Source organism: Canis aureus, chromosome X, assembly GCF_053574225.1.
Source record: "Canis aureus isolate CA01 chromosome X, VMU_Caureus_v.1.0, whole genome shotgun sequence".
NCBI lineage: Eukaryota > Metazoa > Chordata > Mammalia > Carnivora > Canidae > Canis > Canis aureus.
In genome coordinates, this window is record NC_135649.1 from 83,527,257 (window position 1) to 83,650,778 (window position 123,522).

At 46.9% G+C, this 123,522-nt stretch overlaps 3 protein-coding genes across 11 annotated transcripts; all 3 read right to left on the minus strand.

Moving 5' to 3' along the window:
• Positions 1-63,269: 63,269 nt before the first annotated feature.
• USP11 (ubiquitin specific peptidase 11) lies at positions 63,270-79,850 on the minus strand. 6 transcript variants are annotated; one of them, XM_077888436.1, is made up of 21 exons: positions 79,649-79,850; positions 72,429-72,538; positions 72,140-72,270; positions 71,742-71,859; positions 71,206-71,351; positions 71,024-71,085; positions 70,801-70,900; positions 70,295-70,468; positions 70,026-70,184; positions 69,490-69,714; positions 69,273-69,356; positions 69,072-69,166; positions 67,305-67,511; positions 66,572-66,624; positions 66,134-66,358; positions 65,990-66,060; positions 65,673-65,785; positions 64,355-64,504; positions 64,148-64,263; positions 63,886-63,974; positions 63,270-63,801 (listed from the first exon to the last, which is right to left on the minus strand). In XM_077888436.1, the coding sequence occupies exons 1-21, from the start codon at positions 79,792-79,794 to the stop codon at positions 63,664-63,666; spliced, it is 2,712 nt and encodes a 903-aa protein (XP_077744562.1). In that variant the 5' UTR covers positions 79,795-79,850; the 3' UTR covers positions 63,270-63,663. The 6 variants fall into 6 exon arrangements, with proteins under 6 accessions (XP_077744562.1, XP_077744559.1, XP_077744558.1 ...); XM_077888433.1 differs by having other exon boundaries at positions 66,134-66,391; XM_077888432.1 differs by having other exon boundaries at positions 66,134-66,394; positions 79,649-79,849.
• A 4,003-nt stretch (positions 79,851-83,853) lies between these two features.
• CDK16 (cyclin dependent kinase 16) lies at positions 83,854-95,863 on the minus strand. The gene is given in 18 exon segments (XM_077888510.1): positions 83,854-84,128; positions 84,214-84,291; positions 86,666-86,756; positions 86,933-86,975; positions 87,066-87,171; positions 87,258-87,355; positions 87,465-87,585; positions 87,784-87,907; positions 88,159-88,221; positions 88,312-88,406; positions 89,097-89,211; positions 89,309-89,365; positions 89,491-89,616; positions 89,718-89,851; positions 90,435-90,642; positions 91,833-91,872; positions 91,874-91,912; positions 95,463-95,863. Coding segments are annotated over 18 exon segments (1,629 nt in total). The 5' UTR covers positions 95,516-95,863; the 3' UTR covers positions 83,854-84,090.
• A 3,034-nt stretch (positions 95,864-98,897) lies between these two features.
• On the minus strand, positions 98,898-121,572 carry UBA1 (ubiquitin like modifier activating enzyme 1). Of its 4 annotated transcripts, XM_077888429.1 has the most exons (27): positions 117,900-118,111; positions 113,602-113,724; positions 113,336-113,452; positions 113,142-113,200; positions 112,874-113,042; positions 112,645-112,779; positions 111,517-111,623; positions 111,169-111,259; positions 110,926-111,058; positions 110,302-110,399; positions 110,078-110,224; positions 109,762-109,938; positions 109,540-109,644; positions 109,365-109,445; positions 108,831-108,986; positions 106,786-106,951; positions 106,443-106,639; positions 104,555-104,619; positions 104,122-104,317; positions 103,308-103,382; positions 102,974-103,163; positions 101,302-101,390; positions 100,923-101,015; positions 100,602-100,793; positions 99,572-99,673; positions 99,361-99,461; positions 98,898-99,236 (listed from the first exon to the last, which is right to left on the minus strand). In XM_077888429.1, the coding sequence occupies exons 3-27, from the start codon at positions 113,450-113,452 to the stop codon at positions 99,101-99,103; spliced, it is 3,177 nt and encodes a 1,058-aa protein (XP_077744555.1). In that variant the 5' UTR covers positions 113,602-113,724; positions 117,900-118,111; the 3' UTR covers positions 98,898-99,100. The 4 variants fall into 4 exon arrangements, with proteins under 4 accessions (XP_077744555.1, XP_077744556.1, XP_077744557.1 ...); XM_077888430.1 differs by lacking the exons at positions 113,602-113,724; positions 117,900-118,111 and adding an exon at positions 121,418-121,572; XM_077888431.1 differs by lacking the exons at positions 113,602-113,724; positions 117,900-118,111 and adding an exon at positions 120,586-120,911.
• Between the last annotated feature and the right edge of the window lie 1,950 nt (positions 121,573-123,522).

A 123,522-nucleotide genomic window follows, 5' to 3' on the forward strand; every position in this document is an offset into this window, starting at 1 on the left:
GATCTCAGGGTCAAGAGATAGAGCCTCACATAGGGCTCCGTGCTCAGAGGGTAGTCTGCCTGAGGATTCTCTCCCTCTGCCTCTCCCCCTGCCCCTCCCCCAGCTCAAGCTCCTGCTCTCTCTCTAAAAATAAATTAATAAGTCTTTTCTTTTTTTAAAGATTTTATTTTTTTATTCATGACAGACACAGAGAGAGAGAGAGGCAGAGACACAAGCAGAGGGAGAAGCAGGCTCCGTGCAGGGAGCCCGACGTGGGACTCGATCCCAGGTCTCCAGGATCAGGCCCTGGGCCATAGGCAGGAGCTAAATCGCTGAGCCACCCAGGTGTCCCAGTTAATAAGTCTTTAAAACAAGAATATTGTATATCTAATTATCCACTATAAAGTGAGTGCTACACATCCTTCATATTGGTAAAATTTATAGTAAACTCAGTTATATAGTACATTTCCCCTAGAGAGCTGGTTGTTAAATATTTTCCAGCACATGTGTGCACACACATACACACACACACAATCTCTTGTCCTTAGTATCTCTACAGAACTATCTGCAGGGCAGCCCCGGTGGCACAGCGGTTTAGCGCCGCCTGCAGCCTGGGGTGTGATCCTGGAGACCGGGGATCGAGCCCCACATCGGGCTTCCTGCATGGAGCCTGCTTCTCCCTCCACCTGTGTCTCTGTCTCTCTCTTCGCTCTCTCTGAATGAATAAATAAACCTTTAAAAAAAAAAAAAAAAAAAGAACTATCTGCAGTCTCTGAGCCCATGGAGTCCTTCTGTGCTCTAGGATCCAACTTCTCCCTCTGTGAATACCATCCCTCTCATGTCCTACGACCATTTATTGTGCCCCACTCAGCCTCTCCCACGCCTCTCCTGTGCACATACTTGACTTTCCGGAGCAGGAGAATTGTCCTCCTCCCACACACTCTGCCCTCCAATCCCTAGGCCAATTCTTAAAAAAGAGGCCTGTTTCTCTAGGTCCTCAAACTACCTAGTAAAGGGGATTTATCTTGGGCAGCCCAGATGGCTCAGCGGTTTAGCGCCGCCTTTAGCCCAGGGTATGATCCTGGAGACCTGGGATTGAGTCCCGCATTGGGCTCCCTGCATGGAGCCTGCTTCTCCCTCTGCTTCTCCCTCTGCATGAGTCTTTGTCTCTCTTTCTCATGAGCAAATAAATAAAATTTTTTAAAAAAAGGAATTTATCTGGGGGTGGTTAATAAACCCCCGGCCATCAACTTGCTCTGATCATTGGCATGGGGGCCCTAAAAGAAGCCCCCCAGGCTTCCTTTTTTTAAGGGATGAAGAAAGATGCATAGCAAGTGGCAGGATATATTTAAGTGACATTCTCAAAGTAAACTTTATATATTTTTAAAAGATTTTATTTATTTATTCATGAGAGACACACAGAGAGAGGCAGAGACATAGGCAGAGAGAGGAGCAGGCTCCCCTCAGGAAGCCCGATGCAGGACTTGATCCCAGAACCCCAGGATTATGACCTGAGTCGAAGGCATACCCCAAGCAACCCCAAAGTAAGTTTTATATTAAGAAAACATGCAGGGAACCCTGGGTGGCGCAGCGGTTTAGCGCCTGCCTTTGGCCCGGGGCGCGATCCTGGAGACCTGGGATCGAGTCCCACGTCGGGCTCCCGGTGCATGGAGCCTGCTTCTCCCTCTGCCTGTGTCTCTGCCTCTCTCTCTCTCTGTGATGTGACTATCATAAATAAATAAAAATTTAAAAAAAAGAAAACATACAGTAAAGTGCACAAATCCTAATCCCAGTGTGATTTGACAAATATATTGACCTATGTAACCAGCACCAACAAGCTATAGGACCCTTTAAGCTTCCTCATCCTTCTCTGAATGCAGTAAAGCTTTCAGTAGGAAATCAGAACTCACCATTCATCCTGGGATTCATACTTCTGAGAAGCTCTATGAATGTAATGAATGCAAGAAGCCTTCTCTTATAACACATCTTTTAGTAACCATCAAAGAATTCATGCTGGGCAGAAAAGCTATGAATGTACTGAATGTGGTAAAGCCTTCTTCTGGAAGTCAGAACTAATTGTACATCCAGAACTCATACAGGGAAGAAACCTTATAAATGTATTGAATGTGGGGAAGTTTTTAGCACAACGTCGTATCTCATCCTACATCACAGAACTCATACTGGGGAGAAGCCCTGTATATCTTCTGAATGTGGGAATGACTTTAGACCTGGCTCCAGACTTATAAGCATCAGAGTATTCCCTCTCAGGAGAAATCATCAATTTGAGGAAGTTAGGAAAGCATTGTAATTTTTTTAAAAAAGATTATTTATCTAAGAGAGAGAGGGTAGAGCAAGCAAGAGAGAACATGAGTGGCAGGGAAGGGCAGAGGGAGAGGGAGAAGCAGACTCCCCACTGAACAGGGAGCCTGATTCAGGACTCAATTCCAGGACCCTGGGATCATGACCTGAGTCGAAGGCAGATGCTTAACTGACTGAGCTACCCAGGCGCCCCAGCATTTGTATTTTTAAAATATAATAGTATAAGGGGACACCTGGCTGGCTCAGTCAGTGACTAAGTGTGCACAAGTCGGTGTGACTCTTGATCTGGGAGTTGTAAGTGTGAGCCCCACGATGGGTGTAGAGATTATAAAATTTTTAAAAAGTTATATAAGGAAGGTTATATTTCAGATGTGATGTCAAACATCTTGAAATGTTTTAAAAATAGTAATTTATTTTTTTAAATAAGAATTTAAATAAAAACAGGGAATCCCTGGGTGGCTCAGTGGTTTAGCGCCTGTCTTTGGCCCAGGGCGGATTCTGGAGTCCCGGGATCGAGTCCCACATCAGGCTCCCAGCATGGAGCCTGCTTCTCCATCCTCCTGTGTCTCTGCCTCTCTCTATGTCTGTCATAAATAAATAAATCTTTAAAAAAAAGAATTTAAATAAAAACAAAATACCATAGCACACTTGAAAAATTAGCAATAATTACTTAATACCATCAAATATCTGTTCAGTGTTCAGGTTTCACCAATGTCTTTTAGTTTTATTTTTACATTTGAGTTTACAAATTGAGTTCCAAACAAGATTCATGGATTGCATTTGCTTAATGAAGCCTCTTATGATCTTCTCTTTCCTCTTTTTTTCCCTTGAAATTTATTTGCTGAAGAATCCAGATCATTCACCTTAGAACTTCTCATGTTCTAAGGTTAGAACCTTACATGTTCTCATGTTCTAACTTCTCATGTTCTCATGTTCATGGCTTTCTGATTACATCATCATGGTGTTAAAATTTCTCTGAGACTTATATCTCCTTTATTTTTTTAAAAAGATTTTATTTATTTATTCATGAGAGACACAGAGAGAGAGAAGCAGAGACACAGGCAGGGGGAGAAGCAGGCTCCATGCAGGGAGCCTGATATGGGACTCGATCCTGAGACTCCAGGACCACACCCTGGGTCGAAGGCAGGTGCCAAACTGCTGAGCCACCCAGGGATCCCCTTATGTCTCCTTTAAACTAGTAGTTAGATCTAAAGGTCTGATAAAATTCAGCTTTAATTTTTTTTAATTAAAATTAATTTTTTTTTCTAGCAAGAGAACTTAATACGTGGTGCCATGTACTTTTATTATATTATACTAGGAAGCACATAATGTGTCTCACTTTGGGTTATGTTAACATTGATGAGTGAGTTTAGGTGGTGGAGCCTGATCCAACCATTAAAACTGCCCACCGGCTTTTCACCATGGTTTGAACACTGTTGCTGATCACTGCTGAGATTTTTATTGCAAGAGAGTGATATGCTAATTTTGTCCTCTTCCTGTATTTATCAATTTCATTGTACTTCAAAGAAGAATCTCCTCTAATCAACTGTTTGTTCATCCTACTGTACATTTCAAACAGGAAAGGTAGGATATAAATACTATTCTTTCCTTTTATTGGTCCAAATGTAACCAATGAAGTTTGTTTATTTTGGGGATTTTTTTTGAGGGGAGGATGGCTAAGATTATTAGGAACTCATGAATTTTAGTATTTGGCTGTGTTTCAAGTCGTTAGCATTAGTATCCTTACTGATGCTAAAATTGCCCTACCTTTAGCCAGTGGGAACCCTTCAGTTTGGTTCTGGTGTCCTATTGACATGTCTCTAGTAATCTTTGACAACTATCTGGGATGATAGGATAGTCCAGGCTCATTTATATGTTTCCTTGCCACAGACTTAGAATATACCCTTCTCTCCAAAGAGATTTAGCTCCTTTTAGTGGGAGATGATATTTAAAGATGCTAGGGCTACTTGTTGCTACAAGGTCGGTCATTGTTGCCAGGATTTTTCAGTGGACCAAGCAAGGAAAGATATGTATTTGAGAGAGAGAAAAAATGCATCATAAATCCATACCATTATTTTCCATTCAAATATAAGACTACAGGATTTTTACTTAGCTTCTTTGATTTTGCATTTAGAGGTCTATAAATAAACCAAGTCTGAAAATCTTGGTTCCTAACAACACTGACATAATTACTTATTTTAAATATCTGTATATATCTCTATGTATATTTATCTATAAACTCATTGCCAGATAGTAATTCACATTTTTTTGTATATTTCTTAATTGGAATTCAATTTGCCAACATATAGCATAACACCCGGTGCTCATCCAGTCAAGTGCCCCCCTCAGTGCCTGTCACCCAGTCACCCCATTCCCCTGCCCACCTCCCCTTCTACTACCCCTGTTCGTTTCCCAGAGTTGGAAGTCTCTCATGTTTTGTCTCCCTCTGTAATTTTTCCCACTCATTTTCCCTCCTTTCCCCTATAATCCCTTTCACTATTTCTTATATTCCCCATATGAGTGAAACCATATGTTTGTCCTTCTCCGACTGACTTGCTTCACTCAGCATAATACCCTCCAGTTCCATCCACCTTGAAGCAAATGGTGGGTATTCGTAGTTTCTAATAGCTGAGTAATATTCCATTGTATACATAGACCACAGCTTCTTTATCCATTCATCTTTCGATGGACACCAAGGCTCCTTCACAGTTTGGCTATTGTGGACATTGCTGCTAGAAACATTGGGGACATTTAACTTTTTTAAAAAAGATTTTTATTTATTTATTTGAGAGAGAAAGAGAAAGAGAGATACAAGTGGTGAGGAGGAGCAGAGGGAGAGGGAGAAGCAGACTCCCTGCTGAGCCAGGACCCTGACCTGGGAAGGGGGGAGGGGGGAGGGGCTCGATCCCAGGACCCCAGGATCATGACCCTGCTGAAGTCAGACCCTTAACGGACTGAACCACCCAGGTACCCCTCGTATTTAACTTCTAATGGAAAATATTTTGCAAAACACTCATTAGCAATAGCATTGTTCATTCTGGGTACTAGAATTTTTTCAATGTCAGAAAGTTGACTGGCCAGATTAGCAAATGAAGCTCATGCATGGACTATAATTACTAATGCTATGGAATATAAAATATAATAGAAGCTATATGTTCTGTATTTCTGGAAATCTAAGACAGCTGTAAGATGCACCATTATTTTATGTAACATCAAGAAAAAAATGCTGCCAATAAAACATTGACATAATGCTTTCTTTATTACATGGATTTTTAATTTTAGACTTACTGAAACAGCTGGTTTAGACAGTGATGGATTTTCACTACATATAACTCTTTTTGTTTTTTTAGAGACAGAGAATCTTAAGCAGGCTCCATGCCCAGCATGCAGCCCGATCTCATGACCCTGAGATCATGACCAGAACCAAAATCAAGAGTCGAATGCTTAACTGACTGAGCCACCCAGATGCCCCCTACATATAACTCTTATGTAGGACTTGGATCTGCAATATTTTTTTCATTTTTTCCTTTTAAAATTTGGAATAGATAACACATGCACACTGTTCAAAAACTAGAACATGAGAAGTAAAGATTGGCAGATTTTCCTTCTCCTGTTTCATCCAACTGATCTACTCCAGGCCTCTTTAAATAACCATCTTTGTGACTTTTTCTTTTTCTTTTTTTTTTTAAGACTCACTTTCCTTTTTTTAAGATTTTATTTATTTATTCATGAGAGACACACAGAAGCAGAGACACAGGCAGAGGGAGAAGCGGGCTCCATGCAGGGAGCCTGATGTGGGACTCCATCCCAGGACCCTGGGATCACGCCCTGAGCCAAAGGCAGACACTCAACTACCGAGCCATCCAAGTGCCCTTTTTGTGACTTTGTTTTTGTCCTTTCAGGGCTTCTCTATGTAAAAACTAAATAAGTTCAAATATGCAGACTAATAAATGATATTATGTAGGCATAATTATATCATGGCAGGATGTTAATAGGTAATAGATATAAATATCACATAGATGATGTATAAAAATGATAGGTCAAGATGTGCACTCACCAGAATGTTTAAAAATAAAAGGACTGATGGTACCAAGTATTGGCAAGAATGTGGAACAACTGGGAGATTCTAAATTAGAACAACTGGTTTGGAAAGCTGAATATATGCCTACTCAGAAATTCCACTAATAGCTATACACATTACAGAAGTTGGTACTTATGCTTACTCAAAGATATGCATTAGATTGTAGAAATACTATTTGTAATAGTCAAAGCTGGAACCAACCCAAATTGCTCATCTATAGGAGAGTGGATAAATAAATCACAGTGCGTTAGCCCAATGGAATAATGTGCAGTGATAAAAGGATGAACTATCACTCTACACACAACATGGGTGAATCTCACAAATATTGTGTTGAGCCAGACACAAAAGACTACACACTGCATGATTCAATATATATGAAGTGCCAAGACAGACAAAACTAGTTTGTGGTAATAGAGGTCAGAACAGTGGTTATGATTGGGGGATGGGTATTGACTGGAGAAGGCATGAGGGAGGCTTTTGAGGTCCTGGCAATGTTTTATATCTTGATCTTGGTGGTAGCTACACAGGTGTAAGTGTATAAAATATGATTGAGTTGTATACTCAAGATTTGTGAGCCTTATTATATTTTACAGTTCAGTTTAAAAGTAAAAGGAGGCAGTGCCTGGCTGGCTCAATCTGTAAAGCATGTAACCCTTGATCTTGGGGTTGTGAGTTCAAGCCCACATTGGGTGCAGAGATTATTAAAAAATAAAATCTTTTAGGGCAGCCCGGGTGGCTCAGTGGTTTAGCGCTGCCTTCAGCCCAGGGCGTGATCCTGGAGACCCGGGATCAAGTCCCATTTTGGACTCCCTGCATGGAGCCTGCTTCTCCCCCTGCCATGGACTGAAGGCAGTGCTAAACCTCTGAGCCACCCGGGCTGCCCTGAAGGCGGCTGCTTAACTGATTGAGCCATCCAGGCACCCCACATCAACTTTATCTTAATCTGTCATAGGCTGCATATGTAAATCAATGGGGAAACTGATCCTGAGGCCCTGGCTCAATAATAGGGCCAACACTCTTGAGGTCTTCCACTGCCTTTGTGCCAGAGGCAGATTTCATAGAAGTGTCTTTTGCCTAAAATATACAAAAGTAAAAAATTTCCATTAACAAGGCAAGAGTTATGGGGAACCTGTGTGGGTCAGTTGGTTAAGCATCTGCCTTTGGCTCTGGTGGTGATCCTAGGGTCCTGGATGGAGCCCCACATCGGGCTCCCTGCTCAGCAGAGAGCCTGTTTCTCCCTTTCCCTCTGCTGATCTTTTTGCTTGTGCTCTTGCTCTGTGTCAAATAAATAAGTAAAATCTAAAAAAAATAAAAGACACTATTTTCAATCTAAATTTTCTTTGGTGACTTTGTTCATCATATTTTTTTGCCTTACCAAATATTGACATTGTTATATAGTAAAACACGCACATTTCTAAATGTATTGGCATACAATTATAGGTATAAAAGTTCTTCCCTTTAAAAGTATGGTCTTGGGTTCAGTCTGCAGAGCGCTGGACTTTTGATCTTGGAATTGTGAGTTGGAGCCCCACATTAGTGGTAGAGTTTACTATTTTTTTAATTTTTATTTTTTAGGTAATAGTGCTTCCATTTCTTTTTTTTTTTTGTATATTTTTTTATTGGAGTTTGATTTGCCAATTATAGTATGACACCCAGTGCTCATCCCGTCAAGTGCCCCCCTCAGTGCCCGTCACCTAGTCACCCCATCCCCCCGCCCACCTCCCTTTCCACTACCTCTTGTTCGTTTCCCAGAGTTAGGAGTCTCTCATGTTTTGTCACCCTCACTGATATTTCCCACTCATTTTCTCTCCTTTCCCCTTTAATTCCTTTCACTATTTTTTATATTCCCTGAATGAATGAGACTATATAATGTTTGTCCTTCTCCGATTGACTTACTTCAACTCAGCATAATACCCTCCAGTTCCATCCACGCTGAAGCAAACGGTGGGTATTCGTCGTGTCTAATGGCTGAGGAATATTCCATTGTATACATAGACCACAGCTTCTTTATCCATTCATCTTTCGATGGACACCGAGGCTCCTTCCACAGTTTGGCTATTGTGGACATTGCTGCTAGAAACATCGGGGTGCAGGTGACCCCGCATTTCACTGCATCTGTATCTTTGGGGTAAATCCCCAGCAGTGCAATTGCTGGGTCGTAGGGCAGGTCTATTTTTAACTGTTTGAGGAACCTCCACACAGTTTTCCAGAGTGGCTGCACCAGTTCACATTCCCACCAACAGTGTAAGAGGGTTCCCCTTTCTCCACATCCTCTCCAACATTTGTGGTTTCCTGCCTTGTTAATTTTCCCCATTCTCACTGGTGTGAGGTGGTATCTCATTGTGGTTTGGATTTGTATTTCCCTGATGGCCAGGGATGTGGAGCATTTTCTCATGTGCTTCTTGGCCATGTCTATGTCTTCTTTTGACACCAAAATGTTATATTCATTTATTTATCTAGCAAATGAAAACCAATATTACAACTGCTATAAGCATTGGGGGGAGGGCATGGAGTTTGTCTTCTTTGAGCATTAGCAGAATTTTGGGTTTTGAGATGGGCCACTAGCCCAGAATTAAATTCTTGCTGCTGAATACAATCTTAAGGGGATCCCTGGGTGGCTCAGTGGTTTAGCTCCTGCCTTCGGCCCAGGGCGTGATCCTGGAGTCCTGGTATCAAGTCCCACATCGAGCTCCCTGCATGGAGCCTGCTTTTCCCTCTGCCTGTGTCTCTGCCTCTCTCTCTCTCTCTCTCTCTTTCTCTCTCTCTCATGAATAAATAAATAAAACCTTAAAAGTAAAATAAAGAAAAATGAAGACAATCTGACATCTTCCCCCCCCCCCCCTCCGTGTCCACAGTCTCATGGATGACAAATATCAATGGACAGGCATCAAGGATGCCAACGTCATGACCCTCACCTCCTGAGACTCTGGTTCCTGCCTCAAGGTGTTTGTGAAGGTCCTGGGGGATGGTGGTGGATGTTGGCCATTCAAGCAGAGGCCCACTCATTCTTTCCTGGACCAGCCACAAGAGATGTATGTTCATGTCTAAGAGCTAAAACTCACAACCCCCAGGGCCCAGTATGTGGGCCACAGCCAGAACAGGTCAGTGAGGTCGTGGCCTGCTGGTTCTGCAAGACCAAGGAGGGATGCCTGGGAGGCTGTGGAAGAGGGAGGAGGGAGGAGGGAGGAGGGAGGAAGACATCTTTAGTGTCCAAAGATGAAGGGGACACCCTGAGGGAAAGGACCTGACTCCTTTGTCTCTCCTATTGTTTGCCCCTCCTCCTCAGCTAGCCCCTAGCTACCTTTCCCAAACCAATTCTCTGTCACCACGTACCATATCTCTTTCCTCAGTGTACACAGTCTGGGCAGATTGGAGAAGAAGTCCACCACCTACCCCTCCTACACCAACACTGCCCACCACAGGTCCTTTCTGAACCTGGCATGCAGAAATGACAACAGAGGACATAGCCTGGGGTCCTGGAAGCCTCAAGACAAAGCTACTGAGCAGTTGGCAAAGGGCCAGAATAAACTCTTCTGTGTCATGTCACCCTGCTATCCACTTCAGAATGGGGCCAGATGGCCAATGGAGACTCAGACGTGGTCCAGAGTACCACGCTGAGACTAATTTTTACCATTCAAGGAAAAGGTGGGTCTGAGAGTAGAGTCAGGTGGGAGAGTCTGATTGCTGTGTGGACTCCAGTTAGTTGAGGTGCACAAGTTTGGGCTTGGTGATCAGTCTGGGGACTGACATTGCACCTAGGTCTGATATTCAAGGTCTTGTTTGGCATAAAGCAGCCGAAGTCCCCAGGCTGGAATTGAGCTGTAGCAAAACTCTCAGCAACAAGCAAGCCCTTAGCTACAGGGAGGGCACTAGCAATTCAGGCTTGGGACCTCCCCTTGGAATGTTTGATAAGTCACACTGAGGCATGGGCATCACGCTCAGAGACTGGAATGCTTGGCAGAGAACGGGTGTCATGGAGACTAGGACTGGCACCAAGGCATGGCAGGGTGGAGTGAGGAAGACTGAATTTAGACACAGAGGGGGAGGAGGAGTTAGCTCAAGTCCAGGTGGGTGTGGCTGACACATAATCCAAGATGGCTGCACCCAAGGAGAGGCTGCTGTGTGGGTACTGCCTGCTTCCTTGAAGTTTAGGGATGAAGGATGCTCAACGGTGCACAACAGAGCTACAGGGACTGCTATGTTGGTTTAAAGCACTCATCTACAACCTTAAATCCTCGATGAACACTCCAGAAGACTATCAGCTTCCCAGATGGAGCCTAAGGGGATTAAGCTTGTTGTGTTAGGTTTAAGAACATGCCAAACTTAATAAAATCATAATGTCAGACCATACTTTTATGTTATTTGCTTAAAATGTTTTTAAAGATTTTATTTATTTATTAACGAGAGACCCACAGAGAGAGGCAGAGACACAGGCAGAGGGAGGAGAAGCAGGCTCCATGCAGAGAGCCCGATGTGGGACTTGATCCCAGGACCCCAGGATCACACCCCGGGCCGAAAGCAGGAGCTCAACCTCTGAGCCACCCAGGCGTCCCCTATTTGCTTAAAAGTATTTTTTTAAGGGTGCCTGGGTGGCTTAGTGGTTGAGCTCAGGTTCTGATCCCCAGGGTCCTGGGATCAAGTCCTGAATCAGGCTGCCCGCAGGGAGACTGCTTCTCCCTCTGCCTATGTCTCTGTGTCTCTTATGAATAAATAAATAAAATCTTTTAAAAAATTAAAAAATTTAAAACTGTACATTAATTTATTTTTTTAATTTTTATTTATTTATGCTAGTCACACACAGAGAGAGAAAGAGGCAGAGACACAGGCAGAGGGAGAAGCAGGCTCCATGCACCGGGAGCCCGACATGGGATTCGATCCCGGGTCTTCAGGATCGCGCCCTAGGCCAAAGGCAGGCGCCAAACTGCTGCACCACCCAGGAATCTCTAATTTATTATTTTTTTTAAGTAAACTCTAGGGGCAACCTGGGTGGCTCAGTGGTTTAGTGCTGCTGCCTTCAGCCCAGGTTGTGATCCTGGAGGCCCAGGATCAAGTCCTGCGTCAGGCTCCCTGCATGGAGCCTGTTTCTCCCTCTGCCTGTGTCTCTGCCTCTCTCTCAATCTGTGTCTCTCATGAGTAAATAAATAAAATCTTAAAAATAAGTTAATAAATAAACTCTAACTCCCAAACATACAGATGCAGTGAAAAACCGAGACACCTGCACCCCAGTGTTTATAGCAAAAATGTCCACAATAGCCAAACTGTGGAAGGAGCCTTGGTGTCCATCAAAAGATGAATGGATAAAGAAGATGTGGTCTATGGAACAAATCATCTTAAGATTTGTGTGGAATCAGAAAAGACCCCGAATAGCCAGGGGAATATTAAAAAAGAAAACCACAGCTGGGGGCATCACAATGCCAGATTTCAGGTTGTACTACAAAGCTGTGGTCATCAAGACAGTGTGGTACTGGCACAAAAACAGACACATAGATCAATGGAACATAATAGAGAATCCAGAAGTGGACCCTCAACTCTATGGTCAACTAATATTCGACAAAGCAGGAACGACTACCCACTGGAAAAAAAGAGTCTCTTCAATAAATGGTGCTGGGAAAATTGGACAGCCACGTGCAGAAGAATGAAACTGGACCATTCTCTTACACCATACACAAAGATAAACTCAAAATGGATGAAAGATCTAAATGTGAGACAAGAGTCCATCAAAATCCTAGAGGAGAACACAGGCAACACCCTTTTTGAACACAGCAACTTCTTGCAAGATACATCCATGAAGGCAAGGGAAACAAAAGCAAAAATAAATTATTGGGACTTCATCCAGATAAGAAGCTTCTGCACAGCGAAAGAAACAGTCAACAAAACTAAAAGACAACCTACAGAATGGGAGAAGATATTTGCAAATGACATATCAGATAAAGGGCTAGTTTCCAAGATCTATAAAGAACTTATGAAACTCAACACCCAAGAAACAAACAATCCAATCATGGAATGGGCAAAAGACATGAACAGAAATCTCACAGAGGAAGACGTAGTCCTGGCCAAGAAGCATGTGAGAAAATGCTCCGCATCCCTTGCCATCAGGGAAATACAAATCAAAACCAGTGAGATACCACCTCACACCAGTGAGAATGGGGAAAATTAACAAGATGAGAAACAACAGATGTTTGGAGGAGAGGGTGGATTGGAAGGAGAGGATGTCAACAAGGTGACAAGCAATCAGACCTTCGGGGGCAGGAACACACACACAGCTCTCCTTCTCTGTAGGCATCATCACACTCAGAGGCCCCTGTAAGGCCTGGACCTCCTTGCAAAGCTTGAAGCCTGGTGGGGTCAGGGTTGCTGACATGCTGCAGCAGTGCTAAGGGCGAGCTCAGCCTAACATGTGTAACTTCTGGCTGAATGTTAGATTCAAAGTTAGAATAATGGCTGCGTGTAAAACATTGGGTCTTGCAGAGAAAGATAAATACTGTATGATCTCACTTATGTGGAATCAAAACAAGCCGAACTCTGAGAAGCAGAGAGGAGAATGGTGGTTGCAGGGGCTGGGGGATGAGGGAAGTGGGGGGATATTGGTCAAAGGGTACCAACTGCCAGTTAGAGGAGTAACAAGTTCTGGGGAATCTAAGGTACAACATGGCAGGTCTAACTCACGATACCATATCATATACTTGGAAGTTGCTAAAAGAGTACATCTTAAATGTTCTCACCACAAAAAAGGAAAGATAGCTATGTGATGAGATGGAGGTGTTAGCTAATGCCATGGTGGTAATCAGACTGCAATAAATAAATGTATCAGGGATCCCTGGGTGGCGCAGCGGTTTGGCGCCTGCCTTTGGCCCAGGGCGCCATCCTGGAGACCCGGGATCGAATCCCACGTTGGGCTCCCGGTGCATGGAGCCTGCTTCTCCCTCTGCCTGTGTCTCTGCCTCTCTCTCTCTCTCTCTCTGTGTGTGACTATCATAAATAAATAAAAATTAAAAAAAAATAAATGTATCAAATCAGCCCATTGTACACCTTACACTTACACGATGTTATATGTCAATTATATCTCAATATAGCCGGGGCGGGTGGGTGGGGAGGAGGTAAAATAATACTGATTTCCTCTGTTTTCTTGTTTTGTTTTTAAAGATTTTATTTATTTATTCATAGAGACACAGAGAGAGAGGGGCAGAGGAACAGGCAGAGGGAGAAGCAGGCTCCATGCAGAGAGCCCAATGTGGGACTCGATCCAGGGTCCCCAGGATCACACCCCAGGCTGCAGGTAGCGCTAAACCGCTGTGCTACCAGGGCTGCCCCTGATTTCCTCTGTAAACCTGAATAGAGATTCTGCAAAATTACTACTAAAAATTGGGTCTAAGGGCAGCCCCGGTGGTGCAGTGGTTTAGTTCTCTCTGAATGAATAAATAAATCTTTAAAAATAAATAAATAAAATAAAAAATAGAAAAATAAAAATTGAGTCTTAAAGCATGAAGTTGTCACAGCTTTATTTTGTAAAAAAATACGTGACATATAGGGGCACCTGGGTGGCTCAGTGGTTGAGCATCTGCCTTTGGCTCAGGTCGTAATCCCAGGGTCCTAGGATCAAGTCCTGCATCAGGCTCCCTGTAGGGAATCTTTCTCCCTTTGCCTATGTCTCTGCCTCTCTCTGTGTGTCTCTCATGAATAAATAAATAAAATCTTTTTTAAAAAATTTAAAAATTAAAAAAATAAATAATATGCGATGTATAGATTTCTTTCCCTCTAATCACTGAAACTATGATGATCCCCCAACTTATAGATGAGGAAAATCAGGCCTATAGTGCTAAAGCACCTTGTGTAAGGTCATGTAGCTGGTAAGATGTAAAGCTGGATTTAAGGGGCACCTGGGTGGCTGAGTCGGTTAAGCATCTGCAATCTCAGGGTCCTGGGATCCAGTCCTGCATAGGGGTCCTTGCTCAGCTGGGAGCCTGCTTCTCCCTCTCCCTCTCCTTCTGCCTGCCACTCCCCTGTTTGTGCTCTCTCTCTCTCTGTCAAATAAATAAAATCTAAAATAAATAAATAAATAAATAAATAAAGCTAGAACTTGAACCCAGTCCTGAATCAAAAAGGACAGTAGAGAAGTTCTAGGCAGAGGGAGTGAAGGGTAGGAAGTGGTTTGCTGTCTTCTGCAATCTGTATATGGTGCAGCAGAAGAGAAGATAGGTATGAGAGTCTTACAGCTGGGCAAGAACTGGTCACAGGGCATCCTGTAGACCCTGCTGAGGAATTCAAGCTTTTCATTGAAGCAAATGGAGAAATAATCCTTAGTTTTAACTAGTGGCAATAGCCATCGCCTATATTTTTAGACAATCCATCTGGCAGCAGTGTGGGCTGTGACTTTAAGGAACGAAGGAAAGAATGAGATAAGAGATATTTAGGTTACTACTGTAATAGTCCAGCAGTAGACCAGGTGAGAAATGTCATAATGGCCTAAAGAAAAAAAAACAGTGAGGATTGTGGGTTGAGACAGATTTGAAGAATGTGCCCTGGGATTTGATGACTGATTACACATAGGAACTGAAGGTTATAGTGATAGCATGAGATGTGTTTCAGGCAAAATGTATTTGATGTATCTACACAACATCCAGATAGAGACATCCATCAGAGAATTGGATAAAGGGTTAAGGGCAGGCAGCATTATCCCAAAGCAGTTGGCAAAAAATGATTGTTCTCTGGGACATTAGCAAGTTTAAAAGGATAAATGAAGGAGGAAAGCTCCATATAAAAGAAGTTAGGGGAAAAGCTCCAAGCTACATGAAGTTGAACAGGTAGGGAGCTGTTAATATGTTAATGTACATTGTGAATTTCCAAGAGTAAAGGCATTTCTCCAAATTATTTGAACATAGACCTGTTTTTCTTCCCATAGAGTATCCTGGGGGATTTGTTCCAAAGAACCCTTCAAAAAGACTGGTTTTGAGCTCCAGGGAGAAAAGTATGGAATAGCAACATGGGAGCGCTCTATTAACATGCCAACAGAAGGCATAGAAATGATAAGATCACTACAGAGCATATGGAGTGAGAAGAAGTGATGACTGAGAACAAAGCTTGAAGGCAAAAGAAAAAGCTTTCGAAAGGACACCTAAAACTAGTCATAGCTTGTGTCTGCTTACGTTTATCTATAATAAAGCACAGTTTAAAAAAAAAAAAATAAATAAATAAATAAAGCACAGTTTTCCATGACATTTTCCTCTTAATATTTTATTTTTTTCAGTTGATTTTTTAAAAGTTTTCATTAATGCTTTTATTAGAAAAATGCACAAATCCTAAGTATACAGCTGTCTGGATGATTCCAAAAGTGAACATATATACCCAGGTACTGATGCCCAGGTCAAGAACCCCAGAAACTCCCTTTGGGCCCCTCCCAAGTATCTCCTTCCACCTCCTCAAAGTAAGTAACCATTATCCTGACTTATTACACTATACCCTGGTTTTGTCTGGATTTGAACTTTCTTCAAAAGTGGAACCACACTGTTTGATGTCTTGCTTCTTTCACTCAACATCATGTTATGGGATTCATCTATGTTGTTGCATATACTTGTAATTTGTCCTTTTGTTTTTTTTTTTTTTTAATTTTATTTCTTTAAAAGTAATCTCTATTCTGTGCCTGACATGGGGCTCTAACTCATGACCCCGAGATCAAGAATCACATGCTCTAGGGACACATGGCTGGCTCAGTTGATAGAGCATGTGATTCTTGACCTTGGGGGTCATGAGTTCAAGCCGCACGTTGGGTGCGGAGCCTATTTAAAAACAAAATAAAGGGAAGCCTGGGTGGCTCAGAGGTTGAGCATCTGCCTTTGGCTTAGGGTGTGATGCCAGGTTCTGGAATCGAGTCCTTCATTGGGCTCCCCAGAAGGAGCCTGCTTCTCCCTCTGCCTGTGTCTCTGTCTCTCTCTGTGTGTCTCTCATGAATAAATAAATAAAAATTTTAAGATAAAAAAATGAAAACAAAATACAAATATTTAAGAGTCACATGCTCTACCCACCGAGTCAGCCAGGTGGCCTGTAGTTTGTTCTTTTAGTTGCAGCATAGTATTTCATTGTGTGAATATGCCACAATCTATACATTCTATTATTGATAAACACGTGTGTTGTCTCCAAGTTCTTTTTTTTTTTTTAAGATTTTACTCATTTATTCATGAGAGACACAGAGACAGAGACAGAGAGAGGCAGAGGTACAGGCAGAGAGAGAAGCAGGCTCCATTCAGGGAGCCTGACTCAGGACTCGATCCCGGGTCTCCAGCATCATGACCTGAGCCGAAGGCAGCCGCCCAACTGCTGAGCCACCCAGGCGTCCCATGATTTTTGGTTTTTAACAGATTTCCACTTTGATCCCAAACATCATTGTCCGCATATCTTATGATCCTTTGCAAACAGTGTCCTGGCTGACACGGATAGCAAGAGCTTTAAACAACTATCTTCCTGGGACAGTAGGAGGGAGAGTTTGAGGGCTCAATGCTGAAAGAATTACAGCTGCTCCAGGAGCTTCAGTGAGAGCTGAGGCTGGTAAAGTGCAATGCACCTCCTGTTGCTTCCAAGTTGGCCCAGACCCCAAAGAAGTGCCCACTTCCATCCATCTCTCACTATTTCCCCTATTGTAGAGTAATTTTTTTTAAAGTTTTCAATTTTTTAAAAAGATTTTATTTATTTATTTATTCATGAGAGACACACACACAAAGAAAGGCAGAGACACAGGCAGAGGGAGAAGCAGGCTCCTTGCAGGGACCCCGACATGGGACTCCATCCCGGGATTCCGGGATCCCGCCCTGAGCTGAAGGCAGATGCTCAACCACTGAGCCACCCAGGCATCCCCAAATTTTTCAAATTTTATTAGAAATATATTTGACATATAACATTTTATGTCCCCTATACTTTTATACATCAAGTTTCAACTTGAGTATTGCTACTGCTTCTTTAGGTAATTCTCATAACTGCATTGCATTACAACGTGGTCTTTTAAAAAAAGGTTTAGAAGGATTAACAGCCTCTCATAGCCAAAAGAATAATGTGTATAATGAATGCACACCTAGCATGATATTATCTCTAGAAAAGTCCCCAGCATTTAACAAGAATTTTTACAGGAAACCCTATTACCTAGGAATATAAATTTCAATTAAAAGTATGATTTTTCATTCTTGAATCCTGTAAATTTTCTTTTTTTTTAAAGATTTTATTTATTTATTCATGAGAGACACAAAGAGAGAGAAAGAGAGAGAGAGAGAGGCAGAGACACAGGCAGAGGGAGAAGCAGGCTCCATGCAGCGAGCCTGACATGGACTCGATCCCGGGACTCCAGGATCAGGCCCTGGGCTGAAGGCGGCGCTAAACCGCTGAGCCAGCCAGGGATCCCCTCCTATAAATTTTCTAATGGTGATTTTCATTGTTGGAAATTACAAAGTTTAAGATTCTTAGAGATTAACTGTCCTAACATTTTTCAGAAATAGTGAAGTCTAGGGGCATCTGGCTGGCTCAATCAGCAGAGCATGCAACTCTTGATCTCGGGGTTGTAAGTTTGAGCCCCATGTCAAGTGTAGAGATTACTTAAAAATAAAATCTTTAAAAAAAAGAAATAGTAAAGTCTAAACAATTAGCATGTTTCTCCCCCAAAATATAAAGAAATGAAACACCTTTCTTCTTCCTTTTTTCTTTTACCTTCATTTTCTTCTCTCATTCTTTTCATTTACTCCTATAACTTTTACCTTCCCTCTGCCTTCTGATATATCCTTAAAAGAAATTTTATTTTGGATCACCTGGGTGGCTCAGTGGTTGAGGGTCTGCCTTTGGCTCAGGTCATGATCCCAGGGCCCTGGAATTGAGTCCCGCATTGGGCTCCCAGCTAGGAGCCTGCTTCTCCCTATGCCTCTCTCTGTGTGTGTTTCATGAATAAATAAATAAAATCTTTTAAAAATTTCATTTCATGAAAATATTTCCAGCAATGCAAAGGATTTTTGAATCTAAAACCTGAGAAGGGTCTCAATTTACACTGCCTGGAAGAATATAGAAGAAATAAACAGGTAACCATGTGTTAAAAGAAATCCGAATGTTTGGTCAGTAATGTTGATTTAAATATAAGCTGTGGCAACAGAAGGATGTTTTATTTTTTTAATTTTTTTGTTAAAGATTGTATTTATTCATGAGAGAAACAGAGAGGTAGAGACACAGGCAGAGGGAGAGGAAGGCTCCATGCAGGGAGCCCGATGTGGGACTCGATCCTGGACCCCAGGATCATGACCTGAGCCAAAGGCAGACGCTCAACCACTGAGCTGCCCAGGCATCCTGAAAGCTGTTTTATTTACACCATTTGAGGGTTTACCAAAAGTGACTATGAATATAAGGCAATTGTACAAAGAATCAACATCAGATTTTTTTTGAGACTTTATTTATTCATGAGAGACACACAGAGAGAGGCAGAGAGACACAGGCAGAGGGAGAAGCAGCCTCCACGCAGGGAGCCCAATGTGGGACTCGATCCTGGGTCTCCAGGATCATGCCCTGGGCCAAAGGAGGCACTAAACTGCTGAACCATCTGGGCTGCCCTCAACATCAGATTTAAATGTATAAGATTATTTTGCCCAAAAGCATAAAGATTTTGTTTTAGACTTACCCTCTTATCATAAATCTAGAGCTAATTGTGGAACCCTTATTTAGCTTCTAATTCTGATCTTATGTATTTGCTTCTACATTTTTATTAGGTGAATTACAAAGTCATAAAAACGGCACATGAATCAGAAAACATTTATCTTTGTGTTCTAATATTTTAAACAAAGAATTTTCTGTTTGAACCATATTAACCAATATTTAGTAAGACCAACTTTCAGCTAGTGGTACCACTTAAAATCCTCTATTCGCTAATTATTCACACCTAGCCTGTCATTTCCTATGAAATGCAAATAAGACTCTAAGCTACTAGGCCTGCATGTTCATTTATAAATTGCAGGTAAACAGATTCAAAATGGCACCGTGGCCATCTTGCTTCTCTCCACATAGGTCACATAGTCAAGTTTTGACTGCAGTCACCCAAGTCTTGGTAGAACCACCTGTGATCCTCCCCTGGGACATCATGGTCATGTGAGGAGCTATCCCCAGGCCATTTCTCATCTGCCTCCCTAGGTTCCAGAAGCCTCTTGCCAGAGGCTCCCGAACAGCATTTTCTCATCTGCCTCTCTGGTTCAGGTGAAGCATGGGACATTCTCCATTGTCCCTCCATCCTTAGGGTAAGCTGTAAACCTCTGTGCAAGTCTATAAAATTGTTTGGTTGTAGCTGATAGGAGAGTTCCATCGTGACCCATCGTGAATGCTTTCTCTCATCTGGCCCCTCTGGTTCAGTGTCACCCTGTGAGACTGGGCATACGGGGGGGGGGTGACACAATACTGACCTCGCTTTTATGGTCTGTGTAAATAATAAATCCTATGCTTCATTGTCTCCTTACCGGCTGGATCCATGGAAATATGACAAGCCAACTTAACGGTGCTGTTGCTTAGGGACGGCTTGAGCACTTGACAAATTGGCACCCAGTATGGGGCCAGTAAAGTCACAATGCCTTTTTGGAGAAAAGACGTAAGAGTCCAGCAGGTCAAGTTAGGAGACGCCCTGGGATCTGGCAGTGGATGCTCTTTCTCTTTTCAGCACTGCCACATGTAAAAAGTACTCATGGGGGAAACCTCCCTCCACAATTTGTCACCATGTGTGAGTCAAGATTTAATGCAAGTACCTCTACCCTCTGATGTCCAAAGCTTTCACTATATAGATGATGTTCTGCCGGTTGGCAAGTCAGAAGCCTTAATCTTAGCAGCCCTGACTATGGTGTCATCTCACCTTCACCAGTAGGGGTAGCTGATCAACCCCAACAAAATCCAGAGTCCTGCTTGCCAAGTAAAGATTTTTGGATCCACATGGATGAATTGACAACACTCAGTCCCTGTGGAAGCCAAAGAACACAACCTACTGTCTCTTACAAAGTAAGAACTCTATGTTTCTGATAAGAAACCACTAGTGCATGTCAGACTGATAGCTTCTGGCAAAGTCTTAGTACCAAAATATTCCCATTTCACTAGGCATTGGCCCCACTCACTCCTAATAGATCAACATCAGATCTGTGTGATACCCTTTCAGGTTATCAGTGGGACCTCATCACAGTTGATATTTGTTCAAACTGTGCCATGTTTTACTTGATGAACACACAACTCAAACGGTTGTAACAGATGTTGTTGAAAGTTACTGGGGTATCAGACATTTTAAGTAGGAGTAATACTTCTGATTGTGTGGAACGTTTCCAGTGGAGAAACAATTTTTTTTAAATATTTTATTTATTTATTCATGAGAGACACAGAAAGAGAGACAGAGACATAGGCAAAGGGAGAAGCGGGGGTCTCTCTACGGAGAGCCCAATGTGGGACTTGATCTCAGGACCCCGAGATCACGACCTGAGCCAAAGGCAGATGCTCAACCGCTGAGCCACCCAGGGGTCCCTTGGAGAACAGTTGTTTGGTCAAGGGTACACGAGTAGCTGCACTCCCCTGCTAGAACCTCCAAACAAGCTCTCAAGGTTCATTGGTAGGAGAATGTAGGGCAGTCAAGCTTCCAAGACTTCAGACACATCCAAATGAATTGCTGGATGTGGCAGTCTGCCTTTCTTTAAAAAAAAAAAAAAGTAATAATAATAAAGTAAAATTAAATAATAAAAAAAATCCAACAGATTGCTATCCTGCTTAGGCCAGTCAGGCCTAATAAGCTTTTTGAATTACAAGTGTCAGTGACTCATAATTAGGCAGACTAGAGCTTGTAGCAAAAATAAGTTGTCACTAAGGCCATAATCTCTATTATGGTTCTGCACATGGCATTTGCTTTGGTACACCAAGATTCCTGAGTATAACGACCTGATTCACAGACAGATCAACTTAGTTCAAGTCTGATGGGGCACTCTGGGCCACTTGCAGCAATGCAACCACCACAAAACAAAACAAAACTATTTAAAGCTTTCCATGGAGCATGCAGACCCAGGAAGGTGCTGTGCCCCTGAAGGCAACACCAGCACAGATGGAGCAGTTTCCAGTTTCCAGTTTCCAAGAAACTGGAAAAAGTGTTCCCACCTCCCAATCCCACATCGTCCATCCTACACCCATGGGCCAGGAAAGCAACATCCACGCTTGCCATCAACAAAGACTGAGATGGTGCTCTAGTAGCACCAGGTAAATGAAGCAGACTGGAATAACATTGCAAGGACTCTGAAAACTAAATTGTCATTGGAACCACAGCCCCAAAACAGTCAAGACTTGCATGCTAAACCTAAACGATAATTGATTGCGAAAACAGAAGACTTAAGTAAGATTCAGAGTCCTGTCACACAATAGACAAAATGTCTGGAACATGAAAAATCAGATCTCACAGCAAAAAAAAAAACAAAAAAAAAATCACAATGGGAATGAAAAGATATCAACATAAGCCAATACCAAGATTAATTGGATGTTGGAATTATCTGACAAGGATTTTTTTTTTAAGATTTAATTTATGTATTCATGAGAGGTACAGAGAGAGAGGCAGAGAGAGAAGCAGGCTTCCCACAGGGACCCTAATGCAGGACTCGATCCTGGACCCGGGGATCCCAACCTTAGCTGAAGACAGAAGCTCAACTGCTGAGCCACCCCTCTGACAAGGATTTTAAAGTAATTATAAAAATGATTCAACAAGGAATTACAAATAAAGTTGAAACAAATGGGGACACCCAGGTGGCTCAGCAGTTGAGTGTCTGTCTGCCTTTGGCTCAGGGTGTGTCCCCAGAGTTCTGGGATGGAGTCCCACATCGGGCTCCCTGCATGGAGCCTGCTTCTCTCTCTGCCTATGTCTCTGCCTCTCTCTTTCTGTCTCCCATGAATAAATAAATAAAATCTTTTTAAAAAATTGAAACAAATAAAGAGAGAGACAATCTCACTAAATAAGACATTAAAAAGAACCAAATGGGTGGTGTCTGGGTGGCCCAGTGGCTGAGCATCTGCTTTTGGCTCAGGTCATGATCCTGAAGTCCCAGAATTGAGTCCCGCATCGGGGTTCCTGCAGGGAGTCTGCTTCTCCCTCTGCCTATATCTCTCCCTCTCTCTCTGTGTCTCTCATGAATAAATAAATTTAAAAAAATTTTAAAAATTACCAAATGGAAACGACAGAATTGAAAAATATAAGTGAAATTTAAAACTCATCCAAAAAGGATCAATGGCAGAATAAATTTGATAGAGAAGAAGTGATCTTAGAGATAGAACAATAAACTTGCCTGATATGACTAACAGAGATAAAATATACTGGAAAAAAAAGGTAAAGAATCCCAGGGACATATAGGACAATAACAAAGATCTAAGATTCATATCTTTGGACTACTGGAAGTAGAAGAGAGAGTAGTGTTGGAAAAGTATTAAAAGAAATAATTATTGAAATCTTCTCAAGTTTGGCAAAAGACATAAACCTACACAGATTCAAGAAGCTGAGAAAATATCAGTAGGATAAACCAAAAGAAACCCATGCCAATATATCATAATTCAATTTCTGAAAACTAGGGGCACCTGGCTGCCTCAGTGAGAAGAGCATGCAGCTCGTGATATTGGGCTCATGAGTTCAAGCCCCATGTTGGATGTAGGCATTACTAAAATAAAATAAAATGGGTCACGTGGGTGGCTCAGTTGGTTAAGCATCTGCCTTCAGCTCAGGTCATGATCTCAGGGTCCTGGGATGGAGCCCTATGTTGGAGGAGTCCCTGCTTGGCAGGGAGCCTGCTTCTCCCTCTCCCTCAGTCCCTCTCTCCACTCATTCTCTTTATCTCAAATGAATAAACAAAATCGTTGGGGTGCCTAGGTTAAGCATCTGCCTTCAGCTCAGGTCATGATCCAAGGTCCTAGGATTGAGCCCCATGTCTGGCTCTCTGCTTAATGGGGAGCCTGCTTCTCCCTCTCCTTCTGCCTGCTGTTCTGCCTACTTGTGCTCTCTCTCTTTGTGTCAAAAGGATGAATAAAGTCTTAAAAATATATGTAAAAAATGTTTTAAAAAAATAAAAGTCAGAAGGGTAAAGGGACTCAAAAGAAATCTTTTTTTTAAAGATTTTATTTATTTATTCATGAGAGACACAGAGAAAGAGAGAGAGAGAGAGAGAGGCAGAGACACAGGCAGAGGGAGAAACAGGCTCCATGCCAGGAGCCCGATGCTGGACTCGATCCCAAGTATCCAAGACTACGTCCTGGGCCAAAGGCGGGCGCTAAACCTCTGAGCCACCCAGGGATCCCCGGGACCCAAAAGAAATTAAGTTTTCTCCACTTTAATCAAAGTGGTAAAACATTGCTATCAGTAGACTGTGATAGGTCATATCTGCACATTGTAATACTATAGCAACCACTAAGAAAATAACACAGATATACTAAAAAATTACATATATAAAAATAGAATTCTAAGAAATATTTGTGTACCCAAAGGAAGGTAAAAGGACAGAAGCAGAAGAATAAGAATCAGAGGGAACAAGTAGAAAACAAATAATAAAATGATAGACATAAGTCCAAACATATCTTACTAATTACCTTTAGTGTAAATGGTCCAAACATGTCAGTTAAAAGACAGAGATTAGCAAAATAGATACAAAACACACCCCAGCAATATGCTGTCTACAAGAAAGTCACTTCAAATCTGATGACAAAGGTAGGTGGAAAGTAAAGGGAAAGAAAAAGATGCAATGTTAACATGAATTTTTAAAAAGTAGACCTCAGACCAAATAAACTTATAGGAACAGGGCAACCTGGGTGGCTCAGTGGTTTAGCGCTGCCTTCAGCCCAGGGTGTAATCTTGGAGAACCGGATCGAGTCCCATGTCAGGCTCCCTGCATGGAGCCTGCTTCTCCCTCTGCCTGTGTCTCTGCCTCTCTCTCTCTGTGTGTGTGTGTGTGTGTGAGACTATCATAAATACATTAAAAAAAAATAACACACCTAGATAAAATGTCAAATCATTCTGATTACCCAAGAAATCGATCTGAGGTTGGACAGAACAAACTGCACAATAAGAGGAAGAGAGGAGGCCATGTTGTGGAAGGGAAGAGGTGTGGAGATGTGGCTTGGGGGAGAAGCAGATCTCTGGTATTGCAGAGAGGAGGGAGGCCTGGTCACAGAGAGAGGCAAGAGAGATTAGTGCACAGGGTATCACACAAGGAAAATACTTCCCAAAAACTATTGATTGGGAAAACGAGAGGGGCTGATTTTTGTGAGGTTTTACAACCAGTGGTGCTCAGAGACTGGACTTTTTGAGATCTGGGGTGTGGCTGCTAGGGAGCCCCAAAGACACAGCACTGGCCCCGTGGAGGCGGCAGAGAACCTGGGGCAGACAGCACAATCTGAGGATCCCTCTGGGAGAGATGGTTCCCCCTTCTTGGAGCCCATCTGGAAGAAGTGGCATTGCCTCTCAGGGGACAAGAACTGGTGGGCACCATTACCCTCCCCCACCCTCCAGCATAAGGGCAGAGACACCTGCTGAGGGTGACTAACCTGGATGCCAGCTCTTTGCTCACTTTACTCCAAACACCATGCCCTTGCACTTTGGCACAACTGCCCACTTGATACAAACCTGTATCAGTCCCAGGTCAGCAAGACCCTGCCCCAGGGGACCATCATGGATCCCTGACATGCCAGGTGCCTAAAGTTTGGAGTTTTGAAACTCAGGCGGCCTGCCAGGGATAGAGCCCAAGGTGTGCTGCCCTGCTAGGTGGGCAGATGGCCCAGACACAGACAGGATGAAAGTAGCGAGCTGAGGAACACCTGGGGCACACGAGGGGAGATGTGTCTTCCACTGAAGTCTAAAGACTTCCCAGACAATGGAGGTTGCAAACTCCCCTCTGGGACGAGGGAGCTGGCTGGCACCATTTCCCTCCCCCACCCCTCAGCATAAACTAACTTCAGTAAGCAACAGTGTGCTAACCTGCTACACCAAGCCCCACCCCCCAGCCCTCTGCAGGTACTTCTGAGTGTGTCTGAGAACCACAGCAGTGGCCCCTTCCCAGAAGACCAGCACAACCCCCCACCACATGCATCACGTCTACTGACCATAGAGGTCTAAAGCTTCAGCTCTAGTGGGAATAAGCACCAGGTTGGTTTTAACAAATAGACCCTAGAGTACACCTAGTTAAAACTTGCCACACTCAGGACAAGGTCCAAACACTCCCTACTGCAGGCAAGGAGAAACTGCAGAGGACTGACCTGAGGGAAAGAGCAGCCACAAAACAACAGCAGAGTGCATATAGTATATACGAGGGACCCTACCTGAAGTGCCAGGCCCCGGACAGTATATGACCTCTTCTTCATTAAGCCATTAACTGTCAGAAGCAGGAAACATAACATGCTTTCCTTTTCTTTTTTTTAATATATTTTATTTATTTATTCATGAGACACACAGAGAGGGAGGCAGAAGAAGAATCAGGCTCGTTGTGGGGAGCCCGATGTGGGACTCAATCCCAGGATCCCGGGATCTCGGCCTGAGTCCAAGGCAGACACTCAACCGCTGAGCTACCCAGATGCCCCTCCTTTTCTTTTTAAGTAGGCTTCCCCATGGGCATAGGGCCCAGCCTGAGGCTTGAACTCACAACTCTGAGATCAAGATCTGAGCTGAGATCAAGAGCCTGATGCCTAACTGCCTGAGCCACCCAGGCTCCCTTTTAACAGGCTTTCCTAATACACAAAAGAAGACAGAGACCTAGACAAAATGCCAAGATGGGGGAATTCATCCCAAAAGAAAGAACAAGGAAAGGTCATGGCCAGGGATCTAATCAAAACAGATTAAGTAATATGCCTGATCCAGAATTTAAAGCAACAATCATAAGGATACTAAATGGGCTTGAGAAAAGCATGAAAGACACCAGAGAGTCCCTTACTACAGAAATAAGAGACCTAAAAACTAGTCAGGCCGAAATTAAAAATCCTAGAACTGAGATATAAAACCAAGTGAATGCAATGACCAAAAGGATGGAAGAAGCAGAGGAACAAATAAGTGATAAAGAAGATAAAATTATAGAAAATAATGAAGATGAAAAGAAGAGGGAAGAAAAATACTGGATCATGAATATAGACTGATTGAACTCAGCAACTCCATAAAGCATAATAACATTTTTTTGGTAAGATTTTATTTATTTATTCACGAGAGACACAGACAGAGAGAGAGAGGAGAAGGAGGCTCCATGCAGGTAGCCTGATGTGGGACTTCATCCCGGGACTCCAGGATCACACCCTGTGCCAAAGGCAGGCACTAAACCGCTAAGCCACCCAGGGATTCCCCATAATAACATTTGTATCATAGGAATCCCAGAAGAAGAAGAGAGGGAAAAGGGGACAAATGGTTTATTTGCGGAAATGATAGCTGAAAACGTCCCTGATCTAGGGAAGGAAACAGATCTCCAAATCCAGGAGGCACAGAGAACTCCCAACAAAATCAGTAAAAGCAAGCCAAGACATGTTATAGTTAAATTTGCAAAATATAGAGATAAGGAAAAAAATCCTAAAGCAACAAGACAAAAGACATCCCTCCCTTACAAGGGAAGACAAATAAGATTAGCAGCAGGTCTTGCCACAGAAACTTAGCAGGCCAGAAGAGAGCACCAGGATATATTCAACGTGCTGAATGGGAAAAATCTGCAGCCAAGAATACTCTACCCAGCAGGGCAATCATTCAGAATAGAAGGAGAGATAGTTTCCCAGACAAACAAAAACTAAAGGAGTTGGTGACCACTAAACTAGCCCTGCAAGAAACATTAAAGGGGATTCTGTGAGTAGGAAAGACCAAAGCAGCAAAGACTAGAAAGGAAAGGAGAAAGTCTCCAGAAACAACAAAACAAGTAATAAAGTGCATTAAACTCATATCAAAAAATTACTCCAAAAGATAATAATAATTACTCTGGGGATGCCTGGCTGGCTTAGTTGGTGGAGCATGTAACTCTTAATCTTGGGATTATAGGTCTGAGCTCTACTTTTTGTGTAGAGATTACTTAAAGATAAAATCTAAAAAAAAGAAAAAATTACTCTGAATGTAAAAGAACTAAACGCTCCAATCCAAAGACACAGGCTATCAGAATGGATAAAAAAAAAAACAAGACCCATCTATATGCTGCCTACAAGAGACTTATTTTAGACTTTAAGACATCTTAAAGGGGATGGAAAAATATTTATCATGCAAATGAATGTCATAACAATACTTATATCAGAAAAACCAAAATGTTTTTAAGTAGGCCCTACTCCCAGTGTGGATCCCAATGCAGGGCTTGACTTCATGATCCTGAGATCAAGACCTGAGCTAAGATCAAGAGTTGGATGCTTACTTAAATTGACTGAAAGACCCAGGCACCCCAGAAAAACTAGATTTTAAACCAAAGACTATAACAAGAGATGAAGAAAGGAACTACAAGAAGATCTAACAACTGCAAATATTTACACTCCCAACTTGGGAGCACCCAAATATTTAAATCAATTAATAACAAAGGACCTCATTGTTAATAATACAATAATAGTAGGGGCCTTTAAGACTCCACTCACAGCAATGGACAGATCATCTAAGCAGAAAATCAACAAGGAAACAATGCCTTTGAATGACACACTGGACCAGATGGACTTAACAGATATATTCAGATCATTTCATCCTAAAGCAGCAGAATACACATTCTTTTCCAGTACACATGAGATATTCTCCAGAATAGATAACATACTGTTATCAGTATGTACAGCCCTCAGCAAGTTCAAAGAGATTGATATCATACCGTGCATATTTTCTGACCACAATGTGACGACTTGAAGTCAAGCAAAAGAGAAATATTTGGAAAGACCACAAATACATGGAGGTTAAAGAGCATCCTACTAAAGAATGAAGGAGTCTACCAGGAAATAAAGAAGAAATTAAAAAGGGGGCACCTGGGTGGCTCAGTCAGTTAAGTGTCTGCCTTTGGCTTGGGTCATGATCTCAGGGTCCTGGGATTGAGCCCCACATTGGGCTTCCTGCTCAGCAGGGAGCCTGCTTCTTCCTCTTCCTTTCCCTCTGCCTCTAAACCTGCTCATGTGCTCTCTCTCTCTTTCTCTCAAATAAATAAATAAATAAATAAATAAATAAATAAATAAATAAATAAATAAAATCTTTAAAGAAAAATATATGGAAACAAATGAAAATGAAAACATGATGGTCCAAAATCCTTGGGATACAGCGAAAGCAGTCATAAGAGGGAAGTATATAGTAGTACAGGCCTTCCTCAAGAAGCAAGAAAAATCTCAAATGCCCAACCTAACCTTATACTGAAAGAGTTAGAAAAATAACACCAAATGAAGCCTAATGCCAGCAGAAGAAGGGAAATAATAAAGATCAGAGCAGAAATACATGATATAGAAACAAAAACAAACAAAAAAACCCAACCCAGTAGAACAGATTAATGAAACTAGGAACCAGTTCTTTAAAAGAATTAATAAAACTGATAAATCCCTAGCCAGACTTATCAAAATGAAAAAAGAAAGGACCCAAAGAACTAAAATCATGAATGAAAGAGGAGAGATCACAACCAACACCCACGAAAATACAAACAATTATTAAGAGAATATAATGAAAAACTTTATGCCAACAAATTGGGCAACCTGTAAGAAACAGATAAAATCCTAGAAACCTATAAACTACCAAAACCGAAACAGGAAGAAATAGAAAATTTGAAGAGGCCCATAACCCGCAAAGAAGTTGCATCAGGAATAGAAAATCTCCCAACAAACAGAAGTCCAGGGCCAGATGGCTTCCTAGGGGATTCTATGAAACATTTAAAGAAGAGTTAGTACCTATTCTTCTCAAACTGTTCTGAAAAATAGAAATGGAAGGAAAATTTCCAAACTTACTCTACAAGACCAGCATTACCTTGATTCTAAAACCAGACAAAGATAAAAAAGAGAGAGAGAGAGAGAGAGAGAGAACTATAGGCCTACATCCCTGATGAATATAGATGCACAAATTCTTTCTTTTTTTTTTTTTTTACAAATTCTTTTTTTTTAAAGATTTTATTTATTTATTCATGAGAGGCACAGAGAAAGAGAGGCAGAGACACAGGCAGAGGGAGAAGCAGGCTCCATGCCGGGAGCCTGATGCGGGACTCGATCCTGGAACTCCAGGATCACGCCCTGGGCCAAAGGCAGGCGCTAAACCACTGAGTCACCCAGAGATCCCAGATGCACAAATTTTTTTTTAATTGTTTATTTATTTATGATAGTCACACACACAGAGAGAGAGAAAGAGAGAGAGAGGCAGAGGCATAGGCAGAGGGGAGAAGCAGGCTCCATGCACCGGGACCCTGATGTGGGATTCGATCCTGGGTCTCCAGGATCACACCCTGGGCCAAAGGCAGGCGCCAAACCACTGCGCCACCCAGGGATCCCGCACAAATTCTTAATAAAATACTAGCTGGGCACCTGGGTGGCTCAGTGGTTGAGCATCTGCCTTCAGCTCAGGTCGTGATCCCCGGGTCTTGGGATCCAGTCCTGCATCAGGCTCCCCACAGGGAGCCTGCTTCTCCCTCTGCCTATCTCTGCCTGTCTCTCCGGGTCTCTCATCAATAAAGAAATAAAATCTTTTTAAAAAAATTTATTTATTTACTCATGAGAGACACAGACACACACAGAGAGAGGCAGAGACACAGGAAGAAGGAAAAGAAGGAGAAGCAGGCTCCACGCAGGGAGCCCGATGTGGGTGGGACTCGACCCCGGGTCTCCAGGATCAGGCCCTGGGCTGAAGGCGGCGCTAAAGCGCTGCGCCACCCGGGCTGCCCAGAAATAAAATCTTTTAAAAATCTCCAAAATACTAGCTAGTCCAATCCAACAGTATATTAAGAGAATTGTTCACCTCAATCATGTAAGATTTATTCCTGGGTTGCAAGGGTGTTTCAATAGTTACAAATCAATCAACATGATACACCACATTAATAAAAGAAAGGATAAGAACCATATAATCCTCTCAATAGATGCAGAAAAAGCATTTGACAAAGTACAGCATCCATTCTTTTTTTTAAGATTTTATTTATTTATTTATTTATTTATTTATTTATTTATTTATTTATGAGAGTACAAGTGAGCCCAAGCAGGGGGAGGAGCAGAGGGAGAGGGACAAACAGACTCTGCACTGAGCATGGAACCTGATGTGCAGCTTGATCCCAAGACCCCAAGATCATGGCCTGAGCTGAAATCAAGAGTTGGACGCCTAAGTGACTGAGCTGCCCAGGCGCCCCTACAGTATCCATTCTTGATAAAAACCCTCAACAAAGTGGGAATAGAGAGAACATATCTCAACATCATAAAGGCCATATATGGAAGACCTACAGCTAATACCTCAATGGGGGAAAAACTGAGAGCGTTTCTTCTACAGTCAGGAACAAGCCAGGGATATCCACTCTCACTGGTGTAACTTCACATAGTACTGGAAGTTCTAGCCTCAGCAGGCAGACAACAAAAAGAAATAAAAGGCAATCAAATCAACAAGGAAGAAGGCAAACTTTCACTCTTCAAAGATGATGTGATGCCCTATATAGAAAACCTGAAAGACTCCCAAAAAATTGCTAGAACTAACATATGAATTCAATAAAGTCACAGGATGCAAAATCAACGTACAGAAAGCTGTTGCATTTCTTTTTCTTTAATTTTTTTTTAGCTGTTGCATTTCTATGCACTAATAATGAAGCAGCAGAAAGAGAAATCAAGGAATTGATAGCATTTACAGTTGCACCAAAAACCATAAGATATCTAGGAAAAACCTAACCAAAGAGATAAAAGATTTGTACTCTGAAAACTATAAAACACTTAAGAAAGAAATTGAAGAGGACAGAAAGAAATGGGAAAACATTCCATGCTCATGGATTGGGAGAGCAAATATTGTTAAAATGTCTATACTAGCTTGTGGCGCCTGGGTGGCGCAGTTGGTTAAGCATCTGACTCTTGGTTTCAGCTCAGATTGTAATCTCAGGGTTGTGGCATCAAACCCCGTGTTGGGCTCTGTGCTCAGTGTGGAGGCTGCTTGGAATTCTCTCTCCTTCTCCCTTTGTCCTTCCTGCTTGTTCTCTCTCTCTCATAGATAAATAAATCTTAAAAAAATAAGTTGACTAATTTTTAAAAAAAGAAACTAATGTAAGATTGTATGTTAATTTTACTCCAATTAGGGGCAGCCCCAGTGGCGCAGCGGTTTAGCGCCGCCTGCAGCCTGGGTTTGTGATCCTGGAGACCCAGGAGCGAGTCCCACATCGGGCTTCCTGCATGGAGCCTGCTTCTCCCTCTGCCTGTGTCTCTGCCTCTCTCTTCGCTCTCTCTGAATAAATAAATAAATAAATCTTAAAAAAAAATTTTACTCCAATTAAAAAAAAAACAGAAAAAAAGTAAAGAAGGGAGGAAAGTTCTCAAATCAATAATCTGATTCCTACCCCCAAGAAACTAGAAAAAGAAGAGTGAAACTGATCCAAAACAAGCAGGAGGAACGAAATTATAAAGATCAGAGCAAAACCCAAGAAAATGGAAAATAGAAAAGTAATAGATAAAATCAGTGAAACAAAGGGGTAGAGCATTAGAAAGATCAGTAAAACTGAAAACCTCTGGCAAGGGAATCCCTGGGTGGCTCAGCGGTTTAGCGCCGCCTTCAGCCCAGGGCGTGATCCTGGGGACCCGGGATTGAGTCCCACATCGGGATCCCTGCATGGAGCCTGCTTCTCCCTCTGCCTGGGTCTCTGCTTCTCTCTCTCTCTGTATCTCTCATGAATAAATAAATAAAATCTTTAAAAAAAAAAAAAAAACCTCTGGCAAGACCAAGAAAGATAAAAAGAGAGAAAATACAAATCACCAATATCAGGAATGCAATACAGGACCTCTCCGCAGATCCTATTAAAAAGATAGTAAGATAACCTGGTGAACAGCTTTATGTTCATAAATTCAACAACTTAGAAAAAAATCGACCAAGTGCTCTGAGAATACAAACTACCAGACTCCTCCAAATAGTCCTAGAACCATTGAAAAGATTACATGTGTTGTTTTGCCCTCAAGAAAGGAATCTCCAGGTCCGGATGTTTTCACTGGAGAATTCTACCAAATATTGAAAGAGAAATTAGCACCAACTTTGTAGAATCTCTTCCAAATAAAAGGACATTTCCCACCTCATTTTATGAGGCTAGTTTCATTTTGCTACCAAAACCGGGAAAAAAGCACACACACACACACACACACACACACACACCAGACTGAAAGATCTCACTAACTCAGCCAGAGAAATTCAACAAAATAGTAACAAATCAAATCTGGCAATGTTTAAAAAGAATTATACAGTATACCACAACCAAGTGGGATTTATTCTAGGTAAAAAATCAGTCAACATAATTCACCATATCAAAAGAAGACAAATCATATGATCATATCAATTGATGCACACACACACACGCACACACACACAACCCCACCAGCATTTGACAAACTCCATCAGCCAGACTTCTGGTGCCCGGAAAAGATGGAGTGGACACACCTCTCCCTATTTCTAGCATTAATTAGGGAACCCGGAGCAATGATCAAATAAATAGTATTTCTTATTATAAGTCACAATATCACAGTAACAAAGACAAGCTATTTACATTCCTGGCTATGAGTGATCTTCTGTCTAAATATTTCATCCAGAGGAAAAAAGCATCAAAGAGATTATTTTCTGTCAGCCCAGGTGGCTCAGTGGTTTAGCGCCGGCTTCAGCCCAGGGCGGGATCCTGGAGCCCCGGGATCGAGTCCCACATCAGGCTCCCTGCATGGAGCCTGCTTCTCCCTCCGCCTGTGTCTCTGCCGCGCTCTCTGTGTCTCTCATAAATAAATAAATAAAATATTTTAAATAAAAGAGATTATTTTCATTTGATTAGGGGAACTATGAAAAGGATCCAGAACTTTTAAAAAGATTTTATTATTTATTTGACAGAGAGGGAGCACAAGCAGGGGGAAGATCAGAGGAAGAGGGACAAGCAGGCTCCCTGCTGAGCACAGAGCCTGACATTGGGCTTGATCCCAGAGTCCTGGAATCATAACCTGAGCCGAAGACTGATGCTTAACTGCCTGAGCCACCCATATGTCCCCAGGATTCAGAATTTATATGACTTAGCCACGGAGTTATGCATTAGGTTGTGTACCTGTGGCCTAAAGTACCTGTAATATTACTATTGGGAATTATACTTTAGAAATTTTCAAACTAGAAAGACAGTTGATTGCCTTTTTTGTTGTTTATTTAGTAATAATGGAAATCTGCCTTTGAGAGGAAACTCGGAATATTTTCTGCTTTAAGTTATTTTCGTGTTCTCTTAGAATAAGGACCAGCAAACTATGGCCCATGAACAAATATGGACTGCTGTCTGTTTTTGTAAGTAAAGTATTTTTGCAACACACACACACACCCTAATAGCATTTCTATATGCTAACAAAGGTAAAAACACAATGCCATATAATTGCTCCAAAGAACATAAAATACTTAGGTATACAGTTAACAAAAAACATACAGGGTCTGTATGCTAAAAAATTATAAAATATTGATGAAGAAAGTAAGAGGAGATCTAAATAAATGGAGAGATATATCGTGTTATTAATTTTAAGAGTCAACATGGTAAAAAAATGTCAATTCTCCCCAAATTGATCTATAGGGTTAATGCAATTACTATGAAAATACCAGCAAAGTTTTCCATAGATAGAGACAAGCTTTTTCTAAAACTTATATGGAAAAGCAAAGAGTAAAATACCAAAGACTAAAATAATTTTGAGCAAGGAAGAAAACAGCAGGAGAAATCACTCTACCTGATATTAAGGCTTATTATATAGCTACAGGAATCAAGAGAGCATGGTACTGGCAGAGGAATAGACACATAGATCAATGGAACAGATTATAGAACCCAGGCATAGACCCACACAAATGTGCCCAACTGATTTTGGTCAAGGGAACAAAAGCAATTCAAGGGACGGACAGCTTATTTGACAAAGGTGCTAGAGCCAAGTGGGCATCAATGGAATTAAAAAAAAATGCATCTGGACCAAACCTTGCTCCTTATACAAAATTAACTCAAAATAGATCATAAACTTAAATATAAAATGTAAAACTTCTAAAAAAAAAAACAGGAGAAAATCTTCAGGATATCAGGCTACAGAGTTCTTATAGATGACACCAAAAGCAAAATCCATAGAAGGGAAATGTGACAACTTGGGCTTTATCAAAACTAAAAGTTTTGGGGATGCCTGGGTGGCTCAGTGGTTGAGTGTCTGCCTTCAGCTCAGGGCGTGATCTCGGGGTCCTGGAATCGAGTCCCACATCAGGCTCCGTGCAGGGAGCCTACTTCTCCCTTCTGCCTATGTCTCTGCCTCATTCTCTGTGTCTATTATGAATAAATAAATAAAATCTTTATAAAAAAAACCACTAAAAATTTTTGCCCTGGAAGAGATGAAAAGATGAGCTACAGACTGGGAAAAAATAGCCACAAAACATATATCCAACAAAGGACTTGTATCTAAAATACATTTAAAAGCTCTCAAAACTCAACCAAACAACCCAATTAGAAAACCAAACAATTCCATTAGCAGATGGTGCAAAAGACACGAAGAAACATTTCACCCAAGAGGATGTACAAATGGCAAATAACGATGTCAATATCACTAGCCACCAGGGAAATGCAAATGAAAGCCACAATGAAATATCCCTGCATACCTACCAAAATGGTTAAAATAAAAAATAATGATAATACTAAATGCTGGAGAGGATGTAGAGAAACTGGATCACGTATAAAGTTGACTCTTGAATAATGCAAGGTTGGGGCACTGACCCACCCAGCCATGTATAACTTGTGACTTCCCAAAAATTTAACTACTAATAGCCTACTATTGACCAAAAGTCTTACTGATAATTAAAAAATCGATGAACACATATTCCATATGTTATATGTACCTTATACTGTATTCTTAAAATTAAGCAGCTAGAGAAAAGGAAATGTTATTAAGAAAATCATAAAGATAGAAAAATATATTTATACTATTGTACTGTATTTATGGAAAAAATTCCACCTATAAGTGGACCTGTGCAGTTCAAGGGTTAACTGTTCATTGCTAGAGAGAATGCAAAATGATCCAGCTACCCTGGAAAATAGTTTGGCAGTTTCTTATAAAACTGAACATGCAACTACCATATGGTCCGGCACTGCATTCCTGGGCATTTATCCCGGAAAAATGGAAACTTACATTGACACAAAAACGTGTACATGAATGGTCTTAGCAGCTTTGTTCATAATAGGCAAAAACTGGAATTAGCCCAGATGTCCTTCAGTGGGTGACTGGTTAACAAGCAGCAGACACATCCGTCCGATGGAATATACTCAGGGATGAAAAGCAACGGTCTATTAAAACACGCAGCAACTTAGTCGGATCTCAAAGGAATCATGCTGAGTGGAAAAGCCAATCTCAGAAGGTTTCATATTGTGTGATTCCATTTATGTAACATTCTTGAAATAACACAATTATAGAGATGGAGAAAGGATTAGTGGTTGCCAAGGAGACAGGGATGGGGGAGGGGGACTGTAAAGGCAATAGCACAGGGCTCTTTGTGCTAAGGGAACAGTTCCCCGCCCTTACTGCAGTGCCATTAATCTACACTTGTGATAGAATTGCACAGCACTACACACACACATACACACGAGTGCACATAAAGCTGGTGAAATCTGAACAAAGTTGGGTTGTGCCAATGTCAAGTTCCTCTTTTTTTTTTTAAGATTTATTATATTTATTTGAGAGAGAGAGAGAAAACGAGTGGAGGGAGGGGCAGAGAGAGAGGGGGAGAGAATCCTCAAACAGACTCCCTGCTGAGCGTGGAGCCCCAGGGGTGGGGGGGGGCTTGAGATCCCAGGACCCCAAGATCATGACCTGAGCCTATATCAGGAGCTGGCTGCTTGACCCACTGAGCCACCCAGGTGCCCCGAGTTTCCTCTCTTTGATATTGTACTATAGTCATGCAAAAGCTAAAAAAAAAGGACACATGGGGCAATTTGGTGTTAATTTATGATCATTTCAAAATCTAAAATTTTAAAAATTTGGGACGTCTGGGTGGCTCAGCGGTTGAGCATTTGCCTTTGGCTCAGGGCGTGATCCCCGGTCGGGGGATCGAGTCCCACATCAGGCTCCCTGCATGGAGCCTGCTTCTCCCTCTGCCTGTGTCTCTGCCTCTCTCTCTCTCTGGGTCCCTCATGAATCAATAAATAAAATCTTTTTAAAAAAAAACTCTAAAAAAAAAAGTCTAAAAAATTTTAAGAATTAAAAAAACCCATGGAATCTCTGTATCATTTTGGGGGGGGGGCAATTTGATGTGAATTTATGATTATTTCAAAATTAAAAATTTTTAAATTAAAAAAAAATTTTAAAGCAGCCTGTGTGGAGAGGAAGGCTGCATTCTGTGGGCAGAGTTGCAGGCTGTGGAGCTGCCCCGAACTCAGACAGGGGCCTGGCAGCGAGGCCACAGGGTGACCATGTGTCAGCCTCCATAGGGACAAACTTTCTGGCAGATCGCACAAGACCTACACCCCTGTCTGTGACCTATGTAAACAGATGCCCCGGAACAGGACCCACTTTGGGATGTGTCAATGGATCGACCAGCTAGTTGACCCTGCATTGCCTGCATCAGGACCACGGACACCCAGACACGGCTGCACAGGGCCTGGGAACTGGCCACCGTTCACGACTGGGCCCCAGAACAAGGCCTGTGATTCCAGCACAGGAGACCAGGAAACCCAGCAAATGTGCTGAGGCTGCAGGTTGGTTACACAGTAAGGGTGACAAAGAGAGCGTCAGGGCCCAGAGCCCTCTAGAATCCTTCCCTCTTTGACTCTTTGAAGGTGGGGGGCGCTGACTGCAGTAGGCGCCTCTTCAGGGCATGGCCCGGCCACTCAAGGTCTGCACAGCAGGTGGGGACCTAGCACCCTAGCACTCCTAACTGGGCTGGGCTACAAACTTCTCCCAACACATCTGATCACACCAAACGGTGCGGCCTCTGAGCGCAGATGACCAGGCAGTGGGCTGTGTCACAGAACGTTCCCTGGCCTGTATCACCTCCAGCTATGAATGCCATTAAAAAAAATAATAAAACAGATTCATGAAAGAAAAAAAATTTTTTAAAACATTTTATTTATTCATGAGAGACACAGAGAGAGAGAGAGGCGGAGACAGGCAGAGGGAGAAGCAGGCTCCATGCAGGGAGCCCGACATGGGACTCGATCCCGGGTCTCCAGGATCACGTCCTGGACTGAAGGCGGCGCTAAACCCACTAAGCCACCAGGGCTGCCCCATGAGAGAAAAAATTAGACACCTGGGCCACCACAGCACAGCTCCTCGGGGGGAGCACACATTTTAAGCAGGCTGTATGGGCTCCAGACGTGGCAATTCTCCTCAAGAGAACCTCCCACTTGAAGAAAATGTTTAATTACAAAGTTGAGGGCAAGAGGAGGAGGCCCAGACTGGCTGTAAGAGACCCGAATCACATGAGGGGTCCTTTTTACCTTATTTCTTCCCCTCCCACGCCTACCAGCAGGAAGCCAAACAACTGGAGTGACTGAGAAGAGATGGGGTGAGGGGGTAGGAGACACTAACCTGGTGTTTCTCTTCCCATCCCGTTAGCCAGCAGGACTGGATGGTTAGAGACTGATGACAATGACAGGAGACAGGAGGTAATGACTCCTCCGTTGGTCCTGGAGTGGTGCACCCAACCCTAGGAAGGCCCAAGCTACATAAAGAAACCACTGGACAGGGCAGCCCTGGTGGCGCAGCGGTTTAGCGCCGCCTGCAGCCTGGGTTTGTGATCCTGGAGACCCGGGATCGAGTCCCACTTCGGGCTCCCTGCATGGAGCCTGCTTCTCCCTCTGCCTGTGTCTCTACCTGTTTCTCATGAATAAATAAACTCTTAAAAAAAAAAAAAAGAAACCACTGGACCATCTCAGGATGAGTCTATACACACGGGGGCGGGGGGATATGGGGGAGATGACAATGCCTGAGTGCTTCAGAGACTGGACATGCCCATCACGCGGCCACCAGAGCACAGTGCCGTCCTGGGCGAAGGAACATGTCAGGCTAGGGGGGTTTGGTGTAGCGAGGGGTGTGTGTGTGGGGGAACCATTAGGTTTGCTTGGCTCTTGCCACAGGACACCCGACTCGTCTTGTCATCTCCAAATGCTGGGGAAACCTTGCTCTAGAGCCCAAGTCAACAAAGTGCTGCTGTAGAGTTGGCTACAAACCGAATCCAGGTCTCACCGAGCAGGCCGTGGCAGGTGGCTGGGCTGCCTGGGCTAGCCTAATAGTTCTCTGCAGAAACATTTGAGCCCGTTCAAACGGTTTGTCTGTATTAAGGGATGCAAAATTGGTTTATTCTGGTTATAATAAATGTAATAAATTATTCCATCCTGCTACAGCTTCTGTCCCAATAGGGTATCACTTCTTCTTCTTCTTCTTCTTCTTTTTTTTTTTTTTTTGGATTTTATTTATTCATTTGAGAGAGAGAGAGAGAGCAAGCACAAGCAGGGCAGGGTGGAGGAGGCAGAGGTAGAGGGAGAAGCTGACTCCCTGCTGAGCCAGGACCCTGATTTTGGGGGGGGGGGTTGTGAGACTTGATCCCAGGATCTGAGCCGAAGGCAGATGCTGAACGATTTGAGCCACCCAGGCACCCCTAGGGTATCACTTCTAACACGGACATCAGGCCTGTACTTGCCTGCCACACACAAACCAGTCCCAACTCGCCGGCGTGCCTAGGGATGCACAATCCCATTGCCCTGGACTTGCCGGTGGCCACCCAAGGCAGGCTGTGTGCAGCTGCCAACACGTCTTGCTACATCTGGATTCATGGCATATTTAGGTGGCTTGGCTCTGGACCAGGAGCCTGGCTGTGGTCTGTCTGTCTACTGGGAGTCATAGCCATGATACACCCATCTGATTTTACTCAAGAGAAATGGAAAAGCTTTCATTCAAGCCCCTGTCAGTTACAATTGATGTAGTTTTTTAATATCTGTCTATCTATCTATCTATCTAGTCTGGTGTGGTCTGGAGCTGACGACCAAGAAAGAATTCTTGAGACATCTTCAGTGCAAAATGGTGTTTGTTTTTTTTTTTTCAAAGCATGAGGACAGGACCCACAGAAAGAGCTGTGGCTGCCTGCTGCTCCCCGCTGCATCTGATGGCCTGAGATTATTAGGAGCAGATGATTATGTATTTGGGGATTAAGGGAAGTAAAGATAAGGGAAATTCCAAAAGGATCTTCATATGCTAAAGAAGACACAGGATACCAGAGGCCTGGCTATTGTCAAACCAAGGTTACTTTCCCCTCTAGCAAGACATTAACAGGAAGATAGTTAGGAACTTCCTGGAGGAACCTGTACTTTGCCTGCCTCAAGTATTTGTCAATGGGCTGCAGGTGATCTGGACATTTAATTTTATCTACATTCCTTCTGCTTTTGTTTCCCACATCACAGTTACTTGGGCATCTGATGGGGTGGCCCATGCTTCTAAATTCTCAGGTGAATACATGAGAGATGGGCAGTCGGTTGTAGGGAAACAGCTCTTTTGTCATGGCGCCATGGTGACTTGGCACAGCCTCACACAGGCCACAAGGCGAAGGCCTGACCAAAGTCTGACAGGAGTCTTGGCAGAAGGTCCTTTGATCTTCTTTGGGACATGACTAGACAAGCAGCCTGGTGAGGCCTGGTAAGGAGTGTCCCTCGCCTCCCTGGTTCTGGTCGCAGCTGGGACTTCCCACCTTGACCACATGTAGGGTCCAGACTCAGGCTTCTGTGGAAGTCCACAAAACTGGAGTTTTGTAGTTCTGGAAACAGAACTCCTTCTGTTTAGAATTGGCTCTTCAGTAACAGAGTGGCTCCCTGCCTGTGCTGCCTGTCATCTGGCTTCTCTGGTTTGGTGTCATCCTGTGGGACTAGGGACATGCAGCTGTCACCATGCTGGTCTTACTTTCTGTTGCCTCTGTAAGTAAAAAACTGAATGTATTTGGGCTTGTTGTCTCTTTCTTGGCTGGATCTGGGGACATGTGACAAGCTAGTCTAGCAGCTGCTGCCACACTGCTGCTTAAGAACTGTTTGCCTGAGTGACATAAATGTTCTGAAATGCGAGGGAGGATAGGCTTCCTCATACTTTGGCATTTGGATGAAACATCTTCCCAATGTCACCTTATCTTACAATTGCCCATGTCAGTTCCCGGAGTCACATTGCCCTGGACGCACCGCCACCCGTGAGGAATGCAGAACTCTGCTGCACGTTAGCCATTGCGAGCCCCCTGGAAGCTGGGAGGTTGCTTAAGAGATTCTAAAGGGCAAGACAGGAAACCCTAATTGCCATTTTTCTTTTTTTTCTTTTAAGATTCTATTTATTCATTTGACCGAGAGAGAGAGAGAGAGAGAGAGAAGGAGAGAGAAAGAGAGAGATAGAGAGAGAGAGAGAGCCTGAGCAGGAGGGGAGTGGCAGAGGGAGAGGGAGAAGCAGACTCCCCGCTGAGCAGGGAGCCCATCCTGGGCCTCCATCCCAGGACCCCGGGGCCATGACCCCAGCGGAAGGCAGACTTCTAACCAGCTGAGCCACCCAGGTGTCCCTGCCATTTTTTCTAGACAACAACCCTAATGGAAGGAAATTAGTTCATCCGTGTTAATATGTAAGATCACAGATCACAGACGTTTGACAGTGAAAAGGGTATTTAGAGAGTAGTTCAGCCAACAGCAGCCTCAATCAAACAGGCAAGGCTTTCGGGACCTGTCTTACAGGTCAGGAACGGAGCCACAGAACACCGTAAGGTGCCTTGTCCGAAATCCCAGGCCTGGAGTTGGGATTGACGATTGTCCCTTTCTTGCACCTACAGCCTGGCTCCTTACACGAGCTGTTGTTGCTGGAGCAAACAGCAACAATGACAACAAAGAATATGTGCCCACTCTTCGGCTCTTCAGTTTCTGATTCTCTTCCCCTTTGAAAAGTTAAAGCCTAACTCTTAGACACCGAGAACAAACTGGTAGTTGCCAGAGGGGAGGTGGGGGTGGGGGGAACGGGTGAAATAGGGGGTGGGGATTAAGACTTCACTTACATCCTAGCGAGCACGGAGTAAGTGATACATGGAAGTGTTGAATCTTGTACACCTGAAACTAATATAACAGTGTGTGTTAGTTTTACGGGAATTGCAATTTTTTAAAAAGATTTTATTTATTTATTTGAGAGAAAGAGAGTGAGCGAGAGAGTGAGCACGCAAGGGAAGCAGCAGAGGCAGAGGGAGAAGCAGATTCCCCGCTGAGTGGGAAGCCCCAAAGAGGGCATTGATCTCAGGACCCCCAGATCGTGACCTGATTTTTTTTTTAAGATTTTATTTATTTGTGAGACACACAGAGAGAGAGAGAGAGAGAGAGAGAGAGAGCCACAGGCAGAGGGAGAAGCAGGCTCCATGCAGGGAGCCTGACGTGGGACTCGATCCCAGGTCCCCAGGATCACACCCCGGGCTAAACTGCTGGGCCACAGGGGCTGCCTCTGACCTGATCTGATATCAAGAGTTTGACCCTTAACTGACTGAGCCACCCAGGCACCCCTGGAATTAGTTTTTTAAAACATTACAGTGTTACATGAAACAAAGCAGGCAAATAGATGAACGCTTTCACCCTTACAGAAAATGCCTGCCTTACAAATGAGACTACTTGGCATGCTCTGGTCATGTTGCCAACACTAATGTGTAGCACCAGTAGGTGCTGTCTTGTAACAATTGGTGTGCAAGCCAGTCTTTGCACTGTGCACATACATGAAGGGCGCCAGACGTCTACACACTGGTCTTCCTGTGTTTAGAATGACTTCTTTGTGCCTGGCCGCCTTTTTGCTCCCAATCTCTGTTCTGAGGCTGTCATCCCTCCCCAGCCTGGTGTATTCTGAAATGGATATACGGCCTTAGAGAAGGATGATTAGCAAGAGAACCAAAAGCTTATTTTATTTGCAGTTTTTGGTCAAGTACATTAATCAGAATTGCACAATAGCTATGCAGTTAGTTGACCCTTGAACAAAGCAGAGGTTAGAGGTGCTGGTCCCCACACCATGCAGTCAAAAATCCGTGTGTAACTCTTGGCTCCCTAAAAACTTAATGACTAGGGGCACCTGGGTGGCTCAGTTGGTTAAGCATCTGCTTTTGGCTCAGGTCATGGTCCCAGAGTCCCGGGATAGAGCCCCACATCGGGCTCCCTGCTCAGAGGGAAGTCGCTTCTCCCTCTATCCTTCACCCAGCTCATGCTCTTTCTCTTGCTCACTCTCTCTCTGTCTCAAATATATTAATATTTTTTAAGATAAACTAAAAAAAATATTGAAAAAAACCTGAACTACCAATAGCCTACTATTGACCAGGAGTCTTACTGACAAAAGCCAATGAACACATTTTTTTGTTTTATCAGTTATATGCTGCATTCTTACAATCCAGTAAGCTAGGAAAATAAGAGGTTATTCAGAAAGTTATAAGGAAAAAATGATAAGGAAATGAAAATACATTTCCAGCACTATACTGCATTTATTAAAAAAAAAAATCTTGTATATAGTGGGCCTACACAGTTCATACCTGTGTTGTTCAAGGGTCACCAGTATAGCAACTCACAGTTTGTTATATAACATAGTCTCAGATAGTTGAGAAAGAAGCAAAATACTGGAAAGATCTGGCTTTTCCTTTGGCATTCCTATTTCTTTTCTGAGTTTCAGTGTGGCTGTTTGAAAAATCTCTACAGGGACACCTGGGTGGATCAGTGGTTGTCTGCCTTCGACTCAGGTCGTGAACCCCAGGGTCCTGGGATTGAGTTCTGCATTGGGCTCCCTACCAGGGGCCTGCTTCTCCCTCTCCCTATGTCTCTGCCTCTCTCTCCGCATATCTCATGAATAAATAAATAAAATCTTTATTTTATTTATTTATTCATAAGAGACACACAGAAAGGCAGAGACACAGGCAGAGGGAGAAGCAGGCTCCATGTAAGGAGCCTACATGGGACTCAATTCCAGGTCTCCAGGATCAGGCCCTGGGCTGAAGGCAGCACTAAACTGCTGAGCCACCCGGGCTGCCCAATCTTTAAAAAAAAAAAAAGAAAAGGAAAGGAAAGAAAAATCTCTACAATTGTTAGTTTCTTTGATTGAGCAGAGAACCTGATGCGAGGCTTGATCCCAGGACCCTGGGATCATGACCTGAGCTGAAATCAGATACCCAGCAGACTGTGCCACCCAGACACTCCGCTTTTGTTTCTAAGTTATTACTTTTTCCTCCCTTTATATACTGGGGGTCAGTACAATGAAAACAAAATAATCCTACTGAGTCATAGCTAAATCCTACCATTTGGTGGAAGCTCTGAGCCTGAGGCCTGCTCTTCTGTTGTCATAAATTCCAAACTGAGGCTTTCTACCTGCTGTAGCCACAGATGCTGAAGGAGCCCGGGGAAGGTGCCATCTCTCTCATCCTGTGATTCACTGATATTTAGTGCTGTGTCCATAGTTACCATCAGTGATAAAAGCATCCTGCACTTAGGACTGAGCGTCATTTTATTTAACCTTCAAAATATGCATCTGTTTAGGGATGCCTGCCTGGCTCTCAGCTGGTGAAGCATGAGACTCTTGATCTTGGGTGTGAGTTTAGCCACCCCCACCATTGGAATAGAGTTTACTTAAAGAAAAAAAAACTAAAGTATTTTTAAAATGAGCATCAGTTTAAATAAACAGATGAAATGGATAACTTTTATGTGGTATATGGATATGGCAAAAGTAGTGATGGTTGCACACGAATTAATGAAATCAGCACTGCATCATCTTGTATGTATGTGTTTTTTTTAAGATTTTATTTATTTATTCATAAAAGACACAGAGAGAGAGGCAGAGACACAGGCAGAGGGAGAGGCAGGCTCCATGCAGGGAGCCTGACGTGGGACTCAATCCCAGGACTCCAGGATCACGCCCTGGGCCGAAGGCAGGCACTAAACCATTGAGCCACCCAGGGATCCCTTGTATATGTTTTATATGTATGTGTGCCACATAGGTATGTCACCTGTGTCATATGTAACAGATATAATATGAAATCCAAATACCTAGTTTTTGTATATATCCTATATATTAAAGCTCTGGAAATCATGAAGAAAGCATCAGAGTCTCTGGATTTCCTTTTTTCTTCCATTCACACCTAAAATCTTTATGACAAAGGGGTACCGGGCTGGCTCAGTCGGTGAAGCATGTGATTGACTCTTGATCCTGGGGTTGTAAGTTGGAGCCCCACATTGGGTGTAGAGATTACTTGAAAAAATAAAATCTTAAAAAAAAAAATCTTGGGGCACTTGAGTGGCTCAGTGGTTGAGCATCTGCTTTTAGCTCAAGCTCTCATCCTGGAGTCCTGGGATCCAGTCTTGCACTGGGCTCCCCGTGGGGAGTCTGCTTCTCCCTCTGCCTATGTCTCTGCCTCTCTGTGTGTGTCTCTCAGGAATAAATAAGTTTAAAATAATTTTTAAAAGATTTTATTTATTCATGAGAGACAGAGAGAGAGAGAGAGAGAAGCAGAGACAGAAGCAGACTCCATGCAGGGAGCCCGACGTGGGACCCGATCCTGGGACTCCAGGATTACGCCCTGGGCTGAAGGCAGGCGCCAAACCACTGAGCCACCGAGGGATCCCCCAAATTTAAAATAAATTTAAAAAATCTTTATGACAGAGTGAATTGAGGGGAAATCATTGGGAAAATTAGGCTATCAATTAATATATCACACACCAACTTCAGAGAATGGACTTCTGTGGCCCTTTGCTATAGTGTTTCTAGCCCTACTTGGTCACTAAGCCGGGACTCCAACCAGTTCTCTTGACTCCAGTGCTCCAGTAGTTTCTCCTATGCCTTGTGCGTGGTAAGTGGAAAAACCATAAAAGATAGGAAAAACACACAGTTAATGGGAACGGAAATTGATACATTCCACAGTGTTCACACAACATAAATGTGTCAAAGGAAGGATTTATGGTGAACACATTTCCATTATGACATAATTATGCACTGTTATGGGTGAGTTTTTTTTAAAGGGGGGGCATTAGGGACGCCTGGGTGGCTCAGTCAGTTAAGCATCTGACTCTTGGTTTCCGCTCAGGTCATGATCTCAGGGTTCTGAGATTTCGGGCCCTGAGGCAGACTCCCTGAGCAGGGAGTCTGCTTCCCCTCTCTCTCTCCCTCTGCTCCCCACCCCTGCTCGCGCTCTCTCTCAAATAATTAAATAAATCATTTTTTAAAAGAGGGGCTGGCATTATGGGACATTTCAATTCAAAATATTGCCCTGTGGTGACAAAAATTGGGGGGGGGTGGATATTTATTCCATTGGGTTTAAGATAGATCAGTCCTGTAAATTGATCCATTTGAATGGTACTCTCTGAAATCCAAATGTTCAAAGGGCCAATCTTAAAATTTATAAAAAGGCTGCAACTGGATCCCTGGGTGGCTCAGCGGTTAAGCACCTGCCTTTAGCCCAGGGTGTGATCCTGGAGTCCCAGGATCGAATCCCACATCGGGCTCCTTGCACAGAGCCTGCTTCTCTCTCTCTTTCTGTGTCTCTCATGAGTGAATGAATGAAATATGCAAAAAAAAGAAAAAGGCTGCAACTATCACTTTAACACCCATTCTGTAAGTTCTTTTTTTTTATTTTATTTATTTATTCACAAGAGACACACACAGAGAGAGACACACACAGGCCGACTCCATGCAGGGAACTCAATGTGAGACTCTATCCCGGGTTCCCAGGATCAGGCCCCGGGCTGATGGCAGCACTAAACCGCTGGGCCCCCCGAGCTGCCCTCGGTTGGTTCTATTCACTGACCATTTGTTCAAAGCCTAGCAAATGAGGGACCCTAACAGGTGGCCTTCTGCCTCCTTTCTCTGGCTACTTCTCATAGCAGCTGAGTTAATCTATAAGGTAAAGCAGTCATTAAGTAACAAAAAGTATAAGGGGCACCTGGGTGGCTCAGTCGGTTAAGCTTCTGCCTTCAGCTCAGGTCATGATCTCAGGGTCCTGAGATCTAGCACCAGGTCGGGCTCTCTGCTTAGCTGGGGAGCCTGCCCCTCCCCCTGCTCGTGCTTACTCTCTTTCTTAAATAAATAAAATCTTTTTAATTTTTTAAAATATTGTGTTTATTTATTCATAAGAGACACACAGAGAGAGGCAGAGACATAGAGGGAGAAGGAAGCTCCTCACAGGGAGCTTGATGCGGGACTTGATTCCCAGACCTGGGATCACACCTTGAGCTGATGGCAATTGCTCAACCGCTGAGCCACCCAGGTGTCCCAATAAAATCTTTTTTTAAAAAGAAACAAAACGTATGTTCACAAAATCCTCCAACTCACCTTTCAACTTTTTTTCCAGAGGAAAACAAGAATTCTGCAATTCACATATTGAGACAACTTTATTACTAGGACTCAGAGGAAAAGCCTGTTTGGGTCTAACAAAGTTCTACAGAAAGCTCCTATATTTGGTAAAGCAGAGAATATCTTTTAAAAGATTTTATTTATTCATGATAGTCACAGAGAGAGAGAGGCAGAGACACAGGGAGAGGGAGAAGCAGGCTCCATGCACCGGGAGCCCGACGTGGGATTCGATCCCGGGTCTCCAGGATCGCGCCCTGGGCCAAAGGCAGGCGCCAAACCGCTGCGCCACCCAGGGATCCCTAAAGCAGAGAATATTGAGATCCAGCAGCTCACTAATTTCTTTTAAAGATTTTATTTATTTATTTATTCATGAGAGACACAGAGACAGAGAGGCAGAGACACAGGCAGAGGGAGAAACAGGCCATGCAGGGAGCCCAACGTGGGACTCCATCATGGGTCTCCAGCATCACGCCCTGGACTGAAGGCGGCGCTAAACCGCTGAGCCACCCGGGCTGCCGGCAGCTCACTAATCTGATTAATGAAATGCTACCCTCCATACCACACCTGGATTATTAATTTTTCCAAGAATTGGAATGCAAAAAATTTGCCACTAAATCTGAAGATAATTTCATTTCACAATGGAGAAAGTGTGTCACAATCCAGCTGAGTTATAGGTGCCTGCATTTTACCACTCTGCTAAGAAACAAAGATATCCTTTCTGGAGCACAAACTGTTCCCTGGCCATTCCATAATCTTTGTCGGATACATTAGGGCTCTGGGAGTGATAAAATGAGAGCTTCATTTGTTTGCCTTTCTTTTAAAGATTTTATTTATATATTTATTTGAGATAGAGAGGAAGCATAAGCAGAAGGCAGAAGGAAAAGCCAACCCCCTCCTAAGCAGGGAGCCCAATATGGGACTTAATCCCAGAACCCTGGGATCATGACCTGAGCTGAAGGCAGGCAGATGCCCAATTGACTGAGCCACCTAGGCACCCCCATTTGTTTTTTTTTTTTTTTAATATTTTATTTATTTATTTAGGATAGTCACAGAGAGAGAGAGAGAGGCAGAGACACAGGCAGAGGGAGAAGCAGGCTCCATGCACCGGGAGCCCGATGTGGGATTCGATCCCGGGTCTCCAGGATCGCGCCCTGGGCCAAAGGCAGGCGCCAAACCGCTGCGCCACCCAGGGATCCCTAGGCACCCCCATTTGTTTGCTTTTTAAATCACTGTGGTCTTTAAAAAGTCGTGGGCAATAACAATATACCAGAGCAAAAGCTGAAGATTATTTTCAAGGCCTAAGAAAAGCAATGCATGGTACATACTATGCGTTATCTGTTCAAATAGCCCACTGTGGTGAAAGATCTTTGGGAGGAAAAGTAGACATTTTTACCAACGCAGAAGAAAATGTTACTTCTCTGGGTCTAAGTACAGTAATGAGGACAAGGAAAAAAAATGTCAGAACAAGCAGGAAAATCAGGTTCTACATCTTGAGAATAGAAACCTCTTAGGAGTCTCACTAAGAATTACTGTGAGGGGCACCTGGGTGGCTCAGTCAGTTAAGCACCTGACTCTTAGTTTCAGCTCCTGTCATGATCTCAGGATCCTGGGATCGAGCCCCATGTCCATCTCCATGCCCAATGGGGAGTCAGCTTCCCCCTCTTCCTCCCTTCTCTCTCTCTCTCAAATTGATAAATAAAATCTTTTTTTTTTTAAGAGAATTACTGTGAATAAGAGGCTGAGTTTGACAGCAGCATGGAAGCTAGAAAGGGAGTGAGAAAAGCAGGAAGCAAATCCAAATAGCCACTGGAGCAGCTTTGACCATGGGTCAGGATTTCAGGAGGGACAGAAAAAGCAGGCAGGCAGATGGCAGAGAGATTTATTTGCTGGAAACCTCAAGCCACAAGCAAGACTTCTGAATATGTTATCATTGCTTTATAATGCTTTCACAGCTATAGCTGTCTGTGAGGAAAAGCTCTGGTAGCCTTTGAGACCGATGAGGACTGGTTGTCCTGCCATGGGAAACGTGGGAGGTTTAAAATGGAAAAGCCTAGGGTTTCTTGATGAGAAGAAATCTGTGATGGAACATTCACATCCCAAGCATTATTTTTTTTAAGACTTTATTTATTTATTCATGAGAGACAGAGAGAGAGAGAGAGAGAGCTACAGGCAGAGGGAGAAGCAGGCTCCATGCAGGGAACCCAATGTGGGACTCGATCCCAAGGACCCCGGCCAGGATCACGGCCTGAGCCAAAAGCAGACACTTAACCACTGAGCCCCCCAGGATCCCTTAGCATTATTTATATATATATATATTTAGAGAGAAGCTAATTGGCATTTCTGCATGGTTGTTTAGGTGTTATAAGAAAAGAGGCTTCAGGGTCGCCTGGGGGGCTCAGTTGGTTGAGTGTCTTTTGGCTTGAACTCAAGTCCTAATCTCAGAGTCCTGGGATCCAGCCCAGTGTCATCATTGTCATCAGGCTCCATGCTCAGCAGGAGGTCTGCTTGTCTCCATCTCCCTCTGCTTCCCTCTCCCACTCACGTGCTCCTGTTCTCTTTCAAATAAATAAATAAAACTTAAAAAAAAAAAAAAAATAAATAAATAAAACTTATTTCAAAAAAAAGAGGCAGGGTGGGCAGCCCCGGTGGCTCAGTGGTTTAGCACCGCCTTCGGCCCAGGGTGTGACCCTGGAGACCCAGGATCGAGTCCCACATCGGGCTCCCTGCAAGGAGCCTGTTTCTCCCTCTGCCTATGCCTCTGCCTCTCTGTGTGTGTGTCTCTCATAAATAAAATAAAAGAGGCAGCTGGCTCAATCAGTTGGGCGACTGCCTTTGGTTCAGGTCATGATCCCAGGGTCTGGGGATCTGAGCCCCACATGGAGCTCCCCACTCAGCTGGAGGTCTGCTTCCCCCTCTCCCTGCCACTCCCCCTGCTTTTGCTCTCTCTCTCTCTCACAAATAAATAAAATCTTTAGGGATCCCTGGGTGGCGCAGCAGTTTGGCGCCTGCCTTTGGCCCAGGGCGCGATCCTGGAGACCCGGGATCGAATCCCACGTCGGGCTCCCGGTGCATGGAGCCTGCTTCTCCCTCTGCCTATGTCTCTGCCTCTCTCTCTTTCTCTCTCTGTGACTATCATAAAAAAAAAAAATAAAAAAAAAAATAAAATAAAATAAAATAAAATCTTTAAAAATAAATAAAGGCTTCAGGAACACCACCTTTTGTGATACTTAAGGCCACTCAACTGTCAATTCCACTTCTGGTGTCACCAGCACACAAACAAAATAAAAGCATGCTTCCTTAGGCCAACACAGATCACAGAGGGACTCCTGCTCTCTGTGGGTCCTTCAGATAATATGCATTTTCACAGCTCACCTAGGGGATGACCGTGAAGCTTGGTAAATTCATCAGGGCCTCTAGGTACATTTCTAATAGCACCGTGAAAGCTACCAGAAGGCCATGGAGAGAAATGACTTACCAGCTACCTGTGCCTTGATGAAGTCGTGGCCTGAGTGTACAACTGGCTGTTTTACTTATGAGCTCATGTTCACAATGTGACAATTTGTTCAGCCACCTGGTTTAAGGAGGGTGATGAGGATGTTCTGTGGTAGTTCTTAAACTCTCATGAGGAGACTTTACCAAATGAAGACCTCAGAGACTTGTCCCCAACAAGCATAAGATGACTGAGCAGCTCAGCCAAAAAGATTCCCCCAAATTCACTTAAATGCAAAGTGTTCTTAAGTCTAGGCAGCACTTGAAAAAAAGCTCCAGGGGCACCTGGGTGGCTCAGTGGTTGAGCCACTGCCTTTGGCTCTGGTTGTGATCCTGGGGTCCTAGGATCAAGTCCCGCATTGGGCTCCCCGCAGGGAGCCTGCTTCTCCATCTGCCTCTCTGTGTCTATCATAAATTAATTAATTAATTAATTAATTAAAGAAAAGAAGCCCCAGCCTGACAGCCTTGGTTGAAGGACAGAGTCGATGCAGAAAGACATTACCATTAAAGAAAGGTTTTGAGGGGTGGTTGGTGAGGGGAAGTCGATACTAAAATCATCTTTTTTCTGAAGTAATCACGTTTGTTCCAGAAAAGGTTAAAATGAATCATCTCTCTCCCTGCATCTCTGCCACCCACCGCTTCCACAGCTCTTATGATTCCAGAGCAGAAACAAGACCAATAATCACTGCGATTACAAGTAATTGATGATCATGAATGCATGATCATGAGCATAAAATCATTTATATTTTAAAATACGAATTACAAAATGGGTGAAAGAGGTACACTCAGAGCCAGTGGAGGTTACCATAGAGACAGTCAGCTATATTGTTCCCAGTTTTACTGTTTATCATTGCTCAGGAATGCATCCACATAACTATATTCTTCCTAGAATACCAACACACACACTGAAGTGCCACATTTCTACAGAATTTAGGTTACATTGTTCTTTCATTTGTGATCTTGGAAGCATGAAAACTCAGAGCAGCAAGAGCTCTGTGTTTACAGCATCACCCAATGTATTATGTTTACAGATGTAGAGAATGAGAAGCCAGGGATGGGAGTTAGGAGCAGCCTTCTAACTAGACGTAGAGTAAGAGGGCATGGTGGAGACCTCTAGAAAATGCTAAATTCTGACAGAGGAGGCACCCTGTGGCTTTGGAGAATGAGGTCTATCATAAATAAAGCACCATTCTGAAGACACTACTGGGCTCTGAAATGTGAATTATTCCTCTGTCTCATATTTTATCATTTAATAAAGCTTTAAAAGTGCAGATATCACTTTTTGATGCTATATTTTCACTGAAATTAATAAGTGACTGCTGTAGTTTTTAAAATTGTACTTTTAAAATAGAAACATAACTCCTGATTTCTTGGGAATACTTATCACATAAGAGACTGGCTCATAAAATTCCAACCTTAGGGGTACCTGGGGGGCTCAGTCAGTTAGGCCTCTGCCTTTGGCTCCAGTCATGATCCCAGGGTCCTGGGATTGAGCCCTACATTGGGCTCCCTGCTCAGCAGGGAGCCTGCTTCTTCCTCTCCCTCTCCCACTCCCCCTGCTCATGCTCTCTCTCTCTCCCTCCCTCCCTCTCCATGCCCTCAAATGAATAAATAAAATCTGCAGGCTCCTTACATGGAGCCTGCTTCTCCCTCTGCCTGTGTCTCTGTCTCTGTGTGTGTGTCTCTCATGAATAAATAATAAAAAAAATCTTTAAAAAAATGAATAAATAAAATCTTTAAAAATTTTTCCACAGGGATGCCTGGGTGGCTCAGCAGTTGTGTCTGCCTTTGGCTCAGGGCATGATTCTGGGGTCCCAGGATTGAGTCCCACATTGGGGTTCCTGAGTGGAGCCTGCTTCTCCCTCTGCCTGTGTCTCTGCCTCTCTCTCTCTGTGTCTCTCATGAATAAATAAATAAAATCTTTAAAAATTTCCAACATTAAAAAAACACAGGTTTCCCACAAATTCTACTTTAGAAAACTGTTGGAAGAAATGTAGGTGAGGGGATGAGGAGGGGTGGCAGGAGGATATGATGGGAAAAATAAGAAACATCACAGCATTCCAATAAAAATTAAAGATGTCTGTTCTTCCTCCAAAAAGATCTTGTTGTGTGAGGTGACAGGTGTTCACTGAATGTATTGTGGTGATCATTTCACAGTATATATAAACCATATTATCATCTCAGAAACTGAAAACTAACACAATGTTATATGTCAATTATATCTCAATAAAACTGGAAAAACAACAACAACAAAAAAAACCCTAAAAATATAAAGATTTCAGGAGAACCCACACCTGCTGTGGGTTCAGCATTCACTTGCCCTGCAGACTCACCCTCTTTGCTCAGATTTGGGGCTTCAGATGTAGTCAGCAAGTAGTACATACACCCACTACATTTCCTTGTCATCAAGTTAATTCAGTAAGCCCAATAAAAGTCACCTACCAGATGTGTCTAACTCTGTGGGATGGTTCCTGACCTATTGCCAACAAAACAACTACTGTCGGTTTTCTGCTAAGTTTTATCTTATTTTTTTTAAGATTTTATTTATTTATTCACGAGAGACACACAGAGAGAGACAAAGGCACAGGCAGAGGGAGAAGCAGGTTCCCTCAGCAGAGGGGACTCAGATCCCAGATCTCCAGGATCACACCCTGGGCTGTAGGCGGCGCTAAACCACTGAGCCACCGGGGCTGTCCTGAGTTTTTTCTTTTTAAAGTAATCTCTACATCCAACATGGGGCTCAAACTCATGACTCCAAGATCACGAGTGACGTGCTCTACTGACTGAGCCAGCCAGGCTCCCCTTCTGCTGAGTTTTATTTTTATTTTTTTAAAGATTTTATGTATTTATTTGACAGAGATAGATAGAGAGAGAGAGAGAGCACACACGCACAAGCAGGGGGGAGGGCCAGTGTGAGAGGGAGAAGCAGGCTCCTCAGGCTCCCTCCTGAGCAGGGAGCCCCATGTGGGACTCGATCCTAGGATCCTGGGATCATGACCTGAGCTGAAGGCAGACACTTAACTAACTGACTGAGCCACACAGGTGCCCCTCTGCTGAGTTTTATTTTTTATTTATTTATTTTTTTCTGCTGAGTTTTAATATCAGAAAAGATGTGAGTTTCTGGCTATGATTATATGATAAACTCTTCTAAACACAAAATAATCTTTATTTTCTTTTAACTTGTCTTGTAAGTAAGATTACTGCAGCTAAGGGGGTGGCTGGCTGGCTCAGTCTGAAGCACACATGACTCTGGATCTCAGGGTCATGAGCTCAAACCCCACGTTGGGTGTAGAAATTACTTAAATATATAATATATAATTTTTTTAAAAGAAGTTACTTCAGCTGAATATAACAGCACAGTCTGAAGCTTCCAGTATTTCTGTGTCCTGTTAAAACAGAGAAGCAGCCCTGTGCTGTTCCATCATGGGAATTCACAAAAGCCAAAGATAGGGATGAAGACATGGAGGCCTTACACTGTAGTGGTCAGCGGTTGATATTCTCTCTGTGTGGGCAACAAAATAACCACCTCCTCTTTTGATTCTGGGTTAAAACAAAAAGCTACACAAATAGCTGAAATTTTGGGGGAAATATTTGAAATATTTCTAGAGAAGGCAGGTTTTGCTAATCTGCTGATTTTTTTTTTAAAGAAGACTTTATTTATTTATTCATTACAGACACACAGAGAGAGAGAGAGAGGCAGAGGGAGAAGCAGGCTCCATGCAGGGAGCCCGATGTGGGACTCCATCCCGGGTCTCCAGGATCATGCCCTGGGCCGAAGGCGGCGCTAAACCGCTGAGCCAGCCGGGCTACCCTAATCTGCTGATTTTCAAACCTCATGCCAGAACCACCAAGAGAGTAGCAATCCCAGAGACATCCCTCCCTTGACCATCTTATGACAAAGAGCCTTTCAGAAACTAGAATGGCATTAATCTCACCTGGCAGGGTGCAAAGTAGTAAAGCTAAGCAATGAAATGATCGAAAATAATGAACTGATCTCTAAACATTCAGCCCTACCAACATGGCTCACTCCTTCAAATTATAGGACTACATTTCCTTTTTTTAAAGCTTACACAAGATCAAAAGCAGTAGGTGGGGGCACCTGGGTGACTCAGTGGTTGAGCATCTGCCTTTAGCTCAGGGCCTGATCCTGGGGTCCTGGGATTGAGTCCTGCATCAGGCTTCCCGTGGGGAGCCTGCTTCTCCCTCTGTTTATGTCTCTGCCTCTCTCTGTGTGTCTCTCATGAATAAATAAATACAATCTTTAAAAACAACAACAAAACAAAAAGCAGTAGAAGGACGGAAAGTGCTTTCTTTTTCTTTAAACAAATAAGATTGCTTTTTAGCACATGCTAGAAGGAATAGAGTAGTAGGAAAAGTAGGGCTTTGGGCAGAAGACTTGGCTAAAAAATACCACTTGTTTGCTACATGACCTTGGGCAAGGGCAGACTTGCCTAGCCTCAGCAGCCGCTCCATCATCTGTTAACATGGCAACAACACATTCCATAGTGTTATCACGAGGGCCAATGAGAATATATCTGGAATTCCTTTTAATTTTTTTTTATTTTTAAAGATTTTATTTAAAAAAAAAGATTTTATTTATTTATTCATGAGAGACACAGAGAGAGGCAGAGACATAGGCAGAGGAAGAAGCAGGCTCCCTGTGGGGAGCCTGATGTGGGACTCCATCCCAGGACACCGGGATCACGACCTGAGTTGAAGGCAGATGCTCAACCACTGAGCAACCCAGGCATCCCCTATATCTGGAATTCCTGAAGTCCCATCTACCTAATTGTATTTATGACAGAGCTGTACAGTTTTTAATAATTGTTAAAGTATTTTTGTTTCCAGGGCAGATTCAAAAACATTTTATTTTGAAACATATTTTACCTTCACTGAAACTCAAGCTCTATTCAAACCACACAAAAAGAAAGGGCTGGCTGAAAGCCAAGGGCAGGAGCTTGGGAAAAGGCAGGAGTGTTTCCAAATGGATACAAAATCTGCTGCTTTCTTTTTTTTTTTTTTTTAATTTTTTTATTTATTTATGATAGTCACAGAGAGAGAGAGAGAGAGAGAGAGAGAGAGAGAGAGAGAGAGAGAGAGAGAGAGGCAGAGGCAGAGGGAGAAGCAGGCTCCATGCACCGGGAGCCCGACATGGGATTCGATCCCGGGTCTCCAGGATCGCGCCCTGGGCCAAAGGCAGGCGCCAAACCGCTGCGCCACCCAGGGATCCCTAAAATCTGCTGCTTTCAAAGCAGTCTCCTTTTGGAAGGAAAGATCCTCTTGATCCCTCCCCCACTTCCAACTGGGCACAGTAGGGCCTATTGACTAAGGTAGGGGGAGGAGAAGCCCCTTGGTGAGTATAACTGCTAGTAGCAAACCCAAACCGAAATTTTGTTAGGATCTAGAATGGAAAGAATCAAGATTCTAGAGCTGCTCAGAGATTGGGACATGGATCTTCTATGGCAATGGCGGGTAGGGGGAAGGATGGTCCCTTAAAACCCTGTTTTCAGACATTGTTCATTCTTAACACCAAAAACCTATATTCACAGTTAAGTTTTCTTCTATGGTGCTTTTACCATTTCATAGAGTAGTTAATGTAGGCAGCAACTCACTCGGTGGGGTGGCTGGCAAATGCATGTGGACCGTGACCAGCGGTACATCACGTTCTGAGGAAACTGTAATTGTAAACCTTATCCGTGTGCTATTCATTTTTTCCTACTTTTCAGTTCCCCTTTCTTGCTTTCTTCTTTCCATACTTCTTTTTAACTTCCAGATTGCTTTCTCTCCTATCTCCTTACTGCACTGGAAGAATGTACAATTTTTAGAAGGTGATATAAAAAATGTTTTTATTTATTTATTTATAAACAATGGAATTTTAATTGTGTTTTTTAAATTGCACAAATATTCCAGGTTTCCTTCTATAATCAATTAAGCATCAATCTGCTTCTTTTTTTTAAGATTTTATTTATTTATTCATGAGAAGCACAGAGAGAGAGAGAGAGAGGCAGAGACACAGGCAGAGGGAGAAGCAGGCTCCATGCAGGCAGCCCGATGTGGGACTCGATCCCAGGACTCCAGGATCACGCCCCGGACCAAAGGCAGATGCTCAACCTCTGAGCCACCCAGGCACCCCAAGAAAATGTTTTTAAAATATAGATACTTGGGGCACCTGGGTGGCTCAGTGGGTTAAGCGTCTGCCTTTGGCTCAGGTCATGATCCTGAGGTCCTCGAATGGAGCCCTGCATTGGCCTCCCTGCTCAGTAGGAAGTCTGCTTCTCCCTCTGCTCCTCCCCCTGCTCATGTTTTCTCTCTTGCTCTCTTTTTCTCAAATAAATAAATTATTTATTTATTATTATTTTTTAATAAAATCTTTTTAAAAACAACTGTGTTACAGAATAGAATAAAATATAGATACTCATGTTTATATCCATTTTTGTGCAGTTGTAAGGAAACTTTTTTTCAAGATAAGGACTGTGATAGCACAAAAAACCTGTAAGCATTTCACAAATGTATCACTTTTTATTCAAAGAATTTAAATAATCCAACAGTGTTAAAAGTAATAAATCAGGGGCACCTGGGTGGCTCAGTGGTTAAGTGTCTGCCTTTGGCTCAGAGTGTGATGCTGGGGTCTTGGGATTGAGTCCCAGCATTGGGGTCTCTGCAGGGAGCCTGCTTCTCCCTCTGCTGTGTTGCTGCCTCTCTCTCTCTCTCTGTCTCTCTCTCTGTCTCTCTCTCTGTCTCTCATGAATAAATAAAATCTTTTGAAAAAAAGTAATAAATCAATGTATATGAGGTTTTTACAATCCATATTCCTGTCTTTTAGTACCTAAGAGTACAAATATATCAAGACAAAAAGTTGGAAAAATTAATGGGCTAAGCCTCCATCTCAAGAAGTGAGAAAAAGGAAGCTAAATTTAACAAAGTTGAGGAAAAGTAATCCTGCTTCCAGTAGCAGTGGAGCAGCAGGGACAAGATTTATCTTTTTCTGCCTGAAACAAGAGAACGAGACACACACATGAAACAGTAGTTTTCCAAATAAGGGACATCAGGGAAATGAAGGACAGTGATCCCAGAGAGATGGGAAACAATTGAGGTGAGCCCTATGAATTCCTCAGTTTACTGCCTGGAGAGATTGTCCAGGCCACAACTTAGGGAGAGGAACCCAGGCAGAGCCCAGCAGACCCTTCAACTCAAGGAGACAGAGCAGAGAGTCCATGGAGACCAGCATGGATAGTGTCCATAGGACAGAGTCACAGAGGAGATTGATGTACAGAAGACCGTGGAGATTTGCAGAGGGTCCTCCTTGAACAGTCTTCAGAGTATCAATCAGAGCCTGTGTGTGAGGATACTACTCGAGCCTGGGGAAAGAGCCATCTGAATGGGTTATGGGAACCATGCCTAGCATTCATTCAGGGTGAGGAACAGAGGCTAATCCCACTAGCAAGACTGGAAATCCTCTTAATTCACAAGTCCTGGGCTAGAGAACTCAGTAGCGGGGAATAATTAGCCCTAGAACCAACATTTCTTTGGAACTGCCTAACAAGTCATAAAAGCAATACCTTAAAGGATCAAACTGTTTCTAAGAAAATTAGATGCCTAACAGAACAAAGATCCAGGAGATTTATAGGAAGACAAAAAAAAAATATCCAGCAACTAGTAAAATAAAATCCACAATATTTAGAATCCAGCCAAAGATGACCATAAATGCCTTTGCTGGGAAACATGACCCATAATAAGGAGAATCAGCAATTAATGAAAACTAACTTAGAACTGACTTTGATAAATTAGCAGAGAAAGTCACTAGTGGTTATTAGCAGGACTATATGCCATCTGTTCAAAAAGTAAAATAGAGACACTGAGAATATAAAAAGGAACCCCCCCCAAAAAAAAAAAAAAACTACTGAAAATGAAACATATTGGGCTCCTGACTGCCTCAGTGGATGGAGCATGCAACTCTTGATCCCGGGGTCATGAGTTTGAGTCCCAAAATGGGTAAGAGATTACATAGATAGATAGATAGATAGATAGATAGATAGATAGATAGAGATATTCTATATAAAGGAAAAGAAAATGAAACACATTGAGTAAAAAGAATTTTAAAAAATTAAAAGTGCATCAGTGAGCTATGAGACAACTTCAAGCAGCCTAATACATGAGTAACTGAAGTCCATGAAAGAGAAGAGAGAGGGGAACCTCAGAAAAAAAATTTGAAGAAATACTGGCCAAAATGTTACCAAATCTGATGAACACTAGAAATCCAGAGACCCAAGAATCTCAAAGAAACCCAGACACAATAAACATGAAGAAACTACACCAAGGCGTATCATAATCCAATTGCTCAATACCAGTGCTAAAAAGAAAAATATTCAGAGCAGCCAAGTGCCAAGAAGGACATACTAGGTACACAAGCACAAAGATAAGGATGACAGATTTCCCACTGGAAACAAGGTAAGCAAGAAGACAGTGGAATAACATCTTAATTAAAAAATTTTTTTTAAAGATTTGTATTTATTTGAGAGAGAGAGAGAGAGAGAGAGAGCAGGGGGGAGGAGGCAGAAGGTGAGGGAGAAGCTGATTCCCCACCAAGCAGGATGCCCAATACAGGGCTCAATCCCAGGACCCCAAGACTATGACCTGAGCCAAAGGCAGACACATAATTGACTGAACCACCCAAACATCACTGGAGTAACATCTTTAAGTACTGAAGGAACTAGAAACTGTGTACCTAGAATTCTATACCCATGAAAATATCTTTCAAAAAATAAGGTGAGGGACACCTGGGTGGCTCAGCAGTTGAGCATCTGCCTTCAGCTCAGGGCATGATCTCAGGGTCCGGAATAAAGTCCCACATCGGTCTCCCCACAGGGAGCCTGCTTCTCCCTCTGCCTATCTCCCTCTCTCTCTGTGTGTGTCTCTCATGAATAAATAAATAAAATCTTAAAAAATAAGGTGAAACAAAGACATTTTCAGACATTCAAAAACAGAGAATTCATCACTAGCCGACCTACACTCTAAGAGATATTAAAGGATGCCCTTAAAAAAATAAAAATAAAGGATGCCCTTCAGGCAGAGGGCAAGGGATACCAGATGGAAATCAGGAGCTAGGGAAAAGTACTGGAAATGGTAACCATGGTATGGCATGATAAATATACATAATTCCTTTTCTTATTATTTAAATCTCTTTTTTTTAAAGATTTTATTTATTCATGAGACACACAGAAAGAGAGAGAGAGGGAGAAGCAGAGACACAGGCAGAGGGAGAAGCAGGCTCCATGTAGGGAGCCCGATGTGGGACTCGATCCTGGGTCTCCAGGATCAGGTCCTGGGCTGAAGGCAGCGCTAAACCGCTGAGCCACCAGGGCTGCCATATTTAAATCTCTTTAAAGCGATTAACTGGAATCCCTGGGTGGCGCAGCGGTTTAGCGCCTGCCTTTGGCCCGGGGCGCGATCCTGGAGACCCGGGATCTAATCCCACGTCGGGCTCCCTGCATGGAGCCTGCTTCTCCCTCTGCCTGTGTCTCTGCCTCTCTCTCTCTCTCTGTGACTATCATGAATAAATAAATAAAATCTTAAAAAAAAATAAAGCGATTAACTGTTTAAAGAAAAAATACCCAATGTATCTTGGGGTTTATACATGTAAAAGTCCAAGCAGGGGGAAATGGAAGCACACTATGGGAAGTTCTTTTTTTGTTTTGTTTTTTAAGATTTTATTTATTCATGAGAGACACAGAGAGAGGCAGAGACATAGGCAGAGGGAGTTAAGCAGGCTCCCTGTAGGGAGCCTGATGTGGGACTCCATCCCAGGACTCTGGGATCTGGAGCCAAAGGCAGATGCTCAACCACTTAACCATCCAGGTACCCCAGGGAAGTTCTTATACTATATGCAAAGTGGTATCTATCACTTGAAGTTAAAGATGTATACTATAAACCTCAAAGCAATCAGTAAATAAAATCAAGAATTACAGTTAATAAGCCAACAAAAGAGCTAAAGTGGAATCATTAAAAAAACATACCTAATCCAAAATAAAGCAGAAAAAGAGGGAAAAGGAAAAGAGGGAATTGGATAAATAGAAAACCAACAGCCAGATGACTCAACTTGCTTAAATGTCAATAATCACATTAACTGAATGATCACTCCAATTAAACACAGATATTGTCAGATCAGATTAAAGATCCATCTAAATGCTACCTAAGTGTGTTAAGAAATACACTTAAGGGGATCCCTGGGTGGCTCAATGGTTTAGCGCCTGAGTTCAGCCCAGGGCCTGATCCTGGAGACCCAGGATCGAGTCCCACGTGGGGCTCCCTGCATGGAGCCTGCTTCTCCCTCTGCCCTTCTCTCTCTGTGTGTCTCTCATGAATAAATAAATAACATCTTAAAAAAAAAAGAAATACATTTAAATACACTTAAATACACTTTGGCATCAGCAAAATGGCCGACTGGGAACCTTCAAGCTCTCGTTCTCCAACAGAAACACCAAAAACCAAACACCGACAAGAAACATCAGAACAAACCATGTCAGAGCCCTGGAGAATGGAGTTTTACAGCAATGGAGCAAGCATCCAATTAAGAGAAAGCCACCTTCAAAGCTGTAGGAAAGTTTTGGGCATTCTTACCCACCCTCATCCGACCCTCTCCCTGGCACGGTGACAGCCATGCTCTCGAAGTGGCAGCCCAGTTCCCAGTCCCCTTCCTTGAACTGAGGGTACAGAGATGACTTTATTTGTAAATGATCATTTATGTGCTCTCTATCCATCCACCTTACTCTATGTTCCCTTCTGGATTATCTGGATTGATAATTCATCATTCTATTTCCCTCTATTTGTTTGAAATGTGTATCTTTCCTATTCTTTAATTGGTTACCCTTGGTTTATCAAAATACAGTTTTTAGTCCAACTTAAAATCTGCAAGATACTTTCCTTGGTACACTTAACCTCTGTTATATATTTTATTTACTCATTTTACGTAAGCTCTATGCCCAATGTGGGGCTTGAACTCACAACCCTAAGATCAAGTCACAGGCTCTACTAACTCAGCCAGCCAGGTGCCCCTGCTTTTTTTTTTTTTTAATTTTTATTTATTTATGATAGTCACACACAGAGAGAGAGAGAGAGAGAGAGGCAGAGACACCGGCAGAGGGAGAAGCAGGCTCCATGCACCAGGAGCCCGATGTGGGACTCGATCCCGGGTCTCCAAGATCACGCCCTGGGCCAAAGGCGGCTAAACGCTGAGCCACCAGGACTGCCCCTCACACTTCTGATTCTTATGCGTGTTGTCATTCCTTTTTTTTTTTTTTTAAAGAGATCTTATTTGAGAGAGAGAGAGAGGAGAGGTGGGGAGGGGCAGAGGGAGAGGGAGAAGCAGGCTCCCCACTGAGTAGGGAGCCCAACTGGGGGATCGATGCCAGAACTCAGAGTTATGGCCCAAACCAAACACAGTTGCTTAACTGAGCCACCCAGGCCCCGACGTGTTGTCATTTCAAGAGATTTTTGGTTACATCAGGCAAGTAATTTTAAATGGGTTCCCTTTAGGCCTTTGTCCAGGACTGATTATGCATAGGTAATGAGGTCTTCCTGTACTTAAAGAGCATTCTGAACTAGCTCTTTATACTTGTTTCCTCATTTGCAAAATGTGGTTAAGAGGGACAACTGGGTGGCTCAGCAGTTGACCGTCTGCCTTCCGCTCAGGGCTTGATCCCGGAGTCCAGGATTGAGTCCTGAATCCAGCTCCCGGCAAGGAGCCTGCTTCTCCCTCTGCCTAGGTCTCTGCCTCGCTCTCTGTGTCTCTCATGAATAAATAAATGGAATCTTAAAATACAAAAAACAAAAATCAGGTAATAGTGTTCAAATCATAATGGTCTTTGTGAGGATTAAATGACCACTTTTTTGAGTTCCTGGATCTGGTCGTACCGGGAATTAGTGTCTATTGAGTTGGGTTCCTCACAGCAACTACCTCCATTCTTGCCGGGGGTCAATGGCGTGACTGGGATGGGAGGTTTGCCAGTGGTAATGCTGGGCCGAGTGACCCTCAGTGTGGGACTCACTAGAGGGATGTGGAGGCCCCTCCTGTGCCAACAGTCCTTCAACCAACCACCACTGTGCAAGATTCCCTTCCTCAGTGTGAAGGGCTGGGGGCTTGTCTACACTGCTCCACTCCCCAGTGGCTCTCACAGGAGCCGTTTTTCAGAGGAGGTGGCTGGTGCCTACAGAATGGGTCAGGTGGGAGGTATGTTTAAACGGTGTCTTATACCCATACACACTATGCTTTTCCCATTCTGTGGTAGGTGTTCCATTTCCCTCTTCCCTGGGATGGGGCTGGAAGGACTGTGCCTGGTCGGTGAGCAGGAAGGCTAAGTACAGGGACAACACAGAAAGCACATTTGTCCATCAGGCTGGCTGGCTTGGGTCAGGTGTACCACCTCTGCAGTTCTCCTGAGAGTACACTACTGGGAGTCTGTGAGGTGGTATGATTACTCTGTGTCCAGAAACCACACATTTGCCCACATGGATGCCTGTCTGTTCCAGGGCACCTTTTTCAGATCAGCTGTAGGGCAGGCCATGTCCACAGAAAGATTTATGACTTGGGTCCAGAGAGGTCAAATGCCCCCTCCAAGGAACCAACACTGGTGTAACTAACAAGGCAGGATCTCCTGACAGAACCTGAGCAATTACATGATCTCTGTACCTCAGTTTCCCCAACTGAAACTGGAGAGAACTCCCACATGAGACAGTTGTGAAGATTATGAGTCAGTGTGTAAGATGCTCTGGAAAACCCTGGGTACGCAGTTGGTGCTGAGAAGCATGTCTGCCGTGCAGATGGTGCTAAAGAATTCCCAAAATGGTGCTCAACGAGCACTCGGAGAAGCACTCATCACACACCTGGCATTCAATGAGCACACATAAGCACACAGGCATCCAACTGGCGCTTAGTAACCAAGTGGGGGAAAAAAACCACACTGCCAAGGAACACACTGGCACTTTATATATACACAGCAGAAGGTACAGGGTCTCGATAAGAAAATACACTCTGTGTTCAGGTGCACCCCACCACCACCCCCTCAGAACACCCCAGGTTGAGGACAGAGGGAAGGGGACAACCATAAATAGAGAAGAGAAGGGAAGATTAATGCTCTAAGGGGCAAACACAGGCGGGGAACACACTGCCGGGAGGAGACACAACCTCCTCTTCCCCGGGAGAGAGCAATATAAGCGGCACAGGAGAACAGTAGCCACAATCAGGCCTGCAATGCCTGGCACGGGGCACCTAACGCGGGTAGGAGGGCGAGGGTGGGGGTGGATGGATGTGGGAAGGAAGAGAGCAGAGATGGCTTCCTTCCCTGTGGCAGGGACAGAGCCCCTTAGTTTACATCCATGAACTCAGAGTTGGGTGGGGAACCGCAGGCAGGAGATGCCGGGGGGTCAGATGAACTGGGCTGGGGTTGCAGGCGACGTGCCACATCCTGGCGTTGGTAGAAGAGGACATAGGCTGCCTTGGACTGCAAGAAAAGGACAGGAGTCAGCGTGGGCTGGCTGCGGGCCAGAGGTCAGGAGAGGGGGAGAAGGAAGGGTGGAGATCACACCTCGATCTGATTCTCAGTTACAGGTGAGACACTGTTGTCATCGAAGTAATGCCACTGGCCGCTGTCTTTGTTGCAAGCAAATGTTGTGTCTGCAAGAGAGGGGTGCTGTCCACACCTACTCTCCTACCCCAGAGAGGGTCCCCCCGGTCCCTCCCCACTCCACCCACCATGATGACCTTGCCACCGGCTCACTTATCTTAGTCACACACGGGACATCCTGCCCCCCGACCCCGGGGAAGCCCTGCCACAGCCCGGCACATACAGTGTCCGTCACGCAGGCCCCCGTAATGATTGGAAACTGCGATGAGATCATATTTGTACAGCTCTGGAGCGGACTCATTCTGCGGCTTGATGACAAACTCAGAGAAGTCCAGGTCCCTGTGGGAGAGGACAGTTACTCCCAGTGCGCCCCTTCCGTACTCCCTGCCTCCCCCCACCCCAACCATCCTTCTCCAGCCCTAGCCCAGACCGGATAGGAAACTCCACAAGGGTGTCCAGCTTCTCGCGGGAGAACTTGGTATAGGAGAAGCGCTTCAGGTGGATGATGAGTGTCTCGGGCAGCATCCACAGGTCCAGCTTCTTGGTGGCCAGCTGGTGCTGCTTGCAGGTGGGGCAGAACCTACAAACCAGAGCCCAAGTCAGCACACACACTGGCTGGGCATCTACCGCATTCTCTGTGGGTCCCATGGGCCCCGAGCAGTCCACAGAGATGCTGCTCTTCCTTCCCACCTGCCCCTTCCTCTCATCTGCTCTCCTGACACATTCAAATCCTGTCATTCATCAGGTACTACATTGCTTTTATACTAGTGTGTGTTTTGCTTGGTTTCTGCTCCACAAGCCATTCTTTTTTTTTTAAGATTTTATTTATTCATGAGACAGAGACAGAGACAGAGAGAGAGAGAGAGAGAGAGAGAGGGAGGCAGAGACACAGGCAGAGGGAGAAGCAGGCTCCACACAGGGAGCCCTATGTGGGACTTGATCCCAGGACTCCAGGATCATGCCCTGGGCCGAAGGCAGGCACTAAACCACCAAGCCACTCAGGGATCCCCTGTTCATCTTATTTTAGAGCATGCCTCTGTCCCTCCACTTCTCCGTTTTCTCCATTCGCTCACTTGCTGGGGACTTACCAGCTGACCACCTATGGCTGACTCCTTTGGCCACTATTTTGTATTTCTGTTCCCCTCCTGTTCCACGGAGATGCTGCTCTAACTTTTGAGACTAGTTTTACCTTCTCGGTTGCCCTTTATATTTTGTTTATTCTGCAAAGATCTACTGAGCATGTCCCGCACCTCTCCCCCTACCCACCATTATGATCAGTGAGAAGAGACACATGGTAAAAACTTAAATTAGAAGTCTTCACCCTCAAGGGTTTACTCTTCCGCAAAAAAAAAACCCAAAAAAACAAAAAACAAAGAAAGATACAAAAGGGGATCTAGGACATGACACCAAATGGTATTACAGAGCTTGGAACAAAGTAATGCTTGGCTAGATGGAAAGGGCACAGGGAGGGGATAGGTCAGGGGGAGTGGCTTCTAACAGGGTAGTAAGAGAAGAGCTCTGATAAGCTGATATGAGCCAAAGGAGTCCAGTCCTGCACACAGCTGGAGAACTGGAAGAAGAAATAGACAAGTGCTCTCAGGTGGGACACTAAGCCTGGGTGTTAGTGGCCAGAGTGGCAGGAAGGGTCCGAATGTGGGGCAAAGGAGGGAAATGTGCAGGTAAGAGGGATCTGGGCAGGCCATCCTACCCAACTACACCCACCACAGACCCCCATACTGGTCCCTCACCAGGGATTTTCCTTCTCCAGAGTCTCGACAGTGGTGAAGAGCTCAATGCACTCCTGCAGCCGCACAGGAGCCTTCTTCAGCACGTACCCAACACAGTCATGTTTCACGTAGCCCTAGGCCAGAAGCAGTAGATGGCCGGGAGTGAGGACAGTAGATGAAAGGGAGTGGAGGCAGAAGACACATGCCCCGTGGTGAAGGGCATGGACTCTGAAGCTAGGAATCCAAGACCCTGGGAGCTCCGTGGTCATGGCTTGGAGGGGATGGGAGTGGCGGGTATGAAGGGTTTCGGGGATGGAAACAACTGGGATCTCATTTACCTCGGCCTCCACCTCGTCATAGTAACGCTTCTTCATCTCTGGCTCCCAATCGATGGCAATGTACGGCTGGGCTGGGGGCGAGGGAGGTGGTCATGGGCCCTGCTGCCAAGGAAACCCCCCTCCCGCCTCCCAACCCTGGCTCACAGCTGAAGGAGACACCATGGGTATCCTCGTTGAAGGTTGAGCGGTCGCTGGTCCCATTGGAGTTCACTGTCTGCAGGGTGAACAGGTGCTTGCGCCGTGCCCTCTGGGGCCAGTGAGATGGTCCAGGGGAGTTATCCACGGGGGCACGGCTTCCGCCTGCGACTCCAGAGCTGGGCCCCGCCTGCTCCGGCCCAGAATCCTGGGAGCTGGCCCCAGCCACGTGTCCTGGTTTGGGGATGTTGTCCTTATCCTCTATGTCTGCTAGGATTAGGGGAGGGTGGCAGGCACAGGTCTGTGTGAGCCCCAGGCGGCTGAGATAGCAGTACGCATCCAGGTGGACCTACCCCAGACCCCCACCCCCATGACCCTCCCTCGGGCCCTGGCATGGCTTGTATAGACCCTCATCCTTGTCGATCCTTTCTCCTTCCTCTTCCTTACCTTTCTCATCCCCGTCATCTTCGTCATCCGAGCTGGGTCTGGTCACATAGCGCCTGCCAAGAGAACACAGGAGCCTCTTGAGGAGGGATGCAAGGGCAGAGAGGCCAGGGCCCAGGATTCTACTTTGCTTATGATGGGAAACCACTGGCACACCCCCACATGAGCAGCTGAGATGACATAGAAACGCATGAAGAGGTGGCTTGACAAGGTAGGATCTCGTGAGCCATGACTAAGGAGTATGGACCTTAAGTACGATAAGCCACTTTAAACAAACACACGATCTGCTGTAAACTTTGATCAGGGAAGGCCTCTGAGCAACAGACTCGTTAGGGAGAGATTAAGCCAGAGAAACATGGGGAGAGATTAAGCCAGAGAACGCACCGCTCCGGATTTTAGGTACAATGGAAATCTCTTAGTAAAAATCCAAATAGCCATGCCCCTTAAGGAGAGAGCGATCACGTATAAGACAAAGTTGTGTATACTTTGTCCCTTTTGTTGACCCCTGTTATCCCCAACACCCAGGAGAGAGAGAGGTAAACCCAGAGGTTAAGACAAAGAAAAAAACCCTACAAGCTCCCCTCTGGCCACGTTAAGCAAACCCTACAAGCTCCCCTCTGGCCACGTTAAGCTTAGCTGTCTTTTGGAAGTGGATGGGGGTTGGCAACAAGCAACTCAACACCCAGGTCTGAGTTCAAACCCCATCCTTCCTTTGTCCCTCAGAAGGCAGACTCACGAGAGGCGGTACAGCAGGATGTGATAGAGGGCATCCCAGGAGAGCCGGTCACGGGGCACCGACACCAGGAGAGGGTGCCCAAAGAGCATCAGGCCATAGTAGGAGTTGTTGTAGTCCCGGGCTGGGGTGCGCTCCCGCAGGTAGATAGGAAGCACAACGTCTTCCCTGGAGTTTTCACCAATAGCAGACCTGCCCGACACCTCATATCTGTGGCGGGGGGGGGGGGGACATCAGGTCACACCTGATCAGGACACTCAAGAGGGACTTGTGGACACTGCCCCAGTTGCCCCACCCACTCACCCCACACAGTCCAGCCTAGAACTGTGTTTTAAAGGGTCTGAAGAGCCACCCAGCGTTATGTGCTTTACAAACTGGTAGACGGTACAACACCTGGTTTCTGTGATGTTTTACAAAGCACTCTGGTGTTAGGAAAACACTGAGAAGATTAACACCAATTTTTAGTGACAAAGGGATCTAAAACCATTTTGTTTTTGGAAAACACTCCTTGGTTTAAAAAAATCTCGGGGATGCCTGGGTGGCTCAGCAGTTGAGCATCTGCCTTCAGCTCAGGGTGTGATCCTGGTCTAAGGATGGAGTTCTGCATCAGACTCTGTGCACGGAGCCTGCTTCTCCCTCTGCCTATCTCTCTGCCTCTGTGTCTCTTATGAATAAATAAATAAATAAATAAATAAATAAAATCTTAAAAAAATATATCTTCTCCACTCAAGATGCACTTTCTATTTTATTCTTTTTAGCTTTTTATTTTTAAGATTTATTTGAGTGAGAGAGTGAGAATGAGAGAAAGCACGCATGTGTGCACAAGTGCAAGTGGGAGGGAGGGGCAGAGGGAGAGAATCTCAATCAGATTCCGTACTGAGCGGGAAGCCGAATGCAGGGCGCCATCTCATGACCCTGAGATCATGACTGAGCTGGAATCATAAGTCGGACGTTTAACTGAGCCATCCAGGCGCCCCTGCACTTCATATTTTAGCTACCCAAAGATTTCTTTTTTTTAAATAAAAATTTTATTTATTTATTCATGAGAGACACAGAGAGAAAGAGACAGCCAATAGGCAGAGGGAAAAGCAGGCTCCATGCAGGGAACCCAACGTGGGACTCTAGGATCATGCCCTGAGCCAAAGGCAGACGCTTAAATGCTGAGCCACCCAGGCATCCCACTACCCAAAGATTTCAAAATTTTTTAAAAATATTTTATTTATTTATTCATGAGAGAGAAAGAGAGAGAGAGGAACAGACACAGGCAGAGGGAGAAGCAAGCTCCATGCAGGGAGCCCGACGTGGGACTCGATCCCGGGTCTCCATGATAACACCCTGGGCTGAAGGCGGCGCTAAACCGCTGAGCCACCTGGGCTGTCCAAAGGTTTCAAATTTATTCTGAATGCTCTTATGTTCAAAAAATATCTTAGTGTTCCCTATTTCACAAATCACTTTTGATTTTTGAGGACTGCAACAGGAGTTAAGGAATGAAGATCGAGCTTCTGATATACACAGGAGGTACTTAGTGACTGAATAAAATAAAGAAACATGAGCCTCCACCATTTAAGAAGAAAGAGAACACCAGAGAACACCCTATAAAACGATGTCTTGCCCACCCCACTGACAGCCCCAAGCCTCCTGCCCTACTAAGGCACATGGCTAAAGCCCTGAACAAGGCAGGTGCCATGGGAGTCAGGCCAAAGGGGACAGGGAAGTTGGTTACGAGGAGATTCCTGAGTAGCCCCTAAATTCCCTGGTCCCCTCACTCACATGAAAATATCATCGCGGTCCAAGATGCTGCTCAGAGACTCCTCCAGCTGGTAGATCTTATAGAAGCGGTGGCTAAAGACGTCAGCCACCATCATCTGGGAATGGAATGCAGAGAGGAGGCTGGTCAGTCTGCAAGGTCTCCCCAGGCCCTCTGCCTCCCTGCCCCTAAATCCCACCCTCTCTGTGCCTGCAGAGCCTCACCCTTTCTGGTGACATGCCAGTGTGTTTGGCCAGAGCCACACACAGATCCGAGATCTTGCCCTTCTTGGGGACCACGAGCCGGTGCTGAGGGAGGAACAGTATCCACAAAAGAGCAGAAGGGTATGTGATGAGTTAGTGTGGGCAACATTAAAGTATGGCAGAGTAATCAAACTGACTATACTTCTTATTCTATTCCCGTATCACCATCACTTCATACCTGCTCCGGCTTGCGGCGAGGATCCATGGAGACAAAGAAGACCTCCATGACCCTCTTGTGGCTGACAGGCAGTGGGACACTGAGGTAGCAGAAAGGGTCGAAGGTCACAGATACGTTGCCGCAATCAGGGCACACCAGCGTGGACTTGAAGAGACCATGGAAAGTGTCCACAATCACAGAATCATTCCGCCGTTTGTGGTTCTGCCAGGCCTCCTGAGCGACCTCCTATTGACAGTGTGGGTGTCAAGGTTTGCCCAGGGCAGGGGAAACCATAGTTTGGGGTGGATATGCATGGGGTTGAAGTCAAGGTTAGGCCATGGCAAAGTCCAGAGACAGAATTACAGCTAGGGGTATCTGAAACTATCAGACTGGGTTTTATTTGGGCAGGAGACTGAGGGTCAACTCTGGGCTGGAGCCCAGTCTGGGACTAGGGTTGGAGATGATGTCAGGCGGGGTGTGGGATACCCTGGGGAGGCCAGAAAATCCCGGGTGGTTTTAATGGAGCTCTCAGGATGGGATCTCTGAGGAGTGCCTACCTGATCTGGCCGTCCAGCAGCATCACACAACTCCACATATTCCTTCTTCTTGACACGATTGAGGTCCTCATGTAGCCCATCCAGGAGGAACGACAGCAGCTCCTGTGAGTCATGCTGCTGGTAGCCCAGAAACTGGGATGCAAAGTGGCCAACCTTGGTCTGAGAAGATGGGTAGGGTGGTCAGAGTGAGAGAGCGCCAGTTGGGGCGGGGTGGAGGTGGAGGGTGGAGGGTGGAGGAGGGGCAGGGGCAGCCCAGGGCTGAGTCACACCTTGAACACATGGGGCACAATGGACCGGTGGTGGCCGGACCAGGCCTGCTTCACCAGGTCTGCGTAGGCCTCTGCGATCTCACCCTTCATGCCCAGTGGGTTGCAGAAGTTGAGCTCTTCCAGGTAGTGGTTTTTGAGGAAGTACTCGGTGAGCTGTGGCACATTGCTGAGGCACTGCAGGAGGCAGGGCCCAGGAAAATGAGGCAGAGAGGGCGATGAATAAGGTAGAGACCGAAATAAGGAAGCAAAGAGGAAGGGGGGTGGGCAGGGAGGCGGGGGAGAGAAGGAAGAATGTGGTGACAAAGGAGAGAAGAAACCAGGAAAGCAGGGGCAAGCAGAGGGAAAGGTACTGGTGATTCTGGGAGGACTATGGCTAAGTCAAGTCTGACCTGTGGGGCCCCAGCTTCCAACCTGAACCCTTGCCCTGCAATCCCTTGCCCCCCTCAATCCTCATCACTCAGAGCCCACCCCTGTGGCTGTGCCAGACACAGCTCTACTCGCCCAACCTGCAGGGCTGAGTTCATGAAGCACGTGTTGCCCAGGTTGGTGAGACCGCAGATGCCTGGCTGGCCCTGGAAATCCTCCTCCTCCTCCAATGCAGTGTTCCTAGGGTGGAAGGGAACTCTCATCAGCTGAAGGCCAATTACATGCAGATGTGATGGGCTCATGAGCACTGTCATCCTGCCTACTGGGGGACCCCACTCTGGGATGGATACTGCATGTGCTTACACGGCCTGTGGCTGGGCACTGGGCCAAGTGCCATCCTTGTTTCGGGTCTCCATAATGACCACCTGAGTTGAGGAAGAGAAAGAAAAGCAGGAAGGCACTCAGGGAGGGCCTATGGGAACCTTACCCTCATTTCCACCAACCTGAGCACTGCCGGGGAGCAGGAGAGCCCTCCCCACCCTCACCTGCCCTGTCTTGAGGGCAGCGTCAAGCACTGTGACACGTGTGTTGCACAACCTCTCGAAAGAGCCCTCTGCGTTCTTGATCCACAGCCGTGTCTCTTCCTGAGGGCTCACCAGGAAGTGCTCTCGGGCGGTGCGCAAAACGAGGTCTGTGGAAGGTGGCAGAGCACATTCAAGGTCTTCCTGGGACCCTGAATGATCGACCCATCTCAGCATCAGACCCTGATGCATCCTCACATACCTTGCACACTTGAGTCAATACCTGTGTCCTTGAGCAAAATGACTGATGCATGCTCAGGACTTAGGACCCCCAGGAAATATTCTCTGCCACACCATCTAAGCCACCAGGCTGCAACTCACATACCCTCAGGACCATAAGGCACCCCCTCCAACCAGGGCCTCTGCCCAACTTAACCAATACCTTCTTGGTCCTCCAAAGTCTGACCAATGCCTTCTCAGTTGGTCATAGCCAAAACCCAGGCATTCCTAGATCATTGAGCTATGGGAACGCCAATTCACTCTGTGACCCTCAGACTCACCAACAGAATCTGTATGGCTGAATTGAGCAGTGTGAGGTGTGTCCATATCACTGTGCCGGACAAGCAGCAGTTCTACTGGGTACACTTCCACCTTCTGGACGCTGGGCAGCTCCACAACCTGGAAGGTGGGAGGTGCATACACAGGTGTACCCACATGGCACATATACACAGGCACAAGCACGACAACCTCTGAGATCAGAGGAGCACGCATATAGACAAACACACACTTGAGAAACACTGAGATACTTGAGGGGAGAGGAGTGCAGACAAGGTGTATCTACACAGCATAATGGAGACCCGTGAACACACAGGTCTAGACCCACCCTGGGCCTACAGGGCCTTTCTCCTACTCCATTCCTCAAGAATCTAACCCGAGCACCCTCCTTCATTTGCTCTACCTTGCGTTCAATGGGTGGCTGGCCATGCTCTAGACCATACCAGTCGACCAGGTAATGCCAAGCAGCTGCTGGGAGCAGCACATAGTCCTCACCTTCCACTAGACCCTTCTTGAGGCGCCAGTTTACCTGGTCTGTCGGGGGCAGAGGAAGAATCAGGGTAAGAAAGTGGTAAGTCACTCTGGCCATCTCATCAATGACCTAGCTCAGTGAAGAGGCTTATGATCATTTGTTGTAGGGACAGAGGGGACAAGAACTCTGGGGCTGGGCTAGGTAGGGAGAGGCCAGGTACCTTCAAAGAGGTCAGCATTATTGATGCAGCCAGGGAATGTGCCGGAGTCCTGGTCTCCTCCCTGCACGTACACTTCCCACCGTTTGTACCAGTGCTGTTCCACGAGGAACCTGGACCAGACAGGTAACAAGGGTATCACATGGTTACCTGGAGTTAGTGGCACCACTTCCCATGGTTATTAGACTAAAAGAATCAACATGCTGCAAGTCAAGATGTCAAGTTTCACGTACACCTAAAACTAATACTGTGGCATATGTCAATTATAACTCAATAAAAAAGGGAAATCTCTCCCAGAATTCAACAAGAAAAAAAAGTTTCACCATCATATGAAAATAACTGAAAGCAAAATATATTCAGTGCAACTCAGGTTTGGATAGATTACCAAATTTCTTAGGATACTAAGAGACTGGATTAAGAACAAAAAATGGCAAAACTCCAAACAAAACAAAACAAACCACCAACTCACACCCATGGTGCCAGGAAATATGAGGTTTTATTATAGAACAAAGAATTAGGCTGAAAATTGCCTGTTATTTACACCTAATGTTATAAAGCTTTAGCCATTCATTAAGTGTGCAGTCTTTGTAAAGAATATATAAATGGAGAATAAGAAATTAATTTTTTTAGAAATTAATTATTTAAATTTTGGAAACCTGCTCAGAAACTGAGAGGAATTTATTTTTATTTATTTTTATTTTTTTTATTTTTATTTATTTATGATAGTCACAGAGAGAGAGAGAGAGAGGCAGAGACACAGGCAGAGGGAAAAGCAGGCTCCATGCACTGGGAGCCCAATGTGGGATTCGATCCCGGGTCTCCAGGATCCCACCCTGGGCCAAAGGCAGGCGCCAAACAGCTGCGCCACCCAGGGATCCCACTGAGAGGAATTTAAAATGCTAAAAGAATCGTAAGGTTTTCCTTCAAAGACTGCATCTCACCATGTTTCATGATTTTTGTGTTGAAAAGTTTATTTTGGGGGATCCCTGGGTATGCACTATACCGAGGATAAACATTTAGGACTGCTAAAGCCTGGCTCTATAAAATGTCATGAGCAATTCTTAAGTCTGGAAAAGACTTGACAGAGTAAAAATGCTAAATAAATTTTAGCAAGTTACTGTTTCAATCCCAGGGTTTGGAACTCAAAGCTCAAATTTGCCCCTCTCTCTCTCACACAGACACACAAACCCGGTCCCACACTTAGAAATCTGCTCTGCTACGGGATTTTTGATACATAAGAGGCTGTCCCAAATAGTTAACCACCTCAAATAAACACTTTTTAAAATACTACTCTCACACTGTAGTGATTAGTGTGCTAGCAATTTAACCCTTAAATGGGATTCTTTAAAATGACAACTCTCCTGTATTCATAAAAGGCTGAGGGAGATGGGGGAGACGGAGGGCTAGAAAACCTTGCAATAGTCATGAGTAACCTGGACAGGCATGCATGCACACATTTTGGTGGGGTTTTGTTGTTTTTACTGCACTGAGCCCCACAGACCCCGCACATGACTCATGCCAGGAACACACATCCTCCTTATCCCAGTGGCACATGCCCCAATCTCCCATCACTCTTCTGGAATACCCCATCACTGACCCTACCCCTCCACCCCTCATCCCTCACCCTCGTGGCTTTCACTGCCTCCACTGACAGTCTATGAGGTTAATTTCTTCAGTAAAGCTCCATTATGGTTACCGGGACTTTCAACGCAAAGGGCATCATTGCTCAACATTTTTTTTTTTAAGCCAGATTTTTAAGGAAAACCAACATTAAAATCACTCTGTAGCATACACCTGAAACTAATATAACACTGTACATCAACTATACTGCAATAAAAAAAAAAATCATTCTGCAGCCCTTAGCAAAACCCCCATACCTGGCTACAACCTGAATTTCTAGAGTCTTCACAGGAGACTCAAGTTTTATACCAATTTTCACAGAACAGGACTACCAGATTTCTTCACTTCAAGAACACTTTAAAAATGCCTCTGAAATTGGGATGTCTCATCATCTGTCAGACCAGATGGCAGTCATGACATAGTTGTCATTGTCTGAGAGGGAAGCACCCACACTGTTAGATTTATCTCTAGGTATTTGATTTGAGCAGATGCGATCATAAATGGTATATCTTTCAAATTTAAATTTTCCTACTTCTTCCTGCTAGTATATAGAAATACAACAGATCTTGCTAAAGCCACTTATGTGTATTTCCTCAAATTTGCTGAAATGCTTATGAAATATGTGCTTATGGAAAAAATTGCTAGCAATGTTTTTTGTCCTCTAGTTTCTCTCATGTGTGAAGAAAATTGGTTATGATAACAATATACATCAATTAATTTACTAGATACAACGATCAGAAATAGAAATCTAGACATAGGGATCTCTGGGTGGCTCAGCGGTTTAGCGTCTGCCTTTGGCCCAGGGCGCGATCCTGGAGTCCCGGGATTGAGTCCCACGTTGGGCTCCCGGCATGGAGCCTGCTTCTCTCTCCTCCTGTGTCTCTGCCTCTCTCTCTCTCTATGTCTATCATAAATAAATAAATAAATCTTAAAAAAAGAAATATAGACCTAAATGAAGAGATAGGATTTCTGACTTATCCAAAGCTTTGTTAGCTTAGCTTATTCAGACGGTAAATCTAATAGCATGTTGCTCTAAGCTTACCATTTATGTATCCGTATAAGCCTAAATAGATGTACAGAGGCATATAAATGAATTATTTACTATAAAATATTACATGAATAATGTACCAAAGGAGGGAGGGATCCCCTTTTTTCCTAACGACTATTGTTGATTTGTCTTTACCAAATTCAGAATAATAATACTGTTAAAATGTTCTTTTATGGGGATCCTTGGGTGGCTCAGCGGTTTAGCGCCTGCCTTTGGCCCAGAGCGCGATCCTGGAGTCCCAGGATCGAGTCCTGTGTCGGGCTCCCGGCATGGAGCCTGCTTCTCCCTCTGCCTGTGTCTCTGCCTCTCCCTCTATGTCTATCATGAATAAGTAAATAAAATCTTTTTAAAAATGTTCTTTTATGGCTAAACTATGTTTGAGAGATAACACAAAGATTTGCTCCTTTGACCTATAAAAGGAATGGCAATAGGCATAATTAAGTTTAATTAAAATTCTCCAAATTTCAATGAACTTAAAACTTTTATAAAAGCTCTTTTATTTTCCAAACTTAGTATTTTCTTTCAATTTTATTAAGTTTTTAATTTTAATTCTAGTATAGTTAACTCAGTTTCATGTGCACAATATAGTGATTCAATAATTCTATATACGTTACTCAGTGTTCATAATGTACTCTTTAACAAACAATGTTTTTTAAAAGTGACAAATCAAAAAGCAAATTTATCTTCCTAGCTTAATTATATTAATTATAATTAGATACACAAATATCTTTCAATAATTGCCTATTTTTCAAGCTAAAAAGCATACTCCTGTTCAAGCAACAAAGACTGGTACATTTACTGTCTACCAAAAGATTTCCCACTCCAGGACTCTAAACTCATAAATTCTCTCCCCCCAGTTCATGAAAAGTCTGAACAAGCACTAGGGGGACCAACTCAATGACAAGGGAATTGCCAGTCTTTGTTTATTTCAGTCTTTCATTATATCCAGAAATCAAGGGATAGCCACCTTGTTTAAGAGCTACGCAGCAATCACCAAAGAAGCGAAAACTGTTGATTTAGTTCTAGCATCTTCGTTACACTTAAAATGGTCCTCCATGTTGTACAGACTTCTCCACTGACAGAAAAGGCTCAACATTTCTAAGGCTAGTCCTTCACCTCTAATGGAACACTGTCACTTTCCCTTCACACATCACTATCCACTCTGCAACACTGAACCCAGCCACACTCCTTCTTTTACCTGAACAAAGAATCTCTTGCCTGCTGCTTACCTGTTAGAAAACTACCCACACCCTGCACAAACCATCTAGAGACTCCCTTTCCTCTCCCTGATTTAATTATGTTTGTAGATGGTTCATCCTCAAAAACTGGAATTTGCCAAGGAAGCTATACTATCATAGATATTAATTTACTCTTAAAGTATAAGCTTCTCCTAGAGATTTAAATCAGTTCAGATTTAATTATGTTTGTAGATGGTTCATCCTCAAAAACTGGAATTTGCCAAGGAAGCTATACTATCACAGATATTAATTTACTCTTAAAATATAAGCTTCTCCTAGAGATTTAAATCAGTTCAAATTACTTCCCCTTGCCCAGATCTGCCAGCTGACGAAAAGAAGGTGTAAAATATTAATATTGGTATTAGATATGATTTGAGGATTATTAGTCTGTGACTTTGTAAACACACATTTCCTGACCACTGCAGCAAACCTCTATCAAATGAACAGCAAATTAAAGAACCTTGAGATGCTTTGCTCTCACCTAAGTAGATAAGCATTTAAAAAATGGAGCTATGGAAAAATGCTTCATGGTATCAGCTACAATAGCAGAGATAAACTGGCTTTAATACTGAACCAACATTGGTGGGGTAATTTTTTTTATTGACAGAACATAATTCTATTTGTTTATTTATTTTATTGGAGTTCAATCTGCCAACATATAGCATAACACCCAGTGCTCATCCCGCCAAGTGTCCCCCTCAGTGCCCATCACCCAGTCACCCCAACCCCCTGCCCACTTCCCCTTCCACTACCCCTTGTTCATTTCCCAGAGTTAGGTGCCTCTCATGTTTTGTCATCCTCACTGATATTTTCACTCATTTGACAGAACATAATTTTAAAAATTCACATAAAATTAGCCATTTTCAAGTGAACAGTTTGGTGGCATTTAGTACATTCACAATGTTGTGCAACCGTGACTTCTATCTAGTTCCAACACATTTTCAACACCCAAAAAAGGAAATCCATACCGGTGGGGTAACTAAAGGGTACTGTCACAAGGAGGCTGTAAAGGCATGATGCATCAGGAACCAAAGCCCCCAACCCTGTTTGAACACATCCAAATAAACTATAAAAGATGATCCAGTTATTGTTTATTTTCAACAGGGTGGAATGAGGCTTTTCCTTGCCCGAGAGCTACAGCACAACAGTTAAAAAAGAAAAAAAAAGATTTCGTATTCTCTATTTGGGGAATTTCAATTTGTCTCTGAACTCTCCAGTAACAGGGATACACACATTGTGATCAGAGAACTCTAAAATAAGCAAAACTCACTCAGAACAGCCCTCAGGTGAGAGCATGCCTGCGGTGTCTGAGGAACAGGAGTCCAATATGGCTGGATGGAGAGAGTTGGGGGGGTGGGCAGTGGTAATCAGAGCAGGGGGACCAGACTTGCTAGTCGTTGTAAGAATTTTAGCATTTACACTGCACGATGGGACGCTGTTAAAACGTTTTGAGGAATGAATGGCTATAATATGTTTTTAAAAGAATTACCGCATACGGAAAGAGAAAAATACTACCTTTATAGTGGAGAAACAGGGCAGATACCATCTTCACCAAATGTTCAAGGTTAACGTCACCAATGACGTAATGTGGATACCGTATACCACCTGATATGATGCAAAGGGCACACGGTACGCCTCTAGGCATAGGATTTCACATATATCCTCCATGAAATGAAAGCTTAGACCACAAATACTATTTTTTTTCCCACAAATACTATTTAGGGATGCATACAAAAGCGGAAAAATGTTAACAAATTGAAAACTTCAGAATAATAGTGGCGCAGGGAGAGGGATTTCCATCAGGGAGGAGATTTCTTAAGCTAACGGTCTGAAATCTTAACCTGAATGGTGAATTCACAAATTTTTATTATTCTTTTATTTACTTTGAAATAGACTCAGAAAAAAATTGCAAAGATAATATAAAGAATTCCCGTATACCCTTCATCCACATTTCCCAAATTTAACATTTTAGCCATTTGCCTCATCGTTTCTTTAAATACATCTTTACATACGCTATTTTTTCCCGACCATTTGCGAGTAAGCGGCTTACACGATGGTTCTTTATCCGAAAAATTTCAGCATGTATTCCCTTAAAAAAATTCTCTTTCATAACCACAATTATCCAAAGCAAGAAATTATCACTACTAATATCTAATCTACAAGCCTCAGTCAAATTTCATCAATTTTCCCATTAACATCTTTTACAATAAAAAAAGAGAAATCAATCTTATGAGAAAAATCCTGATTTTTAAATAATTTATTTTTCTGCTCCGGGATCCAATGCAGGATCACACATTGCATTTAGTTATGATTCTTTAAATCCCATTAATTCCTTCAATCTGGAACAGTTCTTCATCCTTTGTCTTTCACGACCTTGAAATTTTTGAAAAGCACAGGCCGTTTATTTTTACAGAATGTCCATCAATCTGGGCTACGTAAACGTTTTATGCAATCTTTTTAGGTCTTACGTATATCACAACTTAAAAAATGAGATGCAACTTGGCGAGAAATAAAATAAACCCAGAAACAGTGTATTTCAAGTACTGGTTAGCCAAGAAATCAGTAAAACAAGCCAATTTATCAAGACACGCACTGACATTTTTTAAAATAACTATTTCTCCTGATTACAAAAACGAAGCAGTACTAAAACACAAGACAAATGTAATAGCGAAGGCCCCTCCCGTGCCAATCACCTGCACTTTCTCCCGTCCTGGGAAGAAGGCCTCGGCCAGAGGCAAAAACCTCGCCGCGTCACAAACTTTGCTCATTCGCAGGCGCCATTTTCTGCTTCACAGGCACTACCTCCCCTCTGCAGTCTTTCCTTGGCCTCAGGACACGCCCCTCAGCGTCCGTCACAAGCCTCGTTCCCAGGCGCCAGCTCCCTCCACCACGCAGGCTCCGACTCCTTCCCTCCGCCCACAGCCCCAAGGCTCGGATTCCGCTCTTCTGCCTGACGTCATCCCCGCCTAGCTCTCAGGCGCGGAGAAACCGCAGGCCGCCCCGCCGCCAGATGCTACTCAACGCCACGCAGACCACGCCCCTCGGCCTCGGGCACCGCCCCTTCCCAGGTTGCGAGTTCCATCACGCACTCCCGGCCCCACCCCCTCGCCTCTCCAAAACAAACCTCCAGTTCTCAGGCCTGGGGCACCACCATACAGGCCCCGCCTTTTTCCCCAGACAAGGCGATCCACTCACAGGCACTTCCCCGCCCCTCCCGTCCTCAGTCTCACAGGCCACTCCCCCACCCCCACAGCAATTCTTCGGACCTCATCCTCCACGTTCCCCCAGCCGAGGATCCGTTCGCAGCCCTGTCTCACCAGCTTTCGCCCGCACGCAGTGGACGCTCTCGCCCACTCTCGCTGTTCTCGATTTGGCGCCACTGGCTCTCCAGGCCCGGCACCGCTTCGCGCTGCGGCTCTCGGTCTTCAGCCGCAGCCGCCACATTCGCTGCGACCGCCGCCATCACCGTTCGCCCTCCTCTCACAGCCACCGCAGCTGGAGATAGGAAGAGGCCCCTCAACGGCCACTTCCGGATTCTGGTCCCGGAAACGGAAACAGAGCCCCCCAAACAGCCAGGGGGCTACTGCCATCTTGGAAAGGGACCCCACGCTCGCACGCGTGGACCGGCTAGGCGGGCGTGGGACTGTGGGCGGTGATCCCTGCGGCCAATGGGCGGGGCAAAACCTCCAGTTAGGGACTAAGGAAGACAAAGGTGCCTTGTAGGATTTTAAAGCCATGTTGAGTCAGGGCAAAAGGTGGTGTGGAAAGGTGGAGGCTGAGGTCCCGTTATGGACGAGGACATTTTGGGGAGTGCTCAGGGACACGAAGGTTCCGCGCTTTCTCGGTCCCATGCTTTGCTGGGAACCACGGCCCCTACCCTGAGAGTTTTTGTTAGCCTGACCAGAATGCCCTATTCACTGCGCTGCTCTTGTCCATCAGAACCTAATACAAAAAAGGTCACCACCCAAGCCTACGGGCTGCTTCCCTGCCTGAACTAGATTTATTTTCCTGACAAACGTGTTGAAGGCAAGTCAGCTTCAGGCCCAGTGTATTTGTTGGCATTATAGCAATGATAACTAATAATAGTTGGCCCTGTTTAAATGCTTTATTGCACGTAAAAGGTAGCCTTAGGCAACAGATAAACATCACCGTCCCCTACGGACATCAAAGGGGCAAAGTGAGGACCAGAAACATTCATTTTGCCCCAGCTAGTAAAAAAACACCGAGCTGTGGTTCGAACTCAGAGCTGTGACCTTAAGCACAAGGCCAAACTGTGGTTTTAGGCTTCCTACTGGTTCAGGAGACCTTCTCAGGAGGATTCACAAAGTCAAAACTATTTTCACAATACTTTTTCATTGTCAAGCTGTCTTGCGTGTGTGATGGAATATTCTGAGAGGCTACATAAGCAAAAGCTCTTTAGATGTCCTCAATTTTTAAGACTATTAAAGAGATCATGACCAAGAAGTTTAGAACCATTGCCCCAGGCCAGGAGTTCTCAATCAAGATCTATTGACATTTCTGTTGTGGGAAGCATTGTAGGATATTTAGTTGCATCCCTGCCCTTTACCCACTGGATAGCAGTTATCATCCCCTAATTGTCTCATCACCAAAAGTGTCTCTAGACGTTGCCAGTGTTCCCTGGGGGTGGAGATCTCTGGTTGAGAACCACTTCACTAGGCTCTGCCATCCTTTTCTGCTGAGGCTTCTAGCCCTACCTCTTGTTGATAACTTTAGCATTTCACACTCTGGCTCTCTTTATCTACCTGTGTTGGCTGCCCCACCTGACCGTCCCACATACTCCCCCAAGATGGGCTCATGATTCTGGCTCTGGTTCAGTGACTTATCACCACCCATTCCCATAAGCAAGACCACACAGCTTGCCTTCCTATACCTCTAGGCTGGTGCACACAGCTCCCTGGGCCTGGAGTGTCCAGAATACCCTCACCTCTCCCTGAACAATTTCAAATCCCACCCATCCACTAGATACCATAACTCTTTTCAGTTAACCTCTACAGGGCAGGGATTGTCTTTATTACTGTGATTCCAGCCCCTGGCCCAGACCTGAACAGCCGTGGGGTTACAACTCAGTTGTGTAAATTCTGGGGAGGGAAAGAGAACAACCCTTTCATCCAGGGTTCTCTATAATGGCATGGAATTTGGTCTGGCACATGGCAAGTAGCTGCTTTTGAAGCCCAGCTTAATCTGGTCAGGTCCTCTGAATTGCCTTTCCTCATTGCCCCTCTGCAGACTCTCCCTCCCCATTTATTGGATAGCCGGTCCTTCCTACAATTCAAGAGGCCTCCCTTCCCAGGCCTAGACTGTTTGGTTTCCTCACCTTCCAAAGGCCAACCTCTGCACACAGCAATGACCCTACCACTTCCCAGAGCAGATGTGTAAATTCCAGCCTTTCTAAGTTTGGTTTGGCAATCCTGTCTCCCTTTGCAGGGTCCTCATTTTCCCAGCATCCCTTGCTGCCAGAGGTGGCCATATCATCTTATTCTAGCCATAGAATGGCTCGAGAAGTCTGCTAAGAAGTTTGTGGAAGGTTCAGCCCTATTACAAGGAAATAGGGTGTCCGGTTTTCCTCGCTTGCTTCCCCATCTCTGGGAACATGGCAGCTGTCATGCAACCATAAGGCTGCAAACCGAGAGATCACCAAAATGTTTACAGGGGCACAGTGGAATGATTAGAAGTTCTTGGGCCACCACCCCTGGACTTCAGTAACCAGCCTTAGGTTTATTACCTGCAGTATTTGCCTGGCCCTGCCCACCCCCACCTCTTCTGTTTGAAAAGCTGTCCTTGGCTTTGCCCAGATGTTGGGACAGAGGCCAGAACTCCCAGGACAAAGGTAATCAAAGCCCCCATTATCCTCACACTTGAGTCCAAGTTCTAGGCTGTGCTATTTGGCCTCTCACAAGCCGCTGCATCCTTCTCAGGATTTCTGTTACTCCCTGGACACCAATAATCCAAACTTCCAGTTCCATCCATCAGTGGCTCCATTCCTGAATTTGATCCATTATGATTCCCCTACCTACTCAGTGGTCCAAAAATCTATCCTTCCTCTCATACTCTCTCTCCACCTGGCCTGCCTCATGGTGTCCAGTTCTGATGTGTGGTCATACTGGTCCTCCCTGCCTCACCTCTTGGTTTAACGGAGTCTTCCAAGTGTCTCTCACAGTCCCTCTACATACACCTGTCCCCACACTATCTGGCATTCTCATATTCTTGGGTAAATCTCACTCTTCTCCTGGATTCTTAGCTCATCCTCTTTTCAGCCTGCCCTACCTGCTTCAACAAAAATGTTCCACTATTGTGTGTGCAACCCCTCAGATGGCTTTCAGTCATGCCATGTCCCTGGCCCATCTCAGTGCTCTCCTAGATGTCGGGGGCCAGGTATGAATTCTCCAAGGTCCTAGAACTCACCTTGGACTGAGCCCACCCCCACCCCTGCAGGGACTTGCAATCAGGTTTTTCACTTTAGACTTTTTAATATTTCATACAGCGATTATGGTGCATTCAGGAACCCAACCCCCCAAACCCCACTAGGAGGGCCCCCACCCCAGCCCTCCCACCCCATTTGAGGGCCCCAGGTTTAGAGTGGAGGACGGGGAGGTAATCACCCATCTGGGACTGACCCCAGAGACTGTCCCTGCCCTGCCTCACCCTCCCCAGGGGTTAGGGGATAATGCCTGGGCACAGACCCCCATGCACCCCTCTGCCCCTGCTTGTGCACATATACACACTATGGCTCCTTGAAGAGTTGGTCAGTTCCTGGCAGGGCCCCTACTCAACAGCACCGAGTGGGACAGGGGCAGGAGGGTTGGGCTAAGGAGACCCTGAGAAGGAAGGAGGCCCCAGCTGTGGGACTGCAGGAGGGAAAGAGTGGGGGCCCCCCCACCTCATCCACCTCCCAGAGAGTCTCCCGTAGTCCCCAGGTCCCCCTGCTGCTGGGGATGGCAGGTGGGGGTGGGGTGGGGTAGGAAGGCGAATGGTCGAGGCATGCTTTCCCTTAGCCAACCCCAGGGTCTAGTGATGGTCAGGGTTCCAAATAGGGGCTGTGTCCCTGCCTTGGAAAGGCTGAGAGCGGGGCTTCATTGCACAAAATACTGTGGGAGGGCCACACGCAGGGGGTGGGGCCCAGCCAGTCTGTATACAGAGATATTGCATTTAAAAAATGAAAACCTCATTTAAAATAATTAAAAAACGACAATGAGTGAAACAAACAAACAAAAAAAAAAGCCCACACAACATGAGGCAAGTGGGGCAGGCAGGAAAGCAGGCAAGGGAAGCCTCAGACCCAAGGCATTGCCAGATCCTGTCTGAGCCGAGATCCCCAGCCTGGACTAGCTCCGGACCCCTGGCTGGCCGTCGGGTAGCGGTCAGTGGTCCTGGGGGAGGATATGATGGGGAAGAGGGGTAGGCCTGGCCTCAGTGTGGGAGGCTGGCACAACCATGCTGTCCGCCGGCAACTACTGAGACTGAGACAGAGACAGAGACAGACAGACAGACAGACAAACCAGGCGAAGGAGCGATGAGAGCTTTGTTAGCACCCAGCAGACAGGCCAATGGGTGGGCTGACAGGCCAATGGTCGGGTGTTCGGACAGGCAGCAGGGAACATGTGGGCAGGCGAGCATGAGTCAGGCAGATAGGCAGGCAGCAAGCAAGAAGGATGCAGTTGGGGGCTGCCCTGTGAGGGGAGTGGCATCCCTCCAGCTGCTGCTGCCTGCTGGGGCCTCGGTTTGTGGCTTAGAACTCAGCTTAGAACTCGGTGTCCACCACGCGGAAAGCTGGCCTGCCTGCAGGGGAAAGCAGAGCGGATGGCTGTTGGTAGGTAAGCAAGTAGGTGGCTGGGGCAGGGAAAGAGGGCGAGGCCACACCTACCCGAGTCAGGCATTGACGAAGACCGAAGGCTGGCCTCCTTTTGTAGCTGGATCTCCTTTAGTGCAAATATGGAAGTAGCTGTGGGTAGAAGACAGACCATGGAAAATGACCCATAGGCCCATCCAGGATCACTGCCCACATGGCCCTATTGGAATTACCAAAAATTGCCTTTTCTTTGAGAGGCATGGCTTTCACCTGTCAAATAATCCTTACACACAAACCAGCTACAACTAGGGAATATGGATTATTACAGGACACTAGGAAATCAGTAATTTTGTCAAGTGTGATAACAGTGTTGCAATTACCATCTGTTGAGTCCAGGTGATGAACACTGGGATTTGATTTAGACTAAACCACTGGGGAGATACAGGAAGTGGGCCAATTTTTTAAAGCTATAATAACGATAGTTATTAAATGTTTGAGATACATGCTAAATTTATAGATGAATGATATATCTGGGATCTGATTCAAAATAATCAGAGGGAATATAGATAAAACTAGATTGGCCACAAGTTGATGAGATGTTAGAGTACTTGGGGACTCACAGTATTTCATCTAATATATAAATAAGTATCATTTATTTTCTAAAATAAGATTTTGAGAGAAAGCAAGCGAGTGAGCAAGAGAAAGAGAAGTGTGGAGAGGGGCAGAGAGGGAAGGAGGGAGGCAGAAGGACAAGCAGATTCCATGCAGAGCATAGAGACTGATGTGGTGCTCACAACCCTGAGATCACGACCTGAGCCAAAACCAAGAGCTGGACGCTTAACCAACTGACCCACCCAAGGGCCCCTATTTAATTTTTTTCAAGTAATCTCTTCACCCAACATGAGACTCAAACTTACAACCCCAAGATCAAGAGTCCTAGCTCCACTGACTGAATCAGCCAAGCACCCCTAAATATATATAATTTTAAAGTGTCCATATTAAGAAGTTTTTTTAAATCAGGCATGAAGGGGCACTTGGGTGGCACAGTCAGTTTAGCATCAGACCCTTGGTTTTGGTTCAGGTCCTGATCTCAGGGTCCTGAAATTGAGCCCCGTGTTGGGTGTGTGCTCAGCATGGAGACTGTTTAAGATTCTTTCCTTATATTTATGTCCCTCCCCACTGCCTACTCTCTCTTTCTCCCTCTAAAATAAATAAATCTTTAGAGTGCCTGGTGGCTCAGTCAGTTAAGTGTCCAACTCTTGGTTTCGGCTCAGGTCACGATCTCAGGATCCTAGGATCAAGACCCAGTTGGGCTCCATGCTTAGCTGGGAGTTCGTTTGAGGATTTCTCTCCCTCTTCCCCTCCACTTGCTTGCTCACTCTTGTCCTCTCTAAAATAAATAAATAAATCTTTTTTTTTAAATCAAGTATAAAAAGAGAATACCCTGTGTGATTCCATTTCTGTAGAGTACAAGGATGGCGAAAACTTATCTATGCTGTTAGAAATCCAACTAGTGGGGATACCTGGGTGGCTTAGTGGTTGAGCATCTGCCTTTGGCTCAGGTTGTGATCCCGGGGTCCTGGGATCGAGTCCCACATCGGGCTCCTTCCATGAAGCCTGTTTCTCCCTCTGCCTATGTCTCTGCCTCTCTCAGCTTCTCATGAATAAATAAATAAAATCTTAAAAAAAAAGTCCAAATAGGGGTAACCCTTAAGAAGAGGCTAGGAATACCTAAAGCAAACAAGAGGGCACTTCAAGGGAGCTTCTCATATCCTTTCATATTTTTTCTCTCCTTTTTTAAAGATTTAATAAATTCATGTGTGAGAATGAGCAAGAGAGCAATGAGGAGAAAGCACAAGCTGAAGGAGGGGCAGAGGGAGAGGGAGGAGCAGACTCCCCATTGAGCAGGGAGCTCAATATGGGACTTGATCCCAGGACCCTGGGATCATGACCTGAGCTGAAGGCAGATCTTAACCAACTGAGCCACTCAGGTACCCTCACATCCTATTTCTTGACCTGTATGCCAGTTACATGGGTGTGTTTAGTTTGTGAAAATTCACTGTGCTGTGTATACTTATGACCTGTGCATTTCTCAATATGTATTTTTTTTAAAGATTTTATTTAGAGAAATAAATTCATGAGAGAAAGAGAAAGAGAGGCAGAGACACAGGCAGAGGGAGAAGCAGGCTCCTTGCAGGGAGCCCAATGTGGGACTTGATCCCAGGACTCCAAGATCACGCCCTGGGCCAAAGGCAGGCGCTAAACTGCTGAGCCACCCAGGGATCCCTCAATATGTATTTTATAAAAAATTATTTACAAAAAAAAGGGAAAGTGATGTTGCATCTATTTTCATGTAGATTTAAAAATTTCCATGAAAGGTAAAAAGTAACTGAAAGCTAAATAGTTTTTGTAATAAACACACCACACTTGTGAACAAGGGTGTGCCCCCTCAGAGATGACCTAGCCAGAGCCCTGCACAATCTGCCCCATGTCTTGTTCCCCACACCCCCCTACCAGTTCCACTCACTGTCAGGAAGTTTGTGGATCCGCTCCCCCAGACTGAGGAAGAATGGATGTTTCATGGCATCCTCCGCGGAGATCCGATTGCGACCTTCAAACTGAGTAGGGGAAAGAGGGATAGGGGCAGGGGCGGTGGCAGCACTGGTGGTGTATTGACACCTTCAACAAGTAGGCCTCTCTTCCTCCCCACCCCAGACCCTCCCCCTGGAGCTCCCTGTCTCCCCACACCTAGGATCCCCTAACCCCCAAGGCTGGCCCAGGAGGGTGGGCTTACCTGCAGCAGCTTGGTAAGGAGGTCAGCCCCATCACTGTCAAGTCTATCGCAAGGACAAGAGGACCTGCTTTAAATTGAGTTTGGGCATTCTGGTCCTTAACAGCCCCCCCCCACCCCCTGCCATGAGCCTCACCGGGGTGCATGGCTCAAAAGGGCCTCGGCTCGATACTTGGGGTAGTTGTATGTCTTGAACTCTTCGTTGGACAGAATGCCTGGCCACGTCTCTTCAGTTGGGGTTCCTGGTAGGGAAGAAAAATTACTCTTAAGTGTTCACAGGGCACCTCTAAATGTCTACATGGCTCCTAGTGGGCTCAACCATCCTCACCCAAGATGCGGAAGATGAAGTGCAGCTGTTCCTCCACTGTGGAGCCTGGGAAGAGGGGCCGGCCCGTGGCCATCTCATAGAAGATGCAGCCCACACCCCTAAGCAGGGAGAACACAGTGAACAGGGGAGGCGGTCAGCTGGTTGGCTGCTGTGACGAGCCACCCCCTTCAGCACACTGGCTCCTGCCACACTTCCACATGTCCTTACCACATGTCAATCTGGGTAGAGTAGTCTGTGGAGCCAAGCAGGATGTCGGGGGGCCGGTACCACAGTGTCACCACCTCGTTGGAGTAGGTCTTCGTTGGAATTGACTTAGCTCGGGCCAGGCCTGAAGGGTTGAGAGAAGGGGCAGCTGGAATTGAGTAGGTCCCAGGCAGTCTGGGGGACAGTAGAGCTGGGGACTAAGGGCGTCTGAAGCAAAGCTCAGAAAAGCTGAAAGGAACTGAGATGAGGTGGTCATGAGGAAGGGGGAAAACAAGAGGGTAAGGCTGGGGGATCACTGGGAGGAAGGGGGAGGCCAGGGTACCGAAATCCGCCAGCTTCAGCTCTCCTCTCTCATTGATAAGCAGGTTTTGGGGCTTGAGGTCTCGGTGTAGCACCTTCTGCCGGTGGCAGTAGGCCAGGCCACGGAGCAGCTGGAACAGGAACAGCTAGGACCCAGGAAGGGCAGGGAGAGGTCAAAGGGTATCCAGTAGCCTGACCCCCAGCAGATACTGTTCCCCCTCCCAAACACAGACACTGAGCTCAGAGCCTTATCTCACAAAAGAGGACAGGGTCCCAATGCCCTCCAAGGGCTCCCAGCAAAAAAAGCCAAACGGGAAAAGTCTGTTTCTGGGATTTTGTGGGGTGGAGTGGGTGAGTGGGGGCCCCCATGTGCCCCTGCTTCCTGCCCCACACCCACTTTCACGTTGTGCATGTTGATGACGTTCCCACAGTCATCCAGGTACTGCTTCAGGTCCTTGTCCTGAGGAGAGAAGAGGAGATAGTGGAAAGAAGAGGAGATAGTGGCCATATCCTCATCTTCCCCCCAGGACTCACTGCCACCCAACCTTACCAGGTACTCAAAGACAAGGGTGAGGGACTTCTCCGTGTGGATGATGTCATGTAGTGTGACGATGTTGGCGTGTTTGAGGTCCTTGAGCAGGGACACTGCAGGAAGCATGAGGGTGAGATGGGGAAGAGTCAGGACCTCACCCTCAGGATAGAAGTGAGAGCAAGGACCAGACAGGGATGAGCCCAGGGTTTCCTTGTTTCCCTGAGCACTCTGGGCTGATGGAGAGCCATTGGCTCTTTCCCACCTAATACCAAGGTGTTTCCTTATGTTCCAGATGTGGAAACTAAGGCTCAGAGAAGAGCGTGGAGCAAGAACCTGGGACTGCAGCCCCAGTTTTATGTGACATTAGATTTTCACAACTTGTTTTTTATTTCTGTACTGATTTCCCTCACTACAGAGGCCTGCAGCTTTGTGTGAAACTGAGTTTGCACACATAATACCTATGCAATTCAGGTTCATTCCATGTGATATTATGACTAGAAATTGTTGTGTCAAGGAAATTGGTGAGCATCTTCACGGGTGCTCTCAGAACCAAGGCAAGTACCCTGCTCTCTAATTCCTTGGCCTCTTCTCCAAACAGGAACAGATTCCTGGTTATCTTATTATCTAAATATTTGCATGATGGGCACTTTCTCCTGAAGCCCGGAGTGTCAGGAGGGAAGTCCGCAAAGCCCCAGTCTCTGTTCTCACTATGGGGCATGTGTGTATGTGTGCACACACGCGCATGATAATGTGCCATGGGGAGAGCCTGGGAAGCCTGGGACAGCCTTCCTGGGTGTCTGTACCTTCCCGGATGGCGGTGCAGGGTGCCCCCTCTTCGTGTTCCAGTCTGATCTCCTTGAGTGCTACAAGGTTGTCTGTGAGCTTGCTTTTGCCTTTGTAGACGGTGGCATAGGTACCCTGGGGTGTGGGGAAGAGTGATAGGAGAGGAGCTTGAGGCTGCAGGAAGTTCTCACAGACCCCTATCCCCACCACAGGCCCTGTGACTGTCTCTCACCTCGCCCAGCTTGTCCAGCTTGATGTAGGTCTCCAGTTTCCCAAAGCCAATCTCAGACTGTGGGGTAAAGGGGTAGGCTGAAGCAGGCTCACAGGAGGGGACTGGCTGGGGAGAGAAGTGGGGTGGAGGTGGGGGAGAAGCTGTGGGGGGCGGGGAAGAGGACCAGAACAGGAGATGCTCACTAGGCTGACGCGGCGGAGGCGGCGGCTAAGGGGCTTGTCGAAGATGGGGCTATTGAGGGTCAGCTTCTCAAGGTAGCCCTCAGGCAGCCGGATGTCGGCTGGTAGTGACAGGCGCTTGTTGATGTCCTAGCAGGCAAGACAGGTGAGAAAAAGGGCCATGAGCTCCACCTCCCCAGGTTGAACCCTCTTTTCTAGCCCCACCACCAGCCAGATAGGGGGTTAAGCACCTCAGTGGAGATCTTGCGTGGGGGATGGTTGCGCATGCGCACCCTCACTGGCGACTGCACCTCATCCGAGGACGTGGCTGAAGCCTGGTCACTTTCCCCATCAGACCCCATCTTCAAGTCCTCATGTACAATCTCTGGTAGTGAGGACAGGGGGAGGAGGGCAGACCAGTTGAGGTCTGGAGCCCCAGGAACCCCCCTCCCCAGCAGAACACATTCCCTCATCACACATGTACACACAAGCCCCCAGAGCAGCCTGGAGTCCCTCAGGGAGAGGGAGGCAAGGCCCAGGGAAATTCAGACAGGTCGAGACTGGTTGGATAGGGGTGGAGGGACAATAGTCACCTAGTGGAGCACCCCATTCCAGGGGTGAGCTGAGACTGGTGCTGGCCCAGGGCCAGAAGGCAGGCAGTGGCAGAGTAGCCAAAGGCCCTGGGAAGGCAGGCACCAATAGGCCTAAGGGGGTGCAGAGTGCAGGAGAAGGGCAAAGGGAAGGTTGGGGCAGCTGCAGCAGGCAGGGCACTCTTTCTCCCCCTGAGGCCTGGGCACAAAGCCAAGGAAAGGGACACAGATGGACAGAGAGAGTGTGGAGAAGATGGCAGGGAAAGGAGAGAAAATGGAGAAAGGAAAACGGAAATAGCACAAGTCTAAGGGGGAGCTCGGCTGGGAGGCAGCACCTGGGGGCCAGACTCGGGGGGCAGGAGTGGTCGGTGGACCTACCTGGTGCAGAGCTGAGTGGGCCCCGTCCAGAGCGAGGTTCCCCAGGAGCGGCACGAGTGGGTACCTCTCCAAGGTCAGTGCCACCGCCACCCCCACTCTCATCCAGGCCTATCTGTTCAGGGGCACCATTGGTCTTGTCCGCACTTCGGCCCCCTCGGAGTGTCATCGACAGCTGCCGCTTGATCTTCTTCATCCGATCCATGGCGACCTGAGCAGGGGATAGAGATGGGAATGGGTCCCATGTTAGTACCCATTACTAAAGGGTACCCTTAAAACCCAAGACAACTTAGTGAGGCACACTGACATGGATTTGTATCAGTGCCCACCCAACCACTGTTGAGCCCTGGACCCGCTCGGGAATCCTAGAAACCTGCCATAGATGGGGACCCTTGTCAGTACCTCCCACCAGCCCCTGGGGACCCTGCTCCTAAGTAGCACACCTGGGTATTGAGGCTTGGGTGGCTGGCTGAGGGTAAGGGCCCAACCGGTGAAGTGTTGGCCTCTATGGGGGCAGCCTCACTGTGGGAGCAGAGGCCTCCACAGCAGGCCTTCTCAGGTGCAGCGGCAATGATGGACCCAGCTGTGGATGGGGCGAGAGGCTCGCCCAGGACCGAAGGGCCACCAATACGGCCCCGGGCATGCCCATAGAATGGCATGTTTCGCCGGCACCAGCCCCACATCACCCCCAACTGCCAGGGCAGAATGCTCCCCACAACCACAAGGACGCTCCTACCTTCCCTAACAACCATTGTCATGGTGACTAAGTGGACTACCCCACTGGTCTACCTGAGTGAGGGGTGCATGGAGAGGGGAGTCTTGCCTAGACCCAACCACTGGGTAGGGTTGTGTGTGGGGGGGCATGGATCTCAAAGCATACCAGCTGTCCTGAGGGCTGCTGGAAAGTTTCAATCAGGTTAGGACTCTATGGGTCCCACCCAGATTTTTATAAGCCAGGTCTCATTTCTCCTCTACTTGAGAGTATACATCTCCCTTATCACCCCAAATAAATGTCCCAGTCCTCAAGGGTGGCCCACTAGGTCTTACCCTATTAACCCCTATTATCTCTTTGGCCTCACCTCCCCCTCAATCATTGCTAGTTGCTGGTCTGCAACCACACCCAGCAGTCCTACCTCAGGGCCTTTGCACTGGCTATTCCTGGTATGTGGAATACCCCTCCCCCAGATTTCAAAATAGCTCACTCCCTCGCCTTCTTCGGACCATTGTTCAAATATCACCTTTTTAATGGATAACCCTGCACAAATAACCCTATTTAAAATCTCAACTACACTGAGCTCCCTCTCTTTGTCAAATTACCCCCCCCCCCAGCACTTATCACCTCCTCAGAAATGACACCATCTATTTATTGGTTTCTGTATTCTTAACTGTCTGTCTCCTCACCGCCATAACTAGAAGATCAGCTCCGCCAGGGTAGATTTCTGTTTAGGTCACGGCTATATCCTGAGGACCTGGAACAGTGACTGACACAGAGTAGATGCTCAAAAATTGCTTATGGCAGAAATTAATGAATCAGGGTACTGAGGGCCTAAGACCAATCTCTACCAGGATGGGCAGGGTAAAGTTGGCTCTTCGTGAACAACTCCAGAAAAGGTGGCCCAGGGACACTGGCATCGGCAGGAAGATGACCTAGATGGGGCTGCTGGAGGGAACAGGGCCACCAAAAGGCTTAGGCTGGCCTTCTTCTGCTTCCTCCTGGGCTCTAGGCCAACAAGGAGGGGGAAAGACCTGGCCTAGGAACCATCTGGACTCACAGCAGGGCCTACGATGGCCCTGGGCCCAAGGGAAGTAGAGCTAGATAGGAGGTGGGAAGGTGGGAAGGTAGGAAGGTGGGGCTGAGGCTAGATTCGAGGAGAGAAGTGGGTCATCTGTTACCTTGAAATCAGGTGCTTACCTCACTGGTCCCTACACCCTGCTTCCGCCTACCTGACCTCACCACCCCCAGGAGGGGCCAGCCTAGCAGAAAGACCCCAGTAAAGAAGATGAGGTCCATTCAGAGAACCCAGAATAACAACAAAAATCCTGACCCAGTAGGCCACACACTGGACCTGAAGCTGAAGAAGCATGGCCAGCCCCCAAAGGCAGTCTTGCATCCATGGTACAAATACCCAGTCGCTTTGCCTGTTGTGGCAGGGAATGGGACATCTGGGGGGACGGTAAGTAGGGCTGGATGGAAGATGAGGAGGGAGCCAGAAGGAGCCAGGGTCCATGACCTCTAACTGGAAACTCCAAGGGCTGGACATGTTCCAGAGTTCAGTTTTTTGGGGATTTTAGGAAGACAGGATACAAAACCTGCTTATCACGCAACATTCCTAGCAGGGGTGCCCTGGGCAGACCTTTGTGAACAGAGACACTTGAACATTAATATACAATAAAACTTTTAGATGTTATTATTTGCATCTTCTGAGCTTTTTAGATTTTAGAATAGTGAGGGAGGGAACAAGAAATTGGATACACAACTCCACCAAAAAAGGGCATATGTCCTTCCTGACCCCTGAGGACATACCCCCATCCTCAGAATACTCTCACACGCAAGGGCACTCATCACTTCACACCACACTGACCACTGAGGACATAGCCATTACATTTACTCACTCCCACCAAGAACACATCACCCTCAGCCTGTCCAAACTCCCGTAAGCACATATTGGACCCTCAAGAAGGCCTCCCTGCATTCTAACTTTCAGCACCTGCAATTTCTCCATTTATTTCCAACCCCCATCAGCATACAGAGCCCCCAAAGAGCAGAGAATTCTGTTTGAATATGCTCGGGCCCCTCTAGTTTAACCCTTACCACCCCACATTCTTGGATGCCTCCCAGGCCCAGCCGCCTGTTTGCTTCTCCAAAGCACTTACCCCCATTAACACACTGTTCCCCGTGCATGATTCTGACCCCTATTAACACGCACTTGGGACCCTCTACAGCTGACCCACATTAGCACTCACTGGACCTTCACACTCCCCTGAATCTCATTAACACAAAGTGAAACTTGCCAATCCCTGACCTGTTTTTGCCCACACTCAGACCCCTCCACGGCTATAACCATCATTAAACACATATTCTGATCCTTCTACACTACCCTGTCCCCACCACTTCCTGTCAGCACAAGCTGGACCTTCACTTCACCCTGACCTCTATTAACACACACTGGAACTCACACAGTACTCCCTATTAGCACATCCTGAACCCTTACTCAGCCCCATTCCCCATGGACACACAAACACTGTTCTATAATGGCCTGACCCTCATTAGCGCACACAGGTCTTCATTCAGCCTGGAGCCCCATTAGTACACTTCAGCCCTCCATCGTTCTAAATCCACTTTACCACACCTAGACCTTCACATATTCCTGTCCTTAATTTCTCTTTGCTTCAACTCCTCCACAGTTAGGCCTGTTCCCTTCATGACCCCGATCCTCCTTACTGCACCCTTTGGAACCTCAACACACCCCAGTTCCCCGTGGACACAAACACATACTGTCTTCGCAATGTTCTGACACTCACTAGCATTTTCCAGACCTCATACTGCTGACTCTTCCCCTGATGGCACACATTTAAGCACCTCTAAGGCTCTAAACCCATATCAACTGTCATTAGAATTTCATACATAACTGTCCCTTATCGCATCCCAGAATCTCATAACCCTTGTCCTCATCGATACACACTAACTTCACACCATCTTAACCCTTAATAGACTGAACCTCTTACAGTGCTAAGACATTTCCCTCACCACTGTGCCCTCCCACTCCACATAGACCGATTTCTGATACCCAGTAACACAGCTCAGGTCTTCCACCACTCTGTCCCCATTAGCAATATACTGGGCCTCATACTACCCAGACCTTTATTATAAACACAGGAACATACCCTCTACAGCTATGACCCCCATTAGCACACTCTCAACGCTCCGAGTTCTTCCACTATCCTGACCTCCAGGAGCACTCTCCAGACCCACACGCTGCAGTCCCTCATGGACAAATACATAGTATTAACACCATCCTGAACGCTCATTACCACACATAGGGCTTCAGAACTCTGATCCTATTAGCATACCTCCTGCTATCTCTACCACCTTATCCCCCATTAACACACACGGGGTCTCTCTGCACCTATAACTCCGTTTGCATACCTCAGCATTCCTCTGACATGCTCTCCCCTATCACACACCGTCGGGGCCACCCACTGCCCACCCCCCGGTTAGCATACGCTGGGCGTCAAGCCCTACACAGCGGTAAGACTTATTATCACCGGCTCCGACCCCTCCAAAGCTCAAGCCATTAGCAAACCTTGAGCCTTTCACCACCCACTTCCACATCTTTTGGTCTTTTGATCACCCTGCTCCCCATTAGCACCCACAGGGCTGCCCATCCCCAGCTCCCAGACCGGGCCCAGGGCGGGGCCAAGGTCAGGGAGGCCCCGAATGACCCTTGCCCCGGTGCACTCTGGGAAATTCGCTGGGGGAGGGGGCACATGCCAGCTGTGCAGCCCAGACCCCTGGGCACCGCCCGGGGTCTGGGTTGGTTCTGCAAGAGGAAGGGCAGCCCCCACCCCACGTCTCGCGGACGCGCTCACCGGCGGGGGCGCGCGAGCAACCTCAGCGCCGCGGGGCCGGCGCGGCGGCGCCTGGGGCGGCGGCCCGGGATGAGGCCGCGCGACCTCCTTCTCCTCCTGTTCGCCGCAGGCGCCCGTCCCAGTAGTCTTCGGCCATGGCTGCTGGGCCCGGGCCGCCGCCGGCTGAGGAGGAGGAGGCGGCGGCGGCGGCGGTGGCTGAGGCGGAGGCGGCGTCCCGCTCAGCCGGCCATGAGCTTGGCCGCTGCGGGCGATGCCCCCGGGCTCGCTGGCGCCCGCTCGAATCCGAGAGCTCACGGCGGCTCGCGGCTCAGAGCCGACTGCTTGCGGAGATGCGGCGGATCCCAGGGCCGAACACCCAACGGCCCAACCGCCGCGCGCGCCGCGCTCCGCGCATGCGCACGCACGCGCCGAAAAGGCTGAAGTGGGAAGGAGGGGACTCACCTCGGACTGCATGTACCAAAAGACCCGTCCGCACCGGGAGGGGGCGCGGCCATTGCGCGCCCACCGTGGAATGTGGCGCCAGCCCTGGAACGGCGCCAGGGGGAAGTGTAGAGGTTGTTTAGTACTCAGTCCCGATTTCGCTAGAAGTTTGCTAGCCCACCGAAGTGGGCAGCAGCCAGTAATCAGCGTGCCGGTCACCACTCGGTCCCCCTACTTGGTCTCACTTGGTACATCCCCATGGTGGCAAACGGGACTTTTGCAAGGAAGAAAAAGACTGATGAGACTGTCAGTTTGAGTCCCTTGAGCTGCCTCAGAAGGCAGGAATTTTAAAGGTTCGCGAGAAGATGACTTTTCTAGGAGAAGCAACCTGGAGAATCATTTGCCTTTACCACCTTAAATAGGACAGAGTCTAACCCCGCCCAGCTTCCCCCCCCCTCCGCTAGCTCATTCCCACTGTAAACGTGTGCGGCCCCGCCCTTTGAGGTTGTCGTCCAGCCAATCGGATTTGCCCCCTGGGGTGAGGCCGCGCAAGAATGAAGGGCGTGGCTAAGCTGGAGAGGCGTGATTCACTGCCCCCCACACCCCCGCCTCTGCCCGGTTTTCATTGGTTTTCAGCGCCGGAGGCGGGCATTTCTTTTTGTTCTGAACGCCTCTCTCACTATAGGCCGAATATTCCACAAGATGATTGGCCAAAAGAGCGTTCAATCGCCTTTAGTCCCGCCTCTGGCCCCTCCCATTTTCCCTTTACAAGACTCCCGAGGCGGAGCTTAGGCTGAGAAAAGAGGAAAGGCGGACCTTTAGAGGGGAAGGTGCGTTAGTGCGCATGCTTGAGACTTTAGGTCGGGAGACCTCTTTACCGCTTCACACGAGCGTTTGCGTATGCACCCGGTTTTGGGTTTTCTTTCCTGCTACCTCTCAGCTAACACTTGCCTGCCAGAGTCGTCCCCCCGCCCCCGTGGCTCTTCCCAGGTCTGCGGTTTTCTGTTTCATTTATTGCATGCCTGTGTGTGTAAAGCACTGACAGCATACCTAAATCCCTCACAGCTCTATGCCTGGAAAACTCTATCAACAAGCCCAGCTCAAATGGCGGCAGCTTTTGGCAGGCCTTCTGGGACATCTTTAATCTTTACACTGTACCCCAGTCCAAAACCAGCTTCCCCGCCTCTTCTGGGCTTCGTTTTATGGCAGCCTTGATCACACTGGTAGATTCATACTAGGGAGGATTTACCAGAGCACGATGGGAGCGGAAATACTTGACAAGGACTAAAGTCCACCGTGGGCTAGACCATCAGGTCCATCATTTCTCTGACTTCATTCTCATTTCCTACCCTTCTTTGTCTCACTCCAGACATATTCGTTTCGTTCTAGCTGTTTCTGAATAAAGCAGCCACAATCCAGCCCCAGGGACTTTGCACTTGCTGTTCCCCCTGCCTAGTATATTCTAGATACCCACATGCTTAATACCTCCACTTAAGTCTTTACTTCAATGTCACCTTCATGAAGCCTACCCTGAATTCCCTACCTGCATTAAAAATGCCTACCTGCACCCCCAACATTCTAGACCCCCCAGGCCTGGTCCTTTCGAATGATACCAGTTAACTTCTTACAATTTACTTGTGTTTGTCTATTCTGGGTCTCACCCTAGCAGAACATAAGCAGCACCCCCCTCCTTCCCCAACACACACCCAAGGCAGGGATTTTTTTGATCCATTGCTGTCTCCAATGCCTAGAATAGTGCCTGGCACATAGTAAGCACTCAAGGATTGCTGTGGCAAGTATTTGGTGGCAAACAGCTCTAGGCCAAGAAAAGAGAAAACCACGTACCATCCTTTCCTTCATGCCTGCTGGGTGCAGGGGGCGGGCTCAGTGAAGTGACACAAATCCTGCCCACTAACCCTCGTCTTCCATCTTGTTGGTGTTACAATGGTAGCCAAACATGACAGAAAATGGCACACATTGGGGAGCTAAAATGCAACCAGGATTCAGGGGTTCTTGATGAAGCTGTTCTTGGTGTTTCAGGTATGAGTAAGGTAGTAAAGGGGATCCAGGAGCTGGGGTGCTGAACAAAGGGACAGAAGTGTCTGGAGAATCAAGAGCTGTAATGGGGGAGATAGATCATGGACAAAGAGCTGGGATAGTAGAGAAAGGGAGCAGAGGAAGTTTTTGTTCAAGTCTCAGATGGTAGCAATGGTGGACAGAGGTGTGGGGTACTCTGGAGCAGCAGTAATGGAAAAAGTATCTCTGGTGGGAAAACCTCTCCACTTAAACAGTTAGCATCACCACTAAATAGATGCCAGAGGTAAAGCACTTCAGTCCCCAGTGTCCTGGAGGGGAATAAAAAGGAAGTATGGAAGGATGAAGTCACCCAAGCAGAGTAGGCCAAGGGAAAAAAATATAATCACAGGATGGAGGTGGACAAGGGCATACACTGTGCCTGGGGTCTGGAGCTGGCCCAGGAGGCAGCAGATGTGGGGCAGGCTGTGATGAGTGCCAGGCCAAGTTCCAGGATAGGTTATACTATTCCCAGTACCCAGGTTTGAATGAAGGAACGAGGGGTCTATTTCCAAGTGGGAGAAAAGTTGGGCTTCTGGCTGGCTGAGGGAGAGGTAGGATTGGCATCCTCAAACACCAGGTAGCCAGTCTGATTGGCGCTTTCAGCTGTCTGGAGTACTCAGTCAAGACCAAGGACGAGCGTGGGCAGCTCTACAGTCCTGGTAGAGCCTGTGGTGAGCCTGCTCTATCTAACCAACAACCCAGAGCCCACTCTCTTCTTAAAGGTAGGCAGCCTTGGGACAAGCAGACCAGGCACGAGGGGGAGCAGGGTGGAGTGGGAAAGGGGCTTTTCCTCTACAGATGTTCTCAGCCAAATATTTTCATAAAAACTTTAAAGTCTGAACAGTCATGATCTTCCTCAGTCCAACAGTTGTTTAGAGCCCCCTGTAGCTGGGAAGTTGACCTTGGGCACTTGGTCCTGGGAACCATGATTTTAAGACTTGTCTGGAGTCTCAGTGCTTTAAGCCACATGGGAAGGGATCTGCCCCCCAAGGACATAAGCCATGCTAACCAAGCCCTGGTCAACGGGTTGCAGTAACGTTCTTCTTCACGAAAGACAAGGTTAGAGAAGCTGCGGGGCTTGCTCAAACATGACTCTTCACTACCTCTCAAAATCAACATGGTGGGGAGTTGGGAGCTAGAGCTGGACAAGATGGAATTTGAACCCAGCTCCAATACAGTCACATGGACCCAGCTACCTCCACCCTATGCCTCCATCCAATTCTTCCCAAACACGGAGGGTGGGAGGAAGAAGCGGCAATTCCCATTTTCTTTGCCCAGGCAACTGGCTGCTGGGGTGGGGTTGAGCCCTCTGGGCTACCACCTGAACTGGACAGCTCTGGGAAGTCTCTTCCTTCCCTGGAACCAGCAGGGAATGCCACGTCTGGGTTAATAATTCTTTATTAGGATTCAGGTTCCAAATAAGGTAGAAAGCAGCGGCAAGAGGGGTGCAGGGAGGGAGATGAGGAGGGGACACCAGGCGTGGCTAGCTGGACCACTGCCAGAGGCTTGATGGGAGCCCTGGGCTGGGGGGTGGGGTGGGGTAGGAGCCAGGGCTGGGGCCAGCCTATGGGCGTGGACAGGGGTCAGCGGATGGTGTATCGTACATAGGGAACCTCGACGTCTTCGCCGCTCTCGTCGTTGCAGCACAGCTCAAGCACCAGCGCCCGCACATGGCGGCCCAGCTTTCGCTTCGACACACGGCTTACGATCTCTGTCATCCTGAGGGGTGGGGGGAACAGAGGGTCAGGGAGGCAAAAAGTGAGGGAGGGCTGGGTGGCAGGGAAAGAGGCAAAGGGCAGCCAACTGGGCTGGAACAGATGTGAGCAGAAGCCCCCCAACTCACGGCTGATCCAACCGTTCCTTGAGCTTGGCGGCTGGCATGAAGAAGGAGTAGAGCATGGACACACCCTGGGACAGCATGGTGATCTCCAATTTATGCTCTGTCTGGAGGAGGGGGAAGGGGGACAGCAGTGTCACGGGGGGTGGGCAGCCTAGTGAATCTCACCAGCACACTCTGCCTGTGGGTGGGGGTGAGAGTGAGAAAGGGGCCTCACCTTAAAGTAGTCAAGGAACTGTTTGAGTGTCATCTCCTCACCGTTAGGCTGCAGACCCTGGACCTCAAAGCGATCCCACAACGTCCACTCCTGGTTATAGTACTGTGGGGCAAGAAGTGGGCTGATGGGATAGGGGCCAGCACAGGGCCTAGCCCCGTCAGTCTTGTCCTCACCCCTGCTGCCCACCCCCACTCAGGCTAATGTGCTCAGACTGCAAGCCTCTTCCATCAAAAACGTGGCTTCTCTCACAACTTGAGCTAGCAACCGAAACCTTTCGGTGACCAATGACTGACAAGCCTAGGCACTGGGAGCCTGTTCTGGCCTAACCTCCTACCCCTCATCCCGCCCCCGCTCTACCAACTTACTCTTCCTCAAACACACCAAGCATCCTCCTACCTTGGGACCCGTGAAGAGAATGGTCCCTTTGGCCTGGGAATGTTCTCCTCCCAGGAGCCTGCATGGTCTGTCTCCCTCTGGAGGGAGGGAGCCCAAGTCTGGGCTTATAGGTCATCTTTTCAGCAGGGCCTTTCCTGACCATCCCACAATTGAAGGCCCCATCCCATCCCCCTGCCACCTGGTAGTCTCAAGTCCTCCTTGCCCTGCTGTTTCTTGGGAGGTTCTAAAATCATTTATCATGTTATAAAATCTGTTGCACAAATACAATCCTACTACCTACAAGAGTATCTGGCACACAGGTGCTCAGCAAACATTTGAAGTTAATGAATAAAGTGAGTAAAGGTACTTGCCATAAGCACCCAGTAAATGTTGATTGCTATTATTATGTTATTAATAACCTCTTAGGGTACAATTAAAATATTCCATCTTTTTTGAGGGCTTCTACAGGCAGATTCACATCAGTGCTTAGCGCAAAACAGGGCAAGGAAATAAATGAATAAGGTGTGCACAAAAGGAGTAGGTGCATGCTGACAGAAACCCTCACCTGGTGATAGGCTATGCAAGCAAACTAAAGCCAGCTCCACAGAAGAAACCCCCTGCTCACAAACCTACCTGCCCTGATACAGGCCCTTACCTGGTGACGGGGTGCAGCAAGGGGTTCAGAGAAGCCAAAGAAGGGCAGGGCCAAGTTGAGGAAACCATTCTTGTAAGAGTCAAGCTGTCGGTGCCCATGCACCACTTTATACAACTCCAAACACACCAGGCCAACCACAGCTGCTGTGGTTGTGGCAATGGCTGGGATGATCTTCCCTGCAATCAGCTTGCTCTGTGAGGCAGGAAGATCAAGAAACACGGTAGTTAAGGTGGAAGCGGCTCAGAGCCTACATTGAATGAATGGAATGTAGAGAACTCAAGCCAGGGGTGAGGGGGGGAATCAGGTCCAGACTCCCCTCACCTTATGCCGGTCCGCAGGGGGAATGTCATAGTTCTCTGCCCGGAGGTTGGAAGCAGCCACAATGAAATCCATATGGAAATTGCTGTCATCATCCTTTTATGAATGAGGGAGGGAGAAGGGGAAGGGTGGGGAGAGGATGAGAGAGGATCAGTGTCAGAGGAGGAAGAGGATTCCTGGCCTCTGCAGACAGGTATCCTCCACTGCAATTACCTGCCAGGCTCTCAGATCACAAAGGCATGGCTGGGAACATCTATACATTCAGGGCCATATAGCAGGCCCAAGATCCAATTCCCATAAGGGCCTGGGGCTGCCATCAGATTCCCAAAGGTCAGTTCTGTCTAGCCCATCCCCCTGCCTGCCCAGGGCTCCCACCCAGCACCTTCTCAAAGTCGATGGGATACATCTTGAATCCAGGGAGCTTTTCTGGACTGGGCAGTGTGGCCTTGAGCTCCTCTAGACGGCTGTCATCTGCAGGAAGAAAGGGACACCATCAGCCCCTTTAGATCCAGGCCAGTGTCTGAGGTGGAAACGGGGGCCCTGGGGCGGGGGGATCAGGAAGGGCAAAACATGTTCACGTAGAGAAGACCTGAAAAGGAACCTATCCTGGGAGAGAAAGGAGGTCCAGAGGGAGAGGCAGAGCAGGACAAGAGAGCACAAACCTGAAGGAGACAGAAAGGGGGTTGGGTATATCAAAAGAGAGCTCTCCAGAGACACTAAGGAAGACATCAGGATGAAGTGGACATGGATAAATCCTAATGGGAGAGCTGCAGATCTTAGGGAGAATGTTATATAAAAAGAGATGAGGAGACACGGAGAATATGAGTGAGGGGGAAGGAAACAGGGGATGAAAAAAATATACAGACAGGATACTGGGGGGAACACGCAGACATGGAGATAGAGGAAAGATATGGCGTGGGAGAAAGAAGATCAAAAAGGGGAGAATGGGGACATGAGACATGTAGGTGTTCTACATTTCATACACGCTTTACATGTATCATTTATATACATTTTACATATATGTTACATACGTTATATAAATCTCGTGTACAGCTACACAGCTTCATGCACGTATGCACATGTCTATGAGGAGAAAAGTGGAGAAAATACAGGAGTGAAGTGAAGGGAGATGTGGAAGGAAAGATGGGAAGAAACATACAGAGAGGAACATGAAAGGGTAGAGATTTGGGAAGGGAGATGGAGAGACGATAGGGGAGACAGCAGGAGAAGCGAGAAGATCCATGGAGAGGAAGATGGGGGGCATAAAAGGTAAATGCAGGGGGATCCCCACAGCTGCGAGTGCAGTATCTAGTCTATGGATAAGAAAAGGTATGGAAGAGAAGATAAATAAATCTACAGGGCCGGGGGTGGGGGGGGGAGGGAGGGCAGGGCGGCAGCAACGAACGAAGGCCCCGAGCCAAGGTCAGCCCACCCGCCCTGTGTTGTATCAATAAAATTTTACTGGAAAACAGCCACACATATTCATTTACACGTTGTTCATGGCTGCTTTTGTGCTTCAATCATGACAGGTGATTAGCTGCATACAATCTATAACCCGCAAAGCCTGAGAGTTACTATTTGGCCTCTTACCTGATATGCAGCATGAGCTAGAGGAAAGAGATGGAGAGATGGGGAGTTGCAGGGAGATGGTGGAGGGAGATGGGGAGGGAGTGCTGAGGAAAGATATGGAGGAAGATATTAGGGTGAAGACACACACAGAGGAACTCGGGGGCCAGATGTCAAGGGAGAGAGACCACTGGTGGCGATCATACCCCCCGGAGAAACATAAAACAGAAACAGAAGTTGTGCTTTCCAAGGCAAATACAAACAGAAGGCCAGGGAGTAGGGAGAAGGAAGAAGTGAGAGAGACAACTTGCCCCAACTGACCACCTTCTTCACACTTCAGAAGGAGAGAGGCTCAAAGGAAGGTGTGGGGAAGCCTCAGGCCTGGGGTGGCAAGAGCTGAGCCAGAGGTGGAGAACTGGTGGGGAGCCTGGCCCGGGCAGGGGACAAGTGAAGTGGTGACTCCTGGCCGTCTGGCCAAACACCCTCACCAACTGAGGCATTGGCGCTCTGCAGTTCCTGGTCAGAGACGTGGATCTTGACACCAGACTTGGGGGTAAACTCGGGGACCTGCACAGACCGTAGGAGTGTGGCCACAGCAGCTCGGTCCTGAGAGCCTGTCAGCCCATAGGTCTGGGCAAACAAGTTGGCGGCAGCCATCACGTAGTCCAGATGCAGGGGCTGGGAGAAGGCAGGGCCCAGAAGGGTAATAAGCACATCGGCTCTTGCCTGAAGAGTAGGCCTCCTTCCCTCCCTCCTGCCCTCCCTTCCTTCCCCCTTCCAACCCTCCACCAGACCTAAGAGACTCACAGGGAAGAGACTTACATTGTTGACATCAAAGGTGAGCGGGTGTGGACAGCGTTTGGGCCCAGACCAGAATGGAGCTCCTGAGCTCGTGAGCTAAAGGAGTAAAGAGATTTTTGAGGGGCAGGACCTGAGAGCAGAGGCCTCTCTAACAAGCCTAACTCCTCGCCTTGGCCCCAGATGTGCCCTCACTACCCCCGGCTGGGCACACACAGGGCGGTGGAGTCAGTCATGAAAGACCTCACCTGTAGGGTCCTATAGATGGAAGTTCTGATGCCAGGCTTAATCAGGGACCTCACTGAGCACACAACTGCCAAATTCCTGGGCACTTTGTTTTGTGCAAGATACACAGCCATCTCACAAACTCTTACCGACTACCACGCACCAGACCGACTTACTATTAGTTAAGTACCAATAAATTCTGACAAAAACCCCCATGAGGAAAATTACTGTTAGGTCTCCTGCACACATGACAAGACTGAGGTGCCGAGGAAGTTATGTGATTTTGCCCAAGTGCAAATGCTGCTGGGATTTGAACCCATACTGATTCCTACTCTCTTGACTACAAAATTTCTCCCCCATAATCTATACAGCCTGGGAGTCGAGTAGGGCTCAGAGTCTGCCACTGGCAAAGGAAATAGAAATGCAAGTTTCTTGCTCGAAGGCAAGGTGATGGGAAAAACAGGTCAGACTTAATCATTCTACTGAGATTCCCCATGCCCTAGGGGTACCTGCCACAGTTGGCTTGACAGAAAGAGCATGTGGAGAGCCTAGAGCAGGTCCCTATTTCAGGGAAAATGCATTGTACCAAATGGACCTGGCAAGTGGGCATTACCTGGTCGGGAGGGAAGTTATGCAGCAGCTGCCGGATGTTGTTAGAGTACTGGGTGTGCCAGTGGTGGCAGGCCCAGGTCACACAGTCAGCCCAGGTCTGTGGCCGCTGCAGCACCAGGCTGCGCTGCACAGCCTCCAGCACCTCCAGGGGTTGGGTGCCCGCCAGCCGCAGGGTCCGCTCCACAAACTTGGGGTCTCTATCAGGAATTGGAGGGGTCAAAGGGGCAGGATTACACAGCAGCCCCAGGAGTGGGCTCCAGGGCAACCCCACTTTCTCCAGGGAAAGCTAATCCTGACCCCCAGTGGTATGAGGCCCGAGCCTTCACTGATTCATTTGCAAAGTGTGCCTGGTGCTGGGTGTTACTGGCAAGAAAAATAGACGGGATGCCTTGGCTAGCAGGCGGGGTGGGCTGAAGGGGCGTTTGGTTACTTACGTGAGGTACTGGTTGACGTTTTCTGCTGGCTGCTTGAAGAGGCCTTCAAACTCATCCCGAGCCCACTGCAAGACAGAGCAGATGGACTGCATGGAGTGACAGCTGACAACTGGCTATTTGCCATTACAAAGACTGTCCGTAAATAAACCCAGTTAGAAGAACACCGCTGCTCTGAGCAAAGAGAAACCTTCCGCCCCTGCTCCCCCATCTTCCCCACACCCCCAGTGCCTCAATTTAAAAACAAATGAACTTGATTTGGGCCACGGAATAAAATTATTAAGGATTTGTGTACCTCACTAGAGACCCATTATGTCTCGATTAAAAAAAAACAACAAAAACCAAACTTTTAGCTATGTATATTTTACCAGTTTTAAAAAAGAAAAAAACCATCAGACCCAAATCAAAAATGATTGCCATACAGGCCCTGGGGCTGAGCAGTAAACCAGACAGACACTCTGTAAATTCCTAAGGAATTCCTGTACTCTGAAAATTCCTAAAGACAGTAAATGCATTCACTGGTGGAAGGGCTGGGAGGAGAGTACATCTAGGTTCAAACCCCAGCTCTCCTACCTAGTATCTAGTTTTGGGACTTTAGAAACACACAGCAACACTTACCTTTGCATTCTCCTTCCTAAAACAGATATCGTTACCAGTAATACCTATCATGAGGTGTGCTTGCAAAGAAATGAGCAAGGATGTATCCACTCAAAAATTCGCTTAAACAGCACCAAATACAAGTAAATGCCAAGTGCTTCGCAACCATGAGACTGACAATGCTGTCAGCCCCGTTTCACAGAAGAGTCAGGCACGATGAGGTAGAATCCAAAGTCACACACGGCTCAGTGAGACCATGGAGGGCCCACAAATATGAACGTGCATACTCTGGAACTACAGGCAGAAAGGAAGGTGGCCGAGGAAGCCAGTTTTGCCCTGTTTGGATCTCGCCAACACCCCCCTTGCTCCTAACTGAACACTCTGAATGGTTTGTTCTCGAAGACTACAGTCACTCTGATAGCACAATCGTTATCCTCAGGTCACCCTTAGGTTCTCCTTCGTGGCCCTGGTATACCAGTTACATAGGTGCGTTCACTTTATCAAGACTCAGCCTGGTGAGAGGTGCACAGGATCATCCTGAGAAACTAGCTGTTGAAGCCATTCTGAGCATCACCTGGTGACACGTGAAGAAGAACTAAAACATTAAAGACCTAAATAACTGCAGGAGGTAATCACCAGTAATTTTGTTCAGCGTGCAAGCAGGATTTGGGTTAGATAGCAGTGGTCCTCACCTGGGAGCGATTTTGCCCCCTGGAGGAGTGGGGGGATATCTGACAATGTCTGGAGACCTTGTGAGTAGCCGCAACCGCACCCTCCTGCAGCCAGGGATGCCGCTAAGCACTAGACAGTGCAGAAGCCACCCACCCACCCATCCACCCTGCACTGGCAAGGAAATACCTGGCCCCCAATGTCAACAATTCCGAGGTCGAAGAGACCCTGTTAGGCAGAACATACTTCCCTCACAGATGCCTGTTAGAATGTTAAGGAGTTAAGTGTTGTGATACCTATGAGACACTTCAGCACAAAGAAGGAAAGATATGGCAATCTAAGAAGAAAATGTGTCAAAACATTAACTATTACATCTAGGTGACGAACGCTGAGTGTTCACCATACCGCTCTTTGTCTTTCTGTGTTGAAAACTTTTCAAAATGAAAGATGAATGAAATCGCTCTAGAAACCCAGGCTGTTGGGATGGGAAGCGAGGGAGGAAAGTTTGGAGAGAAAGCACATCTTGAGCTTTGGCTGGTGACACCGGAGGAGGAGGGGGCCTAGTTGCCATGAAGGTGCCTGCTCCCTCCCCTCCCTGCCCCTTCCCCCCAAAAAAGCTGATCACCTGCAGAGTGTGCTCGATGGCGTTGGGGAAGTTCTTCAGGGTGCAGATGGGGATGGACTTCTCAGGCGGATCCTGGCTAGAGCTGTAGGACTCTGTCAGAAAGGGGATCACCACCTGCACGTTGCCCTTGGTACCCAGTGTGCCAGACTCCAGTAGCGGCTTGCGGTAGTACACACAACGGCGGTCCATGTACATGCCTAAGGAGGATAGGGTGTGTGTGTGTGTGGGGGGGCACATGTGTCAGGACAGGAATGTCAACAGAGGATGGAAAGACAGGCATCCCTGATGGCACACATGCACACCACCTCCCCCCGCCCACCTCCTCACCCGCCTCCAAACTCACGGGCATCCACGTTGTCAAGGGCATTGGCCACACCATCCAGGTTTTGGAAGAAATCATCATCATAGATGCGTTCTGTGTCAGGGCCCACACGGTTCTGGTGGCTTGTCACCCGGATGTGCGGATTCATCTGGCGCACAGCTGCAGCGGCTGTGTCAGACTTTAACTTCTAAGGGGGATAAGGGTGGGACAGGGAAACACAGAACTCAGTTATTCATGCATTCACCCAACAAACCTCTACAGGGCCATCCTCCTAAAAATGGGTTTACTTAATGCCTGGGAAAAACCAGGCTCTGAGTTCAGAAGGCTCCCTGATTTAGCAGGAGATAGTCTGTGACAGTACCACATGGCTAGGGCTGTGACAGTAGTGGCAGGGGCTCAGTGGAAAGCGAAGCAATGAACAAATGTAGACGAGAAGCAAGAGGCCACCATCTGTTTCTATGACTACCCCACACCTATTGTTCTTTCCGGTAATAGCACCCAGGCCTGGGGTCCATCCTCTCAAACAAAACAGGATCTTTCCAAAGCCTAGGTCAGTCACATCCCTCCTCTGCTCAAAACCCTCCTCTGGCTTCCCCCTCCACAGAGGAGAAAATGAGTTAGCCCCTACTTCCTCTAGCTCATCTCCTACATCCCACCCCGCCAACAGGATCCTGGCCTAGGGTGCTCTGAACCCAGAAAAGGGGTCTCTACTCCCTTCTACCCTCCAGGTGTGCAGGACTGAGCCCTTTCCTAACCATTATAATCGAAACTGCCAACCTGTCTTCCAGACAGGCCCAACTTCCCTTAGCTTGCTTTTGTTGTTTCCTTTGCACAGCACTCATCAACATTAACTACTAATTTATTATACTGTATTGCTTGCTTATGGTCTGTCCTCCCTCCTTAGAACCTGTGTTTCCTTGCTGTATCCCAAGTGCCGAAAGCGGTGCCTAGGCCAATGACTACCGATGACATCACTGAATGGAAAGGAGAACATCTTTTAAAAAAAAAAAAAAAAAAAGGGCAGCCCGGGTGGCTCAGCAGTTTAGTGAGTTTAGTGCCATCTTCGGCCCAGGGCCTGATCCTGGAGACCTGGGATAGAGTCCCAAGTCAGGTTCCCTGCATGGAGCCTGCTTCTCCCTCTGCCTGTGTCTCTGCCTCTCTCTGTGTCTCTCATGAATAAACAAAATCTTTAAAAAAAAAAAAAAGAAAAAAGAAAGGGGAACAGATCCCAGGCAGGCAAACAGGGCACTGTCCCCCATAGAAGGCTTCCCAGCTCGAGCCCCTGAATGACCTAGACTCCATCTGGCAGAGAAGAGTGACCCTAATACAAACGTTCTCCTAGGGAAGGCCTACTGGCAAGATCAACCCTAGGTCGGCATCTGGGAACCTGGATTTCCAGAGGGTTCTCACCAGGCCTTACCTTCTAAGGGCAGCTCACTGTACCTAGACTGCTTATGCAAAGTGTGGTTTCTATTGAACTCCTGCCTTCCTTCTGGGAGGCTGGAATTTGGGTATGTGCCCAGTGGAGGGTGCCTACGTGACCAGCCCATAGTACAAACCCTGAGTACTGAGTCTCTAACGAGCTTCCCTGGTTGGCAACATTTCACACGTGTTGTCACAACTTGCTACTGGGGGAGTTAAGTGTGTCCTGTGCGACTCCACTGGGAGAGGAGTCTCGGAAGCTTGTGTCTGGTCTCCCCCAGATGCCTTTTCCCTTTGATTTTGCTCTGCATCATTTTGCTAGAAGAAATCATAACTGTGAATAGGGCTATAAGATGAGTCCTGTGAGTCCTAGTCAATCATCAGACTTGGGGGTGGTCTGGGGGACCCCCCAACACACTGGCCCAACCAGCACTGATAACAGGTCAAAAAGAAAAAGATGAAAAAATGGTAGATTCAACGCAAGGATGCTCAAGAAATGTTTGCTAAAGGAGTGTCGCAGAGAAACTGAAAGAGCTGAAGGAAAAAGATGGAGAGGCCTCCCTCCTTTCCAGAAAGAATGGAAACAAAAGACAGGAGGAAAGGGAGAGGATAAAATCCCACTCCCTTCTCCTCATTCCACTCACCGTGACGTCCCATGGCCGGAAAAGAAACTGCCGGTTCAGATTTGACTTCTCAATAGTGTCCATGTCTGTGACAACAATTTCTCCACCCTCCCCACAGCCCAGCCCAATCATGGCGAAGTTCTTGAGCAGCTCACAGCCAATGGCACCTGCACCCACCTAGAAGGTAGCGAAGAAGACAGATAGAGCCTGGTTGGGGTAACACAGGGGAATGTGACAGTATGCATCACTCCACACTCCCCACCCCCTACCCATGACAGAAGACAACAGGAGAGGTGGAGTGGGGCTTGTGCCACATCCTCAAGTCCCAGGGCTATCAGAAATAACCCAGAGCCATCTGAGGGAAGGCAGCGCCAGAGGAGGAAACAGAAGGACAAACAAGGCTTTCTCTTGAGATAAAAAAAATGAGTGGCAAAAGGCACGCAACAGAGTTACAAGAACCAAAAGACCCTCCCTTGGGACGCAGGAGACTCCAGAAGAGGGGGCCAGAGGCCCAGGGAGATGAAGGCAGTGGGTGTCTAAGGGGGTCACACTCACTAGGAAGTACTTCTGTTTGCCCAACTTCTCTTGCAGGTCTGAGCCAAACACGGCCACCTGCCCATCATAACGGTTCTGGCGCTGAGGAATGCGAAGGGAGGAGGGTCAGAGTGTGGGAGGAGCCTCGCCAGAAATGCCCCCAATGACATCTTCCCCATGGGCCCCACTCCCATACCGGGTGGCACTTGTCTTCTGTGAGGGCCTCTTTGTCCTCAGGGAGACACTCCAGGGCATCAAAGTACAGCCACTGCATGATGGGCATAAACTTCCCAGAGCAGGCCTGCGGGGTGGGGAGGAGGAAGCGGTCAGTGGTTAATTGAGGCAGATGGACAGTAAGTGATGGAATCAGGGACAGGCCTGGGCCACTGTTGGCCCTGCCCTTCCCCACTGTGCTGACCTTCATGACCTCCTGGGCAGCCAGGCCCCCAATGAAAGCGTTTATAGGGGCCAGATCACCAGCAGCCACATAGGCCAGCTTTCGGATGAGGTCCTCATCCAGGCTGTCCTGCTGCACTGCTCGCAGGGCTCGAGCATTCATGGCCCGTGCCAAGGCCACCAGCTCTGTTGCATCTTCCTGGTGGGGCAGGAAAGACCAAGAAGACCTCAGTCAGGCCACTGTGGGAAGAGGGATTGGGGGGGGATGCAAAAGGAAGGGAGAGCAGACAGGTAGAGGCATAGGTCACCGGGCCTGGCTGGCCCACCCACTCACCCACCTCATTGCGGGGCCGAGGGGGCCGGCCATGCTGAGCACAGAACTGGTGTAAGGCCTGGAATCCAAGGTGCAGCTGGGCAGGGCGGGAGTACTTGGCAAAGTCTGTCATCACAAAGTCAGGCTCTGCCAGTGAGGCCAGCAAGGATTTCTGTGGGGGATGGGACATCAGAGCCTAGAAATGCCCAGGACCAACCCCTCCCCACCCCCACTACCCACCACACTCACAAAGCTGATCTTCTTAGGTACTTTGACCTGACTGACAATGCCTCCACGGATATAATCGGAGAAGTTGGAGGTGTCACAGATGCTAAAGGTGTAAGGACCTAGGTAGAGGAGGAAACTGTCAAGCTACCGGCCCTCCCCTAAAACCCACAATACCCCCAAGATAAGGCAAACTCCATCCCTGACCCAACTCAGTCATCAGGAGCCAACTCTCCACCCCAGGTCCTGCTGGGACATCAGAAACCATGTCCCCTCTGCCCAAGACACAGGCTTGCAACCCCCTTGGGCCCTTGGACCCAAGTCTATACTAGAAAACATTCTCTGCCCCTGTCTACATCAGCTTAGACAGGAAGTGGATCGTCTCTGATCTGCTCTGTTTAAACACCAAAGACCTTCCCCCCCGCTTAGCGCAGACGCCAAGGACCTATTCTCCTAGGAATAGCTCAAACACCAGACAGTACCTCTACCCCATGCCCACCAGCTCTGGTTGGACCCAGGGGACTCTGTCCTGGTTCATCTCAGACACCCAGCATGTGTCTTTCACCCCTCGCTCAGAGCCCAGGGACATACCTCCTACCACCCCTGATTCCTCCTACCACCCCTGATTCCTCCATGGCCTTAGCTCACCCAAGACTTTGATCTCCATGGGCTGACTTCCATTGAGTTCAACCATGCCCTGTACTTCTGAAAAGGAGACATAGTCGCCACTCTCAAACCCATGTCGGGCCTCATCCAGGCAGGTGACCACACCGGGGCTATCCTGATTAAAGGAGGAGTGAACCTCAGAGGCAGACTCAGGGTACCAGGAGCAGACAGAAGGCCTGCTGCTGCCCATTGGCATTCTAGGACCCCTGAGGCTCATCTCCTTACCTTAGTGACCATAGAAACCATAGCACTGAGTGGCTGCTCCCCATTGGAATCTGTGAGGATCATTTCCTCTCCAAAGTCACAGAAGAGCTGCCTGTAAAGGGAGGCAACAGGGCTGAAGCCCCAGAGTCCCATGCTCATGGGGACCGGACATATCCCTTGAGATAGAACAAATACTTGCTGAGCAAATTCAGTCCATCACTGCTGGGAATCACACAGCACTCATGTCACGTGGGGAGGGGTGGACACACAGAATCTGAAACCCGGGTGGCCAAGGGGCAAGGCAATGAGAGCTTAGGGGTCTTGGCACAGGCCTGGCAAGGGTCGGGGGATGAGGATAGGGGCACTCACCCAAACAGGCCCCGTGTGTCTGCCACCACCAGCTTGATACCACGGCTGTGACAGAACTCACCGACCCGCAGCTGGTCCTCCAGGGGGGTGTTGGTGAGGACCACCACCTGTGGAGAGGTGGAGGCTCAGGACAAGGGCCCAGCACTGGGGCAAGAGGGAGAGAATAATGCAGGAAGGCCGGAACCAGGGGAGACTCAGAAGAGTCCTTAAAGCTTTCACAGAATTATCTACTATGGTTCCGTGGATACTGTCTCCCAAAGCATCTACTACGGATCACATTCGGCCAGGGTGAAACCCAGCAAAAAGAAATGCGAATCCCTACACCAGGGCGGGCAAGGTAGCAGACAAGGTAATGAGGCAGCCAGGAGGGGAGAGTGTAGAGAGGAGCTGACTCATTTACGCATCAACACCCACTGCTGCCCGCCTACAGGCCTGCCTTGCCCTGGGAGACACAGAAGTAAACCTCCCTTCACAGCCAAAGTCTGAGCTCACTCCTACCACACCCATTTGCTTCCAATTCTCCAGACAATGCCTGCTGAACCAGGTACCTTGGGACTTTTCTTTCTACCCGAATGCTCACCCTTGCCCACCAGGGTGAGCTCCTACAACTACTTCAGGTTCAGCAGCAGGGTCCGGCCACTGGGATGCCCCAGGGCACAAACTCAGCTCCCATAGCTCCTCTTTCGGGCTCAGAGTTTTTATTTAACAAATAACCAGATGGCCCTTATCATGCACCAGCTGCTATTCTAAGCACTTAGCCCTCACAGAAACTCTACAAAGTAGGTACTACTACCGGTCCCAAGTCCACAAACAAGAAAAAGAAAACAAAGCAGAAGAGATCAAGTGACCTGCCTGAGATCATACTAATAGAACTGGAGACCCACTCAAGGGCAGTCTGGCTCTGGCCTGTGCTCATAATCACTACGCTCTATGGCCTGCCCATTCACACCCCTGCCCTCCGAAAAAGCAGGTCCAGGGTCTAAAACCCACCTGCATCTCCAGTGTGAAACCTGGCACACAGGCTGGCCCATTTAATAGAGAACAAATGATCAAAGGAAAAGTGGGTTTGGAGAAAACTGGGCAGGAGGCTGGGTGGTGTGCAACCCCCCACTGCGCCCACCAAGGTACCTGAAAGCCACTAAGGAAGTCCTCGACCAGAGGCCCAGTGTAGGCACTGACAGGCACATAGCTGTTGAGCTCAGCGAGGCGGGGCTGTGAGACCTCAGCCCGATTTTTACCGATGTCCTCCTCCCGCAGGTAGAACTGCAAAGGGGAACCAGGGAAGAAGGGAGTGGCAGTCGAGTCTGGGGGTGGGGGACCAGCACCTCAGCAAGGGAGAAGGGCTAGCAAGAGGTACCTGGGAGGAGAGGTCAGCCCACTGGGCAGTGCCCTGGTCATGTAGGGTGACAGCCTTGACCCCGCCAAGGATGATGTTCTTGGCAATCTCCACGCCCAGGCCCCTCAGGCCTGACACCAGTACACTCGATGTCTGGAGCCTCTTCATTGCCTCATGGCCCAACACATACCTGAGGGGTTGGGGGGTGTTCCAGGTCAAGGTCTCGTCCTCCAGACCCAATCCTCCCAGTGCCCCTCCCAGTGCTTAGCCCAATTGAGGCCCCACTTACAGCTGCCGAGAGTAAAGGCCCTCATCTATGTCTGCTTCGCTGCCGTTCTTCGCCATTCCCTAGAGACAGAGGAGAAGAACAGGTTTGGGTAGAAACAGAGGAGGGCGTGGACAGATGTACGGTGATACCGAAGGCTCTCCCACCCACCACTCTCACTACCCTAACCTGCCAGGGTCCAGGAAGGAGACACTTACGTTGGTTGGCACCGAGGGCACTTCGGACAACACGGAGTGGGCAGGGGAACAGTTAGAACCCGGCTTTGGATCAGGCCCGGACACGCGACGTTTCTTGGACAGCGGCGAGCTGGACATCTGGAAGGGAAAAGGAGTATCAGAGGTGAGCCTAGGGCATGTAGGTGTTACAGTTGGTTAGTGGTGACTGTAGGGGAAGGGAAGACTTAAGGGCTGGTATCTCCATTTTACAGAAGAGGAGGCAGGTACAGAGAGGTGAGGTGACTTGCCCAGGGTCACACAGCTGTCAGAGCTAAGATCTGAACCCAGGTGGTCTGGCTTGCAATCCATGCTGCTGACCACTAGGCCATTCGCCTTTCTCCCCAGCCCAGCATGAGGGAGAGACTCCAGTCCTGCGGGGTGAGAGGAGTGACAAGAAGAATGTCCTTGTGGGAAAGTCAGAGGAGGGTGTCAGCTCAGGTCAGACCCTGCCACTCTTTGACAGACCTCATTCAAGCCCCTCAATTGCCTCACCTGTGCAAAGGGCTAACAGTGCCACTTACCTACCCCACGGAGTTGCCGAAGTGATGAAAGAGAGCCCAGACCACAGAGCCTGGCACAGAGCAGGCAGGCAACAAAAAGCAGCCGTTCTCCTCCCCCTTAACCCCCGTGACAGGGGTGCAGGAGGGAAATGTGGCTTAGACTTCCATCAGGGTAGCATGATGGCAGGAGACACCTTGCCGGAGACCCAGTACCCGGAGGGGCTTGGGGAAGAGGGTTTTCCAAAGCCCCCTCCCCCCACCCAGCTCTGGGAGGGGAAAGGCCCAAGCCAATAAAAAAGGTCATGGGAAGAAAAAATACACACTTTTGCCTGTGGAGTCCCTTAAACAGGTTAACAATAATGGCAGATGAATATTTATTAGGAATCCTCCCAGTGCCAGATGTCACGCTAAGCCTTGCTTCACTTTGTCCTTAAGGCATCTCCGTGAGATCTGGACTACCATCAATAACATCCCCCAACTCAGAGTTGAGGGAAAAAATTCACTTGGGGACATTTGGTGATTCGACCAAGGTTCCCATAAACACAGTGGCCAAGCAGAGCCCAAGACAGGATCTGCTGACCCTGAAGCCTAGGCTGCTGCCTGAGGTTATCACATTTCATCCCCTCGATGGTCCCGGCCCTGCAAGGCAGGGCTGAGCACCTTTGCCAGACAAATGAGAAAACCTGAGCTCGTGAGGTTGAGCTAACCTGCCAGGCATCACACACTGGGTCCCAGAGACAGAACAATGGAGTCTGCTGTGGGAGTGAGATCTGTGTATGACCAGATCCCCATGCCAGAGACAACAGGACCCTCAATCATTTCCCCTCGCCACCGATGCTCTCCCCACTGTAAGCCACCTACACTGAGACTTTCCTGACCCCCAAACACACCGAACACGCCCACGGTACCCAAGATTCCATCTTGGCACCTGTCACACTCTCACACTAACCAGGAGAACAGAAGCTCCCTATTATCTACCAAGAGCTTACTGCCCGTCAATCACAGGGTAAAGGGCTTTGTCTAATCCCAACAATGCCCACGAACGAGATAACCTCATGCCCACATCACAAGTAAGAAAACAAAGGCTCAGAGAGAGAACTCAATCACTTGCCCACAGTCATGCAGCTGGTGCGGGCCTGTTTGCCAAATGCCTCCCGGGAGAAGAGAGTCAGGACCAAGCTCAGGGCCCAGCCCATAGAGCTAAGGGATGAGGTGTGAGGAAGGAGGACCCAGAAGGCAGGAGGCTGGCTAGGACCCTGGAGCCAATCAACCTAATTACTGGGAATGCAAAGCACCAACCTAGACAAGAAAAAGTTGGTGAATTAGTATGGAGACAAAAGCAAATCATGATTTTTCCATTCACTGACTCTCTGACCTGGGGAAGGGATCTCATTTACTCAGAGCCCTACTTTCTCCAAAAGCAGGAACAAACAACTATCCTCAAGGGGCTGCTGGGAAGGGTAAAAAAAAAAAAAAAAAAAAAGCCTACTTCTGTGGTCAAAACTCAGCAACTTGAAGACCTAAGTAAGATCCTCCCTGGATACCTGCAGTGGCCTCTGTTACTCAGTTATCTCCTTGTCTTGTCACTGGTTTGCTCATCTGGGACATACCATCTCTCTTGCTTCCTAGATCAGAGATGATCCAGGTCCAGAGAGATCTTTAATATCTGCATTTTTTTACCTTAGGATTCCTGTTGCTGCCAGCAAGGGTCTAAGCAGGATTTGGGTGACTGTTGCAGAGATTTCAATTGCAGAGATTCGGAACAGCCCAGTCTCAAGGCAAGCAAGAGGATTCTGGGGCAGAAACCCCAGAAAGGAGCTAAAGATCCCCCATTTCTCCCTCAACATATGCTCAGGCCCCAGTAGGATGCACGTACTATCCATTGTTCAACAAAGCTGAACTGGGCTTAGTGAGTTTCAGAACTTGCCTGAGGTCTCCAAACTAGTGATTCTGAAGCCTGAACATTCTCTACCACCCAAATCAGAGAAGGTTTGAGGGAGGAGTCCTGGAGCAGGTTTGAGAGGGGGCGGGCACAGGGTCAGGTTATCAGGAATAGAGAAGTTAGGGAACAGGATGCTGGGGCCTGTCAAGCCTCCTGGGAGGGATTAACTGAGAAGTCCCTGGTAACATAAAAGAAAGAAGTCAGGAGATAGTTGTTTGAGCCCATGGAGGCTCAGAGGGAGACGGAAGAGGGGGTTAGAAGTCATGGGGGGAAGGCAGGACAGAGCCAGGCCAGGTCGTTAAGACACCTATCTGGCTCTTTGGAAAGAATCTTTTAGGGGAAGGCCAGGAAATTGCACTAGAGGCCCCCTGAGGCTGCAGGGAGGTAGGAGGGCAGTAGCTGAGCCCCATGGAAGCTACACAGGGGATGGGTGGGGGATTCTGGGGCCCAAGAAGGCCACAGGAAAATGCTAGGGCCTGCAGGGAGAGGTGCTCTCCATCAGGAGGATGCTAGGGCCCTAGTGGTCTCTGTAAACGGATGCTGTTGGCACAGAAAAACCTCTCACCAAAAATAACAGGGACACGTAGGAAGAGAAGAACCTATGACATCAATGTCAGAGTCGCAGAAGGCTATGAAGGCAAACGTGGAGTCCTAGGGTAGAGTTTGGGAAGGATTTCTAATGGAGCACAAAGGCCTTGTGATAGTATCTCTGACTGGTACATGCTAGGTACACCAGCTGCTTGACAGAGTGGAAGGGGAAGGCTGAGCCCAGACGGTTCTGGCCCTAAAAAGTTCGGTAAGCAGATACCAGCTAGGTCTCCAAGTAGGGTTGGGTTTCTCTGACCAATTCTGTGGAATCCTATGGAGGCTCTGAGAGTAGACGCTGAGAAGGGGATTGTCTACTCTGACTGAGGACAACTGGGCCTGTTGGGGGAAGGGACATCTACATCTGACAATGATGCTGAGATCCTACAAACCTAAAGCCCTCTAACTGATGCTGGGGACCTTGAAAGACTCCGAGGGCAGATTCTGGGGCCTTATGTGAGGTTAAGAGATCTGTGTGAGAAGCTGCAATCCTGGTTGGCTTTTGAAGGCAGAGGCTGAGTGAAGGGTGGGGTTTGAGGTGAGTTTGATAGAGAGAGCTAGAAGGCAACAGGGTCTGCAAGGGCAGCTGCTGGCAGACTGATTGGTGATGGGAGAATTATGTATCCAAACAGTTCTGCCCTGGTATCTGGTCCTCTGGGAGGCTCTGAGGGAGCATCCCAGGAGTTAGAGGAGTGTGTAATCAGGAAGATGCCAAGGCTCACAAGAGGTAGTCTCTGAAAAGAATACGGAGACCATGAAACAAGGCATTCCCTTAGAGTAAAAAGTCTGTAAAAGCAAATACTAAGAATTAAAGAAAATCTTAAAGGTAATTGCAAAGGAGAACCTCTGACTAGAAAGGCCAGACCCAGAGGGCTTTCTGATGGAAGATGCTAGGGCCAGGTTGGGGTTATAGATGTGAAGGAATCTCTGACACGGAAGCCAGGCCCAAATCGTCTTTCAAAGTCTAGTTTCCTTGGAAGTTCTGAGGGCAGAGAATGCCTGTGAGTTGAGGGAGCGGTCTGAAGGAATATACTAGAGAGGACTTACAGAAATGAAGGCCCTCCCCGGGGTCTAACCCCTCTTGGAAGTGAGCAAACACTGAGGAACTAGGAGGGCCTGAAAGAAGATTCTGGGGTAGGGCTTTAAGCATACATTGGTGGGGGGCTTCCAACAAAAATGCCAATCCCTTAAGTCTCTACAGGCGATTGAGGGGCGTTCTGACCTGCGATACAAGGTTCTGGATAGGGTTCCGGTCCCTGACTAGGGATACTAGGCCTGAGTCTCTAAACCCAGATCTCAGGGGGTCTGACCCCAAGGTCAGATTTCGGAGGTTAAGGGCTGGTCCAGGATGGGAAATGTCGACCCCGCCCCAAAATCTACCCCCCTCCACACGAATCCCTAGCATCCGAGTCACCACCGCCCATCCCGGCATCAGCCTGGCCCAGCACCGACCCAGGCTCCTCCAATGCTTCCCGAAACCCTTGCCCCGGCCAAGGCGCTGAGAAAGGCCGTTTGTTACCAATGCCGGTTCCCCGGGTCGCGCCGCCGCCAACTCCTCTAGGAGCCGAAGCCAAGCCCGGCCGCCACCCTCCTTCTCCTCCTCCTCCTCCTCCCCGCCGCCTGGGCCGCGTAGAATCGCCGCCGCCTGGGCCGCCTTCTCCTCCCCCGGCGGTAGTACTTGTGCTCGTCCCTGCCACCTCCTTCACCTCCGCCGCCGACACAAGATGGCGGCCGCTGAGCCCGGGGCCGGGACAAAACCTTGAGCCCCACCCCCCAGGAACCCGGATGCAAGAAGGCCGCGCCTATTCATGAATCATGTATATGGTCCCGGCCCATCTGTGACTCATTCGAAGAGGAAGAGCTCCACCTGGTGGCAAAGGTGGCAGTAACTATGAAAACAGGTAAAAAAAAAAAAACACCAAAAAACGCAGAGGCCACGCCACATGGAACGTGAATAATGAATATATTGTTGTATCCAGGCTGCCAAGGAAGCGAAGAAGGGACCTCAAGGCCACACTTCCTGATCATGAATTATGCACGAGGCCGGGTGGTAGGACTAACTCCCTGCAACCTGAAAGCCAATGTTAAAACATGGAAGCCACGCCCCATTGCTCATGAATAATTAATAACTTCACAGCAGCCCGGAAGCCAAGGAGATTAAGGCCACATCTTTTCATGAATAATGCATGAGGCCCGGTGGGCTGGAACAAAAGATACAGGTCCTCCTACTGCTGCATCTAATACCCTGTAAGCAGGGAAAAAGGGCTACCACAGGGAAAACACACTCCCTTGGCTCATAAATAATGAATAATGCTGCTGCTGCAGCGGCTCAACCTGGAAACTCAGAGAGGTCAAGAAAGGTCCCACCTAGTTACTTATGAATTATGTACGAGGCTGGATGGACAGAAACACTCAAGACAGCCCTAGCTACTGGAGATTATAGTACTCCAGCCAAGGCAACACAGCCACGCCTTCCTATTCATGAATAATGAAAACCGATACTGCAGAGCCACAGGGGAAACCCAGGGGAAGTGTAGATGCCTTCTCCCCACCCCTGACTAACTGCACAGGAACCAGGGCTGTCTTGGTCCAACGGAATCCAGACTCACTAATATGACTTTGGCAGGTGCTTCAGTTTCCAAAACTGTAAAATGGGGCTGGAAATAGAACCCATTTACCTCATAAAGGCAAAATGTGCTATTATGAAAATCAGAGAATATGGATTAGGGAGTGAGCTGGCAATGCTGACACAGGGCGCTGTTTAATTAAAGTATTATATAATAACATAAAAGAACTATGTAAATATATATTTATATTAATATAAAACTGGTTACGGGTGAGAGTATACTCAGCCACCAGAGAAACCCCCAACTGGGAGCATTATTTAAAAAACAATGTCTTAACCAGACAATGAAATATCATTCAGCATTAAAAAGAAAAAGAGGGATGCCTGGGTGGCTCAGTGGTTTAGTGCCTGCCTTTGGCCCAGGGTGTGATCCTGGAGTCCCGGGATCGAGTCCCACATCAGGTTCCCTGTGTGGAGCCTGTTTCTCCCTCTGCCTCTCTCTCTCTCTCTCATGAATAAATAAATAAAGTCTTTAAAAAAAGAAAAGAAAAAGAAAACAATGCCTTGAGTCAACCAACCACAGAAGGACAATGGAAAACAGAATGCTAAAGCCTCCAATGTCTACTGAATAGGTAAGATGGATAGAGGACCAGGTCACGAGAGATACAACTATATACCAAAGCCTCAGGTACACAATAAACACCCAATACACTTCTCTCAAATAATAATAGATCATATTTAACAGATCACGTATTATGGTGATGTGTTCTTCCCATGCATTGTGCCACTGTTCTCAGGAATGCAGAGCAGGAAATTGGTTCCTTCCTGGCCTTCAGGTCTTAGCTCAAAGGCGACCTCCTTAGAGAGTTCTTGAACCCTCACAAAAATCATTTCCACCCACCTACAACTGGCTGTGTGACCAGGGGCTAGACATTTTGCTTTTCTGGGCCACCGTTTCTCCAGTCATAAAATGAGAACAATAGTAACCTACCTTGTGTGATGGGAGTTTAAGTGAGTAAATAGGCAGAAAAGGCTTTGAACAGTGCCATGCACAAGTGCTATATGACTAACATCAGTAGTAGTATATGCAATTAAAGTGGTGGTGGAGGGTACATTACGGTATTTGATTAAGACTACAGACTCTGGAACTAGATTGACTGATGGGGTTTGAATCCTGGCCTAGCCACTCACTGACTAAGTAAGTTTAGGCAAATTACTTAGCCTCCCAGTGTCCCAGTTTCCTCATCTATAAAATGGGGTAATAATAACCTATCTCCTAGGATTGTTGTGGGGATTAAATGGGCTAATAAAGTGTGAAATGAGTGTAAACTCATCTGATCATTATTGTGCCCATACACATTTTCAGGCTCACAGAAAGATCTGCCAAAGATCACAGGGCTTGGCAAGGATCGATGGGATTTGAATCTAGAGCCTTTGTGGATAATCTGGAATTACTGGGCCATAAGGAATGAACAATGTAGGAGGCCTCGTCCCTTTGGTTGACTTAAGGCTTAAATCTTGGAACCTGTAAGGGAAAGCTAACAGCGGGTCATGCAGGTGAAACTGCAAAAGCTACGCCCCTCATGAATTATGCACAATGCCCCTACAAAAGCCACAGAAAACTCGGGGCGCTACTCACCTTTACGATTAATCAATGAGTTCTAGTTTGCCCGGGAGACTGCAGAATGCCCGTTCAGCACATCCCTCCAGCACGCTGATCCGCCCCCTCGTGAATAATTCACAAGCCGATACTTCCAGCGGACCAGGTGTGAAAGCGGCAAAAATGGGCTTCCTTAGCAATCCCACCTCCTCATGAATAATGAAAAAAGCCGCGACCAACGGAGGCCCGGTAGCACGCCGTCCCCTCGGGAAGAGCCCAGCACACTGGGTTCCAGCGTCCCTTCAACAGCCTGGGCTGGGGGGGGGTCCCTCTCCCTAAAAACGTGTGGGCCCCGACGTGTCCGGTCGCCTCGCCGCGAGTACCTAAGCGCGGGGGGACCTCATCATAAAACTAGAGGTCACAAAGGCCACAGATACATCCACAATGCCACGTCGGTCCCGAACGTTTCCTCTGTCATAGGACCTTGCTTGAAACAAGCTCTCCCCAAATTCCGCCTGGACTTCGGGAACCTCAAACTTCGCTTCTCCCTTTGGAGAGCACCTCCATATCCTGCCTCATGGACAGAGAACTCATACACGGACCTTAAGGGTCTCCTCAAACATCCCCCTAACGCCTGCCTCCGAGGGGTATATAAATCCTGCCTCCCTCCCAGTGATACTCCTTAAAACAGACTCAAAATACTATCCTGGGGTCCCCAAATGCCACTTCCTAAGGGACCACTCGAACACAACCACCCCTAAACGCCACCCCGGGCCCAGAGCCTCCAAATGTGCCCATCAGGGGATCCCCCAAATTGAGTCCCCTCCCCCAAATGCTGTCTAGGGTTTGGGGGCACCGTGCTCCAGCTCACCCCCTGCGCCGGGCGGAAGCCTCGCCTTCCTGCTGGAGATGAGCCGAAGCCACGGGGCAACGGAAGAGCAAACCACCTCCGTCGTACAAGAGCCAGAGTTTGCGCGGAGCTCGGAAGCGCGGGGCCTTGAAGGGCCCCCAGTTTGGGACGTACCACAGATGCTTAGCTAGAGGGGCGCCCGCCTCTGCTCCCGTGCTGTCGGCGCCCGTGTCAGACCCAGACACCCCTACGGGCTGTGGTACGTCCCTATCGCGCGAGGCATGCTGGGGGTGGTAGTCCTGTCTGGCCCGTGCCTGGTGCACGTGGTGGGCTACAGCGCCCAGAGTATGGGAGAATGTAAACCCTGACTGTGGAATTCCCGGAGCTGCGCTCTGGGGGATTGAAAAAGGATGTGGAACATGGGGTACCTCCAGATGTAAAGGCACACCCATCCTACGGATGGGAAGACTGAGGCTCAGGTAGCCAAGGAGTTCATTCACTTGACATTTATGGAGTTCAAGCTGTGGGCTAGGTGCTAGGGATTCTTTCCCTGCCCTCACGGAGCTGATGTTCTTGCGAGAGAGACCAGAAATATGGCAAATAAGTAAAACTTAACAGTTTTGCATATAAATACTTATTATAATAGATATATGTGACTGTATAGTATGAATTATATGTAATAAAATATGCATATAAATACTACTTATTGACATAACATGATAGTGTCAATATGTAAATAATTTACCTCTGTATGTGATAAATGTCTTATATACATTGTGTGTATTCTATATTCATATGCGAATATATAATTAAGTACACATGTAAATACGTGTTGTATATATGTATGTGACAACTGCCAAGTGCTATGGAGAGAAATAGAACAAGATCAGGGGAAATCTGGGGGTTGTCTGTATTTTTAGTGTGGTCAAAGAAAGCCTTGCTGAGAAGGTGATGTTTGAGCAAAGGTGTTTAACAGAAAATATCTTTATCACCCTATCCCAAATTCTGCATCTCATATCCTGTCAATAACCACCAAATTTATTCATTTGAAAAAGATTTCTTGCATGCCTACTAAGTGCAGAACACTGGGAATGTAGCAAAAAACATGAAGGAGGGGATCCCTGGGTGGCTCAGCGGTTTTGCGCCTGCCTTAGGCCCAGGGCGTGATCCTGGAGTCCTGGGATCGAGTCCCACATCAGGCTCCCTGCATGGAGCCTGCTTCTCCCTCTGCCTGTGGCTCTCTGCCTGTGGCGCTCTCACGCGCGTGCTCTCTCTCTGGTGTCTCTCATGAATAAATAAATAAAAATCTTAAAAAAAAACATATGAAGGAGATTGCCCTTGCAACAGTCGAGAACACTCTTCAATCAGATCTTTTCCTTCCTATTTATCTTCTGCCACCCCTCAGAGAGACCTCCCCTGAAACTCCATGTAAAGTGGTCAGGGACCGCCTCTCTGAGGAAGTGGCATGTGAAAAGTGAGGAACCAGGCCATGTGTCACATGGGGGAAAACATTCCAGACCAAGGGATCATCAGGTGCAAAGCCCGAGGCTGTAGTTTTCTTGTCTGAGTAAGAGTGCAGAAGTCTGTGTAGTCAGAGAAGAGTGAGGAGCAAGGAAGGGAAAACACTGGTCATGAGATCTGAGGCCATGTGTGTCAAGGAGGGTATTATAAGCCTTAGAATAAACAGGCTGGCTGCTCTGTGTGGAGAGAGAACAAACTAAGGGGAAAGATGGGAGCAGAAAAACCAGCGGAAAGGCCACTGCAAGAGCCTAGAAGTGCAGAGAGAGGATCAGACTAAGATGGTAAAAGGTGAAAGTGGAAGTGGTGAGGAGGGATTTGATTTTGGATTGATTTTGAAAGCAGAGATGCCAGGACTTGCCAAGATATCAGAGGACATGAAAAGTAGAGAGGAATCCTGGCTGACCCCCAGAGTAATTAGCCAGAGCATCTGGGAGGATGGAGTTGTCTTCAACTGACATGGGAAATACTGTTACGATCAGGTGTGGGGTAAGATGAGGAGTTTGGTTTTGGATGTGACATTTGAGATGAATATTGGACATCCAAGTTGTGGTATGTGTTGGTCAAGTGAACAATTGGGGACCAGGTGTGAAATTCAGGGGATGGAG

Bases quoted from the DNA above. Each gene is read 5' to 3' on its own strand.
- USP11 (XM_077888432.1), bottom strand. From the start codon at position 79,794: ATGGCGGCGGTCGCAGCGAATGTGGCGGCTGCGGCTGAAGACCGAGAG. The intron at 67,512-69,071 runs GTGAGTGAGGGG...CCCCCGCCACAG, and splicing joins GACCGCGATGATATTTTCAT to ATATGAGGTGTCGGGCAGGT. The intron at 64,505-65,672 runs GTGAGGGACCAG...TCTGGTTTGTAG, and splicing joins CTGGAGAAGGAAAATCCCTG to GTTCTGCCCCACCTGCAAGC.
- UBA1 (XM_077888430.1), bottom strand. From the start codon at position 113,452: ATGTCCAGCTCGCCGCTGTCCAAGAAACGTCGCGTGTCCGGGCCTGAT. The intron at 110,225-110,301 runs GTGAGTGTGGTG...CATCCCCCACAG, and splicing joins TACCTAAGAAGATCAGCTTT to AAATCCTTGCTGGCCTCACT. The intron at 101,016-101,301 runs GTGCTGGGTGGG...CATTCATAAAAG, and splicing joins ATCCCATCGACTTTGAGAAG to GATGATGACAGCAATTTCCA.